Genomic DNA, 144,179 nt, shown 5'->3' on the forward strand with positions numbered 1-144,179 from the left:
TTTAGCATTATAAAGTATCTTTTTGTTTCCTTTTAGGGGAAAGAGCCTGAATTCTTTTCTTTCTATCTTATTAATTTTTATATTTATGAATAATTTTGTTCTAATAATACCACTCAATACCACTCAATACCACTCAGTCCCCTTTTATTTTGATATTGTCTTCTTACCATGGACAACATTGTAACTTACAAGTAACCTCCTCTTTCCCGTCTCTCTGATACCCCCAACATCTAACTTAAAATATTATCCTTTTATTCCAACTTTTTAAAAAGTCAGATTTCCTCTTACTATATAGTCTCTGCTTTCTCCCCCTTTTTTGTCTTATATCCACACTATCAAAACCTATAAAAATTAAAGACTATTCTTTCAACCTTATTCTCACTGTTTTCCCCCAATTCTACTGTAAAATGCTCACTACCAAAACTTAAGTTGCATTTCTCCAATTATTTTCTGAATCATATTTTCTAGGAAATTCTTCAAGGAGGGTTTGGGAGCAATATTTCCTGAGTTCTTATATGTTCATAATGGTCTATGTCTCTAAAATATTATCATATATCTGATAAGAAAATATAAATAACTCGTACAATTCAACACCAACAAAGCAACCTGAATTAAAAGAGGCAGTGGATGTGAATAAACTTTTCTGCAAAGTAGATACACAAATGGCCAATGAACACATGAAAACATGCTCAACATCACTAACTATTAGAGAATTGCAAATTTAAACTACAGTGAGTTATCACCTCATACCAACTAGGATGGCCACTATTAAAAAAAAGAAAGAAAGAAAGAAAAAGCAAATAAACATTGATGAGGATGTGGAGAAACAGGAGCCCTATGCCCTAGTGGTAGAAATAAGATAGTGCAATCACTATGGAAACACACTGAAGGTTCTTAGAAAATTAAAAATAGAATTACAATATAGTCAGTAATCACACTTCTGGGTATAATATATCCAAACAAATTGAAAGCAGGGACTTCCCTGGTGGTCCAGTGGCTAAGATTCCATGCTTCCAATGCAGGGGGCCCATGTTTGATCCCTAGTCAGGGAACTAGATCCCATACGCTGCAATGAAGATGGAAGATCCTGCATGCCACAACTAGGACCTGGCACAGCCAAATAGATAAATATTAAACGAAAAAGAATTGAAAGCAGTATCTGGAAGATATATTTGCATATCTATGTTCACTGCCTATTGTTCAGGATATCCGGGAGGAAGCGACCCAAACACCTACCAAGGGATGAAATGGGTCAAGTGTGGTATATGCATGGAATGGAATACTAGTCAGTCTTTAAAAAGATGGGAATCCTATTACTTGCTACAACATGGATAAACTTTGAGAACATTATACTAAGTGAAATTTGCCAGTCAAGAAAAGACAAATTTTGTATGATTTTGCTTCTATGAAATATCTGAAGTAGTTAAACTCACAGAAACAAATTAGTATGGTGGAGGCAGGACGCAATCGTGGCTGGGGGGGGGGTGCGTTGCTCAATGAATATAGTGTTTCAGTTTTGCAAAAATTCTACAGATCTGTTACATAACAATGCAAATAGTTAACACTTCTGAACTATACCCATAAAAACAGTTAGGATTATATATATATTTTTAAGATTTCTTTTTGATGTGGATCATTTTTAAAGTCTTTATTGAAATTGTTATAATATTGCTTCTGTTTTATATTTTGGTTTTTGTGGCTGGGAGGCATGTGGGATCTTAGCTCCCAGACCGGGAATCCAACCTATACCCCCTGAACTGGAAGTCCAAGTCTTAATTAACCACCGGACCGTCAAAGTGTGTTCTACGTCACAGAGGTTTGAAGAGGAGGGCAGCCCCCGTGGTGCGCTCTTCACTTTTAAATCCAGCCTTGCTAGCTCTTTCATCCAATCACAGCATCTCTAGAGCCCCTACCTGCCTTTTCTCGGGATAGGATTGGCCTCCTCGTTCCGCCAGGCACCGCCCTCGCCGCGGGCCTCGCTCGCCCTGCCCCTCGCCCCGCCTACGAGCCTCCTCCAATCGCAGCCCTGGCCCCGCCTCCTACCCCAGCCTTTTTCCTGCATCCGGGCTCGGAGAGGCGGCTCTGAAGACCAGCGAGCAGCATGGAGGTCCGCGGCGAGTCCCAGTCCGGCCCGAGCTGTTCGTCGTCCGCCCGGGATGGCTCCGGGGTCTCGGTCTCCAAGGAGTTGCTGATGGCGGGGAGCGGCGGCCGCGGAGGTGACGGACGGGTGGGCGGCAGCGGCGTGGGGCGCGCACGTGCAGCTGGGGGCGGCGCTGCTGGAGCCGCGGGTCGGGGGCTCCCTGCCTAGCGCCTGCACCGCCGAGGGACCCGGACATGCCTCCGGCTGCGGGGTTAGGGGACTGGCCGGCCTGGGTGTGGGCATCCGGCCTCGAGCCCGAGGGTGGTTCATGTTTTAGGCACAGTGCTGAGTGCCGGTGCTGACGCCGCAGCACGACCTTCCCCCGCCCGAGGGGACGGCCTTAGAATCAGGTCTGGGTTCCAGCAGCTAGCTAATAAGGGGAGCAGGGGAGTATTATGGATTGAGCACCCTCTCTCTGCAGATGCTCACGGAGCCACCCTTAGTGCTCTCCTCTGGTAGAGGGAGACGCGTCCAGGATACCCTCATAGCTTTTTAGACATCATAATAGAGAGCTAAGAAAAGCTAGGGTTCGAATCCCAACCCCACGAGTAATTAGCTGTCGAACTTTTTTTGGAGGGGGGCGGTGTTCGAGGAGAATAAAGTTCATTCGAGTGGGAGACGCTGTTGGAACAGATGGCCAGCTCAAGGAAGAGCCGAACCAGCTGTGGAACTTTTTTGTGGCTCATTGTCCGACGCTTTGCGACCCCGTGGACTGCAGCACTCCAGGCTTCCCTGTCCTTCACTGTCTCCCAGAGTTTCCTGAAACTCATGTCCGTTGTGTCGATGATGCCATCCAACCATCTCATCCTCTGTTGCCCTCTTCTCCTCCTGCCCTCAGTCTTTCCCAGCATCAGGGTCTTTTCCAGTGAGTCGGGCTCTTCACATCAGGTGGCCAAAATATTGGAGCTTCAACTTCAGTGTCAGTCCTTCCAATGAATATTTCAGTGTCGATTTCCTTTAGGATTGGCTGCTTTGATCTCTTTGCAGTCCAAAGTGCTCTCAGGAGTCTTCAGCACCATAGTAGGAGAGTTGTTTACATCCCCAGTGCCTCAGTTTTTACATTTGGAAAATGGAAGTACTAGTACTTATGGTTTTTTTTTTTTTTCTGAGAAGAATAATGAGTGTAATGTCTTGGGCATATCCTCATTAAATATTAACTTGAAAAAAGATTCTGTGAGAATCCAGAGCATCCGAAGACATTATAATAATGGCTGGAGCTTCTTGGTGCCTACTCTGCCCCAGGAATTAATTCGCTAAATTTAATCCTCACAGCTGCACTGTGTGGAGTTGGTTCTGTTAGGGCAGTGTATAGATGAGGAAATGGAGACCTGTTGTATCATACAGATAAGTAACTTGTTGGAGGTTGTGTGGCTGGAAAGTGGCAAAACTGGGATTTGAGTCCAGTCGGTGTGGCCCCAGAGTCCATGCTGTTTTCACTAATCCAACTATTAGGTATAAGCTATTGATAGTAAGCTAGGAGTGTTGAGCTGCTGCTTTGAGGGTGAACAGTATTTTTATACCAGAGTGAAGAGATTTTCCAGGTGTGGGAACCAGGGTGCATAAAGCCTTGGGTTTTGAAAGGTGAGTCCTGTTCTCTGTGCTCTGATGGGCTGGAGAGTTGGGTTGATTTGAGGAGCTGTGAAAAGGCTAAAGGAGTTCTCTTTAAAGGGCTGTTTTGTCTGCATCAGACATCTTGACTGAAAGGGAACTTACCAGGCGGAGATGTTCTATAAATGAAGAAATTAATACTCAAAAAGTGTAGGTGATTCGCCCAGTATAATGTAGCTGGTAAACCATTTCTGGCTTTGCTTAATTAACCCTTATGTTCTCTGTACTGCTTCCTGCATTCTGTCATTGCCGACCTACATTTGTTGCTGGTAGATTTCTGGCCCAGAAAGGTGCAGTTTAGTGGGCATTTATTACCTGGCATTGGTGAGGCAGAGATGTAAGAGACAGGTTTAAAGTGGGGAGATCTGCAGAAAGAACTAAAATGTTGTAATGGAACTTGGAGTGCTCCTTTTTTTTTTTTTTTTAATGTGTTAGAAAGTGAGGAAGGAACAGTCAAGACTTGAGGGTGGAGGGTGGTCTCGGAAAGTTTGCTCTTGGGCTCCTGTCTCTTTGTGCTGTAATAAAGGAAGTGTGTGTGTGTCTGTGTTTTCAGGTATACGGGACAGGTTGCTCATCAACCCCAAGCCTAATTCCAGAAAGAATTCTACTCTTCAAACAGTTCGGATAGAGAGGAGTCCCTGTAAGTACCCTTCCCTCTCTTCTCTCTCTCTCTCAAGAACCCTCTCTGATGTGAAATTCTACCTAATTAACCACTTATTTGTTGGGACAGTGTCTGCTTTTGTTGTCAGAGAGTCCATTCTAGCAAGTCTTACTTGGAAATTACATCGTGAATTCAGTGCACAGGGATAAAATTTCTTGTATTATTCCCCTGCTTTAAGAGGATGGGGCTGAGACCAGGCAGGAGACTCGGGTTCAATTCCTGGGTTGGGAAGATTCCCTGGAGACGGGAGTGGCAACCCACTCTAATATTCTTGCCTGGAGAATCTTATGGACAGAAGAGCCTGGCAGGCTGCAGTCCTTGGGGTCGCAAAGAGTCAGACACGACTGAGTGACTAACACTTAAGAGGGTAACCTTGCCCAGAAAAACCTGTGGGATGGATTTTTGGAAATCAAAATCAGTTATTGTTAAACTCCATGGGAAAATTTTCCAGAGGTTACTGAGTCCCAAATTTCACACACAGATGTGGGAAAACACCACCAGATTTGATTAAATTGGACACAGTTACTTAAATGGTAAACATTACTCATAACAGGGCCAGTTCTTTTTATTAATTACTCTGTGACATTGCTGTACCGCATACTCTAAATAGAGGTGAGTCAGACTTTGTTCAGATAGCATCATGTAATACTTAGCATCTTCGTAATTCCCTCTTAATCTTTAAAAAAAAATAAAGACAAGAATTAGTAAAAGTGGTGTAAATGATACATGAGGTTATCATGTCTATAAACTACAAAATCGTGAGTAGTCGAGGGGAAGTTAGCCATAATATGCACTAAATGTGCAGCAGCTGAAATGATTGCATGGTGGCTCCCCATTGAGATACAAGTTTTTGTGTAGACATAGGTTTATATTTTTGGAGGGTACATATCTCTGAGTGGAATTTTAAGAATTTTTATTTTTTAGTATTTTGGCCATGCCACCCATCATGTGGGATCTTAGTTCCCCAACCAGGGGTGCAACTGTCACCCCCCTGCATTGGAAGCATGGTGTCTCAACCACTGGACCCCAAGGGAAGTCCCCACAGTGTATTTTTTAATAGAGAAAAGATCACCAAATTCTTTTCCAAGTTGGGTATACCATTTGGAATCCTTCTAGCAGTCCTGTTTCACAATTCAAGGCCATTTCTTGACCTTCACCTGCATTTTCTTCTTCCATGCTCTGAACATTTTAGTCCACTGTTACATGGCTGTATCAGTGACCTAACAAGTTCTGAGAGCTCATGATGTGCACGGGTATATGCTGGGCCTCTCCTGAGAGCTAACTCAATAAATGACATATCCCTGTTCTTTGTCCCCCTGTGCTTAGCACAGTACCTGATAGTTACTACCCCTGTTTTACAGATGGGTAAACTGAGGTTTTGATTGTCTAAATTAAATGTATTAGACTCCTGTGGTTGCACATGAATGAAACCCAGCTCCAGTTGCCTTTAGCCAGCTGATGTTGGCTCATTTTTTGGGGAAAAATACCCCCAGTGATTTCAGGTACATTTGAATCCAGGTGCTCAGCATCATCTGGCATCTGCCACTCTATATCTCTTAGCTCTACCTTCCTAGTGTTGACTTTATCTAGAACCAGCTCTTCCCTGATGATGGGTGGTAGGTGAGCCAGTTTATCAGCAGCTCTAGGTTTACATTCAGCAACTCACCTAGTCATTGACTCTGAAAGAATGGACATCTTTCTCAACAGTCCAAAACAGAGTCCCAGGGTGATCTCTAATTGGCTTGCCAGATCACAGTGTCATGAGACCAAATCATAGTGGCCAAGGTTGTGGAATACATAGGCATGGACTGGGTAGGGACCAGAGTGACTAAGAGCGACAGAGCTTAAGAAAAGTCGTCATTATCAGAAGAAAGGGAAACAGATGTGGGGCTTCATTAACATCCATTGCTTTCTTAACCTGCCCCAGGTAACTCAGATAGTGAGACGTGGAACTGGGGCTCTGTGAAGAGCCTCATCAGTCTGACCCCAAAGCCTTGGAGCCTCATGCATTTAACTATTAAGTCCTACTGCCTACTTATTCAGTTACTGTCTGTTGAATGCCATTCTTCTAGAAATTTTCAGCTCTGAGCATATATGACAAACATGAAACATTGAGAAATAATTGCTGAATTGTGCAGTCATACTGTTTTCCATGGACAGAGGAATTCCCCAGACAAGAATACTGGCATGGGTAACCATTCCCTTCTCCAGGAGATCTTCCTGACCCAGGCATCGAACCCAGGTCTCCTGCACTGCAGGCAGATTCTTTACTGTCTGAGCCGCCAGAGAAGCCCAGCATTTTAAGAATTCAGAAGAGAATGAAAAGTTTTAAAATAGAAGGAATTTGAATGCTTTTTTATTGAATTGTTATTATTCCTAACAATTCCTGTCAAATTGAGTAGTGTTTTTATAGAAATTCTGGACTTTAAAAGTTTGGCCAAAGACTGACATAAATATTGATAAATGATATTTTCGCTCCTTAGTGCTGGACCAAGTACGGACCTTTCTCCCGCAGATGGCTCAGGCAAACGAAAAGCTAAGAAAAGAAATGGCAGCTGCAGAACCTGGTCATTTCAATATTGAAAATACTGATGAGACTCTTGGACAAGTTATTCAAATGGTAACTACGGCTTGTTTTCATTTCATAGAATAAAATAAACAATATGTGTCGTCACCTGAAAAACAAAGAGAACCTTCAAATTTTAATTCCAAGTGTTATTTTCTTCTTGCAAAATCAGCTCATGTTTCCAGTACTGCACAGGTACTCAGTCATTTGATGGTTAAATGACCGAATTATTTAATCCTAATAACCTCATAAGTCAGCAAGCTTTCCTGGGTGAAGTCTCGGAATTTAGTCATTCAGAATCATAGAAAGGCTTCTTCAACTCCAATAACACATGTATTGTCTAGAAACATTTATATACTAAATGTCCTGAGGTTTTTATTTTTTTTATTTTTTATTTTTTTTGTCCTGAGGTTTTTAAAATTTTTCCATTCAAGGCCCAAAAGAAATAATCAGAGTCTCATTCATTGAGAATGTAAAAATAAACAATGTGTGTAACAGAAAAACTTATTATATAACTCAGGTGTGAAAATTGTCTCTCACTTTGGGCTCCTCTTATTTCTGCACTGAAATCCCCTTTATAACACTCATGTCTGGACAGAGCTGACACCATTTTTATTTATTTTTTATTTAAAAAAATTTTTTTTTTTTTTTTACCATTTTTAATGATCATATACCTGATTCATGAGTAGATATGGCAGCTCTGCCTCTAGCATATATCCCGAATCAAGCCACTCCTGCTCGGCACCCACGACCCTCACTCTAGGTAATGACAATCTCTCCTCTGGATTATCCCAGGAATTTCCCAGCCAGGCTTTCTGCTTCCACTTTTTTTCCCAGAGTTTGTTCTTGACACATTGCATGTGGCCCCCAGTTTGGGAACCAGGGGGCTTCCCATCACATTTCTATTAATTCAGAGTCCTTCATGGGCCCGTGTGATCCTGCCTCCGTCTCTCCATTGACCTTCTCTCTCACCAAGGACCCTCACTGCTTGTACTCCAGCCTCCGTCTCCTTGCTCTGGGCCTTTTCCCTCTCTGTAAAATCCCATCCCCAAATTCCTCCATCTTTCATCACGTGTCACCTCAATGGCTTTCTTCTTTTTTTCCTTTTCACTGCCCTACACTGTGCTTTCTGAGCAATTGTTTATTGCCTTTTAAAAAAATACATTTATTTATTTGGCTACACCGGCTCTTAGGCTTTTAGTGGCAGCACGTGGGATTTAGTTCCCCAACCAGGGATCAAAGTCAGGCCCCCTGCCTTGGGAGTGTGGGCCCACCGGACCACCAGAAAACCTGTTTCTTAACTAGAACAGAGGTCAGCAGCCATTATATGTCGGGGGCCAGATGGTAAATAACGTTAGGCTTTGTGGACCACACTGTCTCCATTATGACTGTTTATTTCTGCCATTTCCATGTGAAGACAGCTGTGTGTGTGTGTGCGTGCGTGTGTGCGTGCGTGTGTGTGTGTGTGTGTGTGCGTGCGTGTGTGTGTGCGTGCGTGCGTGTGCGTGCACTCGCTAAGTTGCTTCAGTTGTGTCCAACTCTTCGAAACCCTATGGACTATAGCCTGCCAGGCTCCTCTGTCCATGGGATTCTCCAGGCAAGAATAAAGTGGGTTGCCGTGCCCTCCTCCAAGGGGGTCTTCCCCACCGAGGGGTTGAACCCACATCTCTTACGTCACCTGCATTAGCAGGCAGGTTCTTTACCACCAGCACCACCTGTGAAGCCCCAAAGGCAGCTGTAATGATACGTAATGAGTAGGCACGTTTTACAAATTTTTATGGATCCAAAATTTGAATTTCATATAATTTTTGCATTTCATGAAATACTATTCTTTTTTTTTTTCCTACCACTCAAAATGTAAAAAGTTCATGAGCTGCATGAAAACAGGCAGGGGGCTGGGTTTGCCCTGAAGGCGATGGTTTGCCAACTCCTGCTCAAAAACATAAGTTCCACAAAGGCAAGGATTTTGTTGCTGTTGTTGATATTCTAATGTGGTGCCCGGTTAATGTTGGTATTTGTTAATATTTGTTGAGTGAGTTTTGTTGAATAGATTCAGCTATATAGAATTCAGTTGTGAGGAACTTTTTAGACTTGTAATAAAAGTAAATCCTTAGGCCGGACCCTGGCAACTGAAAGAATAATAGTTCCGTATTGTATTAAAAACATTTCCTGTCTTCTGTGCTTCAGTATTTGTGCTAAGTGTTGGTCGTTGTTCCCAAAGTTGTTTTTATAACTCTTTAGTGAACTCCCCCAAAATAAATCTCCCACATGGTGTGTTTTTTTTACTTTCAGGACGTGGCCTTGTTTGAGATGAATCAGTCTCATTCAAAAGAAGAGGACAGTTCGGAAGAGAATTCACAAGACAGTTCAGAGGAAAGTTCAGAATCTGAGGATGAAGGTGACAGCACCTCTTCTGAAGATGAAGTCACCATAGATAATATTAAGCTTCCTCATTCAGAGGACGGAAAAGGCAAGATAGAGGTTCTGGACGGTTCTGCTAGTGAAAACAAAGAAAAACAGGAAAATAAGTGATCTGAGAAACAGGTGATAGATGCCTGCTAATTCTATGGAAAAGAGTGCGACTCACTATTTGTTTTGCATTTCAGATACTATGGTGCTTTTTTGCAATATTGAATGTACTTTGTTTCTTGAAGAAACAGAAGCTGGCTTTTAAAGAGCTAGAAGAGATAGCATTTGGGGATCCTCTCAGAGCACACTGTATTTGATTTCATGCTAAAGAGATTGTGTTTAGAAAGCTTAATTTTATGTATAGTAATGAGTGAGTTTGTTGGCATTCTTCTTCATAGCATAGACTTCAGAAATCTCAAACTTATTTTAAGGTAAAAATACATATCACCTGTTCGTTTTTACTTTAAATTGTCCACTTGGATAAAACAACCTAGGTTGGTTTTTATTATTTAAGTTATTATAAAATCAGATTTATTTATTACCATCAAAATGGGGTCAATGAGGGAGAAATCTTTTAAAGAAGTGTTTTACGAAGAAAATAATTACTTACATTTAGCCACCCTCAGACATATCTACTTTCATTAAAAAAAAAAAATTCCTTTCCAGTTTGAGCTGGAAAACTGGTGTTCTGTGGTTTAATCACTGTCAATGACTCTGCAGCCCCTTATTACATACTAGTATGTAGAATTTTTATATTTCTCCCTTGCCATGGCTGTTTCATACAATACAACTAGGTGTTCAGTACAGTTAAAGAAGTCATCTAAGTTCAGTTCTCTGAATTGTATGTAGAATTTACTTTTTTAGTTTTGTTTTTTCTTTTTCTCATAAAGCAGTGTTTTTGTTTGTTTCAACTATTGAAATTATTCCTCACGGTTGCCCAGTTTTGAAATCTGTTCATCGTAGAGAATAGGGACACCCCAGGAAAAATAGGGCACAGTACATGAAAAAAGATAGTACTTGGTTTTCCCTTTCAAAAGGCAAAATGATCCTACTTTGGAGTCTCCTTTCTGCCTTATTCTTGACCTTATTAAACTTGTGTGGGATCTTATTTGCCATGGAACTGGCTTTGCTCAGGATGTAAACTAGAGAATTTAAAGGAATGTCTCCAAGTGCATTGAGCTGATGGAACTTTGTTCCCTAATGTTTTAGGGTTTTTTTTTTAAACTGTTTTTTTTCTTACTCCTCACCTTATCCTTGTGAATACTCTGAAGATAATTCTCAAGGTTCTTTCTGGTATTTCCCATTGGAAATTGGAACCCGGACTGTGCCTTAAAAGTGTGCAGAGTGAACAGATCTGGAAACCAGATTTCTCAGCTAGAAAAGATACTATGTTGTACCTTGTAGCACCAAACACAGCTGTGATGAATTATTGGTGTAAATATTTATTTAAATAAATTAACAAATATTTAAATAATGTCTTCTACCAGCTAACATTTATGCCACATTGTGGGAAGAATTGCATTTGTCTGGTTCACTCCTTACCATGGTGCATGGTACACAGTAGGCACTGAATGATGTAGATAAATGAATCAACAGGTATATGGGGATGTACAGGACATTTAAAGCCATGGTATCCATGGGGATATGAAGGTGTAAGTTCACCAGAAATGCATACCTAAGTAGAAATAGACTGGTTAGTGAAAGAGACTAGTCAGTGTAGAATTATATACTAGTATGTAGAATTTTAGTATTTCTCCCCTTCCATGGCTATCTCATATAATACAACTAAGTGTTCTCTACAGTTGAAGAAGTCACCTAAATTCAGTTCTCTGGATAGTCTTATGACATTGGAGGGAAAAAAAAAATCTATTATGTGATAGGGTTGTCTTTTTAAGTAAGTGTAAATTGGATCCATTATTTAATACACAGTGTCAGGGATGGCTGTTTTTAAACAAAGTTAGAATCTAGGCTCATACCATCTACTAAAGTCAAGGGACAAATTGGGGAAAATATTTGCAATAAAAGGCAAAGAATGAGTGTTATTAATATAAAATAGGCTCTTAAAAAATAGTAAAAAATAAAAAGACTAATAATCTCAATAGACGTGAGCAGATAATTCACAGGGAAAAAATGTTCAGTCCCATTTCTCAAAGAAATGCAAATAAAACTAAGGTCGTATTTTTTTACCTGTTGAAGTGGCAGATGAAACACCAGCTAGTACTTAACTAGTACTTAATCTTTTTGTGTGCCTGCCACTATTCTGAGTGTTTTATGAATTACCAGCACTCTCACACACAGAAAAATTTATCGAGTTACACATTTAACATCTGTGCACTTTGTGTATGTTATACTTAGTGAAAAAGCTGTTTTGTGTGTAAGCAGCTTGCTCTACAGTCTCTTGGAAGCTGAGTCGCTGTCATGCCTTGGTTGGTCTCTGCCTGATTCTTAGGTGTAAGGTGACGGCTGCCGTTTGAACAGTCTTGTTCCTGCTAAGGCTACTGAAATGTTCTCTTTAACCTTGTGTGTGATCTTTTTGTGGCTCTTTGACAGTCATAAACTGGGTAATTGGATGTAATGGTCTTGGAAGCAAAAATATTCTTATTGACTCTCCTCTATCCTCATAATACTTTGTGCATCAGATGTGGTACTTAAAAAAAAATTAAAACTGCCTTGCCAAGTAGCTTGTATTTCTGTGCCCGAGTCCACTACTGTGGCAGAAAAGACAAGAAGAGAGATTGAGTCTTTCATTTGTATTTCCCTCAGTGCCTGGCATGGTGCCTTTCACTCAGAATGTACAATAAATGTTCATGAAAAAATATTTTTTTTTCCTCTTGACACCAATAAAGTAATACATCTTAAACATCAGTGGTCGCCAGTCCTGAAGAAAGACAGGTTTACTACTGTCTTTTGTCTCACTGACTAGTAGACTTTTCCCCAGAGTTTAATGTTGGAATCTTTGTGGGTGACTCCCCACCATGTGGACTCCCGTGGTGGCTCAGACAGTAAAGAATCTGTCTGCAATGCAGGAGACCTGGGTTCAACCCCTGGGTTGGAAAGATACCCTGGAGAAAGGAATGGCAACCTACGCCAGTATTCTTGCCTGGAGAATTCCATGGGCAGAGGAACCTGGCAGGCTACTGTCCATGGGGTCACAGAGAGTTGGATACGACTGAGTGATAACACTTTCACTTTCTCCACCATTTGTTCATGGAAAATCCTTGCAGTGATTGGCTTGTGCCTTCCTTGTTAGTAGACTTTCTGGAAAGAAAAGGATTTCTTATTCCTAAGAAGGAAGCACATGAAAAATTGGCTCCTTCTTTGGAACCATGGATATCTTGTGGTTGGATATGGCTCTTGCCACTCTGACCTAGTGGGCATACCTGGAGCCACAGTCAGCATGCCAAGGAGAGCACAGAGAAGCAAGAAACGTCACTGAATTACTGCATCAAATAACTTGACAAAGCTATCACTGGATTTCTAGTTTTGTGACAGTGAATTTCTTTTTTGTTTTAAAAAAAAAAAAAGACTACTACTTTATGAGATGCTCTTCTACCTACTTCACAGATTTAAAGAAAAAAGTGCAGGGAGACACAGAGCAAAAATTGTAAAGCCTCCCAATAGGTAAGTGGTGGAGAGACTTCCCTGGTGGTCCAATGGCTGACTCTCCTTCCAGTCCAAGGGGCCCGGGTTCAGTCCCTGGTCCAGGAGTTAGATTGCACGTGCTGCAACTAAGACCCCGTGCAACTTAAGCGGTGGAGCCACATTTCCAGTTCAGTCAGCCACATGCTGCATTATTGGTCTGCCAGTCCCAAAGCCACAAGCATAGGCTCTGAAGCAGGGTCGATCCCAGCCCAGCCACTTATCTTAGTTTTTCCATTTGTAAAATGGGAATAATAGTATCTCCCATATGAGGTTTTAGTATTAATGAGAAATGAATGACTCAATACCTATCACGTGCTTAGAACAGTGTTGGGTAAGTGTGAGGTGTTATGCTATAAGAAAAATACAGTGGTGGCAAAAATGTGCAGAAACTGTTGGTAAGACTGCTATATCCTTTTAATCAGAGATTACACCTCTAAGAATTTATTCTAATCAAATACAGTTCAGTTTTGTTCACAAATTTCTATATAAGATTGCTTGCAGGGACCTCCCTGGTGGTCCAATGGTTAAGAATCTGCCTTGCAGTGCAGGGGGCTGGGGTTCAATCCCTGGTCAGGGAACTAAGACTCCGTATGCCTCGGAGCAATTAAACCTATGTGCTCCACCTACCGAGCCCACGTACTGCAACTAGAGAGTCCGTGTGCTGAAACAAAATATCCTGCATGCTGGGATCAGCTGAGACCCAGTGCAGCCAAATAAATATTTTTTGGAAAAAAAAAGATTGATTGCAGTGTTTAAAACAGTCAAAAAGCAAATATAATTGTCCAACAATAAGAGAACAAGTTGAATTAAAGCCAATGAACATATGTAGAGGTATGTTTATTGACATAGAAAGATGGTTACATATTTTTAATTGAAAATAGCAGGTAAAGTTATGTACAGTATATACTAGTTCTTAAAAAAAGTATATTCATAGGAAAAAATCTGGAATAATTTCAGATATCATCTGGTTATTTGTGGAGAGTGGTTGAATCTTACCTTCTCATTATTTTCACATAATAAGGTGTGACTTAATCATTAAAAATCCACTTAGGTATTATTTGCATAATAGTAATAATCATAATAATTCGTCCTTTCAATCATGTTCATATCTGATAACCTACTTCTACACCAGGTTCCCTTGAGAGCTACTGTTTTCTTAAAAAGGCAGGTATAGGGAAACCAATTTGTTTCCTCACCCTGTCTCTTGATCTTTCCACAAAAACTCTCACAGTTCATGTTCCACTCAGTTTAGCTTTGAGTTTGATAAATATTTAACACATGCCTACTATTCATTACCCAGGGTCTGATTTGGTTATGGCAACAACGGGATCTTAGCTTGGTTTTTTAAAAGACTTTGCGCTTCATTGCTTGAGTACCTGCTCTGCCACCAAATAGCTGTTTGATCTGGGCAGGTTACTTAACCTCCTTCATTTGAAAACAAATATTTATTGAGCTCCTCCTATGTGTTAGATACTGGAGATACAGCATTGAACAAAAGCCCCTGTTCACAAAGCTTAAGTTCTAATGGGAAGAGATCGATGATTAATAACTATATGCCAGGTGGTGATAAGTGCTGCAAAAACAATGCAGGAGAAGGCAAATAACAAAATGAGAGGACAAATGAGGTGTGGATGTGGGAATCTTATGTGCTATTTTAGGAAGAGCGATCAGCAAATGGACCTCCACTGAGATGATGATGTTTGAGCAGAGACCTAGAGAAGATGAGGCAGCCTGTTGGGAGGTGGTGTGTGGGGCAAGTTTCAAAAAGAGGCAGTGGTGTACTGGCTCTAGCCTACACTTGTTCTAATCACACGCATCTCTTCCCAATTCTATGTTCAGTGAAGTTTGTACCTTGAAAGCAGCCAGGATGAGAGCATTTATACACAGAAATCAGAAAATGTTGCAAGTCAGAATTTTGTTTTTGTTTTTTCCCCCAGAGAGCCACTTGTTAAATATTTACCAGCACACTACTGGGAAGAAGGAGCAGTAAGTGCAAAGGCCCTGCACTTAGGCGTGTGCTTGATCAGTTTGAGGAACATCAAGGCAGCCAGGGTGGCTAAACGGAATGAGAGGGTAGATGATAGGAGATGAGGTTAGAGGTAGCCAGGAACAAAGTTGATAAGACTGTGCAGGCATGGTAAGTAGTGGACTTTATTGTAAGCGAAATGGGGCCCATTAGGGGATTTTGAGCAGGGGAGGGCCACATTCTGACTTAGGGTTTGAGCCACACAGGGAGGGATCAAGAAGGCCAGTCAGGAAACTGGCAATGACCTCTTGGTGGGGGTGGAGCCAGTAAAAAGAGCACCTCGATTTATTCATCTTTTCAGACGTGCAGGTTAAGTCAGTTGGCTTAGCATGGTGACTAGCATACAGCAGCCCCTCCATAAGTGATAGATGTTGTTATTGACAGATGCCAATCCTGGGGGTGGGGAAGGGGTTCTCATATCTAATTAGGAAGACCAATCATTGCAGCACCACATGGTAAGAACTGTGTTCCAGACAAAGCATAGAGGAGAGATACATAAAACCACGCCGGGCACAGGAAAGGCCAGGAAGGGTGTTTGAACAAAAGGGCAGCACTGGGAAATGGAATTGGAAGGAAAATAGAACTTTTAAAAGTGTCCGCACCTCCTCAACTCCCCAGTTAGGGGAACAAATCACAGCTTTATCCTTTAGCAAAATAATCAGCGATGTGAAGAAATGGTGATAAATTACTCAGTATGTTAATTAAATTACCTAGTAGGCTGTGGATCATTATATTCTCATTCAAATTCACTTGTCATTTTATAAATTCCATGTAGCCTTTGATTCTGGTCAGCAATCGGATATAAAAACTCAAGCCGCTAAGAACTTCAAAACTCACTATGGAAAAATGAGTTCTTAATCTGGAGCTCAAGCATGGGCTTTAGGTGGTCTGTGAATTTCTTGAAGATATTTGCAGAATTAGGTGTACAGGTGTGAGTTTTGGACAGGGGGATCCATAGCTTTTATTAGATTCTCAAAAGAGGTTTATGACCCCCCAAAAGATTTAATCTTTTAAGCACTGCTATTGAGATTAATTTTAGAAGGTAGAAGTCAGTCTAAAAGAAATGGGCATGTTTTTGTTTGCCATTTCATCTATCAGTAAAATATTTGGTAAAGTGATATTTTAAATCACATGAAATCAGTAAAAACACTGCATTTAAAAAGTGGTTCCTTTATAATAAGAGTTTTGTCATTTTATTCAAATATGAATTGTCAGTTTGGACCCTGTTGGGTCCAAATTTAGAATTTTACCTGTGCCAACTTGCTTACAGGCAAAATTGGCTCTATTGATCATGCCAGGATCATACCTGATATTCTTCCTTTTGAATGTTTTCTGCCCCTGACTTTTGTTATTGTTGTTTATTGATTAACAATTCCCTACACTCTTCTTGATTAAACTGCTGAGTTTCCAAAGTAGTAAGTAATCCCTAAGGGCTTCTTCAAAGCCAGAGAGATAGGAATGTTTACTGAAATTTTACTTTAAAAAGAGAATTAATGGAAATTAATTGCTCTGACAAACTTCTAGAGACTCAAGTTAGGATCTCACCTTCTGCTAGTCATACCTAAACTATTTACCCACATATTTTTGTCTGACAACAGGCAATTATGAAGTGCTTCATGAGTTGTAATGATGCCTCTTTCTTGAGCACAGAGAATGATCTAGACACCTGTTGACTGCATTATGTATATAATCCCATTGAACCCTTACAACACCTAATGAGATAGGAACTTTATCCCTATTTTATAGATTCCACATCTCGGCTTTATATTAATATATTAGGTAACAAATCTGCCCTTTATTGAGTATTTACCATGAACAAAGCCCAGTGCAATCTGCTTTACTAAGATTATTGCATTGAATCCTCACCTCATCATAAGGTTCCTGAGGGAGGCATTACTGTCCACATTTTACATACAAGGAAACTGAGGCTTGGAGAAATTGCATCGGTTTCCCCAAGTCACATAGATAGTAAGATGGTATGATATGAACCAAGATCAGCCTCCAAAAGTTACTTACTTTGTAATATATCATTACTGTAAAATTCACTTTAAAAGCTGTTGATGAGAATTTCAACTATTTGGGGTCAAAGATCATGTCATTAAATTTTGTGTACTCCTCAGGACATAATATAGCACCTCGTACTTAGTAGGTATTCAGGAACTGTTTATGAGCTGGTCACTTATCACAGTGGGTTGAAAAATAGAACATCACAGGAATAAAGATGTATCTTACTTCCAAAAGACAATAAAAGAATGTCCTTCACTTTCTTTGAGGGATATACTGTTTCTTGAGAGCAAAATTATAGGGGAAGAAAGAATGGGGCAGATGGTGAAAGGAGTATTGACATGCATACGCTACCATTTGTGAAATAGATAGCTGGTGAGAAGTTGGTACGTAGCACAGGGGCCCAGCTTGCTGCTCTGTGATAACCTAGATGGGTGGGATGAGGGAAGGGGAGGGAGGCTCAAGAGGGAGGTGATATACGTATAATTATGGCTGATGGGCCTTTCCTATGGCAGAAACCAATACTATATTGTATGGCAATTATCCTCCAATCAAAAAATATATTTAAAAAATTACAGAAAATCTTTTTCATAACCCCCGCATGCCTGGTTCAGAAGTTAAAACCTTACCTATTATACAAGGGTTCCCACCTTTCTGTACTATAACTGCATCATATTGATGTTTGCAAAACGAACAACCATAATTAGGATTAGTCTTGGTGGGGAAAAACATGTACCTCAATATTTTAGAAATATGTGTGGTATACAACATAGTCAAAACCCAACAACGACAAATCATTTTAGGGTATAAAAGGGGTATTAGAAAATGCTCAGGCACAGGAGAAAATGCTTAGACACGTGGCCCCACCCTCTTCACGGTCCACGTGCGTGTCTCTCGGCTGGCGGCTGACACCTCTGTCCCCGGCACAGCCAGGCTGCTTCAGTGGAGAGCTGAAGAGCGGTGGGCCTGCGAGGAGGCACTGCTCTAGTATTCCAACGTCACAGACTTGGTTTTGAGGTATTCGTTTAGAGCTTCCTCGCCTAGGAAAGAGAAGAGCAGTTGATGGACCATGTTCACAGGTGGACGTGACGGCGCCAGGTGTAGGATCTTGGACACAGGTGTAGGTGTACCAGTCACTGAGCAAGAGAGTGGGGCGAGACAGTGCTTCTCAAACTTTCAATTTCACGTGAATCACTTATGATCTAACGACACCCTAGAGTCGTTACGTAACCAGCAGAGGCCCCAAGGTTATAAGTGAAAGTTGCTCAGTCGTGTCTGACTCTGCAGCCCCATGGACCATAGCCCACCAGGCTCCTCTGTCCCTGGGGATTCTCCAGGCAAGCATACTGGAGTGGGTTGCCACACTGTCCTCAGGAATAAAACCTGCATCTCCTGCATTTCAGGCAGATTCATTACTGTCTGAGCCACCCGGGAATCCCGACGTGCTTCTAAGTGAAAGTGAAGTCGCTCAGTCGTGTCCAACTCTTTGTGACCCCGTGAACTGTAGCCTACCAGGCTCCCGCGCCCATGGGATTCTCCAGGTAAGGATACTGGAGTGGTTGCCATTTCCTTCTCCAGGGAATCTTCCCGACCCAGGGATCGAACCTGGGTCTCTAGCATTGCAGGCAGACGCTTTAACCTCTGAGCCACCAGGGAAACCCATGCTTCTAACCATTCCCCAAATGCTGATGCTCATGGTCTACACTTTGAGGATAACAGCTTAGACCAGCCACCAGGCCTTCTAAGGACCACACTGTTGGCTTATCAGCCTCTACCCAAAACCCTTCTCCTTTATTTCCTGGCTTGATGACAAATCTACATCTCTCTTCCTCGCCATTTAAGCTGAACAAAAGTGATCAGGATACTGTCCTTCCAATTACATTAAATGTAATTATATTAAATGCAGTTAAATGCATTAAATCCAATTACATTAAATGCAGAATAGAGTGAAGTTTGAGATCATTTTGTTTCATCTTATGTTAGAGAAAAGAGAAATGTAGTTTTCCTGACTTACATAGTATGTTAAAGACACAGAAGGCATGCATGCAGTTACTATAGTCGTGTCCAACTCCTAGCAGCCCTATGCACTGAAGCCCTCCAGGCTCCTCTGTCCGTGAGATTCTCCAGGCAAGAATACTGGAGTGGGTTGCCATGCCCTCCTCCAGGGGATCTTCCCAACCCAGGGATTGAACCTGGGCCACTTGTGTCCCCTGCACTGTAGGCGGTTTCTTTACCCACTGAGCCACCAGGGAAATCCACAGAAGGTGTATCTAGGCCAAAAATTGGCCTGCCATTTTGTTTCTATTCGGTTCCTCTTTTGAGCTTCTGCAATCATCGATTTCTACAGCAGTTAAGGGGCATGAATACCATGAGTGAAACAAATGAGTGTGTGATTCTGGAGTTAGGCTTAAACTTGGGTTTCTTACTGTTAAATTAGAATCACCTTAGGGAGCTTTTAAAATTCCTGATCCCAGGTCACACCTCAAACCAGTTAAATCAGCATCTTTGCATTTTTTTCTTTTTAAAGCTCCCAGGTGATTCTAATCCAGTGTGCAGCTGGGAACCATTGAGCTGAGGGAGTTTCAAATTCAGAGAGAAGAAACTGTTAAGACAAAGTCTACTGTGTTATAATAAAACAGACAAATCGATCATTCTCTATCAAAAGACAAATGGAACACTATTGCTTCCTGATAATAATTTCCCTAAGAAAATCTCCCCCTGTATTTTAGATCCAAGGATGAAAGCCAGATTCAAGACATGAAAAAAAAAAAAGAATTTAAACTTCATGGAATTTAAACTCAATGGAATTTAAAACAGGAGTCACTCTTATTGTTGCAAATAAATTGTCAAATGTCATCAGGAAAGAGAAGATGTAAAAACACCCCAAATTAACCAAGCAGATTGTAATTTTGGTAAATCACAAACATTTCAACTTTTGAAACAACATGCCAGGCTGACTGAAGGGTGAGGACATGGGCTACACAGCCGGAAGACCTCACTTTGCAGTCTTTTTGTCCATGGCTGGCTGACTGACTTTGGGCAAGTTACCCAATCTTGCCATTTTCCTCATCTGTAAAATAAAGATAATAATAGCACCTGGGATCCCATGGCTGGGACTTCCCTGGTGGCTCAGTGGTGAAGAATCCGCCTGCCAATGCAGGAGATTCGGGTTCGATCCCTTGGTCAGAAAGATCCCTTGGAAAAGAAAAGGGCAACCCACTCCAGTATCCTTGCCTGGGAAGTCCCATGGGCAAAGGAGCCTGGCAGGCTACAGTCCATGGGGTCACAAGGAATTGGACACAATTTAGCAACTGGACAACAATGCTCCTGTGGCTATTGTGAGAGCTGCTCATATGCTCTTACAGACCAGGTATGTAGTTTTCAAAATAAGCTATTACTGGAAATGTGATGGCGTTGCTGCCCACTGTGAATTACGTTTTGGGGGGCTTTCTGCAAACTCTACATCTGAGCTCCCAGATGCCCAGAAAACTCTGCCAGTTTCAGTGTTGACTCTGAAAGACTGCCAAGCGGTTCAGAGACAGAATACATTCTTGGAGCTGGCTGGTTATTGCCTTCTACCCATTTTCCTTTCTTGGTTCCACTAGGTCCCATGACATCTAAACCAAGTGCATGCTGAATGTCAGGTTAAAAGAAACAACCGAACGTATTTTAGCTAAATTGTCAGTGTTTTCTTTTCGACAGGAATCTTCTTTTTTAAAAGGAAACCCTTTTCCATACAATTTGTGTTCTTTTCTGTATGTATGTTAAGTTCAATAAAATGTTTAACCACTGATATGTGGCAGCCTGGGATGGGAGGGGAGTTTCGGGGGAGAACGGATACGTGTATATGTGTGGCTGAGTCCCTTTGCTGTCCATGTGAAATTATCACAATATTGATAATCAGCTATACCCCAAATAAAATAAAAAGTTTTTAAAAAGTGTTTAACATTGAAAGAAAAATTAATACCCTTGAAACCCCAGATGCAACTACCATGGAGGAAATGCCCTTCAAAGCAGTATATGAGAGTTGGACAAAGCATGAAGCGGGCTTTCTATGATGTTCAGTAGAAAGGTAAGTCATATTCATACCTAAGTCTTTTCCAAACCCAGACTGCTTAAATCCACCGAAAGGAGCAGCCACATCCGTCTTGTTGTAGGTGTTAATAAAAACAGTTCCTGCTTCTAGTTTTTCACTCACATACATGGCTTTATTTATGTCTCTTGTAAAAACTCCTGAGGCCAAGCCGTATTCTGTATTATTTGCTCGCTGCAACACTCCATCGATGTCCCTATAAGATGTTTTTAGGAAGACATAAAACCTCATTAAACGTAAAAGCAAAACACTTTCATTTTATGTTCTAATATTTTTCCCCTCTGTGCTAGAAACAGGAAAACATTACTGCCAGTGTGCTTACATTTTTATAAATGAAATATTCCAGGCTTATACTAAAAGAAATGCCCAATGAGATATTACAACCCTAGTATTGTATTTTTTCACATATATCATGTGACACCCTTTAAAATCTGAGCGGAAGTCATCTTTTCAATCTTCTTCATTGATTTTCCTTCATGACTACCGCATTTGTCTTTCTCTCCCCTGAGTTCCATATATAGATATTATATATTCTCAGAGCACTCTCTCAGCCCCTCCATCTGTTCAGATTTTACATGCACAGTTCAAGGGCTCATTCCAAGCCTCACGCTGAAGCCTTCCCAGATCCCATCAGCGCCATTGCTTAGGCGATAGAGTGGAGTGGCCCAGGGAGAAGGCTCAGCAGCCAGACTGCCTGGGTGACCTTTGGGCAAATGACCCCATCTCCTCCAGCTTTTCTGTATTCTTGTGAAAAATGGAAATAGTAATAATAGCACCTGTCTGTTGTCATAAGGGTTAAATGAGCCAAAAGTGTCTGGAACAAAGGAAATGCTCAGTGAAAGTCAGCTATAATCAGGTAGCCCATTTTCCTCCAACTCAGACACCTTTCAACTAGACAGGAAGTTCCCCAAAGAGAGAGAGAACATTTTATTTTTCTTTATACTAGGATGTTGCAACATCAAATGTGAACTCAGTTAATAGGCTAATCCAATAAAAGGGTAGTAAAATCATTCCTTCAATGGGTCTGGTGACTTCCCTGCCTTTTGTCTCAGGATGTGTGCATGGCCAAGTCAGTGCAGATGTGAACCCACCCATGTCTCAGCTGGTTTCAGTTCCCATGTGCCTGCCATACTGTGAGTATCTCATTTTTATAAGTGTCATCCTAATGTTTAAAAAAAAAAAAGCATGAAATTTCTACAACATGGCCAGTAAATGCAAGCCAAGATTTCACCTGGGGATCCAGCAAGGAAGTGGGAGTCTGTTCCAAAGCTGAAGAAAAATTAGTTGCGCTGAATTCTTTGAGAGACAACAAAGGCTTGAATGTGGTGCCTCCCCTAAGGATTTTCAAAGGTAATCTTGTCTCTATCCAATTTTCAACTCTCATGAGAAATGTGGAATCTCACTTGGAGTTTGTCTAGGCTCTGCTAAAACTCTCACACTTGATGCCCTGCATTCGATCGCACTGCAGATATTCATAGATTGGACTAAGGCCGAGAGATGGCTGGATGCCATTGCCCACTGAGGACCACTGAGATCACACAGCTTCATAGCACACCTTGTCCACTTTTAGAACAATAACAATGACCACAACTGCACCAACAGCAAACACATTTAAATCTTCAGTTCAGCTCAGTTCAGGCATTCAGTCGTGTCTGACTCTTTGTGACCCCAGGGACTGCAGCACACCAGGCTTCCCTGTCCATCACCAACAATGACCCCAAAATGTAGATACTATTAATAACTAACCCAATCTCACAAATAGATAATTTACTAATAGAGAAATTTAATACAAGAATTACGTGAGTAACCCAAGCCCACAGGGGTGGTCAGTGCAGACTCCATCCACTGCATCTCCCAGCTACACCCTCTTGGGTTAACTGCCTGTCTCTTTGTCTCCCCTATTAGATGGTGACCTCCTTGAGGATAGGATCTGTGATTTATGTGGGCTCACATTCTCTAAACCTGGCTTCTAATACCTGCATGTTTAACACAAAGACTATCATATAGGGGAATTTATAATGAGGAAAAGAGGGTTAAAAGGGCATCTTTGGATCAGTATGTCAAACTGTTACTCATCACAATTTAGTGTCCCCAAAGTTCTCTTACAATCTATCAAAGACCAAGAAGCCCTTCTGAACTGGGTATTCTGTTTCTTTACCACCTTCTCATTGGTTAAAGGAAAACTAAAGCCAGACTTCTAAAGAACTGTGTGCAGTATACCAGGAGTCTATTATATTAAATATTCTGATAGGAACTCAGTTACCATAGGGACTTCTTTGATATGCTAAAGACTTTGGAAAGTTTGAGGCACCCTGACAAACCAGTACGTCATTTATGGTTGATTATAAGGTGACTGTGGACTTTCTACAAAGAGTTAAGTTTTAGGTTTTGGTGGGCATGATCCCCTGAGAAAACACTCTACTCTTTGGGAAAATCAGATTTCATAGATGCTGCCTTCTCTAGAAATGTAAATACAAAAACCACTTCTGTTAAGTTTCAGTTACTGACCTTATTCCAGAGATGTTTCAAATGCCAACTGTAAAACTAGCAAATGTCATATAATGTCAGCCATTAATTTAAGCTATGGAGCAAAAATTCATTACAACTTACATTGGTTAGCATTCTCTTCTAATTATTTGTCAATTATTCTTATGGTAGAAATTGTATGTTCATTAATTTTATGCTCTGTATATAGCACAGTGGGAGGGGGAAAAAAAACTGTATCTAGTCAACCCAGTTAAATTATGCCTAGGAACATACCCATTTTGGAATTTAGAAATGACCATAATAGGCCCAAAGGATTCCTCTTTGGCAAGATACATGTGGTCTTCCACATCTGTGAAGACAGTAGGTTCCATAAAAAAGCCTATTTGAAAACCAGAAGAAAATAACATCAATTATAGTGTAATTTTCAATTAGTTGTTCTCTCATTTAATTACATTATAACTTTTTTTTCTTCCCTCTGGGTCAGTAAAACCAAGAAGACTTTCATTTTCCTATTTGGTGTTAACAATCCTAGGTTCTTATATTTTTAATGTCCTTATTACAAAACTTTCAAGCAAATGTAAAAATAGAGAAAATAGTATAATGAATAGTAAAATAAATCTTTATGCATATATTTTGCTATATTTGATTCATTTTTTTCCTTGCTGATATAGTTTAAAGCAAATTCCAGAGATCATAGATTTGTACTAGAATACTTGGGGTATAAATTGTAAAGTACATCATCATACCTATCAAACTTAATGCTAATCTCTTATTCATAGTTTGTTTTAATTTAACTTCTAATTTTTTAATTGAGATGTAATTGTCACATAACATTAATTTCAGGTGTACAACATAATGATTTGATATTTGTATCAAATATCAAATGATTTCTAGAAAATATCTCTTTGTAGTTGATTTGTTTTGATTCAGGGATTCAAATAAGTTGCACTTTGCATTTGGTTGTTGGATAGCTTTAATCTGGAACATTTCCTCCCTTATCCCCACCCCTTAATTTTCATGCCACTGACTTGTTAAACAGGTGAATTCCCAGGTGGCGCTAGTGGGAAAGAATCTGCTTACTAATGCAGTAGATGCAAGAGAAACAGGTTGATCCCTGGGGTGGTAAGATTTCCCCTGGAGTAGGAAATCATAACCCACTCTGGTATTCTTGCCTGAAAAATCCCATGGGCAGAGGAGCCTGGCAGGCTACAGTCCATAGGGTTGCAAAGAGTCGGACATGACCGAAGTGTCTTAGCACACATCCATGACTTTGTTAAACAGACTGATTCAGTTGTCCAGCAGAATATCTTGGGCATTTCAGATTTGTCATTGCTTCTTTGGGATGATATTTGATTTGTTTCCCTATCCCCTGTGCTTCTTGTAAATAGAAAATCTCACGTAAAGGCATGGTTAGGTTCATGGTTAAATGTTTTTGGCAAGAATACTTCATAGGTGATGCTGTGTCACACACTGGATCCCATAGGGGACACATCACATCCAGTCCTACTGCTGGTCGTCAGTCTACCTATCACAGTAAGACAGGAGGTTTTACAATTGTCGTTTGTTCGTTTTTCTCTCCTTTTGGGTATCATGACATGGAGCCATTCACATACTTCTATAACAAGTACTGGCTTCAGTTCAGTTCAGTTCAGTCATTCAGTCATGTCCAACTCTTTGCGACTCCATGGACTGCAGCACGCCAGGCTTCCCTGTCCTTCACCAACTCACGGAGCTTGCTCAAACTTATGTCCATGGAGTTGGTGATGCCATCCAACCATTTCATCCTCTGTCATCCCCTTCTCCTCCCGCCTTCAATCTTTCCCAGCATCAGGGTTTTTTCTAATGAGTCAGTTCTTCATTAACAGTTACACAACAGGAATGAATCCTTCCCAGGCTAAACTGGCTAAGATTAAGCCTCACATTGCCAGGAATGGAAACTGCCAGCACCTGACCAACACTTATCCATTACACTTGTTTACTGCACAGCTAAGGGCCTGTCACATCATTTTATTTGATTTTCACAGCCTTGTAAAGTAGGATGTGCACACTTCATCTCATTTTACAACTGGGGCTCAACAAAACTATCGTCGAAGGTGTCGCAGCTTAAAAGTGGCCAAGCAGGATCTAGAAAGTATTTCTTCTGATCATAACATAAATGCCACTGTTTACTTCTGAGGCAAGATGGTACTGTAATGAAACCTGTTACCAATGATTCCAACTTAAGAAGCCCCGCCCCCAGCATCCCTCCCCTGGAGGTGATCATACCTGGCCTTTGGACTTTTCTTCCTCCATACACCAGGGTGGCCCCCTCTTTCACCCCAGCCTCACAGTACTGCAGAAGCTTTTCCAGATGGGCCTTATGATTTTGGGGCCCATGATCCGTAGACCTGTCCAGTGGGTCACCAATTTTCATCTTTTTAATTTCTTCCACCTGTATGTCACCCAGTTCACAGAACACAATTGACTGTTAATAATGGATACCCTTAACTGAACTTCCGCTGGGTGATGGGTGTTGTACTAAGCTCTTCACAGATGCGTCTTCACTTAGTCTTCAAGGTAGCATTGGAGGTAGATATTTATTTCCATCTTACATATGAGGAAACAGAGGATCAGAGGGGCTAAGTGACTAGCCCAAGGGCACACAACCACTAAATACTGTAGCGTTTTCTTGATGTGAAAGCCCAAGCTTTCAACCACTGAGTTTTAACAGAACAAAAGCCACACGCATTATATTAAAATTATCCTAAATGTTAATCCATTAAAATAGCAAATCTGATGTTGTAGAATTTTTGTCAATACAGCATACTCTTCATGGCAAAGTAATTTCTAAAATGCCCACATTGTTGTCTTTTTCCTCTCCCTAAATGTGGCAGACTGCCCTCGTGAGAATCTCACGGTATAGCCACAGTGAAGGATATACTAGAATGTTCTGATGAAAAACCATCTTTATATGGAACATTCATCACTGACACATGCTCCTTGGTTATCTTTTTTTTAAACTTTTTATTTTGGAGTATAGCCAGCTAACAATGCCGTGATAGTTTCAGCCAATTAACAATGTTGTGAGTTTCAGGTAGACAGCAGAGAGACTCAGTCGCACGTATACGAGTATCTGTCTGTTCTTTCCCAAACTCCCCTCACACTCAGGCTGCCACATAACACTGAGCAGAGTTCTCTGAGCTATGCAGCGGGACCTTGTTATCCATTTTAAATACAGCAGTGCGTACATGTCGATCCCAAACTCCCTGACTATCCTGTTCCCCCATCCTTCCTGTCCTGGTAAGCATAAGCTTGTTCTCCAATCTGTGAGCCTGTTTGTTTTGGAAATAGGTTCATTCTGTATCATTTCCTTTTAGATTCCCATATAAGGGAAATCACACAATATTTCTCCTCTGTCTGACTTACTTCACTCAGAATGACAATCTCTAGGGCTCCTTAGTTATCTTAATCTGTTTCTGATTTTTTTGATGTAAAGACCAATTCTAATGGGAGTTACCATAACCCCACAGGGCATGAATTTTGAATTTAGGTCTGGCGAAAATCCCTCAGTAAGTGCTCAAAAAATAGCCCATTGAATAAAGAAATTAATTCTGTTCCTATGTGTGCAAAACATGTTATTGATGGACTGATAGCAGCAAATCCTTGACATTTCTGGTCTCAGCATTTGAAATTTCAACAAGTTGTAGTTGTGAAAGCCCAAGATGTGTCATGCTGTGCCCTGTATTTTACTAAGGCACAAAAGTGAATTTCTGGGATGCTCATGAGCCAGACATTGCCCGCCGTCTGCCCTTCTGTATGATTTCCCTGTTTCCTGCTCTCATGAGGAAAGATGCCTTTGCTTCTTGGGGGTGGAACTGGGGAATTGGCTTTGAAAGAAAAGAAAAGCTGGGGGCTGGTTTTTCAACTAGAATCAAATTTGTGATTACTACGACCATAATGATGATACAGTATAGTATGTTTAGAGTTCATTTTTACCACAGAATTCATCTTAATAGTTCTATAAATGCTTCTAGTCTCATATTTATGGAATCATGTCCAACATCAGGGGGTATGTAGGAATGTATCTGTCTTAGTGGAGGAAATATATATGCTGTCATTTTACTGTAACTTCAGGATTTGTAAGAATCTAGTGGTATATCTCTCATAGGCAATTTAGGGATTTATAATAACCTACAGGGGTATATACTCCATAAATATCAAGGATCTATTATACTATAAATACAGAGCAAGATAAAGGTAATAATAGCTCTTCAGTATACTTTATCAGGTTTTTTAATATAGACCTATAACTTTTTACTATAAAAAATTATAAAATTACATATAAAAGTAGGCAAATAATATAATGAAACTCCATGTACCCATCAGTCAACTTCAACAACTGCCAACCCATGATCAATTTATTTCCTGACTTACTTCCTCCCCTTCTGCTTTATTTTGGAACAAAGTCCAGATATCATAATCTAATCTGTAAATGTGTCAGTACTTCTAAAAAATAAGGATTGTGTTGTTTTTAAAAAATATACTATCATCACTAATAATCCCAGAAGTACTTTAAAAGTAAAGACAATTTCTATCCAACTCACAGAGCGAATCTGAAGATGCTTACCACCCTTGCCACAAATTCATCGTGGATGGATTCTTCCACAAACAGCCGACCAGCTGCAATACAGTTTTCTCCTTTGTTGAAAAATACTGCCCCCATGCCCTTTGGCCACAAAAGACAAAATACTGTTGTTATTTGGGAAGTCAAGGTTGTCATAAAATTGCACACACAAAGAACTGTTATCGTAAAATAGCAGGCAACACAGAGAAGTCAGAGAAAAAACACAAGCCCTTGGTCTAGTTAGTGATGGTTAGAGATTCTTTGTTTCGATATTTTTAGAAATCTTATTTCTCCTTTGCCCTTTTCTATCCATGAGTACTTTACAAGAGATGTACCTATCAAGGATGACATACCGATAAAAAGATTTTGTGTTATAAGAAAAGTTAGACTACTCTATACATTTAAATGTAATATTTGTATGCCAAATTTTGCTTTTAGAATCTCTACATCAGTTTATATAAATCATGAATGTTTATAAATCTCTTCATCTGTTTGTAAAAAGCTGACCTCCAAGTTTTAAAAACACCTTTAATTATAATGACATTATTTTTAAAATTAAGTGCCCTGAGTAATCCCAAATCTAAGCATAAAGAGAATGGTTTCTGTTTATGGTCAGATAAAACCAGACCTCATTTTAAGGCTCCTGATAAACAAGAAGCTGAAGTGTGTTTCAGAAGTAGCACCTATCTCATTGGACTTGACCTCCTCTTACCGTTCGCACAGCCTTGTCAAGTTCACAGTCACTGAATATTATAAGTGGGGATTTTCCACCAAGTTCAAGGGAAACTTTCTTCAAGTTGCTCACAGCACAGCTGGAGAAAAACAAATGGAATATGAGCATTTACTCTCCCAGTTTCTTTCTCTTATTTCTTGGACACAATTACTACTTAGCATGGAAAATACAATTGAGCCTCAGAAAATATTAAGAAACTTATTCAAAGACAAAACATGAATGGTAGAACGGTGGTGATTGCTGGACCTGGGTGATGAGCGCATACATGGAGGTTCATTACACTATTCTGTGAGCTTTGTGACTATCAGAAATCTTCCGTAACAAAAATTGCTTTTTTAAAAAATTCTGTGGTCAAATAATTAGAGATTCTCATGGATAAATACAGATTCTTTGGGTGTAAGAATTTTGATTACATAAAGGCCTGGCAAAGAATTTAACGTTTAACTAGATTACGGGAACATTGGAGGAAAATATCCATTTTTAGAAGTTATTAAAAATTCTGTTTATTACTTCCTATTTGCAAAAAAATTGTTATTTAAAGCATTTTAAAATACTTTTAAAAATTCAGAAAGAAGGAAAAAAATCACAAAATTTCATTCCATGGCTCACTGATGACTATTTTCTTTTTTTAACCATTTTGATATACTTGTTTCTGGTCTGTTTCCAAACACAGCCTTTGCCTTAGTTAACATAGTTAGGATTACCCAATATGTAAAATTTTATACCTTATTTTTCTTTCCATTTACCATTTAATAACAGTCTAGTGTTATTAAAAAATTCTCCCTGACCACACAGTATTCCATTATGTTAACAAACTTTAGCCACTGACTTATTTTAGACATTTAGATGGTTTGCATTTTTTTGAACTAATGTTACTGTTTTTCAGGAATGCATTTTATAAATAATCCAGATTTGTATTTTATGTCTTTTCAGTTTCTTTCTTTTTTTTTTTTCATTTATTTTTATTAGTACTTAGGCTTCCAAAACCAATTTGGGCCACAGTTTTAGTATCAAAAATTTTTTGTGCCAGATTGTTAAAGCCACCAGAAGCCTGCAGACTTTCAATACATCTCTGGTTTTACTGACTTTGGGTTTTACACTTTGGGAAGTATTTTACTGTATTCAAACATTTCAAAACCCTCCTGTGATAAGATTTCTCTTCTACATTCGATGTGCTTTTTCTCCCCTCCAAAAGCACCTTATTTAAAAAACTAAAATCAAAGCCAAAGACCTGGTTTAACAGGCTCCTTAGCATATCAGCACACGAAAGCCAATACCTCTTCATGATCTGTTTGCCAATCAGAGTGGAACCAGTGAAACCAAGTTTGCGGATATCAGGGTGCTCCGAAAGGCGCTGTCCTGCTACACCGCCTGTGCAATTATGGAATAAAACACAAATTAAAACTTTATCAAGGTCTTAGGGTAAAGGTGTCTTTGAAATTCACTGAAGCAGTTTTCCGAGCTCTCGTTTAAATCTTAGTTTTACATTTTCTATAATAATAATAGCGTGACAAAAATCTGAATAATGTCCTCCATGCAATTGTCAGTACCTCAAAGATGGGTTATGTCTTGATTTTTTTAATCTTCTAAAGTAATTTTTAAAAATTGAAATGGGACACCATAGGGTAGTCTTACGATGTTGTACAACTTCCACCCCTCCCGCCCGACTCACCTGCCACTGTATTTCAAGTTTAAGATAGTAGCACATGGTGACTAATATCTGCACTGTTGGCTAAACTGTATTTAGTTTTAATATTTTGGATTGGCCAGAATGGTCATTCAGGTTTTTCCATAGGATGTCATGGAAAAGCCCAAATGAACTTTTTGACCAATCCAACAGCTATATCAGGACAAGACTCCAGTGGGAAAACTCAATTACCCTTGACTGTTCATTAGTTACAGCAAAGTGGGTTCTTGTTGGCTTACCTGAGCCTGGAATGATGTTGATTACCCCCTTCGGAAAGCCTGCTTTGACAGAGAGCTCAGCAAACTTCAAAGCAGTCAAGGGCGTGACCTGAGCAGAAGCAGATAGCAATTGCTTTCTTCAGACTCTGTCCTGTCCTGTCGATCAATACCCAGCTCTCCTTTTATGGCCACACTGGTGTTGATTTTTTTTTTTTTTTTTTTTTTACTAGAGTTGATTTTATTTTTTCTCTTACATAATTTCTGACTTATAGCAAAGTTGCAAAAAACAGTACAAAGAATTCCTACGTATCTGTCACTCAGATTCCTCAAATGTTAATATTTTACTGTTTGCTTTATCCTCTTCCTCTTTCTGTGTGTTTTTGAGCTGTTGAAGGAGTATGATATAATCCTAACATCCACAATATATTTTACTTATTTGCTTAGTCCTAAAATATACAGAAAGTATTTTAAAAAATTACTAAGCCACGTCCCTATGAAAAGCCTTACTAACTTCAATACTTATTTACAGTGTTTTTGCCTCCAGTCTGAGGCCATATAGTCCAAATGTCAGTCAAAAGTTTCTCGGGTTAGTGCTTCCTCATTGCCTTTAGCGTGATGCTGGTATTAATTTGAAATTTGGCTTAGTTGATTTTTTTTGTATTTAATGTTGGCCTCATCTATGTTGATTATATTTCTTTTCTTTATTTGTTCATTTGTTGTTTTGTAGAGTATGGGAAACATGCTTCCAAAAGTGAGGATTATACAACAGTACATTCAGAGACGTGTTGTTCTCCTGTACACCCCTTCCCCCATCCTTTCTAGGTCATCCTCCCAAGTAGTTAATCAATCTCATTAGTCTCTGGTTTATCCTTACCATGTTTCTTTTTGCTCAAACAAACACATAATATTTTCCTTTTATTTTTACCAAAAAAAGTGGTATAGTTATGGATCTCATCTTAAAGATCTATTACAGCAATGCATATCTCAGAAGCAAAATGAGAGGAATAGGTTTACACTGAAAAACCAATGCTGATTAAGTCTTAAATTAGTATTCTGTTAGCTTGGTCTCAAAAAATGGAATGGACAAAAATTGAGTTGTGAAGAGAAAAATAGTAGGGCTTTTATTTACATATTTTAACAGAGAAAGATAGGAAATAAATCAAACCTAGCTAACAGTTATTATGGGTCTGGATCACGGCACTCTCACTCTGTCTGAATGAAGGTCAGGTGATCATGATCACAGGTAAGTGCGGTGTCCTAGGAAAGAACAGAAACTCACAAGGCCAAGGGACAGACCGTGGCTTCCTCACTTGCTCAGTACGCTTTCAGAATTTGTTGGAGTTTACAGGCCTGCTTGCATATTCATAGACTATATTATTGTTTTAGCTAATAAAATGGTCAAGTGACTGAAAAGGACTCTATATAGAAACTGTATAATAAATAGTAATATTAATAGGACAAATACAAGCAACAACAATAAAAAAGCGGGGTTAACATTTTTCCTCCTTCTAGTAACAGGTCCATGGCAATAAACATTACGACGTTTAAAAAAATGTCAATCTAGTTATACCTGATGAGAAATTTTTCAAATGCTCAAATATTTAAAATTGACAAAAAGATATTTCAAATAGTGGCTTTATATCTACTATAGTTAAAGAACATCCTAGCCCAAAGTGTATATTTTTATGACTTAGTATGAAATCATCATGATTAGAAAGACTTTTAAAAACCATCCTGAATCAGTAATTTCCATGGGACAGAAATTTTATGTCTTTGTCACTGATTATATCCCTGACAATTAGTGCACACTCAATCCATGTTTGTAATTTTTTAATATTCTGTGTACTCACTGGATTTTCCATTGCTTAGCACTCTCTTTGGATACCACCATCTAGTGGTTCTCAACTCTGGCTATACCTTAGAAACTAATGTGAAGAAGTTAAGTAATACCAAGGTCTGGCCTCTGACCCAGACCAATTAAATCAGAATCTCTGCCAGTGGGGCCAAGGTATTAGTATTTTTAAAAGAGAATTCTAAAATTTAGAATGTTAAATTCTAGAGAGAATTTAAAAGACGATTCTAATGTGCAGCCAGGATTGAGCACTGCTGGGCCAAGTTATCCACTTCCTTTGTTCATTTTACTGTTTTTTTGTTTTTTTTGCTGTTTAATGAGTGCTGCTGCTTGGGAGGAACAGCACTCATACAGGATGCTGGTGAATTACTCAGTCCTTGTGAAAAAATGAGCCAATATCTGTCACATAAAACATGGATCTATTAACTAAGTGATTCTGCTATTAGGAACATATCCTACAAAGATAGTAGCACATGTGCATGAAGTTGTATATTTTTTTAAATTAAAAAATTTTTTTAGCTGTGCTGCATGTGGGATCTTAGTTCCCTGACCAGGGATCAAATCCACCCGCCTTACACTGGAAGCTCGGAGTCTTAGTCACTGCACTGCCAGGAAAGTCCCATAATGCTATATTTAAAAGGTTATTAATTGTAACACAGTTTATAACAGCAAAAAGGTGGGAAAATCTCAATATCCATTAATTAGGTATAGGTTAAGTAAAATACTGTCTATTTTTTACACTGGGCTTCCCTAGTGGCTCGCATGGCAAAGAAACTGCCTCCAATGAAGGAGACCAGGGTTCCATCCCTGGGTTGGGAAAATCCCCTGGAGAAGGAAATGGCAACCCACTCCAGCATTCTTGCCTGGAGAATTCCATGGATAGAGGAGCCTGGCAGACTATATAGCCCATGGGGTCGAAAAGACTCGGACATAACTGAGTGACTAACACATTTTTTACACTGGAACTTTTTTTAAAAAAAGTTTTTTCCCTTTTTGGTAAGTATGTGTAGAGCGCTTCTATTTTACTTCATTTTATTTTTATATTGTATTGTATTGTGCTAAGAACACTTAACATGACATCTACCCTCTTAACAATTTGTTTAGCGTACAGTACAACATTATGGTTGTTCAACCGCTAAGTCATGTCTGACTCTTTGTGACCCCATGGTCTTCCCAGCATGCCAGGTTTCCCTGTTCTCCACTATTTCCTGGAGTTTGGGCAAATTCATGTCCAATAATATGATGTATAGCAGACCTCTAGAACTGACTCATCTTACATAACTGAAATTTTATGCCTCTTGATTAGCAATTTCCCATTTCCCCTTCTCCTCCTGTGTGGTTTTCAGTTGGTTAAAAAATATTCTTTAAAAAATTACCTAATTATTTATTTAATTTAAAAAATATGCTTGTATACACAGAGAATATATCTGGAATATGTCAGAAACTAATAAATAACAAAAACATTGGTTGCCTCAGGGAGGTAAATTTGTTAGCCAGGAGAATAAGAGGGAGACTTTTCATCATCTATCTCTTTGTATTTTTTTAATTAAAAAATTTTGAATGTGTATCTTTTTTTTTAATGAGGAAGACAAGATGGCTGTGGTCACATGACTATGTAGTTATTCCAAATGAAAAAAAAATTTTAATCCTAAAAGAAGAAATAAAAAAATAATTAATAGGTAACAAACTGTAGACTCTTGTTGAATAGAGACCAAGTTTTCCCCACCAACTTGGGTACCTCAGAATGTCTACTCCTGGGCACTGTCTGGAGGAAATGATTAGCCAGGTATTAAGTTGGCTGCCACATTTTTTTTCCTTGAAAAGCTACTCTAGCATTAAAAAGATGTTTTTGAGAACTCTATCATTAAAAGATGTTTTTGAGAACTCTATCATTTGAATTATTTTTAAACTAACTTCCTGTTTTCCACATATATATATATTTTTCATACAGCTACAATTATATACACATCTTCCCACATCTTCCATAACTTTACAATATTTTTGATAATTAAAATTTGAATGCCTGCGTGAAACTTCTTCTTTTGATATTTCATAACTACTCTAAATAACTCCCTCAGTTCGGGGCATGTGGCATTTTGCAAGCACTGAACTGGTTTGTAGAAATTCAGGGGATTTCATTGATGTACACTATGCCTGCTTCTGTTGTCATGGACATTCTAAAGTTTGGATTCCCCAATTTGTTAGCTATTAAAAATGAATATTTACTAACATGAAAAGATGCCCAGGATATATGAAAAGATGGTATAATATATGATTCCATTTTTTTCAAGAAATAATATTTGTCGACGTACATCTGTGGGAGGGGGGGTAGATGCCGCACCTGGCCTCGCATGTCTCACCTGAGCCGGCTTGAGCACTAAGGTGTTGCCTGCTGCCAGACACGCAGCACTCTTCCATGCCAGCATCATCAGCGGGTAATTCCAGGGGATGATAATGGCACAGACTCTGCAAGGGGAGAAAGAGACAGCCTCAGTCCCCTCGAACTAACAACACACGTCACTCAGAGGCACTGTCCTTGTCTTACCCAAGTGGCTCCTTCTTGGTAAAGGTCAGATTGCGATTTGGACGGGCCTGGTTGATGGGAATTGTAGAGCCCTAAAGAATAAAAAAAGGTTGACACTACTTTACTAATTTCATTTTTTTTTTTTCTTTGCCATGTAGCGTGTGGGATCTCAGTTCCCTGACCAGGGATCAAACTTGCACCCACTGCACTGGAAGCATGGAGTCTTAACCACTAGACTGCCAGGGAAGTTCCTATTTTATTAATTTAAATGAGTAAATTTAATCTCAGTGAATCCATTTTCTGTCTGCCTCTCTTACTTTCTCTTCAGTCGCTCAGTCGTGTCCGATTCTTTGCGACCCCATGAATCGCAGCACACCAGGCCTCCCTGTCCATCACGAACTCCCGGAATTTACTCAAACTCATGCCCATCGAGTCAGTGATGCCATCCAGCCATCTCATCCTCTGTCGTCCCCTTCTCCTGCCCCCAATCCCTCCCAGCATCAGGGTCTTTTCCAATGAGTCAACTCTTCGCATGAGGTGGCCAAAGTACTGGAGTTTCAGCTTCAGCATCAGTCCTTCCAATGAACACCCACGACTGATCTCCTTTAGGATGGACTGGTTGGATCTCCTTGCAGTCCAAGGGACTCTCAAGAGTCTTCTCCAACACCACAGTTCAAAAGCATCAATTTTTCGGCACTCAGCTTTCTTTATAGTCCAACTCTCACATCCATACATGACCACTGGAAAAACCATAACCTTGACCAGACAGACCTTTGTTGGCAAAGTAATGTCTCTGCTTTTTAATATGCTATCTAGGTTGGTCATAACTTTCCTTCCCAAGAGTAAGCGTTTTTTAATTTCATGGCTGCAATCACCATCTGCAGTGATTTTGGAGTCCAAAAAAATGAAGTCTGACACTGTTTCCACTGTCTCCCCATCTACTTCCCATGAGGTGATGGGACCAGATGCCATGATCTTAGTTTTCTGAATGTTAAACTTTATTTAAGCCAGCTTTTTCACTCTCCTCTTTCACTTTCATCAAGAGGCTTTTTAGTTCCTCTTCACTCTCTGCCATAAGGGTGGTGTCATCTGCATATCTGAGGTTATTGATATTTCTCCCAGCAATCTTGATTCCAGCTTGTGCTTCTTCCAGCCCAGCATTTCTCATGATGTACTCTGCATATAAGTTAAATAAGCAGGGTGACAATATACAGCCTTGACGTACTCCTTTTCCTATTTGGAACCAGTCTGTTGTTCCATGTCCAGTTCTAGCTGTTGCTTCCTGACCTGCATACAGGTTTCTCAAGAGGCAGGTCAGGTGGTCTGGTATTCCCATCTCTTTCAGAATTTTCCACAGTTTATTGTGATTCACACAGTCGAAGGCTTTGGCGTAGTCAATAAAGCAGAAATAGATGTTTTTCTGGAACTCTATTGCTTTTTCGATGATACAGCGAATATTGGCAATTTGATCTCTGGTTCCTCTGCCTTTTCTAAATCCAGCTCGAACATCTGGAAGTTCACGGTTCACGTATTGCTGAAGCCTGGCTTGGAGAATTTTGAGCATTACTTTACTAGCGTGTGAGATGAGTGCAATTGTGTGGTAGTTTGAGCATTCTTTGGGATTGCCTTTCTTAGGGATTGGAATGAAAGCTGACCTTTTCCAGTCTAGCTGATATTAAAAAAAGCAGTGTTCACATGGAACTCTACTCAATGTTAAGTGTCAGCATGGATGGGAGGGGAATTTGGGGGAGAATGGATACATGTATATGGTTGAGTCCCTTTGCTATTCATCTGAAACTTCCACAACATTGGTAATCAGCTATATCCCAATACAAAATAAACAGTTTGGAAAAAAAAAATCAGTGTTCAATTCATAAGAAACATAGCCACACCTAAAAAGAAACTACTATGTCTTTCTCAAAAGAACACAGGGGAAAAAAACCACATAATTCTAATTTGATCATCTCCATTCCCAATATCTGGGCATGGCAGAGAATGTTAATTGCCTGCCCAATATCTATTCTCCCCTCTGTTCTTAGTAACAGAAATCTTGGATCAATAATGGGGATGGCAATGTGCCAGGTAAAGTACTATGTTCCCCAGTTTGCATAGCAAATAGTGATGATTAATGGAAGATGTAAGTATGATGTACTGGAAGGGGAACACTCTTCAAAGTAGGCTGACTCAGCTCAAACAAGTGCTATTTTACCCATTCCCTCACTCTCATTTCTTCCTTCTTCCTGCTTAGAATGTTGCTAAAAAGGCTGGTGCTGCAGTGGCCATCATGACGCCAAGAGGCAGCCGTGAAGGTAGCAATCATATGGTACTAAGGATGGCCTGGCAAAGAGAGAGAAGGAATCTTCCTCTCTCAGACTAGACTTGATTGCCTGCTTCTGGACTCCTTGAAAGTGAGATAAAAACGGACTCCTTGGTTGGGTTTTTTATTATTTGCAGCTAAAACTGATTTTTGGCAGTAGTCTTTAACTGAAACTATCCATCTGTTTTCCCACATAAAATATTATTGCTGTTACTAATACAAGTGTATAATCTCTCATCTGTAACCCTAGGGTCAGGTGTGTTTTGGGATTCAGAATTTGACTTTAGAAACATACTATAAGCATAAACAATACCTTATGTAATGTTATAGTATAACCTCCATTAAAGCCTCCCATAATCAAGCATATTAATAATTCAGGGTTTTCCCTGGGGTAGCCTCCCATAATCAAGCATATTAATATTTATTCAGGGTTTTCCTGGTAGCTCAGCTGGTAAAAAATCCACCTGCAATACAGGAGACCCTGGTTTGATTCCTTGGTTAGGAAGATCCCCTGGAGAAGGGATAGGCTACCCACTCCAGTCATCTTGGGCTTTCCTGGTGATTCAGATGGTAAAGAATCCACCTGCAGTGCAGGAGACCTAAGTTCGATCCCTGGGTTGGGAAGATCTCCTGGAGAAGGGAAAGGCAACCCACTGAATACTTATTCAGTGAACTATGAGTATTCACTCTAAGTGAGATGAATAAAACTTACAGACTTATGTTGGTTCAGGTAAGATTGCGGCACCAAATGAGTTTGAATCAATAAAACAAATGAATTTTCAGGTCTCAGAACTATTTGGATTTCCTAATTGAGAATAAAGGACGGACTTAAACTGCTCTTACTAAATACTTATACATGTATGACTTTGTGGCTGAACAATAATAAAAACTACACTTATGTGCAAGACCTACTAGAATACAGACTTTAATTCTGTATATATAAACACTTGTAGTATATAAACACTCATTTCTAATTCTTATAACGTAATTTGCAAGGTATGATTATCATGACCATTTTACAGATGAGCAAAGTAAGGCTGAGAGAGGTAAATAACAACAACTGGTAGTGAGTGGCAAAGATGAGGCCTGGAACCAGGTCATCTCTCTGATTCTATAAAAATGGTGGTACAGCAATGTGACCAGAAAAAAGTTTCCCAGAATCCTTAGCAGACAGAGAACAGCCAATGGGAGATACAAGCACAGAGTGTAGGGAGGATGGGAATGCTTTTTAAAGTCCTTTTACCTTTCTTCCTCTTCCCCACTTAACTCCTGGCTTCTGGGAATGTGGCTGTGATGGCTGGTGCTTCAGTGCTTACCATGAGACTCGAAGTGGCATGCATTCTGCTGTTTGCTGCAAGCCCTATTTCCCTTCTCTATCTCAATACCAAAGCCAAGTGTAGTTGCCATTTATCATCACACATGTGCTATTTATTTTCTTGTAAAAAGAGGGAAAGTGACATTTTTATCGAATTTATGTTTTTAAGCAATTTTTCTTATAACCAGTCTGCATAGCCCAACTATGTTAGCTCTCTGACCTCCACAGGTATTTGAGTCTTCAATTCCTCCATGATATCAGGCTTCTCTCTATATGCCAACAAGACTATTAGATACTCTCAAGAGATATTATAGTACAAAACAAAGAACAACATTAGATTTTAAGATCAGAAAATCTTGAGTTCAAATCCTAGCTCTACTTACTATGTGACCATAGGTAAGTCTTTCATTGTCCTCAAGCCTCAGTTTCTTCACCTGTAATAAGAGGTAACAACTCTCCACCTACCTCAGATAACTGTTATGAGGATCAGATGAGAAAACCTACGCAAGTGGTGACTCTGACAAAGGGTCTTTACAAACTAATAAACATTTGTCCATTTTCCTCTGGGAATAATCTCCATGGAAACAAACAACATTTTGCACTTACCTGAATTTTGTCACACCAGCCAGCAAAATATCTGAATGTTTGCACAGACATTCCAATGTGAGTCTTCAGAGCCAAGGTGTAGACAGCCCCTGAATCAAGGGCTTCGATGGTTGCCAGTTCTTCTTGTTTTTCTTCCATTAGGTCTGCAAGTCTGTTGGCCAGTGAAAGAAATCCATTCAGCAAATATTGAGTCTCTACTGTGTAAAGGGCACCCTCCTAAGGGCTGAGAATTCAGAGGTGAACACAAATGGACCAGGTCTCTGTCCTCATAGAGAACATGGTCTCATAGGGAAGACAGGTATTAAACAGATAATTGCATGAATAATTTGTTTTAAGAGTTATAATGAGGAGGCAGAGGGTGTTGGAAGTCTGTATCATTCACATCATAGACACGTAAGAAGGAAAAGAGTGATCGAGTCACGGTCAGCCAAGGAGATCAATGACAGAACACAGTGGGAACATGGATAGTTCATGAATACACTGGGAGATGTTAGAGGGCGACCCACACCCCTGGAGAACCCATGAACACTGGAGGATTTCTGGTTGGTGTAGAAATATTTCCAACACTGGCTGAAAAGGACAAGACAGAAATACATGGGAGGAACTATAAACATCACAGCAGGCTTCTGTTTGGGGTCTAGTTTCTGTGGAAAGGTGACTAGAAACTGATGACTATGAAATAGTCAAAGTTCATCTTTTGTGTTCACCTCTTCCATTTGTTTTCCTCTCTTCCATTTGTTTTCCTTCCTTCCTTCTTTTCATGGTGCTGATCCGTTTCTCTCGGACCATTCCAGGTCAGGCTTGAAATCTTCCTCCCTAATATGTCTTCCAGATCCTGCTCTATGAGATCTTCTGAGCAAGGTCAGCTATTTGTCATTTAGTAAGCAGAAAACCGAATCTGGGATTGAATCTAATTACTCTTAGCATACTCAGCTACCAATTTATAACACCTTTTCCAGGCCTTAGTGTTTTTCCTCCTTGTTTCTACTCCTCACACATCAAGTAGATTTAAAATTTCTCTTTGGAAACAGCATAGTGCTGGATGTTCTCCAAGCGCTGCTCCTAACCCAGTCTCCGCTCAGCTCTGTGACCCCTGGAGGATGGCCTTTATAGATTACATCGCAGGTTTCCGGGCTCTCTCACTGGACTTAGCTAATGACAGGCCAGTGGGAAGCAGCCCCAGGAGACTGGCAAACTGGAGGGAAAAGTGGTCTGGGGTTGGCTGACTGGTGGGCTGTGGCTCGGCAGCTGCTGCGTCCTTCCACCGATCCCACGGCAGTGTGGTCTCCTCCTGCAGCCACAGACCTTCCCAGATTCTAGCAACAGCTCCCTCCTCTGTCCCTTTAGGCCTTGCAGTAAGAGCAGTTTCCCTGTTCTAGCCCCCAGCCTGAGTGCTTCATTATCCTTTGCTAGATTCCCTTGACCTTGCTTACATCTTTACAAATAAGTAGTCCTTTACTAAACTTCTCACACAGAGGCATTGACTGACACAAGCAAAAACACAAAAATCAGGAATTCCCATATATGGGAGTTTATATGATGGAAGTAACAAAAGACATGCTATCTAATAAGTGCATAATAGAAAGTCTTGAAAAAAATTTCTTAAATCTTGGCAATGTTAGTCAGTATCCAAAGGCCACAGACTTGTGCTCTTTTTTTTTTTAATATTTAGTTATTTGGCTGCACCAGGTCTTAGCTGCAGCATGCGGGATCTTTAGTTGCAGCATGTGGGATCTAGTTCCTTGACCAGGGATCAAACCTGGGCCCTCTGCATTGGGAGCGTGGAATCTTAGCCACTGGACCACCAGGGAAGTCCTCAGACTTGTACTCTTAAAAAAATCATACCGATACATCAGTCTTCCTCTGTCTCGTGCATTCATTCTGCCCCATTCACCGTTTTCAAAAGCATCTTTCGCTGCGGCTACTGCTTTATCAACATCCACCAAAGAGGCATAGGATACTTTGCATATCGTCTATTTCAAGGTAAGAAAACATAGGTTATAGACAATTTATATTGAGAGATATACAACTTGTTCTTGGGATTAATATTATACCATAAAATTCAAAGAATTTTAATGATGGGAAATCAATATTTCTGGTAAACTCCTGGTAATATCATAAAGAAAAAGAAACCATTTTAACACAAAAATTGTGAACCTAAAATTCAGTACTTCTCATTCACACTACACTATGAGAAGACACATGTAGGAAACGGTAACTATTTCTTCTCCTGCCTTAGGAAAGCTGAATTTCTCACCATGAGCTTGCAAATTCTGAGATTTTTCTCACATATATAGCTCCATGTGGAATTGTACCTCTGATGTATATAGGTATAGTGACCCATCTAAATTCATCATAAATATTCATTCTTAAAAGTAAGTTACAGTAGGTAACAGCAGCCAGAACCAGAGCTGAATAGTGAATACATGAAGTACATTTATATTAAGTGCTCAGACAGAGTAACAGAATAATAGAGAGACAGAGGAATAGACTAATTCTTAAGACTGTTTTGTAACGGTGTATAAATGGAAAAAACCCATGATCAGTGGTTATTGCACACACTAAGTCACTACTCACAGATCCATCTGTTGGGTTGATAGTATCGTAAGTCTTTCCATCTTCAGCATCTGTGAACTGTCCATTTATGAAACACTGATATGGCATTTTTACTGTCATGTCATTGATTTCCTTTGAAACCTAAGAGAGACAATTACATTAATAAAGTCAACAGATTTCTGTACTTATGCAAAAAAGAAGCTTATTCACTAATGCAGAGGGAGAAGTTGTCAGTGGGACTCTAGTGCTTACTGTCCAGAAGAGACAAGTAGATGTAATACTTAGGCTTCGTGATGCTTAGAGTGGCCATTGAGATAGGAGGTCTGCTTCTGTGACGACCAAAGTGGTCTGAGCCGGGCATTATAAAGATCTGTCTTTTCCTCATTGAGACGAAAGAGGACTCTGAAGACCTCCAGATAATGGAAACACCGCCATCTAGTGGCACCACTTGTGAAGTGAAGTCATTGCTATCACGCAAATTTTTGAAATTGCCCATCAACACGTTTCCTTTTATGCTGGTGCCATTTTAAGTTTTCTCTCCAGTGTCCTTCCCCATTTTCATTCTCCCCCTCTTACATATGTGCTGCTTAAATTTTAGTCTGTACTATTAGCTGGCAAGTGAATTTATATCCATCCATTAACCTCTATAAATCTCGGTTTGTTTCAACAATAAAATGATAATATACCTGCCTCATACAGTCATTAAGAGGCATACTGAAAATAATATATGTGAAAGAGCACTACTGGCATAAAATCCCACTTCAATGAAAGGTTTTAAAGAGAAAATTTAATGATTTAAGAAATTATTTTATGTAGAGAAATTGAGGATGTTTAGAAAAGAAACAAAAAATAGCAAAAGCGTAGTTTGCTGCTCATCATCACTAATTATTAGAGAAATGTAAATCAAAACTACAATGAGGTACCACCTCACACTGGTCAGCATGGCCATCATTAAAAGTCTACAAATAACAAACGTTGGAGAGGGTATGGAGAAAAGGGAACCCTCCTACATTGTTGGTGGGAATGTAAATTGGGGCAGCCACTACAGAAAATGGTATGGAGGTTCCTTAAAAAACTACAAGTAGTATCATATCATCCAGTAATCCTAGTCCTAGGCATATATCCAGACAAAACTCTAATTGTGAAAAGATACATACACTCCAATGTTCATAGCAGCACAATTTACAATAACCAAGACAAGGAAACAGCTTAAATGCCCACCAACATATGAATGAAGACATGAGATATACATATGTATATAATATTTTACCATATAAAAAAAAAAATATATATATATATATATATAACACAATGGAATACTACTTGGCCACAAAAAAGCAATGAGCAATAACTGAAATTTTAAAAGTCATTAGAGGGGTTCAATAGGAGATTCAAGCAGGCAGAAGAAAGAAATAAAAAACCAAACAATGGGTCAATAGAGACATCAAGTCTGAAAACAGGAAAGAAAAATAATTTTAAAAATGAATAGAGCCTTAGAAGCCTGCGGGACACTATCAATTGCATTAACATGTGCATAAAGAGAGTCCCAGAATGAGGGGAGAGGGATGAAGGGGTAGAAAGAATATTTGAAGAAATAATGGCATAAAATATCCCAAATTTTATTTTAAAAAATTAATCTGCACATCCAAGAAGCTCAATAAACTCCAAGTAGAAAAATTTCAAAGAGATCCATCCTAAACACATCAAAATAAAATGGTCAAAAGACAAAGACGAAAAGGGAATCTTGAAAGCAGCAAGGGAGAAGAAACAACTCATCACGTGAAAGTGATCCTCAATAAAATTAACAGATCACTTATCCTGAGAAACTACAGAGGCCAGAAAGCAATAAGATTATATATTAAAAGTGCTGAAAGAAAGAGAATGTCAACCAAAAATTCCATATACAGCAAGAATATCCTTCAAGAACAAAGGAGAAATTAAGTCATTCTCAAATGAACAAAAACTAAGATACTTCATTGCCGGCACATTGCCTTTCGAAAATGACTAAAAGGTGTCCTTCTGACAGAAACGAAAGGGCACAAGACATTGACTTAAATCTGCCTGAAAAAATGAAGATCACTGACAAAGGTAAATACAAGTCAGCATAAATGTAATTTTTATTTTAAACTCCTTTCTTCTCCTATCTGATTTAAAAGAAAACTGCATAAAGCGATAATTATAAGACTATGTTGATGGGCTTATACTGTATAAAGATGTATTTGTGTGACAGTAATAGCACAGGTAAGGGGGTAGGGAGCAGAGCTACACTGTAGCAAATTTTTTCTACACTATCGGTATTAAACTGGTATTAATCTGGGCTAGAATGTTTTAAGAAAAATGTCTCTTGGAATCCTCAGCCACTAAGGAAATAACTAAAGTATATAGCAAAAGAAATAATAAGAGATTAAAAGGGCGTGCTAGACAATATCCATTTAACAAAAAAGAGAGCAGTACGGAGGAAGAGAGGAGAGAAAAAGGCGTAAATCAAGACTTATAGAAGCACAAGTGGCCAAAGGACAAACAGATTGATCAAACTTAATCACATGTTAAAACGTTTGTGTGTTCAAGGATACTATCAAAAGAGTGAAAAGAAAACCCACAGTAGGAGAAAATACTTACAAATAATGTATCTGATTAGGGTCTACTATTTAAAATATACTAAGGTCATTTACAACTAAAAAATTAAAAAGAAAAATATCCCAATTAAAAAAGCAGGTGAAGGGTGTGAGGGACTTCCCTGGTGGTCCAGTGGTTAGGACGAGGTATTCTCACTGCCAGGGGCTCGGGTTCCCACAAGCCACCTAGTACAAACAAAACACAAAGGAGTTGAACAGATATTTCTCCAAAGAATATATACAAATGGCCAATGAGGACATGAAAAGATGTGTATCACTAGTCATTCAGTTCAATTCAGTTCAGTCGCTCAGTCGTGTCTGACCAGTCATTAGGAAAATGTAAATCAAAACCACAATGAGATACTACTGCATACCCACTAGGACAGCTGAAATAGAAAAAAACAGACAACAGCATATGCTGGCGAGGACATGAAGAAATTAGAAGCTTCCTACATCGCTAGTGGCAGTGTAACATGATGTAGTCGCTTTGGAAAGCACATTGGTAGTTCCTCAAAAAGTTAAACACAAGAGCTCCCATACGACTCACCAATTCCACTTCTAGATATTTACCCAAGAGAATTGAGAACATATGTTCACACAAAAACTTATATTGGGTTGGCCAAAAAGTCCATTCAGGTTTTTCTGTTGCATCTTACCAAAAACACAAATGAACTTTTTGGCCAGCCCTACATGAATTTTCATAGCAGCGTAATTTATAATAAAGCAGAAACAACTCAAAACAACCAAGGAAAGGATAAATAAAACAGTTATCCACACGATGGACTATTGCTTGGCCAGGAAAAGGAATAAAGTGATAATCTACTCTAGAATATCGATGAACCTTGAACACATTATGCTGAGTGAAAGAAACCAGCTGCAAAAGGCCACTTATCGCCTAATTCCACGTGTACGAAATGTCTCAAATAGGCAAATCCATAGAAACAGAAAGTAAATTGGTGGTTTCCCGGTGCCGGGGCCCAGGAGAAGAGAGAAGAGAATGAATGCCAGAGAATATGGAGTTTCTTTGGGGAAGGTAAAAAAAAATGTTCCATAATCAGATCATGATCATGGTTGTACAACTCAGTGAATATACTAAAAAACAATGAATTGTACATTTTTTAAAAGGTGAAATGTATGGTATCCAAATTATAATCTCAATAAAACTGTCATTTAAAAAAAAGTTGTTAAAGCAAATGGGTGAAAGGCACAGCATTCTTCTATAGCATGAAGGTCTTAACCATGTAGATTTTCAACACCATGGACAGGCTTACATAATCCACCACGAGCTCTGCTTCCTGATCCTCTCCTCTGAGTTTCCTCACGACTTTTTGGATGAAGTCTTCAAATTTGGTGGCCATGTAAACATCCTCATTCTGTAACCGAAGCCCTCCACACTTCTGTCTTATCTCTTCAACCAGTCTGAAACGAAGAACCAGCTCACGTTACTTACATTTTTTTAAAAGAGTTTAGAGGACTATATGATTACATTTAGGTTGCTTTGAAGTAGGATGTATGTCACATACTTATTTATAGTCCATGAGATCATCTATATCAGTGAGAAAAATTAATAAGATGGGGAGAAAAAAATGTTAAAGCTTTCTCAAAAGACAGTGGCAATTTTTTTTAATACAAGAAACTGAAGCAAAGATATTTTAATTACTTGCAAGAGAAGAGTTGGACACAACTGAGCGACTTGGCACAGCACACAAGCGGGTGATAAAGGGCACAGAACATCAGCTTCTATCCTTTCACTTAAGGAATAAGAAATAAAGAAAAGTTCTGAACTGCGATAATTATGAGAGACCAAAGTCACATCATAGACTATTTTCTCTGGATCCGGTGTAAGAATAAAACAAACATTTGTTTGTAAGACATGGCTAAGTGAAAGTGTTAGTTGCTCAGCTGTGTTCAATTCTCTGGGACCCCATGGACTGTAGCCTGCCAGGCTCCTCCGTCCATGGAATTCCCCAGGCAAGAATACTGGAGTGGGTAGCCATTCCCTTCTTCAGGGGATCTTCCCAACCCAGGGATCGAACCCAGGTCTCCTGCACTGCAGGCAGATTCTTTACCCTCTGAGCCAGCAGGGAAGCCCACAGGGCTAAGGTGGGTACTAAACAGAACCTTCCCAGGTGGTGCAGTTAGTAAAGAAGCTGCCTGCCAATGCAGGAGATGCAGGAGACGTGGGTCCGTCCCTGGGTCAGGAAGATCCCCTGGAGTACAAGATGACAACCCACTCCAGCATTCTTGCCTGGAAAGTTCCATGGACAGAGGAGCCTGGTGGGCTACCGTCTATGGGGCCACAAAGAGTTGGACACAACTGAGTGTGCACACACACATGTATATAAGATCGATAACTAATAAGAAGAACCTGCTGTATAGCAGAAGGAACTCTACCCAATGCTCTGTAGTGACCTATATGAGAATAGAATCTAAACAAGAGGGAATATATGTGTATGTGTGAAATGAAAACATCTCCTGCCATTTCAATAAACAAAAAATGTCATAGCCATCAGTGATTTCTGGCCTCCAAAGGTGAATAAGGGCTCCCCAAACTGAGATCCAGAGGATGCTGCCAACCCCCATGATGATTGCTGAGGCACTGGGGGAATGCAAGAAGCAAGGTGAACAAGGAAACAGGGTTGCCCCCAGATGGCTGAGGTGCGTGTGAAAGGAGTGAATTCAGTGAGCCCGGAGGCTTGCATTTTCCCATACACAGAATGCTAAATTCCTTAGCTTGGATACCTGATTTTTGATGTTCAGACGGCCTGCTCCCTTTGTTGCAAACTTGTATATAGCCAGACTTCCCCTCCTGCCTCCTTTTTCTCAGAGCTACCGAGATGCTGTCTCCTGGGCTCGGAGTCCTAAACATTCCCACCAAATAAAATAACTCTCTACTTTCAGGTTGCAACTATATTTTTTAGTCAACAATGTGCAGAAAATAACACAGCACTGAAAGTTAACTATACTCCAATAAAAATTATTTTAAAAAATACATGAATGAATAAATGAACAGAATATTCATCAAGAACACTTGCTTTGTCAACATGAAGACTTTTACCTTGTTTATTTAGTAAATAGCCATACAGTGGCCCTCAAAGGAAAAGCACCTCTACAGGACTCTCCACTGTTAGGATCCTGGTCTGTTCTTCATGCCATAGAGGGCGGCTCTCTAGTCCTCTGGCCCTTTCTACCTATTGCAAACTTCTGCAGAGAAATTCTGACTATAGAGTGACTACCCTTACTCTTGCAAGAAGTCTGATAATCCTTATTCTAGATATACCATACTGGGTAACTTGGGGAGTTAGAAAAAAAGATTTGGGGTAAGGATAATCAATGTTAGGTATCCTTTTAGATGCAATTATATAGGAAAATTCTGATTAACATTCTCACTCAGAGCCTCCCAATTCCAACTGGAGGAGAATCGGCTAAGAAATATGAAGACATATTTTTAAGTGAAATAAACAATTAGTAGGGTGGTTTTCTAGGTGTATAGGCAATATGAAAACACTCCTAGTTAGCAACCAAGAAAAGAGAACAAATACATGTATTTGACCATGGAAACAAGCAAAGAAAGATGAAGGAAAGAGAAATATAATAGATGGGTATGACAGAGTGATGACATATAGTACAAAGGATTTAGATTCAATTTTCAAGGTCAAAGTGAAAATCCCTGGTGCAAGGGTGTGAGTCACTAAGGTGGTGGTTTTACCTGGCAACATCCATTGAGCTTGCTCCAGATTTAAAGAAGTCTGTTGAATCTTCAATAGCAGGGACATTGCTTAAAATCCCAGCCCAGATGACCTACACAACACGAGGGAAACTTTTATGAGGGAGCTGCCATGTAGAACATTGGCAGACACTAGCTAGCTTCTCACCAAACCTACTTCTTTACATGTCTCAGCATCTCTTCAATGAGAGGGGGCCATCTGACCAACTTCTAGCCAGTGAATGTGAATATAAGTGACCTGTACTGTCAATCTTGCTTCCCTAGTGGCTCAGTGGTATAAAGATCCACCTGCCAATGCAGGAGATGTGGGTTCGATTTCTGGGTTGGGAAGATCCCCTGGAGAAGGAAATGGCAACCCACTCCAGCATTCTTGCCTGGGAAATCCCATGGACAGAGGAGCCTGGCGGGCTATAGTCCACGGGGTCGCAAAGAGTCAGACATGACTTAGCGACTAAACAACAATAACACTCTCAACCTTGGCCCATGAAAAACCTTTGTCACATGATTTTCTGTGCTCTTGTGCTCTTCTTGGCTGTCTGGGATGGAGACAACGCCCAGCGGGCCCTTGAAGATAGCAGAGCCTGCGTTCCTGCTTGACTCCACCCCTAACCCTCATATTCCCACTTTACCCCCATGCAAACCTAGAACTGCCTTGGATTACTTACGTGAATGAGAAATAAATGTGCATATAAATTTTGGCATTGATTTCCTTTTGCAGCTAATACAAAAAAGAGGAAATAAAAGTCCCATCCCAACTCCTTTGAGGACTAATAGTACCAGTTACAAAAATGGTTACAAGAATTGTTCCAAGACAAGGAACATTAAAAACTTCACATGTTCACCTTGATGGTCTCCGCCACCTTCACCTCTTCAGCTGTGAGTTCCACCACTGACATCTCACCCGATGAAAAGTACTGAGAGGCAGGAATCATTTTTCCATCTTCAAACTGCAGATTTCTCACCATCAGCTGTAAAATAATGACAAAACAAGCAGAAGAATTGAGAATTAGGATAATTCAAAAGTGAGATTGGTGTGAGAAAGAGTCTTATGTGAGTATAAGGACCAGCTTATTTGGCAAATACGAAAATATGGAGATTAAAAGCACCACCTACTGTGTGTAAAAGGGCTGAAATGGTATTTCAATTATGGCAGCAGAGAGGAGAAAGTTAAGTCCAGGGGTAGATAAATCTCAAAATGGATGATAAACACCCCCAAAATTGACCCTTGGGTATAGATATTGGGTCTAAAGCTGACAATGCCTACCGCTGCTGCTAACAGCACTCTTCCTTCGTCTACTGCCATCTTCTGAACGCTTAGTCTGCAGCATGCTCAGTGCTAAGTACGTATATGCTGAGTATCTTATTCAGTCTCCTAAATCCTGATAGATGCAGGTGTCCTTATTACCCCCATTTTTCTGATGAGCAAATGAAGGCTCAGTGAGGTTTAGTAACTTGCCCAGTGCCTCCCAGCGAGTAACAGAGCTGAGGTTACAAACCCAGGACTAGCTGGACTCTGAGGCCTACAATCTTAATAACTGATGTATCCTGTGAGCCAGGAGAAGGTGTCTGTGAGCTGCAAATTCCCTTTTATTTTGCTCATTGGGCACCTGCCCAAGAGCCCACCGAGGGCCAGAGTTCATGCTCCCAAGCGCAGGAGTGCGGATGGGCATCTCCCTATTGGCAAAGGGAGGACCATCTGAGGAGGCTCACACCACCTGATCCTCCCAGACCAGACCACGCTCTCTGTTCTTTAGACGGAGAAACGGAGCCTCAGAGAGGAGAGGCATTCTGCTCATGACCAGTGAGTGACAGAGCAGGGATTCACACCCTGGCTCTGACCAAACGCTAAGCTCTTTCTACTGCATGTATCACAGAGCAGGCCGTGCAGGTCCTGTGGGTCCATCCTGAGACGCCTGGTTCTCAATCAAGGCACAGAAAGCCAGCTCATCCCCAGAGAGAAATGGGCCACAGACATCTTAAACCTCCCATACCCCACTGCAGACTGTCCTGGGAGTCTGCCCTGCCAGACTCCCTCAAGAGCTTGGGTAATTGAAGGAAACCACCAAAGTGATTTTACAGGTAACTCTATTGAACACTCACTGCTTTTCCGTCGTTACCAAAAAGAACAAGTCCATTTTTGGTAACAAGACCAGGCTTCTCAGCACCTTTAATTTCCAGTGGTTCTCCAGGAGGGATGGAGCTATTCAGCAATGATGAGCCATAGAAAGTGACCACCTAGTAAAGAGACCAAACCCAAGCTGTGAAAGGAGGAAATGAAGGCTGTTTATAAGGGTGTATGAAAGCAGCATGCCCTGCAAAAAAGCAGCTGGCATTCTCATGTATGCCAAAATGGGGGACCTCCCACTGCCAGCGTAAGAGACTATATCAAGCACCTATCGGAATAACACAAAGCAAGAGACAGTCTGAGGGTATGATTGAAGAGTTGAGAAAACGCCCCACATCCAGGGGATGCAAGTATACAGGTATCACTTATTCGCACTGACACAAAGGTGAGTGACATGAAAGCTCTCACAGGCTTTGCAGCCTGAAGGTAGAGTTCTTGCAGGAAGTGGAGGTATTGTTGGTGGGGGCTCAGAGAGGCAGGTGCAGAGTAGTAAACAGACGGGTGGGATGTGTGATGGGAGGTACAGGGAGCTTTGTGGGTCAGCTCATGGAAACAAGACTGGATCCAGGCTGTAACTAAGAGAACTGATATTAATTGCTTTGTTGTTGTTATAATAATTACTACAATTCTATGCTTGTGTGTGTGCTCAGTCACTCAGTTGCGTCTGACTCTCTGTGACCTCATGGACTGTAGCCTGCCAGGCTCCTTTGTCCATGGGATTTTCCAGGCAAGAATACAGGAGTGAGTTGCCATTTTCACCTCCAGGGGATCTTACCAACCCAAGGATTGAACCTGTGTCTCTTACATCTTCTACATTGGTAGGCGGATTCCTTACCACCTCTTATAATTCTGTTGTCATTAGCTACCATTTATTGACAACTCTATTATTTAATATTTATCAAATATTTGTTCTATGTCAGAGACTAAGTACTTAGATGAATTAACATGTATTAACTCATTGCATCTTCACAACAACCCCAAACCAATGAAAGAGGCACTATTGTTAGTCTTACTCGGCAACAAGGAAACGAAGGTACTCAATGGTTAAGTAACCTGCCATGGTTATAGAGCAAATAGTGGCAATGCCAGAATTTTACTGGAAACATTCTGGCTTCAGATCCCACACTTTTGGTGTGTCTGTGAGTATAACTGCTTTGAAAAACAAGGCATTATCAATTGTGACAAAATACATTCATATGCTATAGGATGTCACTGTAGTCCAAGATGTATACCCAGTAGTCCTCATATAATCAAGAGTACATTTGTATAAGGATGTCCATGATAAAATGTTTTATTGACATATATCTCATGTACAATATTATATAAGTTACAAGTATGCAATAGTAATTTCACAATTTTTAAAGGTCATACTTCATTTATAGTTATTATAAAGTATTGGCTGTAATCTCTATGTTGTACAATATATCCTTGTAGCTTAATTTACACATAATAATTTGTACCTTTCAATTCCCTACTCCTATCTTGCTCCTCCCCGCTTCCCTCCCCCCACTGGTAATCACTAGCTTGTTCTCTATATTTGGAGTCTGTTTCTTTCTTGTTATATTCACTACTTTGTTGTATTTTTTAGATTCCACATATAAGTGACATCATACGGTATTTGTCTTTCTCTGTCTGATTTATTTCACTTAGCATAGTACCCTCCAATTCCATACTCTTAACCACGGCACTGGACGTCCACCTTTGGTTCTTCACTGATCCCATATAGTTTTATTGATATGTAATATGCACTGAGGACCCAGCTGAAGGGCTGAGACTATCAAGACAAGAGCATGATGCCCTTGCCCTTGAGGGGCTCCTGGTCTCTGGTGGGTGAAGGGATAGATACATAAAGAAATGCGTATAATAGACAAGATGCTGAGCCAGAGCTAGGCCGGGCATTACGGGAAAGGAGCAAAGGGATGCCCTGTCCCGCTAGGCTGGGCGTCTGAGGTCAGCAGACCTCCTAGTGGAGGTGAAGCTTGAGAAGCTGAGTTGAGTGGCGCTTGCCCAGGTCTCAGGAGGCCTTTCCTGCCCCTGCCCCTGCCCGGGCCCCTGCAGCATCTCTTCCCCATTCTCTCACTCCCACGCCTCACATCTGAGGCCCCAGCATCTCTGAACTCCACTGCAAGTTCCTGTCCGGGGAACAAGCTCTCCTACCTCTGGGTCTTTAACTCTGCGTCTCATTCTCTACTTGTTGACCTCTTCTCGAAGGGCAAGCCAAGCAACTTTTCTAGGAAGCCTTTCCTAAGATACCCGAGTCTGGGCCTCAGTTACATTTGTCTTACTGCCTTGTGGGTGCTTATTCATTTCCCTGCTTTCCCCATAAAACTGCAGTCTCCTGGAGAGCAGAGGCTGTGCCTCGTGTCTGCCTCACATCAAACGCTCCATAAGTGCCGAGTGAAAAATGGACCACATGACCGTGTGGACCTAGGCTCTTTTAGCTGGCCACGTGTACCTGAGCTCCTTTAGCTGGTCATGTGTACCTAGAACACAAACTCTCCTCACAAGCAAAGGAAGAACCAGGGAAGCCTAGACTCATGAGTAATGCCTCTTACAAAGGTCACATGCCGAAAGAAAACATTGGGTCCCTTGAACATACCTGTCCATTTATCTCTGCCCAAGCTCCAGGGACTTTATCATGACCTCGGATCCAGTTATGTAAAGCTTCAGCAGACTGATCCCAAGAGATCTAGGAATGTGCAAAGCATAGGTTGAACTTCTCAAGTCTCAAAGGCAATAGAAACATTTCTCTCCATCAGTGGCAGACTTGGGTAGGGATGGGGCAGGTGGCTTGGAGATCGTCCTTTCATTGAGGAAATGGTACACTGAGAACTGCTCAAAGGTGGGGGACAGTGAATTCTGAGATGCGTAACTGAGTTGATATAAATACCTCAGCATTTTCCTTTCTCTGGATACCTTCATATGTTGCTCCTTCTTCTGACTGGGGAACACGAGGAGCTTTACCATCAGCTATGAGTTGGACAGCTTCCACCTAAAGCCAAACATGTTACTGGTGTTAGCGTCCAGTGGTCAACAATGGCAAGGTCTGTTTAACTGAAGTTTCTGTTTAACAGAATTACTATATATAAATCTGTCCAGAGAGTCAGACTTTGATAAAATAACTACCATTTCTTTGAATCTATAATTATACCACGCAGTGTGTTAGCTGGGGCTTCCCAGGTGAAAGAGTCAATTCCTAGACAGGTTGATAAGAAGTCCGGGGTTCCCCAAGGAGAGAGGGGTCTGGGGTTCTCAAGAAGGAGATAGGGGTCTGGAATTGTTAGCCCCCATCTGTAAGAGAGAAAGACGCAACCAGCGCCATCTTTCTACTGGAGGCGTCCCTCCCTGCTCTAGATGGGGGTGTAGACAGACTTTACACCAAAGCTTCCTTTCCTTGGTCAGACTCTGTCCCTTACTGACGGGCGCTGTACGCATCCCTCCTGGTTCTATCACCGAGGTGGGGCAGAGATGCACCAGGGGTAGACCTGATGGCATCCCAGACTGATGTCCAGCTCCTCACCATTAAAACCTTGCTTGCCTCTGATGCCACCCGAGATGCAATCAGCAACCTTCCGGAATGCCTCCCAAGCTAAGACTGCTGGGGGAAACATTCGTCACCTAAATGCCTATGCACAACCCTGAGTATATTCCTGACCACAATAAGACTGGTACAATAAAACTGAGATGTTCCTTCCAAGCCTCACCACACCAGTATAGGCAATAGCAAAAGAGAAGTGAAGGGCTGGCCAGTGAGGAAAAGTTGACTTTTGTCCTCGAGTTATTAGGGCCAGTCCTTCCATTTCATTCCCACAGATTCCACAGAAAGATTATCTAAGGAGTTGGGACAAAAGTCACTGGAAAGCCTCCTCTGGTCCACTAAGAGCCAACGTTACCCATTGCACTTCCAATCTGAGTAACCTTTAACCTCAGAGATGCTCTTGGAGCTAGAGCTCCATCTAGCTTCTGAACTTTCGACTCCTAGCAAGGCTAGGCGCTTCCTGACTACCAATCCAAGTTGGGGACCTAAGTAACAGTACACAATAATAGCATAGATCACAAGTCCCTTGAAAGTCTATGATCTGACAGATAGGTTAGTCGTTCTAATTCCCAAGAAGTTAGGAAATGGTCAAAGAAACCGGAAAGTCTGACTGAGAAAGGAGAGTTCAGTCCACATGCTTTGCCCATTTCCGGTCGGTCCCTGAAGGAGACATTGAGTGCCTCTTGGCATTGGCAGGTCGGTATAAACCCCCAACAGGTGTCTGCCATAAGCCATATGAGGTTACCAAAAAACCGCAGAGCAGGGCTCCTCCTCACTTGCTTTGTGCAGGGCGTGTCATTCATTCACACAAGCGTACTGTAGAGTTAGTAAAGTACAGCAGAAAATGTGTTCGCTAGGAGAACAAAGAATTAGAGCTCCAAGCATCCTTACCTTGTCCTGAAGAATCCCAGATGAGCCCCCAAGATGAAAGGTTGTTACTGAACCACGAAAGACGCTGGGATTCTTGGCCTCTGGAGGAGAATTCAATCCAGGGCCAGAGATGAAGCTTGCTCACTCAGAGCTTTTGTGTAATAAAGTTTTATTAAAGTATAAAAGAGATAGAGAAAGCTTCTGACATAGACATCAGAAGGGGCAGAAAGAGCTCCCCCTCGCTAGTGTTAGCAATGGTGTTATATACTTTTTAATTAGTTATTACAGTGAATCAAAAGAATGTCTGGAGGTTGTAAAGACCTTACTAGACCCACTCCCATAATTTACATTTTAAGATAACAGGATTAGCCAGAGTGTTTTTTCCAGAAACTGTCCTCAAGCAGGATACATTAATGTTATATAATCCTAAGGAATGTAGAGGGAAAAAAAGTTTGTCCTTTCCTCCTCCTTGAGAATTCCAGACCCCTATCTCCTCCTTGAGAACCCCAGACACCTCTCTCCTTGGGGACCCCCGGACTCCTTATTAACCTGCCTAGGAATTGACTCTCTCACAGGTGGCGCTAGTGGTAAAGAATCTGCCTGCTTGCCAATGCAAGAGTCATGAGACTCAGGTTCAATCTCCGCATAGGGAAGATCCCCTGGAATAGGAAATGGCAACCCACTCCAGTATATTTGCCCGGCAAATCCCATGGACAGAGGAGTCTAGTCTGGAGTCTTGGCTGCAGTCCAAAGGGTCACAAAGAATCATACACAACTGAAGAGACTTAACACACACACACACACACATGGATTAGCTTCTTTATGTAAAATATCCATTGGTGGCTCAGAGAGTAAAGAATCTGCCTGCAATACAGGAGACCTGGGTTCAATCCTAGGAGAAGGAAATGGCAATCTACTCCAGTATTCTTGCCTGGAGAATTCCATGGACAGAGGAGCCTGGTCAGCTACAATCCATAGGGTCACAAAGAGTCGGACACAATTGAGTGACTAACTAACTAACTAACATCACACAAGTCCTACAAGGTGGATATTATCAGTCTTATTTTACATATGAGGTTGCAAAAAGCCTCAAGCAACTAGCTTGAGAAAAAGCAACTAGCTCAAGATCACAGCAGAGAAGGCACTGGCAACCCACTCCAGGACTCTTGCCTGGAAAATCCCATGGACGGAGCAGCCTGGTAGGCTACAGTCCATGGGGTCGCTAGGAGTTGGACACGACTGAGTGACTTCACTTTCACTTTTCACTTTCATGCATTGGAGAAGGAAATGGCAACCCACTCCAGTGTTCTTGCCTGGAGAATCCCAGGGACAGGGGAGCCTGGTGGGCTGCCATCTACGGGGTCGAGCAGAGTCGGACACAACTGAAGCGACTTAGCAGCAGCAGCAGCAAGATCACAGAGATAACTGGTAGGTGTCAGAGAAGTGTCTGTATCCAGGTCTATCTACTGCCAATATCCAGCCTGCACTTTTAAACATGACTCCTTTAATTACACACATTTCAATCTTCTCTTGCCTTTTCAATGGAAATTTTAGGAAGATAATTGTAAAATAAGCCATTGCGGGTTATTTCTGCTCATCATGATGATTCTATAAAATAATACATTGTTATGTTTAAGGAATTCACCTGGCTTTATAGTTTAGGACACCGGGAATAAAAAAAAAAATTCAAGTCTGTCCATGAGTCTAATTGCCTTTGGGATGTGTCCTGTCCCCTTCTGTGTACCACTTATTTTTACCTTGAGTTGAGAGCCTCTGTCCTTCACGGGGAGACTATGTGAGCTCATGTTCTCAGTTTTCTAAGTACTCACTGCTAAGTACTCCAACCTCCACAAGAGCATGTGGAGGGAGCCACCTGGGACAGGTTCAAGTTTAGCTCGGTCATTCCACCCATTTCTGGCTATAATCCAGGTTTGTGCAAATGCTACTGAACACACAGAATACTACTTTGATTATAATGATCATTTTGAGCACCTACTGTGTGCCCGATGCTTTATACAATGTCATTTAATTTTCACAACAACAACCTTGTAAGTCAGGCAGTAGTGTCCACATTTTATAGATGAGGAAACCAAGGCTAAAGAGGCTAAATGACTTGCCTACTACACAACAAACAAATGGCAGAACAAGAATTACTCTCTTAATCATTGTGTCAGTCACCCAGTCGTGTCCAACTCTCTGTGACCCCATGGATTGTAGCCAGCCAGGCTCCTCTGTCCATGGGATTCTCCAGGCAAGAATATTGGAGTGGGTTGCCATTTCCTTCTCCAGGGAATCTTCCCAACCCAGGGATCAAACCCGGGCTCCTGCATTGTAGGCAGATGCCTTACCATCTGAGCTACTAGGGAAGCCCCCCCTCCACCGCCTTAATCATTAAATGATAACAAACAAAATACTGCTCTCCTCTCTCCTAAATCAATGGCTGCTGTTTCATACCATCTTATTGTCCACCTCTGTGCTGTACTTCTACCATATCAAACATTAGAAGACATTAAATGATACTGAGATTATCTTTCAATGTTTTTACAGGTTAATGTATCACTTCTTTGTGATGTGCATGTTTTGAGTTTTTAATTCAGAGCACACCTGAACAAATAAAGCAGTATCAAATTTCGCCTTATTACACAGACTGATTTTAAATGTTTTTGAAGGAAGTCCAAATTACATAGCAAAATTTCTTCAGATTCTGCTGCTGCTGCTGTTAAGTCGCTTCAGTCGTGTCGGACTCTGTGCGATCCCAGCCCACCAGGCTCCCCCATCCCTGGGATTCTCTAGGCAAGAACACTGGAGTGGGTTGCCATTTCCTTCTCCATCAGATTCTGCTACTTCTTTACAATTAGTCATTATAAACAGGATGGAGATCCAAATAGGTGGTAAAATAAATGAAGTTTGATGACTACTTTATCCAGTCGATCACTGTCCTCAGAAGAATTCAGCTTCACAGAATAAGACATTCTGAAGTTCAGATTTCCTCCCTCAATATACCATCCTATTAGTAAATATAGTAAAATCTAATTTTGTTTTTCAGACTTTAATTTTTAGTAAAAATTCATAGGAGCAAATTCTCAATAAAAGAGAAACATTGCCAAAACTTTAAAGGTTTACTAAATTCTCCTTGATGGCATAATTGTACTGACCATGGCCTTGATTCCTTCTGGAAAAAGAAATCGATTATAAAGCGCATCTACTGTATCATTGGGCTCCACATCACACGACCTCTGGAGAAGGATGGGTCCTGTGTCTAAACCATCATCAGCCCAGAAAACAGAAAACCCAGCTTTCTTGTCTCCCATGATGAGAGTCCTGTGAAAAGAAGAGTTGCAATGTAACACATTGGTTAACTGTATCATAAGGTGAATTAGTAACATGAAAGTACAATGTGGTTATAGTGGAAAATAGACAGTGAATGAAGCTACTGTGAAAATTACAGCAGGGCTGGGCGATATCAGCATTCATAAAAAGTAGAACTTAATGGCTCTGTGATTTTATACATCCCCATCTCTGTAATCTTTCTTATTAACACATAATAATAAAAAGGCATCAGAGACCATCAGTACTACTTCTCACTGACTCCCAGGTATCGGCTTTCTATTGCAACATCAAGTAATCTTGCCACCAGGGTCCAGTTCCCACATTGCACCTGACCCTGTATTAGGCAGAATAAGATCATGGAAGATAAAACAGAGGATAGTCAGTGCAGTGTTGAAAGGAGAACTGATGTTTAATTTAGGTTGTATCATTCAGGTATAGGCATCACTTAGAGCTGGAATTAGACTGCCTATAAATAAATAATAGTAAAAGAGGGTGGATTAATTCAGCTACTTGTATTATTGCTCTATAAATTTAGCCGAAGAGGAAATACTGACCCTATAGACCTTACGGCTTCCCAGGTGGCGCTAGCGGTAAAGAACCTGCCTGCCAGTGCAGGAGACAAGAGACTCGGGCTCAGGCCCTGGACGATTCCCCAGAGAGAGTCATGGCAACCCACTCTAGTATTCTTGCCTGGAGAATCTCATGGACAGAGCAGCCTGGAGGGCTACAGTCCATAGACTCACAAAGAATCAGACACGACTGAAGCAACTAAGCATGGACACCCACAGGCCTTCTAATATATACAATAAACCAGATAGATGGGAATACGTATATAAAAGCATATCAGAGGGCAGGCTAATACAGACAGAGTATGAAGCGATAGGTCAGCCATACTCTGCACTGAAATCATGGTTACCTCTATGAGCTACTAGCCAAGAAGACCAACTCAATCAACCGACAAATCAATCAACTACTCATTTCAGAAATCTTGAGGAACTAATTGGCACTGTGTTATCAAGAGCCTTGAAAATATCCATATACTTTGAGTCAATGATTCTGCACATGGAAGCAATGTGAAATGAGAAAAAAAAATACATGTTTAAATACAAAGATATTCACTATAGTACTATTTACAAGAGCCAAAAAGAAATCAATTCATGTAATCAGTCTTGAAACATTGGAGTGGGCAAAAAGTTCATATGGGTTTTTCCATAGCATGCTATAGAAAAATCTGAATGACATTTTTGGCTAGCCCAATAAAATTAAATGTTTTTCACCACATTTAAACCAAGGGTAGATTTTTTCTGCCTATATGATAACTTGACCCTGAGAGAGCGCTGGGGGTTATACAGGTAAAAGAGAGATGGCAGAGACAGTAAGAAAGGCCCTCCTTGACCCACAGGATAGTGTACCTATGATACTGGGCAGTAGCAGGCAGTGTTCTTGAACCTGGGCCTTATAGCAGTAAAAATGTTAAACCATAGTCCTTTATCCCCTCAAGAAACTTAACCTTGAATGAGGGAAGATAGACCACGAGAAAGATAATTTCAAGCAATTTAGCATTTCCTGAAATGTACCTGAGATACTCTACGCAAAAAAAGTTCTATGGCCAAATAAATTGAGAAACACTTTGTACTCACATTTCCCCTTGGAGATTGGGATGCTCACATGAAAGCACATATTAAATTCTCTAAATTCTGAGAAACAGAAATCCAGCATAAACCAGACTCATCTGAACACAGGACCTTTGCTTGCTCAATACCTAGTTACATCCAGTAGAGCCAATAGGTCATAGAAGATTCTTGGGAATGCTGTTCTGGCTAATTCAGTACCTCAGGATCTCAGGGAGGTCATGCAATCAGGACCTCACAATTGTTCAAGCATACCTAGTTCCTTGATCACCTAGGTTAAAACAGAAAGATTACAGGCAATAGAAATGGGCCCATCTTGGTTATTTAGAGAAAAATCTCACCAGTTGATAGCAGAAGCTCCTCTGTGTCTGGGAAGGATGGACGGGTGATAAATGATGGAACCATGCTTTGGGCCGTCAATTACGTCCATGGGGATGAATTGTGTGCAGAAGGGAAGCACATTGAGCTCAGCACCCACGGATCTGTAGGCCTCTGCCACCTCCTTTATGGTCTTGCCCTTGACTCTCCATCTAGGGAACTTGAACACAGGGGTCCCATTTTTCTCTGCAGCCAATGCTGAGCATGAAAGAGAAGATTATTTTCATCAAAAAATTTCTGGCCATAATTTTGTATCACTATGAGTTTGCATAGTAATTTCATGAAACATCTACAAATAAAACATGATGAAGAACAATTTAGATTCTGGCCATCTCATGGCCCAAAGTAGCTGCTTTAAGCCCCACTGTATAAGTTTAAGGTGTACAACATAAAGATTTGACTGACATGCATCATGAAAATGATTATCAGAGTAAGCTTAGTAAACATTCTTCCTTTCATATACATACAAAATAAAGTAGAAAAAAATTTTTATGATGATGATAATGCTTTGGATTTACCCTCTTAACAACTTTCATATGTAACATACAGCAGTGTTCATTATATTTATCAGGTTGTACATTATATCCCTACTCCTTACTTATCTTACAATTGGGAGTTTGTACCTTCTAACTGTCTTTATCCAATTCTCCCAGTAACAGAAACTAGAATAAAAATCAGAGCTGCTTCTTTCAAGAAAAAAAAATTTAGAGTTATCATAGATATTATTTCCCAACCAATATATTGCATCACACTAGTGATTTATAAAGATTCAAGTCACAAGCCAAGATTTCTAGATGCTAGTGCTTATTCTCTACCTGTAGACTGTTCCTATTGGGTTGACCAAAAAGCTCATTTGGGTTTTCTGTACCATCTTACCAAAAAAATGAACCAACTTTTTGGCTAACCTAATATCTATTTCTTGCCCTTTTTTTCAACATAACTAAAGTGAGCAAATCAGAATCACACTGTAGGTTTGCTCTGAGGATGGCTATTTTCTTTATCTAGTGTTAAGAGTCAAGCAGCCATCGCTAGAATTTGTTCTGAGATAAATGTGTTCTTTGTAAGCCCACATCAATTGCTATTATTGGATGTGGGCTTCCTTGCATTCGTATTGGCACCTCTGCATCAGACATTATTCTATATGTCTCACAGAACCTTTGGAAAGTCACAAGTGTAACTCAGGAAAAACATATGCTTGGAAATTCCTCTGATGGACCTGATGATTACCACACTGGTAAGTGGAGAAACTCAGTACAACAGGGGCCTGCATCTTTGTCTTGAGGCCCACAAGAGAAGGGAGAATGCTTGAGTCTGTATCCACCATACAAATAGACTTGGCCTGAGAAGGCCAAGTGCAGAGTCCATGATCCAGTTGCTCCAAGATACTCACCAAGTGGGTCAGCTTTTCCATCTTTGTCTGGAACTGTGAACACTCCCACGACTCTGTGGCCTTCTTTGCAGAGATGACTGTAGACCTCCTGTCCAAAGAGGCTCTGACCAATAAGTGCCACTTTCAGCTTGTTTTTGAAACAAACCTGTGAAACAATTCAGTAGTGACAGGTATTAGCATGGATGGGTTTCCCTGGTGGCTCCATGGTAGAGAATCCACCTGCAATGCAAGAGACACAGGTCTGATCCCTGGGTGGAGAAGATCCCCTGGAGAAGGAAATGGCAACCTACTCCAGGATTCTTGCTTGGGAAATCCCATGGACAGAGGAGCCTGGCAGGTTACAGTCCATGGGGTCACAAAAAAGTCAGACATGATTTAGTGACTAAACAACAACATAGTATGGATAGAAGATACATGAATAATAAATAATCTTTTCTCAATAATACCAGATGGTAAGGACAACAAAAGGTTTAAAGATCTACAAAGTAAAATATTTATTGACATACACTGAACTCAGACTACATGCTACATACTGCAAGTAATTTCACACCTAAGTATTCCTCATTTTCCCTATGCTTTCACTCACATGATTATTCATTATAATCATTGAGATTGCATATATTTTTACAAGGTATTTCAACTCCTTGATAAAATGAGACCAGATGTTAACAAATCAGCCCAAGTTTCATAGTTAAAAAGAGTGTAAATCTCAGCAAGGTGTACCTCAATAAAACAATGCTTTTATGCCCCACAATTTAGAAATAAGAGCTGAATCATCTCTCACCTCCAAAAAAAAAAAAAGCCAAGAACGAACATCTAGTAAAATATAGGGTCAAAACCTAGTGCCACCCATCCCTTATTAGTTGTGTGACCCCAAGCAAGTAACTAGTTTTTATTTGCCTTTTTTTCTCATCTACAAAATGTGAATAACACCAACTCACACAATTCTGACTGAAGTAGATGACAATATGTATTAGGCTTAAAGCAGTGTCCAACACACAGCACTGTTTAAGTAAAAGCTTAAATAATGTTTTAAAGGTTTTGCCACATAGTAGACAATTCTATGTTTTTTCACATAGTCCAGAATTCCAAAATTCTTGGTAAGTAATCTAAACTCATTTGGTCTCGAGATCTGGATTGATCTAATAAAATGTTTTTTATAGTCTTTGAAGGTGTCTTATAAATTAACACAAAATCATTTGGCTTCAAATTTGACTGAACTGACAATACTATTTACAGTCTTTAGTATGTTTTGCTGCAGAAAAAATCAGTGTGCTTAGTTACAGATACTATCCCAGACCCTGCTATAAAGTGCACGTAAGTTTCTATGTACCATACTAGCTCTATTAAATGTGAATAACTATGAACCCCAAACACATTTGGCCCTACAGGTTTCAGAGAAGAAACTGAGGTCTGCCCATTATTTCATTAATTTAATCTTCACAACTATCCTGTTTTCTTATCCCTCATTTTGTATCATTCTATGAATGAAGAAACCAAGGCTTAGAAAAATCTAGTTTATCACCAAGGTCATACTGGCAAAACAAGGCAGATGTGGGACTTGAATCCAGGGCTGTCAGACTCCAAAGCCCACACATGTACTTAAAAATAAAATGAGCCAGCACTGCTCATCTCTTCCAACTTCTTTTTTTTTCCAAATTAAAAAAAAAAATTGGAGCATAATTGCTTTACAATGTTGTGTTAGTCTACCTTCTTTTTTAGAACACTACGCTGATGCACAGAAATACACTGATTGTCAATAAATACAAACATCATATAGATAAGAATGGCACCAAAGGAGTTAAAGTTTTTAAGGGCTGTCTTTAAACAATTATACCTTCTGTAAATTCCCCCAAAAGGAAGCCTTTTCACAGAGCTTAAGGTAACATGTTGACGTGACGATTGTTAAGATGGTGAGGAGAGTCACCAGGTGAAGTGGGCTGGATGCAGGATTGTGCGTGTAGGGATGGTAATCAGAGTCATGACCTCCTATGTGAGTCCCGTTTTGGCAAAGAACCAACCCCAGCTCCCCAGAGTTCTTTCCATCTTTCATTCCACCACGTTAGAATTCAGCTCCACAGGATTTGGACATAGAACATTTTTCCTTCAGTTTGAATGGGATTCATTAACGTTCCAGAAAGTCATTCTAAATTAGCAAAGCCTCACTGTTAGCATCTGACTATGAGAAACTTAATTTTCCCTTATTTCTTATCTTATTTATGTATTGGTTTAAATTTTTTTAATTAAAAAAAATTTTTTTAATTTTTTATTTTATATTGGGATGTAGCCAATTAACAAAGTTGTGATAGCTTCAGGTGGACTGAAAGGGACTCAGCCATAAACATACATCTATCCATTCTCCCCCAAACACCCCTCCCATCCAGGCTGCCCATTGAGCAGAGTTCCCTGTGCTAGGATTTCGTTGGTTATTCATTTAAAATATAGCAGGATGTATATGTAGATCCCAAACTCCCTAACTATCCCGCCTTCCCCTCATTCTTCCCTCCTGGCAACCGTAAGTTCATTGTCTGTTTATGTTTTGTAAACACATTAATTTGTATCATTTCTTTTTAGATTCTGTAGAAATATCATATGACATCCCTTATATGGGGAATTCACTTTACTAAAGGCATAAGTGGCATCCCTTTTTTGGCATGAACTTAAAAGCATGCAGGTTCACACCTTCCCTGTGAGCTCATAATTAATCAACTAGGGTTTGGGTTTAAAAATTCCTTTCCAGGGCCAGCCAAACTTTCTATCCCCAAAGAGCCTAAAGCTTCAACATCTAACAGATTCTTACAAATGGACAGATTTACTCTGTAAGAACAGCTCAATTTGCCTACAGATAACACATAACTATTTCATTTCCTCTCCTTCAAAAACTCAAAATGTTCCGTAAATACTCTATTTTCAGATCCTATAATTAATGCTGTTGCTTGATACAGAACTGATACGCTTGCTAGCTTACAAAATCTGGCTTTTACCTCACACCATTACCAATGCCAAGTATTTTAAGACTTCCTAAATATTAGTCGTGAAACATACAAGGGCCATGAGGATGAGCTGACTCAAATGTAGTGTGCCCCCGGCTGTCATCCCGTTATTGGGAGTTCAATTCCTAAATCAACAGTCCCCCAGAAAGTGTTTAAAGAAACCATGTCAGTATCTCTGGAAATTCTACATTCACTGAAACACTTTCTGAGCTTAGTGGTAAAACTGAAACTATAAAAGCAAGTTTCTAACAGTGAGAAAATTTCAGAGTTTATGATTTTGAGTGTTTATAGTGAGTATAATTCTAAAGAACTGAACTGGGATGTTTCACTTTAGTCTTATTTCTCCAAGTATGATCTGAGAACTGATGGTCCGTGTTGGCAGAATCAGCTGGGAGGAAATGTTAAAAATGTGCTTTCCTGGGTCCCACCCTTGATCTACTGAGTCACACCTTCTGGAAGTTGGCATTAACTCAAAAGCATAAGAGGAAGTTTGGATCCTGTCTCTGCACCATATTAGCCCAGGAAGCTGTATTTTAACAAGCTCTCCATTGACTGACATGCATATGCAAATCAGCAAATCTCTGGTGTTTAGAGTGTGCGTTCATCCCTCCAAAATGCGTCTGCCCTGGGGAGTCTGGGTCAGAAAGAAGTGGTGGAAGTAATAGCAAACATTTTAATGAGACCCTGGGGTGTGCCAGGTATTTAATATACGTTATCTCATTTTGATTGCCCAATGATTCTCAAAGACAGGCATTAATAAGCCGTTTTACAGATGAAGTGGAGAAAGGAATGGCAATACACTCCAGTATTCTTGCCTAGATAATCCCACGGGCAGAGGAGCCTGGCAGGCAACAGTCACCAAGAGCTGGACGTGACTGAAGCAACTTAGCCCAGATGAAGAAATTAAAGCAGAGAGATTAAGGTACAGCCTGGAGTCCAATCACTACTAAGTGGTAGCTCTGAGATTCTAACCCAGTTATCACGTCAGTGCCATTGTTTTTCTATAACACCAGCTGCCGGGTATCAATTAAAATCTGAATAATAATAGTACTTATCCTATAAGTTATTATTATTATTGCCATAAGGATTTACTGAGATAAAGCCTGTAATGTGGCAATGCGCGGTGTGTGGCAATAGTAAATGCTCAAAAAATGTAAACTATACAGAAGAACTATACAAAAAAAGATCTTCATGACTCAGATAGCCACGATGGTGTGATCACTCACCTAGAGCCAGACATCCTGGAATGTGAAGTCAAGTGGGCCTTAGGAAGCATCACTACAAACAAAGCTAGTGGAGGTGATGGAATTCCAGTTGAGCTATTTCAAATCCTGAAAGATGATGCTGTGAAAGTGCTGCACTCAGCATGCCAGCAAATTTGGAAAACTCAGCAGTGGCCACAGGACAGGAAAAGGTCAGTTTTCATTCCAATCTCAAAGAAAGGCAATGCCAAAGAATGGCCAAACTACTGCACAATTGTACTCATCTCACACACTACCAAATACTCAAAATTCTCCAAGCCAGGATTCAACAGTATGTAAACCATGAACTTCCAGATGTTCAAGCTGGATTTAGAAAAGGCAGAGGAACCAGAGATCAAATTGCCAACATCTGTTGAATCATCGAAAAAGCAAGAGAGTTCCAGAAAAACATCTACTTTTGCCTTATTGATTACGCCAACAGCCTTTGACTGTGTGGGTCACAATAAAGTGTGGAAAATTCTGAAAGAGATGGGAATACGGGACCACCTGATTTGCCTCCTGAGAAATCTGTATGCAGGTCAAGAAGCAAGTTAGAACGGGACGTGGAACAACAGACTGGTTCCAAATTGGGAAAGGAGGATGTCAAGGCTGTATATTGTCACCCTGCTTGTTTAACTTATATGCAGAGTACATCATGAGAAACACTGGGCTGGAAGAAGCACAAGCTGGAATCAAGATTGCCAGGAGAAATGTCAATAACCTCAGATATGCAGATGACATCACCGTTATGGCAGAAAGTGAAGAGGAACTAAAAAGCCTCTTGATGAAAGTGAAAGAGGAGAGTGAAAAAGCTGGCTTAAAGCTCAACATTCAAAAAATGAAGATCATGACACCTGGTCCCATCACTTCATGGCAAATAGATGGGGAAACAGTGGAAACAGTGAGAGACTTTATTTTTTCAGGCTCCAAAACCACTGCATATGGTGACTGTAGCCATGAAATCAAAAGACAATTGCTCCTTCGAAGAAAAGCTATGACCAACCTACACAGCATATTAAAAAGCAGAGACATTACTTTGCAGACAAAGGTCCGTCTAATCAAGGCTATGGTTTTTCCAGTAGTCGTGTATGGATGTGAGAGTTGGACTATAAAAAAGCTGAGTGCCAAAGAATTGATGCTTTTGAACTGTGGTGTTGGAGAAGACTCTTGAGAGTCCCTTGGACTGCAAGGAGATCCAACCAGTCCATCCTAAAGGAAATCAGTCCTGAATATTCACTGGAAGGACTGATGCTGAAGCTGAAACTCCAATACTTTGGCCACCTGATGCGAAGAACTGACTCATTTGAAAAGACCCTGATGCTGGGAAAGATTGAAGGCAGGAGGAGAATGGGACAACAGGGGATCAGATGGTTGGATGGCATCACCAACTCGATGGACTGGAGTTTGAGTAAACTCCGGGAGTTGGCGATGGACAGGACATGCTGCAGTCCATGGGGTCGCAAAGAGTTGGACACAACTGAGCGACTGAACTGAACTGAGCTGAAATGTCAGCTAGTATTATTATTATACTACAAGTAATACTCAGGCAAATAAAAATGATGATAATGAACCTTTCCTATGGGAGGATACCATGAGGCAGGCACTGCATTAAACCCCTTTCACTAATTAAAAAAATGTATCAAATCCTTATCATACATCGTTAAGACTCACTGTGATCCATTTTACAAATGAGAAAACAGGGCTCAGGGAAGTAACCTGGCCACAGATAATAATGATAATAATAATAATAATAATGAGTAAAGGCAGGATTCAAACTCAGATTTATTTCACTTCAGCAGATGTACTTCTATTGCTTTCCTGTGTTGATGGTCTTCCTCCTCCCATCTTTTCTTTTTTTTTTAAGAAAAATTTGGCAATAGTTTGACAGGTCCCTAATGGGATACAGTTTCATCAGACTTTCTAATGGATTACCACGGTGGTCCTGACATGGGAGACAGTTATCATCTGTTAAAGGGTGAGGGCTGGTGACCAGAGGACATTCTTTAAGATACTGTCAGTGCTTGTTCTGTTTGTTTGTCATAGTTGGAATTTATTAGGGTTTGCAGAAGCATGAGAGGATGTACCACAAAAATTTGACTTTACAACAAGGAAGCATGGTATCAATGTACAGTGTTGTCAGCAAAACTGGGTTAGAGAGCCGAGGTTCACATTTTTTAAAGGCAATGGATGACATCTACTCTTGAATAAAATAAAATCCTTAAAATAAAAATGGGGAGACCAGCAGAATCTGTTACATTGGTGAGAAAGAAGAAGGGGGCATAAAATGATCCACGGTATTTCTAAATCTGGGTGACAAGTACTATTATCCTGGAATTCCCTTGAGATAATCTTCTGCATTAGAAGAGCCTTTTGCAGGGTATAGGGCTTTTGCTTCTTAAACGATTAATATCAAATATTGCATTCCTGCGGCTATCCACATCCTGGTGAAACTCTCTTGGGAAGCAAGTTAATATGAACTCATTATGCTCCAATGGTTGAAAAAAAAACACAGTCTTCTACAGAAAACTTAAAGGCACAGTGCTAAGAGTCTGAGCTAATCCAAAGCCGTTCTTAATAAAACCATTTGTGCAGAGTGTAAAATAAGGTCAAAGCTGCCTATGTTAGAAATTGTGAGAACTGGCAGTTTTCCCAAAGATAATGGGAAAGGACCATTTTCACAAAAGAATAAAACAAAATAAATTTTTCTGAGACAGTGAGATACGTGACTCTTAAGGGACTATCTGGCACGTGGTTTCCCAGATCACGCCTGACAGTGTGCGAGATCTGTTCAACAGACATGTTTTGGGCATTTGCCATGCTCTAGGCACACTGATGCTGAAGCTGAAACTCCAGTACTTTGGCCACCTCATGCGAAGAGTTGACTCATTGGAAACGACCCTGATGCTGGGAGGGATTGGGGGCAGGAGGAAAAGGGGACAACAGAGGATGAGATGGCTGGATGGCATCACCAACTCGATGGGCATGGGTGTGAGTAAACTCCGGGAGTTGGTGACGGACAGGGAGGCCTGGCGTGCTGCGATTCATGGGGTCGCAAAGAGTCGGACACGACTGAGTGACTGAACTGCACTGAACTGAGGCACAGTGTGCGGTTGCTGTTGTTGTTCAGTCGCTCAGTTGTGTCCAACCCTTTGCGACCCCAAGGACAGCAGCACACCAGGCTTCCCTGTCCTTCACTATCTCCTGGAGTTTGGTCAAACTCATGTCCATTGAATCGGTGATGGCATCCAACCATCTCATCCTCTGTCATCTCCTTCTCCTCCTGCCCTCAATCTTTCCCAGCACCAGGGTCTTTTCCAAAGAGTTGGCCCTTGGCATCAAGTGGCCAAAGTATTAGAGCTTCAGCAACAGTCCATCCAATGAATATTTAGGGCTGATTTCCTTTAGGATTGACTGAACTAATCTTACTGTCCAAAGGACTCTCAAGAGTCTTCTCAAGCACCATAGTTCAAAATCATCAAATCTTGGGCACTCAGCCTTCTTCATTATCCAACTCTCACATCTGTACAGGACTATTGTGTGGTGAAGTGAAGTGAAGTGGAAGTGAAAGTCACTCAGTCGTGTCTGACTCTTTGCGACCCCATGGACTGTACAGTTCATGGAATTCTCCAGGCCAGAATACTGGACTGGGTAGACTTTCCCTTCTCCAGGGGATCTTCCCAACCCAGAGACAGAACTCAGGTCTCCCACATTGCAGGTGGATTCTTTCCCAGCTGAGCCACCAGGGAAGCCCAAGAATACTGGAGTGGGTAGCCTATCCCTTCTCCAGGGGATCTTCCTGACCCAGGAATTGAATCGGGGTTTCCTGCATTGCAGGAGTATTCTTTAACAACTGAGCTATCAGGGAAGCCCCCTGTTGCATGGTAGGGGTTGCAAATCAGTGACCTGAGAAGAGGATTATATTTGGCCCACAGAGCATTTGTAAAAGAACTGTGATAAGATTTTTGGGAGGTTTTGCATTAGCAGGTAGAATTTCTGACTTCTCTTTAAAAATCAGGAGGCTTGTCAACCATGATCAACATTCCCACGTGGCAATGGTCAGCTGGAGCTGACCAGAGGATGCCGTCCTTCAACTCTGAATGTGGTTTACTCAGTCCAGCCCAAATGCTTCATTCGTCTTACCTGTGTGGGCTCTGTGGGCATTTTTGTTTGGGATTCCTACGCTAAAGGCAACCAGAAGAGTCCCTGTCCTAATTTGGCTGAATGCCTTTTCATATTTTACTCCCCATTTGTATTTCTGTTCCATTATTATTCTTTACCTAAAGGCAAGTTTAATCATTTGTCCTAGTAATCTATGAACTCTTTGAAAGCAGGGACTATTTATCTCTTCTTTTTTTTCTTCCTTTTTGGCTATGAGACTGAAAAAGTTTTTTAACTTCTCTGTGTCTATTTCCTGCTTTGTAAAATGGGCATATTAAAGGGCATATTAATATTACTTACCTCACTGAGATGTTATGCAGACTAAATGAGTATATGCAAAGCATTTATAACTGCCTGGTGCATATAAAGTCCTAGACTAATGGTATTTATTATCATTTCTTCAGGATTTAGACCAAGTGCTCAGTACATAATATATAATTTAATGTGGTTTGAAGTTGAATTTGAGGGTCCTAAATTAAACTAGACACCAAAGCAGAGGGTCATGCAATAAGGAAACAAGTTAAGGACCTAGTTGCTAGATCTAGGATGTAAAGTCAGTACTTGGTTCCAAGAAGCAGGGAGGGGTCCTCCTGAAATGGATCATAAAGTAACCCCAAGTCCCGAACCCAGAGCACCAGCCAGGCTGTCTCAGACACTGGCCGAGGAGCTAAGTAACAAAAGGCCTAAATAGCCCCTGCCACTGGGAGAAATTAAGAAGCAGTCAGCCAGGCAAGATACTGGAGGTGGACAATAATAGCTCATTGACAAGGGTTTTATTGCTAGATATAGTTGCACTATCTAAAAAGATCCAGCCATATCATTAAGCTGAGATCATTAAATAACTGTAAGTCCATTTCTTTAAGACAGAGAATTAATTATGCCAGGAAGTGTTTTAAGTAAATTTTCTCCTTGGATTTTATTAAATTCTGAGAGATTTTTTTTCATTCTTCCTTCATGCTGGTTTAATACAAACTCAAAAGCATTGCGTGATTAAAAAAAAATTTTTTTAAGATGAAGGTACAATGTATATACAATAAAACACCACTTACAGTGTAAAATTCTGTGAGTTTGGACAGACACAGTCATGTAACCCCTGCCATAATCAAGATATAGAACAATTCCATCATCTCGCCAAATTCCCTTCTTGTCCCTTTACAGTCACTCCCTCCCCCTAACTCCAACCGCTGATAATCACTGGTCTTTTTTTTCCATCACTATAGTTCTCTCTCTCCAAAGTGTCAGATGAATGTGACATGAATGTGCCCACTTGCTCATTTGTGTCCAGCTCTTTGCAACACCACGGACTCTAGCCTGCTAGGCTCCACTGTCCATGCGATTTTCCAGGCGAGAACACTGCAGTGGGTTGCCTGAGGGGATCTTCCTGATCCAGGGATTGAACCCACGTCTCCTGTACTGGCAGGTGGATTCTTTACCACTGAACCACCTGGGGACCCATATAAATACGAAACACTTTGGGTTTGTCTTCTTACATTTAGCATACATATTTGAGCTTCATCCCTATTGTTTTTATCGATAGTTCATTACTTTTTTTTTTCTGAGTAAGAGTCCACCATATGGATAGATATACCACAGTTTGCTTATCTTGACACCAATTGAAAGACATTTAAATTGATAATTATGAAGAAAGCCTCTGTAAACATCCAGGACAGGACTGGGAAGCCTGGAATGCTGCAGTCCATGGGGTCGCAGGGAGTCCGACATGACTGAGTGACTGCACAATAACAAGCATCCTTAAATAGATATCCTATGAACAGAAGGTTTCATTTCTCTTGGGTAAATACCTCTGAGGGCAATTGCTGGGTCATGGCATGGGTGTATGTAACTTTATAAAAAAAAAAAGGTCAGTTGTCCAAAGTGACTGTACCATTTTGCACTCCTACCAGCCATGTTTGATTTCAAACAATTCTGATAGAATACAGTCTAAAGGATGAATCTCCATTTTCTATAGAGTAAAACATCTCAAATGCATCACCTAATATTCCAGGTCCTCCTTTTGGCCACTGAAAAACTTGCCTTCTCCCTAGCCATATGGCACAGCTCTCCCACATGTATTCCTGGAGACAGACTCAGGCACCTGACCTCGGAGCACGCCTGGTGCTCCCCCACTTGGGTGTTTTTGTTTATGCCGTCTGCTACCTGGAATGTTCATCTTTTATTACTGAAAGTTTATGTAATCCCACTATTGATATCTTTTCATCCTTTAGGAATCCTGTCTGCTCTCCAAAAAAGACAATCAAAGGTGTTGACAGAGGAGGCCAATGAAACAGGCAAACACAAGCCCCTTGCTCTCTATGCCATTCAAGATTCCCATGCGCCACGTAGCAAGAGAGAGCTAAGGAGGAGTCCAGAGCACCGCAGAGGAAAAACAGCAAAGTCTTTGCCATAGCAGGTCTCTTTCTCCTTATTACAAAACTAACTAGAACTGGCAGCATGGGATAAAGTGAATTCTCATTACTTGTGGCCATCTGGGAGACCAAAGCTTTCCCATTTATGCAACTTTTGGCCAGTTCTGGATGCTACTCAAGACCTCTCTGCTCCAAGGTTTTTTTTTTTTTTTATATTTGGATAGGTACACATGCACATATGACTCTAGCAGAGAAGAGGAATCAAAATGCCAATTCTTTTATAACACAGCAAACATGCACTTCCTATAAAAGAGATGAGGTACATGGGATGGATCTGTTTTCTTCCCCAAACAGCTTGGACTCTGCCTAGATGCATAGATGAATCTCTTCCCCAGACCCCCCGAAGTGCTGAAGTCAGCGCCACATGCAACGTGTCCTTCATTTCATCACTGGAGAAGCTGATGCAATTCCAAGGCGCAGGGCGGGCCAGGGCTTGGATCTTGCAGCATTGTTTACCAGTATTCCAGGGTGGCTGCTTCTGCAGCGCCTGGTAATCGTAGAAAGCTTGCCATCTGCAGCTCCGGAATAATGAGCTGGCAGTCACCGTCTGGGACTGCCATTGTGTGAATGGGCCCTGCATGCCCATTGGGAGCGCTGACACCTGTCGGGTTGCGGAGGAGGACCCGGTCGGCTTGATGCCACTCTCCTCCAAGAGGTGGACTCGGCCCTGGACCTCCGCTCCATCTCGTAACCAGGCAGGGGTCTCAGCGTTGAAATGAAAACGGAAAAGAAGCCGATTCTGTGCCCCTGGACGAGTGATTGTTTCCACCCTGTCAATCCCAGCCAGACATCCTCAGCCCGTCCCGCTAGAGGACAATGGCTCTTTCGACAAGCCCATTCGGGACCCTCCCAGGACCTTTACCTCCACTCTCCCAGTTTGAAAAGCAAACAAACAAAACAAACCGTTGTCTTGCAAAGTAAACAGCTGCCCACCCTAGCCCCGCCGCCCGGCCCGCCCCGGATCTGGAAAGCAGCCCCCGGGTGAGGGCCGGGACGCTCGCCCGGGCGAACTCACCCGACCGGTGGAGAAGCGCCGGAGCGCCTGGCCGCCCCGCCACAACATGCTGGAAAGGAGCGCTCGCGCGGGCAGCCCGGGAGCAGCTCAGCCCAGACTCGGCCTGCAGCCTCCGGGTCCCCGGCGAGTCCCGGGACCCCGCTTACGGCCCCGCCCCCTCGCCTGGCCGGGCTCCGGCGGCCAATCCCGTGCGACGGGGCGGGGCGTGCGCTGGTCTCCCGGAGCTGGCCTGGTGTCCAGCCAGAGGGACGGCTTCTGGCGGCTGCCTCGGTTCCACCCTCACTAGCTGTGGGATCTTCTACCAGTTACGCACACTTCTGAGGTATGTAAGAATCTGCCTTGAAGTTCAATCTGACACCCCAACTCATGCCCTTAACACAGTCCTGAAAAGACAACGTGGAGCCGCGGAAGATGAGGGGTGGGGGCACCTTCGCCACGTCAGGGTCCCGATGCCTACCTCGTAGTCTGATAAGAACATTTAATGAGATTGTGTATAAAGCACCTGACAACGGGCCTGGCACAGAGCTGGTCCCTGATGATGGTGAGGCGGTTCCCTCACCTGCCTGAAGAAACGCTCAAGGCATGCTTTAGCTGAAACACCTGTATCAAACACAACTCCTTAGCCTGGCATTCAAGGCGTCTGTAGTTTGGCATTTACTCTTATTTCTTGCAACCCCTTTGCACCTGTAATTCAGTCTGAATGTAGTACTTCTCTATGATTTCTTGGACAATACCTCCCAGGAAAATTTGCCGCCTGTCACTTATCACCAACTAAGCATGACCAAATTCTTTCTCTGCTTAAAGGTATAGCTCAAATGTTGCCTACTGGAGAAACAAATGTTTTCCTGATTATTTTTCCTCCCCCACCTCCTGACATCCCCAGAGTAATCTTTCACTCCTTTCGACTGGGAAAGATTTTTCTCTATGCATCTATTCAGTACAGTTCAGTCGCTCAGTTGTGTCCAACTCTTTGCGACCCCCTGCAACAAGCCAGGCCTCCCTGTCCATCACCAACTCCCAGAGTTTACCCAAACTCATGTCCATTGAGTCAGCAATGCCATCCAACCATCTCATCCTCTGTCATCCCCTTCCCCTCCTGCCCTCATCTTCCCCAGCATCAGGGTCTTTTCAAATGAGTCAGTTCTTCGCATCAGGTGGCCAAAGTATTGGAGTTTCAGCTTCAGCATCAGTCCTTCCAATGAATATTCAGGACTGATTTCCTTTAGGATGGACTGGTTTGGTCTCCTTGCTGTCCAAAGGACTCTCAAGAGTCTTCTCCAACACCACAGTTCAAAAGCATCAGTTCTTTGGCGCTCAGCTTTCTTTATTATAGTCCAACTCTCATATCCATACATGACTACTGGAAAAACCACAGCCTTGACTAGATGGACCTTTGTCTGCAAAGTAATGTCTCTGCTTTTTAATATGCTGTCTAGGTTGGTCATAACTTTCCTTCCAAGGAGTAAGTGTCTTTTAATTTCATGGCTGCAGTCACCATCTGCAGTGATTTTGGAGCCCCAAAAAATAGTCAGCCACTGTTTCCCCATCTATTTGCCATGAAGTGATGGGACCAGATGCCATGATCTTAGTTTTCTGAATGTTGAGCTTTAAGCCAACTTTTTCACTCTCCTCTTTCACTTTCATCAAGAGGCTCTTTAGTTCTTCTTCACTTTCTGCCATAAGGGTGGTGTCATCTGCATATCTGAGGTTATTGACATTTCTCCTGGCAATCTTGATTCCAGCTTGTGCTTCCTCCAGCCCAGGGTTTCTCATGATGTACTCTGTATATGAGTTAAATAAGCAGGGTGATAGTATACAGCCTTGACGTACTCCTTTTCCTATTTGGAACCAGTCTGTTGTTCCATGTCCAGTTCTAACTGTTGCTTCCTGACCTACATACAGGTTTCTTAAGAGGCACGTCAGGTGGTCTGGTATTCCCATCTCTTGAAGAATTTTCCACACTTTATTGTGATCCACACAGTCAAAGGCTTTGGCATAGTCAATAAAGCAGATGTTTTTCTGGACCTCTCTTGCTTTTTCGATGATCCAGCAGATGTTGGCAATCTGATCTCTGGTTCCTCTGCCTTCTCTAAAACCAGCCTGAACATCTCGAAGTTCACGGTTCACGTATTGCTGAAGCCTGGCTTGGAGAATTTTGAGCATTACTTTACTAGCATGTGAGATGAGTGCAATGGTGCTCTGGTTTGAGCGTTCTTTGGCATTGCCTTTCTTTGGGATTGGAATGAAAACTGATCTTTTCCAGTCCTGGGGCCACTGCTGAGTTTTGCAAATTTGCTGACATATTGAGTGCAGCACTTTCACAACATCATCTTTTAAGATTTGAAATAGCTCAACTGGAATTCCATCACCTCCACTAGCTTTGTTCGTAGGGATGCTTTCTAAGGCCCACTTGCCTTCACATTCCAGGATGTCTGGCTCTAGGTGAGTGATCACACCATCGTGATTATCTGGGTCGTGAAGATCTTTTTTGTATAGTTCTTCTGTGTATTCTTGCCACCTCTTCTTAATATCTCCTGCTTCTGTCCATACCATTTCTGTCCTTTATTGAGCCCATCTTTGCATGAAATGTTCCCTTGGTATCTCTAATTTTCTTGGAGAGATCTCTAGTCTTTCCCATTCTGTTGTTTTCCTCTATTTCTTTGCACTGATCACTGAGGAAGGCTTTCTTGTCTCTCCTTGCTATTCTTTGGAATTCTGCATAATCTTTCCTTTTCTCCTTTGTTTTTCGCTTCTCTTCTTTTCACAGCTATTTGTAAGGCTTCCTCAGACAGCCATTTTGCTTTTTTGCATTTCTTTTTCTTGGGGATGGTCTTGATCTCTGTCTCCTGTACAATGTCACAAACCTCCGTCCATAATTTATCAGGCACTCTGTCTTTCAGATCTAGTTCCTTAAATCCATTTCTCACTTCCGGATTTGATTTAGGTCATCTTAGGACGCCTTAGTCAGTTACTGGTATTTAGGTACCTGTCGTCTTCTCTACTGGAAGCTCTTTGAAGACTGAACCCATGCCTTATTTATCAGGATTTACAGTACTTAGCACTAAGCAGAGCTCAGAAAATACTTGTTGAAAGAGAGAACAAATCAATGAATGAATGTGTTTAAGAAGGTAAGAGGGAAAGAAAAAGAACCATTAAAATTTATTGAAGTATAGTTCATGTGCAATGTAGTGTTAATTTCTTATGCACAGCAAAACCACTCAGTTATACAGATGTGTATGTGTATATATATATATATATATATATATGAAAAAGAACCATTCTTAAAGCCTGCAGAATTGCAGTAAACATCCAGGGTTTTGCTTTAGCTACTGTCTGTCCCTTGACAATTTAACCCATTTCCCTGACTGCATTTTGTGACTTCTTGCTTCTCTTAAACTTCCAAATATTGATACCATTTTGAATTGTTCTGAATCAGGGAGGGTAAGCAAGGAGTGTGGTTTTTCCTGAGTGAAGATTCCATAGTTATATACTTCAGCTCCCAACTTTGGAAAATGAGTTTATGTTTACCCAAATATAACAAAACATACATGATGCCTAAAATTTTCTTCTATAAGAACCAGAAATGTAGTTCTTTTTATAATTGAAAGTTAAGCCACATGCAACTAGAGAGGCTAACAAACAAACAGAAACTAAAAACACCTGCCAATCTAGACTTCTGCATGCATGCTCAGTCACTCAGTCGTGTCCGACTCTTTGCGACCCCGTGGACTGTAGCCCACCAGGCTCCTCTGTCCATGGGCTGTTCCAGGCAAGAATACTGGAGTGGGTTGCCATTTCCTTCTCCAGGGGGACCCCAACCAAAGGATTGAAACCTATTGCTGGCAAATATGGAGATGAAATAAAGCAAACTTTAAAATCAAAAACTTGAGGACTTTGTTATCAGTAGACATACAAAAAAGGAATATTAGAGTATCCTTCAAGCAGGAGAAAAATTACCCACTTGGAAGCCCAGACTGACAAAAAAGGCAATTATGTGAGGGAATTTAAGTAAACACTGACCATATGAACAAAACCAATAATAAAATCTTGGAGATATATATATATATATATATATGTATATATATATATATATAAACAAGATATATATATGAAAATATAAAAGCAATAATAAAAAAATTGTTGGATAAGTTGGGAAGGTTGGGAGGAATGGAATAGTCTTCAGGCAGAAAGAAAATTAATACTAGATGGAAGCTCAGAAATGGAGTGAAGAGTACTAGAGAGGGTAAATAAGAGGACAAATTTAAATTAGTATTATATAGAATAATTCTAATAATGGTGATCTCATATAATCTCTATTGTGTTACTTTCTTCTGTCTTTTTCTTTTGGGATTTTATGAAACAGAAGTTTAAGATCACAGGTTAGAAGATATCACACATTTCAAAGAAATGTGAAAGACTTGTGTTTCTAATGTTGAACTTGATTTCCCTTAAACTTGTTTCTTTTTTAAAAATAGAATTTTTTTCTTGGGCAATATTTCCCCATTCCTGTATAACTTTGTGTGACACTGATGCTTACTCAAGAGAGCCCATGGTACCTAGTGTTTTTCACTTCTCTAGTGTTAGAATATCTTTTTGTTTTTGTTGAAGATGCAAATGAAGTATGTATATGCATAACCTGTTGAATTCACTTTTGTGCCATTTTTGTTAATATAGTAATTGGTACAACTTTTTGCATATGTTGGAACTGATTTTACACATCGGGTGATAGAGGATGTGCCAGATGGGAACCCAAGAGATTCCACACAAAGCTCTGTGTGTAGAGCTGTGTATAGAAAGAGTGGTTTATGGTCTTGGGCTTCTAGAATATCACACTGAAATCTTCACTCAGTTTGCCATCAGCAAGTGTCTACTTTTGTGACTGACATCTGTGACTTTCAGGGGCCTTGTTCACTTATAATATGTTGCCCAGCAATTTACTTAATATTAAATCATGGGTAGAATATCCATTGATAATTTTATGAAACTGCAAGTCATATAATCTATAAATTTTTTAAACATATAAAAATTTTACTTTCACAGTCAACTTCGGGATTTTAGAATAAATTTCTGTGAGTTTTCACACTCTCCTTTTATTTGACTGTTTTTTTGACTCAAACTGATGTGTAGCCATTTATACTGTTTGGAAACATAGCCGTCTGTGTTTATTCTTAATTTGTTCTGATGAATACTCTATGTTGTTCATTTTTAGAATGGTATTTTGACTATAAATTCTCATTTTAATTAACCGACTCTTGAAAACCGGTATTATTAGTAATGTTTGATTATTATTCAAGTGAAATTAGTTTCATGATAAAAGAAATACTTGAGAACACCCACCCAGGGATCTACAAGAGGAAGAACTGGAGTGGAGGTCAAAAGGCAAAGAGTAGAGGTCAAAAGGCAGAGAAACCAGCAGATGTCAGCAATTGCATGGGGGTGGAGAGAACAACTGGAGTTTGAGCAGCCAGGATGTGAGGAGCCAAGATCTCAGCAGTAAGGGAGATACAGAAAGGCACTTAGCTCTTGACACTTGTTTTCAGTTTCAGATATTTGCTGATTCTTCAGATACATGGATTAGAGGCTATACAACTAAGCAGAAAATGTCTAAAATGCAAAACAGTGTTTTCAATACTCAGAAACTGGAGTTGAACATCTGCCAAGAAGAAGGGAGTCTAGGAAACATCTCATCCCTCTCAACTGATACTCATAGAAGACATCTGCCTAGAAAGAGTGTAATCTAGAGGCAGAGGTATTAGGGGAAACACTGACTGAAACCGCCCATCCTGGCCAGGCACCAGTGACCATTTGCATGAGTTATTTTAGGATAGGAGGTCCTGGTAAGGAACACAGAACTAACAAGTCATCACCAACCAGAAGAATTCAGGAAGTGTGAGAAGGAGATGCCACATATCCTGCCAACCTCCCAGAATCCTCCTTGCTGGAGTCCATCTTGGCCGAGCAATGCATGCATTCAGGAAGGACCCTGAGTCAGAATGATTGGCCAGAGACAACCCGAAAGCTAATCCCATCACCATGAAACTGGAGACTGCAAGCCTCGTGGCACAGCGGTTCTCCTGGATTCATTTACCCTGTTCTCTGCCCAGGTGCCCTTTCCTGATAACATCTCTTCATTTGTCAGCATGTGTGTCTCCTCAGACAATTCATTTCTGAGTGTTAGGAGCCCACTCTTGGACCCCAGAAGGGGTCCCCCTTCCTGCAGCAGAGCAACTTGTAGCCCGACTCACATGAGCCCAGCCCTCACTGTAATGAACTGATCTGCCCTACTTTAGCTGCCTGCCAAAAAATAAGGTCAATGTTTTCTGTAGAAAGATAACGTTATCCAGAACATTTGCAATTGTTCATTTGTTCTCCCACATTCAATCAAAAAATGCCAGAGATATCAAGAACAATGGCCTGAAGAAGCAAACAGTATCATATGAGAACTGCTTAGGGTAGAAATGACCACTACCACTTTCATATTCCCACCAGTCATCCCTGTGCAATAAATAGATAATATACTGCTTTATCATATCCGCCCCTACCAAACTGTGTCCCATTTAAGCGCAAGTGTTCAATAAATAATGTCTGAGCATCTACTATGTTCTAGGTACTGTGGTAGACGCTGGGCATGGAGAGATGAGAAGACAGATAATTCATTTCCCTCATGCTGCTTACAGACCAGCAGGGGATGGCAAATAAGCAAAGTGTGATTAGTGCTATAAAAGATGAAACAGGGTTTCATGGAAACATGAAGCAGGAAGATCTAACTCAGGTCTAGTGAGTGTGCTGACCACCTTGCACCCCAGTATTCAGCATAATTCTTTTTTAAAATTTTTATTTATTTATTTTATTTTTGGCTGCCCCAGATCTTCTTTGCCGTGCGTGGAATTTCTTCAGTTGCAGTGAGCAGAGGCTACTATCTAGTTGCGGTGCTGAGGCTTCCACTGCAGTGGCTTCTCTTGTTGCAGAGCATGAGCTCTGGGCATGCAGGTTTCAGTAGCTGCAGCAGACAAACTCAGTAATTGCGGCTTGCAGTCTTTAGAGCGAGGGCTCAGTTGTAGTGGATGGGTTTAGGTGCTCCAAGGCATGTGGAATCTAATTCTTGACACATGGAATACACACTCATGGAACACAGAAGTAAGTGAATGTGGTGACTGGATAGAGGCTGAGGAGCAGAGAGAAAGGAGTGACTAGCTCAGTTTCACATCATAAGGGAGGATTTTCACAGAAGATTTAACACCCTGCCCACGTTGACCTCCCACTCTAAAAGATAAGTTTTGAAGTGAAAGAGTTTACCTAAAGGTGGAAAGAGCATCAGTGGTACAAGAAACAGCAAGTGAAAGTTAGAAGGACAGAAAGAGCTCTGGGTAAGATCAGAAAACACTTTCTTAAGGCTAGTTGAGATAACGACTGTTAAACTTTTATTTAGAGGCAAAAATGTATTCTTCAAAGGAAATATTATGAAGAACCCCAATATATTAAAAAATAAATGGCAGGGCATGGGTTCACTTCACTTCTGAGTGAAGGAAAGCCCTCGATCTCCTGCTGTGACCTCCAAGGCACTTCCAAGAAGAGACTTCGTTAAGCTCATTTTGTAAGCCCGTGGGCTACAAAGTGTTCACGGGAGTCAGGGGGAGCAGGCAAAGCCAGGGAGGCCGTATGGGGTCTTGAAGGGCTTGTATACCGTGCCAAGTAGGTGACAAAAAGGGCTAAATCTTTTTCATCCACTCAGTACTGAATATTGTAAAATGCCAAAACATACAAAGAGCAAAAACATCAAATCACCAATCCTGCGATTCAACATTTGGGTCCTTTTCCTCACTGAAGCATAGTTAAGCAGTGCAGGGGGTGGGGCAATTCCACTGCATTTTAAGAAAATGCTTTTGTTTGCAGCATGGAAGGTGGTAAGTGACGCCAGAGGCTGTTTAGGAAAAACTGCAATAGGTCAAACAGTCATCCCTGTTACAGTGGGAAGAAAAAGAAGGAACTGATTTGAAAGACATTGTAGAAATCAACTAAACCCTGTGACTGATGGATGGATGCGAATCAGAGAAGGTATATCCACAGTGGGTTTCTGTAGGAAATGAACCCATTTACTAAGACATGGATCGCATACAGAATGAGAAGCAGGTTTTGGAATGGAAGATCATGAGTTCACTAGTGAATGAGTTAAATTTGATAAGATGCCTGTGCTTCCTGTGGAGCAGTCTAGCTGGCTACAGAAAAATCATGAGGGATACACCTAAAACCATCGTGAATCTCAAATTTTGGTGACAGGGAAATCTTTTTTTTCAGATTCCTGGGATTCTCCAAACCATATTCCTGCCAAGAGAATTTCTTGTGTAAATCATCATCCTTCAAAATGATCACCTTTCAACTTCCCACCTCCCACCAATTTAATATCTCCTTTGACGATCATTTTTATTAGAGAAAACAATTCATGGCACAATTTCCTTTGAGAACCTATAATAAATGATTGGGGCTTCCCAGACGGCACAGTGGTAAAGAATCCACCTGCTCTTTATCTTTCTTAGGCTAGATGTGACATTATATTGATATGAGACCAAAGTTGCCAAGGACTAGTAAATACAACCTAAAGAAGGTATCAAAAACTGTTCAAGAGATGGAAAAGAAATGGTGAAAAGTCAAGACCTGACATCATAAGGGCCCCAGTCCCGCCACTGTGTTAACATAAAGTAAAAATTGACTTTGTTTTTGGTGTACACTTCCGTAAGTTTTAACATATGTACAGATTTTGTATAAGAACACCACAGCCAGAACACAGAACAGTTCTGTCCCTCCCATGCACAAAACACTCCTGCATACACAAAAACATCCTTCTCCTGAGCCAGGAAGACCGCAGTATTTCACTCCCAGATTTGAAGGGGTGAGGACACTGTTAGCTAAGAAGCCACAGACTCATAATTATTACCAGCTGCTCAGGAAATTCTCTATGGTTTCTGCCTAAGTTTATTCTCTTTCAGATTTTTCAAAAGTTATCTTTATTTTGTCTACTTTTTTTGTTATTAGCAGCAAGCAGCAACCCACTTGCTTTAGGCTGCCTCCAGTACCTCTTGAGAAGGACACAGAAGTATCTTTGAGGATTACTTTAATATGTTAATTATAAGATTTTTCTAATAGTTATGTTTTTGGTTTTTTAATTAGGATATGATTGTTTTATGATGTTGTGTTAGTTTTTGCTGTAAATTAGGTTATTTCAACCCACTTTATAGACTAAAACTCACATGGGCTTCCCTTGTGGCTCAGCTGGTAAAGAATCTGCCTGCAATGTGGGAGACCTGGGTTTGATCCCTGGGTTGGGAAGATCCCTTGGAAAAGGGAAAGGCTACCCACTCCTGTATTCTGGCTTAGAGAATTCCATGGACTGTATAGTCCATGGGGTTGCAAAGAATCAGACACGACTGAGCAACTTTCACTTTCATTTATCTGTATGTATATATACTATATATATAGTTCATTTTAATCTTTTGGAATTAAAACAAGGGTTGGCAAGCTTTTTCTTAAAAGGCCAGATAGGAGAGATATTTTGGGCTTGTGATCCTAAAATGGTCACTGTTGCAACCACTCAACTCTGCCCATTGTATTATGAAGCAGTCATGGACGAAATGCAAATAAATGGGCATGATTGTGTTCTAAAAAACTTTAGTTACAAAAGCAGATGGTGGATCTGCTTACTCTGTCGATCCCTAAGTTAAAATACCTTAATAATTTATCTTACCAGACAACTGGGCTCTTGGAAAGATTTTAGTCAATATGATGTATCGAACAGAGAAGATCCTGATTAAATACTGGTGGAAGAAATGAACAATTTAAAAAGCCACTTTATTAATTATTTTGGACACTTACACATTCTTTAACCAACAGTGCCACCTACTGACAAACTAAGAGTAAATAATTTTCATGTAAAATGAATGTTATGGGTGTGTGCTCAGTTGCTAAATTAAGTCCAATTCTTTGCAACCCATGGGTTGTAGCCTGCCAGGCTCCTTTGTCCTTGGGATTTCTCAGGTGAGAATACTGGAGTGCATATACACCATGGAATATTACTCAGCCATTAAAAAGAATTCATTTGAATCAGTTCTAATGAGATGGATGAAACTGGAGCCCATTATACAGAGTGAAGTAAGCCAGAAAGTAAAGACCATTACAGCATACTAACGCATATATATGGAATTTAGAAAGGTGGTAATGATAATCCTATATGCAAAACAGAAAAAGAGACACAGATGTACAGAATAGACTTTTGGACTCTGTGGGAGAAGGCGAGGGTGGGATGTTTCAAGAGAACAGCATCGAAACATGTATATTGTCTACGGTGAAACAGATCACCAGCCCAGGTTGGATGCATGAGACAAGTGCTCGGGCCTGGTGCACTGGGAAGACCCAGAGGGATCAGGGGTGGAAGGGAGGTGGGCAGGGGGATCGGGATGGGGATCACTGTAACTCATGGCTGATTCATGTCAATGTTAACAACCCACTAAATATTCGTTAAAGTAATCTGCCTCACTAATAAATAAATGAAAAAAAAAAAAAAGAATACCGGAGTGGTTTGCCATTTCCTTCTTCAGGGGATCTTTCCAATCCAGGGATCAAACCTGTGTCTCCTGCGTCATTAGCAGGTAGGTTCTTTATCACTGAGGCACCAGGGAAGTCCCCCAAAATGAATATTATAGAGAAATTGAAAAAATAAAGATTATTTATTCTTTCAACATATATATATGTATGTATGTATGTGTGTGTGTGTGTGTGTGTGTGTGTGTGTGTGTGTGTATGTATATAAAATCTGTGTACCAAGCACTGTACTTGGCATTAAACTGTATCAAAGATACAAGGCATGGATGTTTAGAATCTAGGAGGAAGGATAGAGATTAAGCAAGCAACCCTCCAGATGTATGATTAAAAATTTTGGTAAGAGTTACAAAGGAAAGAAACATAGTGAATTTCATATAATAGGAGTACATATCTGGGCTTGAGTCATCAAGGATGTCCTCACTAAGAAAGAGATATTTAATCAGAGATGTGAAGGATAACTGGAAAGTAGCCAGTTGAGGGGGGAGTAGAACTTTCCAGGCAAAAAGAGGATGCAGTACGTGTGCAAGCCTTCATGTGGAAAAAGAGCTTGGTATTTTGGAGGAACTGAACCACCAACGTGGCTGGACTGTAAGGAGTGGAAAGAAAAGAGGCTGAAGACGATGCTGGTGAGGCAGACAGGATTTTGCTATAGATGCTGTGTTTTATTGTAAGCACAGCTGGAAGGCACTGACAGCTTTTTTAAAAAACAAAGAAATAGAATACTGATTATATTTTAAAAATCAAACTCTGACTACTAAGTCAAGAATTAGAGTGGGGGAAAGAATGGAAACAGGGAAGTAAGCAACTATTGCTACTGCGGCTGCTGCTAAGTCGCTTCAGTCGTGTCCGACTCTGTGCGACCCCACAGACGGCAGCCCACCAGGCTCCCCCGTCCCTGGGATTCTCCAGGCAAGAACACTGGCGTGGGTTGCCATTTCCTTCTCCAATGCATGAAAGTGAAAAGTGAAAGTGAAGCCGCTCAGTCATGTCTGACTCTTCGCGACCCCATGGACTGCAGCCTACCAGGCTCCTCCGTCCATGGGAGTTTCCAGGCAAGAGTACTGGGTGCCTTTGCCTTCTCCGAGTAAGCAACTATACGTATTATTAAAAACAAAAATAGAAACACCTTCAGGGCTTCTGGCTGCCTTGCTTCTATCAGAACAATTCTCCTGCTGACAACAACTAGAAGAGCTGGTAAAATACATTTTAAAATGTTTTGGGGAGGAGAATGTTTAATTGTAGTAAAAAGTACATAATATGAAATTTACCTTCTTACATGTACATTTTAGCAGTGTTAACTATATTCACATTGTTGTGTAATTTAGACATGACTGAGAGACTTCACTTTCACTTTTCACTTTCATGCATTGGAGAAGGAAATGGCAACCCACTCCGGTGTTCTTGCCTGGAGAATCCCAGGGAAGGCAGAACCTGGTGGGCTGCCGTCTATGGAGTCGCACAAAGTTGGACACAACTGAAGCGACTTAGCAGCGGCAGCAGCAAATTACGTTTAGTCATGACTCTAGAATTTTTTTCACCTTACAAAGCTGAATCTCTATACTCCACAGCACAGTTCCCCATTTCCCCTCCCCTCAACCCCTGGCAACCACCATTCTACTTTTCTACAATTTCGGCTACTTTAGATATCTTATGTAAGTGGAACAGAAGTATTTGTCCTTTGTTATTGGCTAATTTCACTCAGCATAATGTCTTCAAGGCTCATCCAGTATTATGGCATGTGGCAAAATTTCCTTCTTTTTAAAAGTTGAATAGTATTCCATTGTATATGTATACCACAGTTTCTTTATCCATTTGTCTGTGGATAGATATTTGAACCGCGTCTTCTTTTGCCTATTGTGAATAATGTGCCTATTGTGAATAATGTACACTGAACACAGGTGTGCTAATGTCTCTTCAAAATTTTGCTTTCAAGATGGATAAAGAAGTTCTCAAAACTATGGTCTTTCCAGTAGTCATGTATGGATGTGAGAGTTGGATCATAAAAAAGCTGAGTGCCGAAGAATTGTTGTGTTTGAACTGCAGTGTTGGAGAGGACTCTTGGGAGTCCTTTGGACTGCAAGGAGATCAAACCAGTCCATCCTGAAGGAAATCAACCCTGGATATTTACTGGGAGGACTGTTGCTTAAGCTGAAGCTCCAATACTTTGGCCACCTGATTTGAAGAGCTGACTCATCGGAAAAGCCCCTGATGCTGGGAAAGAATGAGATCAGAAAGAGATGGTTGGATGGCATCACCGAGTCAATGGACATGAGTTTGAGCAGGCTCTGGGAGATGGTGAAGGACAGGGAAGCCTGGCGTGCTGCAGTCCACGGGGTCGCAGAGAGTCGGATATAACCGAGTGCGTGAACAACAACAACAAAAGAAAGAAGCTGTGGTGTAGATGCACGATGGAGTATTACTCAGCCGTGAAAAAGAGCCCGTTTGGGTCAGTTCTAGTGAGGTGGATGAAACTCGAGCCTATTAACAGAGTGAAGTAAGTCAGAAAGAAAAATAAATATCACATGTCAATGCACATATATGGAATCTAGAAAGATGGTACCAATGAACCTATCTGCAAAGCAGCAATGGAGATGCAGACATAGAGAACAGCTTGTGCACACAGTGGGGGAGAGAGGGAGGGACAAACTAAAAGAGTGACATTGAAACATATACATTACCCCATGTAAAATAGATGGTGGGGATTTGCCATATGGCAGGGAGCTCAAACCCCATACTCGGTGACAACCTAAATGGGAGGGAAGGGGTGGGAGGTGGGAGGGAGGCTCACGGGGGAGGGGGCATATATATATACATATATACGCATCTATGGTTGATTCATGTGGATGTATGGCAGAAACGAACACAATATTGTAAAGCAATCATCCTCCAACTAAAAAATGTTTTGGTATATACCCAGAAATGGATTATATGGTAATTGTAATGTTAGTTTTTAAGGAGCCTCCATAATGTTTTCCGTAGAGGCTGGACCATCCCTCCAGCTGTGCACACACTTTCCAACTTCTCCACCTTCTCATCAATGCTTGTTATTTTTTGTGTGTTTATTTACATTTTTTAGTAGCTGCCATCCTAATTAGCGTGAAGTGATATCCAATCACGGCTTTGATTTACATTGTCCATTGATTAGGCCTCCCGGGTGGCTCATATGGTAAGGAATCCGCCTACAGTGCAAGAGACTGGGGCTAGATCCCTGAGTTGGGAAGATCCCCTGGAGAAGGGAATGGCTACCCACTTCAGTTTTGTGGCCTGGAGAATTCCATGGGCTGCATAGTCCATGGGGTCACAAAGAGTCAGTCACAACTGAGCGCCTTTCACAGACAGACTCATTGATTACTGATGTTTAGCATATTTTCATATGCTTGTTGACCATTTGCATATCTTTTGGTGAAACGTCTATGCAGGTTTTTTGCTCATTTTTAATTGGGTTACTTTTTTACTGCTTGAATTGTAGCAGCTCTTTGAATATACTGGATATTCACCCCTTATCAGATACATGATTTGCGTTTTCTTCCATCCCATAGGTTGAGTTTTCACTCTTGATTGTTTCCTTTAATGTGCAGAGGGTTTGAAGTTTGGTATAGTCTCATTTATCCATTTTTGCTTTTGTTGCTAAAAATCTTTCTGAAAGCATTGGTGTCCTAGGACAGCAAGGATATGGGGAACTGAGATTCAGCAGAGAGGGTCCAGAGAGGTGAACCTCAAAGCATTTACTGATTTGCATGTGGTAGCTGAGGTTCTAAGAGGCTGAGAGGCAGAAAGCAGAAGCTCTGAGGTTGAAAAGCTGGGCAGAGGTTTGACAGGACTTGGCAAGCACACCTGCAGAGCTGTATCTGAGGATTAAGATGATGCAGAAATAGAACAGCCTCACAAAGACAGAAACCCATCTTGGAATTGCCCTAGTCCTAGACGGGGTTAAAGTAATCTGCCCCCACTCTCATAACCTCCCAGAAGAGGTATTAATAGTAATCCTTTCTGGAGGAAGATAACATCATTCAGGCCCTCAACTTATTTCTATAATTTTTCACACTTAAAGACCAGGATGCACTAAAAAACGATCAGGCTTATCAGGAAATAAAACCAAATAGTAGAAAACCAAGAGGGAAAAGAAACCACTCACACACCAAACAACAGAGTAGAGACATACAGATAAATCCAGATATTGGAATTATCAGAAAAGATGTCCTATATATACTGAGCTGAATAATAGATGCCCAAATATATCTATGTCTTAATCCCCAAACCTGTGATTATGCTGTCTTATCTGTTTAAAGGGACTCTGTGGATGTGATTAAGTTAAGGCTCTTGAGAAAGGGAGATTAACCGGGATTATCTGCATGAAAGTGAAGTGGCTCAGTTATGTCTGACTCTTTGCAACCCCATGGACTGTAGCCCACCAGGCTCCTCTGTCCATGGGATTTTCCAGACAAGAATACTGGAGTGGGTTGCCATTTCTTTCTCCAGGGGATCCTCCCAAACCAGGGATCGAACCCAGGTCTCCTGCATTGCAGGCAGACACTTTAACCTCTGAGCCACCAGGGAAGCCCTTATCTGCATGGGCCCAGTGTAATTATAAGGTTCTTAGAAGAGGACCTTCTTCCCTGGTGAAAGACCTCTTCCCTGGTGGCTTAGATGGTTAAGCGTCTGCCTATAATGCAGGTAGACCCAGGTTCAATCCCTGGGTCAGAAGAATCCCCTGGAGAAAGAAATAGCAACTCGCTCCAGTACTCTTGCCTGGAAAATCCCATGAATGGAGGAGCCGAACAGGCTACAGTCCATGGGGTCGCAAAGAGTCGGACATGACTGAGTGACTTCCCTTAGAAGAGGAAGTCAGGAGAATCGATGCCTGTGGTTGATGTGATGGCAGAAGCTAGAGATTGGAATAATGCATGAAAGCCAAAAAAGGCAGAAAAGTGGATTCTCCCTCAGTGTTTCTAGGAGGACTCAGTCCTGCCAACACCTTGATTTTAGCCCAGTGAGGTTCATCTTGGACTTCTGATCTCCCTAACTGTAAGATAATAAATCTGTGCTGTTTTAAGCCACTGAGTTTGTGGCAATCTATCATAGCAATAGGAAATCAACAGATAACCTAATAGGTGATACAATTATATCAACATACAATTTCCAAGAAGTAAATACTATGGAAGCACAGGGCTGGACTGCTCAGTCCAATCTGGGATTCACAGAATGAGGAATATTCACACATGTAATAATAACCCACATGATCCCATAATCATTGGTTACCCGTGAGTATAGGAATACAAGGATGCTGAATGGCAGATTTTTGGAATAACTAGGAGGCTGAAACAAAACTTCATTTTATCTCTAATTAACAAGTTGGATTTAATGAACATAGTACTCTGTATTCAGTACTTAAAGAACATATTTTTTTCCAGGCTCATGCATTTTCTCATTTCATCACTTATTAGGCTGCAAGTTAGGATACAAATGAAGTCTCATAATATTTGAAAGAATTGATATCCTGCAGACCATCATCTCTGACCACATGCAGTTGAATTAGATTTCAAATTTGAATGATAAATCAAAAATCCCCCTACATTTGGAAACTTAAAAACACATTCAAGGGAATTCCCTGGTGGTCCAGTGGTTAAAACTTCATGCTTCCAATGCAGCGGGATTGAGTTTGATCCCTGCTCTGGGAACAAAGATATAAGATCCCACATGTCAAGCAGTACAAAAAAAAAAACCAAACAAGGTAGTTACATCCTCATCTCCCACAGTGAGGGAAGATGATATCTAATTCCCAAAGTCAAACATTAAAGAAGTAATACTGTTATATTACTTCTGTTATATACTGTTATATATATTTATATAGTTATATATAGAGATATATACATATTTATATACTGTTATATATATTTAGTTGGAGAAGGCAATGGCACCCCACTCCAGTACTCTTGCCTGGAAAATCCCATGGACGGAGCCTGGTAGGCTGTAGTCCATGGGGTCTCGAAGAGTCCGACATGACTGAGCGACTTCACTTTCACTTTTCACTTTCATGCATTGGAGAAGGAAATGGCAACCCACTCCAGTGTTTTTGCCTGGAGAATCCCAGGGGCGGGGGAGCCTGGTGGGCTGCCGTCCATGGGGTCGCACAGAGTCGGACACGACTGAAGTGACTTAGCAGCAGCAGCAGCAGCATATATATTTAGTAATACTAAATAATGCTATTTAGAAAAATGGAACTAAATACTAAAATAATCAGCTAAAAAGATAAAATGATTGCCTTTGGGGACAGGAAAATGGGAGAGCAGTCAGTGAGACTTTGCTATTTTTCACAACAAACTTTGTATAACTGCATTATTCTAGACCAGGGGTTGGCAAATCTTTTCTGTAAAGGGCTAGGCAGTTAACATTCTAAGCTTTGCAGGCCATATGGTAGACTTGTTGCAACTACTTAACGATGGCTTAACAAAAGCAGCTAGAGACCATTCATAAACAAATGGATATAGTTGTATTCCAATAAAGCTTTATTACAGACACAGAAATTTGAATTTCATGTCATTTCAGATGTCATAAAATATTTTTTATTTTGAGTTTTTCAACTATTTAACAATCACAGTTTTGGAGCTGTATATAAATAGATGGATTTAGACTGAGCTGTTGTTTGCTGATAACTGCTCTAAATGATGTCTTTATAACTATTAAAATAAACAAATAAAACCCAACACACCTCTTGCAAAGAAAGCTAAGACTAGCAGGAGACTTTATTTTTATCTTGATGTAGTGTACATTTTAAAACACTATAGCAAACAGCTTTCTTTTCACAGTCAAAACTTGTATATATGCACTTCCTTCAGAAAATCGGGAGCGAGACACAGATGTCTGTTATCACCACTTCTATTCAGCAGTGTACAAGGCTCTAGAGAATGCAGTAAGACAATGAGAAAAAAATATAAGGATTAAAAAGGAAAACCAAAAATATCCTTACGCACAGACAAAATAACTGTTTAGGAAAAGATGCAAAAAAATCTGCAATTTGTTACAGTTAAATGGAGAATTTGACTGAATATAAGTTCCATATATAAAAATCCATTACTTTGATATACCTGCAAGAAACTGTTAGAAAACATTAAAAATTATACGGTTTATAATCACAACCACTGAAAGCAAATTTACTTTAAGAATAAGTCTACGTGACATGGACTTCTCTGGTGGTTCAGTGGATAAGAGTTGGCCTGCCCATGGAGGGGACACGGGTTCGATACCTGGCCTGGGAAGATTCCACATGCTGCAGAGCAACTAAGCCTGTGTGCTGAGACCATGTGCTGCAACTACTGAAGCCCTCAGTCCCTGGAGCCTGTGTTCCTTAACCAGAGAAGCCACGGCAATGAGAAGCCCAAGCATCCCAACGAAGAGTAGCCCCCACTCACTGCAACTCGAGAAAGCCTGTGTGCGCAACAAAGACACAGCACAGCCCAAAATAAATCCATTAATAAAAGAAGAAGTCTATGTGCCTCAACTAGGACCCGGCACAGCCAAATAAATAAAAATATTAAAAAAAGAATAAGTCTGACAAAAGATGTGCAAGGAGTTTATGAAAACTCTTAAGTTTAGAAAGAAAATTATACACTTGCTGAAAGACTTTAAGGAAAACCCAAATGAACGATAGTGTTAGGAAGACTCAATACCAATAGAAGAGAGATCTATTCCCGCCAAATTGATTTAGTGCCCTCTCAATTAGAATTCCAACAAGGTTTCCCTGGAAATCCACAAACTGACTAAAATGTATTCAGAAAATCAAAGGGTCAAAAATAAAAATGCCCCTGAGGAGAAAACAGGTATGGGGCTTGTCTAACTAGACAGCAACACTTCAAATTTTATTGTAATTAAGACTGGAGTTTTTGGCATAGAGATGCATGTCTGACTCTTTGTGACCCAGAGGACTGTAGCCCTTCAGGCTTCTCTGTCCATGGAATTCTCCAGGCAAGAATATTGGAGTGGGGTGCCATTTCCTTATGCAGGGGGATCATCCCATCCCAACCCCGGGATGGAACCTGGGTCTCTTGCTTTGCAGGCAGATTCTTTACCATCTAAGCCATTATGGAAATATATGAACTAACATTGTTGTTCAGTCACTGAGTTGTGTCCAACTCTTTACTACCCAATGGACTGCAGCACTCCAGGCTTCCCTGTCCTCCATGATCTCCTGGAGTTTGCTCAAACTCATGTCCATTGAGTCAATGATGCCACCAACCATCTTGTCCTCTGTCACCCTCTTCTTTTATCTTCAATCTTTCCCAGCATCAGGGTCTTTTCCAGTGAGTTGGCTCTTCGAATCAGGTGGCCAAAGTATTGGAGCTTCAGCTTCAGCATTAGTTCTTCCAATGAATAGTCATGATTGATTTCCTTTAGAATTGACTGGTTTGATTTCCTTGCAATCCAAGTGATTCTCAAGAATCTTCTCCAGCTCCACAATTTGCAGGCATCAATTCTTCAGTGCTCAGCCTTTTTTATGGTCCAATTCTCACATCCATACATGACTAATGGAAAAATCATAGCTTTTTCTATGTGGACCTTTGTTGGCAAAGTGATGTCTCTGCTTTTTAGCACACTTTCTGGGTTTGTCATAGCTTCCCTTGCAAGAAGCAAGAGTATTAACATATTAGGAATCTTTTTGACAGATACACATAGGACTCTGACAAATTACTAACAGAAATGTCTTTAGTGAGTTATTACCATAGATTTTCTATTGTAAGAAACATATTTTAAACATATATTAAGAAACTAGTTCATCAAGACTTTAGCACTACTATCTATACTATGTTTCTGTATGAAATAAACCTGTAGTTAAGTTTAAGTTGTGGGTAGCAGAGTTAAGTGAAAGGATTGCTAGGTGCCTGTGGGTAGGCACATTCTGAGGGCAATTGTTTCAAAGTTCTTTGAAGCTGTCAAAATAGCATGATACTGTCCATATAAAATATTGCCCCTTCTAGTTCCAAGCTTATCTTTCAGAAAGTACTGTTAAGAGTGATGAAAAGTAGAAAGAAGGATATTTAATTTTTCAAAATGATTATTTGCCTTCAATAGCCTATGCCTAAGAAATACAGAAAAATCTGTTGTAATAAATAACTTTCAGATAGCACATTTCAGTTAATAGTTAATGTGCTTTAGATTTAGTCTCTGACTTGTAATTCTCTAATAAAATTTGAAGTTCTAGGCATGGAATTTGATTTAAAGATATGCAAGCTCAAGACAGGCAATCCCTGTAATTTCTTTTAAAATTAGGTTATAATGATTCAAAACAGCAAGCATTTCTATAACATGTAGTTGTCATTGCTCTATACTTCTTACATGTATGAACTAAATCCTCATAACAATCCTATGAGGATTTTCCTACTATTAGTCCCACTTTATAAATGAGGACATTGAGGCAGAGGTTAAATTACTTGGCCCCAAACCCCATGGCTAGTAGGTGGCAGAGCTATGATTCAGACCTACACAGTTTGACTGTAGAAACTGTGCTTTTAATTATTAAATGAAACTGCCTCTCGCACTGATTTAATAGATTAGTGAATATGCAGATTCAAATTGCTCTGACCTTTAATTTCAATGTATCATAATGAGCTACTAGTGGATTAATTACAGTGATTAGCACAAACATGAAGAATATAGCACAGTCAAATTCATGATCACACAGAAGTAAAAGGAAAAAGTTTGCTAACCATTCAGCACTGATATTTCCTGTTATTTTCAAAATTTTTCTCTTTTCCCTTTCTAAAATGCCTGCTTTAAAAAAAAAAAATGCCCACTAAGACTGCAAGTACCACAGGGATGGGATCCACCTTTCTGGTCTGTTTTTTCCATAACAATCTCTACATCTAGCATGGTGCCTGGTACCTAGTGGGTCCTCAAATATTTGACCAACTGCAGATTCAGGGGCCTCAAGGAATGTTCCTCAAGAGGCTGTTTACTTGCTTTGCTATTTTTGGTCCTTTTTAAGATTACAGAAGACCTTCACAAATTCTTATTGCTAAAGATTAAAAAACATGTAGGTAGACACAATAAAACTTGAAAATTCACTTTCTAAGCACCAATACCGGAGAAGGCAATGGCACCCCACTCCAGTACTCTTGCCTGGAAAATCCCATGGATGGAGGAGCCTGGTGGGCTGCAGTCCATGGGGTCATGAAGAGTCAGACATGACTGAGCAACTTCACTTTCACTTTTCACTTTCATGCATTGGAGAAGAAAATGGCAACCCACTCCAGTGTTCTTGCCTGGAATCCCAGGGACAGCGGAGCCTGGTGGACTGCCGTCTATGGGGTCACACAGAGTCGGACACGACTGAAGTGACTTAGCAGCAGCAGCAGCAGCAGCAGCAAGCACCAATACATACTCTTTTCCAGTTGACCACTGTCCTGTGTAGTAATTTGTCTTTATATGCATTTAATGCACATATGCCAGTACAGGTTTACATGAAAACACAAATGTAATCACAAACACACATTTTCCTGCAACTACCTCCTGTTACTTTCTCATGTCTCTATAAATATACTCCATGTCTTTAAACAGTTATCTAGTATTTCACAGCACAGACATATTCAACTTTGTGTAATTACTCCCCATGGATGGACATGCACAGGGTTTTTTACTAGTATCTACTGAAAACCATGCAGCAATGAACACTGTTGTGCAAATACATGTAGACATGTAGCATTACTGAGTAACACAGGTCCCCGATCACTGAAAAGCCTGTTAGCAGGTAGGCACAGATAGCTCCTTGGACAGCAAGGAGATCAAACCAGTCAATCTTAAGGAAAATCAATACTGAATACTGGTTGGAAGGATTGATGCTGAAGCTGAAACTCTCGTATTTTGGTCTTCTGATGCCAAGAGCTGACTCACTGGATCAGTCCCTGAAGCAGGGAAAGACCAAAGGCAGAAGAAGAGGGCTCAGAGAATGAGATGGCTGGATGGCCTCACTGATGCAACGGACATGATGAACATGGGCGAACTTCAGCAGATGGTGAGGGCCAGAGAGGTCTGGAGGGCTGCAGTCCATGGGGTCTCAAAGAGTTGGACATGACTGCGCAACTGAACACAACAGATAGCCACTTCAACTGGGCTTCTTCCCCTCTAGCTTTGTAAGAAGAGGTATGAATGCAGCCGGGGCCTCCCAGGCGGCTCAGTGGTGGAAGGATCCACCTGCCAATGCAGGAGATGCCGGTTCAGTCCCTGGGTCAGGAAGATCCCCTGGTGGGCTATGGTCCATAGGGTCGAAGAGAGTCGGACATGACTGAGCACGAAGCACGAAAGGTGAAGAGAGCTGATGAGTGCAAGATAAGCAGAGTAGTAAAATTCCTCGCTTAAATGTGTTCCTAAAGTAACTCCTCTTGCACACCGTTTTTGGTTTTTCCCTTCAAGAACAACCCGCATAGGGAGTGCAGGACAAGAGCGGCAGGAGCTCGAACGTTGGCGACCGGGAAGTCGCTGGCTAAACGAGCTTCTGGTATCAAGTGCCTGGGACGGCGATGTCCTAGTGACCATGCCTTCCTATTAAGCTCTCACCCCATCAATTTTGCCCTCTTTAGGCTAGAATGAGGAAGCAATTCTTCTAGCACCAAAAAGTTCCTGGAGACTGCAGGGCTAAACTGAAGGTATAGAGATGTGGCGTGAGAAACGAACTGGATGGTTGCGACGCCCAAGTAGGAAGCCGGGGACCTCTAAAGGACCGCCGCCACGGCTCTGGCAGCCTCCGCCGGCCCCCGCGGAGGACTCGGTTTCCCAGCGGCCCCCGCGGCCCGCAGGGGCGTCTAGCCCAGCCGGCCCTCGCGAGCGGGGGCGGGGCCGAAGCCGGAAGTCACGTGCTGCTACAGCCGCCGGGGTGAGGCCGCCGTCTCAGCCAAGGCTGGTTTGGGCTGTGACTGTGGGAGGCGCCGGGGTGATGGCGGTGGAGACTCTGTCCCCGGACTGGGAGTTCGACCGCGTAGACGACGGCTCACAGAGTAAGGGAGCGGCAGGGCGCGGGCTGCGGGTGGACGCTCATCGGCTCGCCGCCGTCCAGGCAGCGCTCCTGCGGGAGGGCTTTGCGATGCGGTGGGCGCGCAGCTTTCTGCGCCTTGGGGTGTGAGAGGGACGCGCTCGCGAGCCTAACTTTCGGGGTCGGGAGCCCCAGGGGTGGTGGGTGAGGCAGGCCGGGCCAGGGCTTGGCGTATGGGGCTGTGACTGTCCTGCGGAGCGCGCCGTGGCCCGGGGGGCGCGGCGTGTCCACTTGGTGCAACCGGGGCCCCGGCGGGGCGCCCCCGGGGAGGTCCGCATCTTGGGGAGCGGGGGCGGCCTGGTCCCTGGTCTCCTGGCACCAGATCCTTCGAGCGTGCAGTTTTAGGTGAGGTTGAGGTCCAGGTTCCTGTTTCGGTTTCCTGTTTTTCTTCTTTTTCCTCCCAAACCAACTTTGGGAAGTTTTGAGTGTTTTTGCCTTCATATTCTTAGAACTGTAGAAGGTAGCGAAAAAGAACTCACGCGTGAAAAATAAACACGTGAATGTCAATTTATTACCTTCCATGTCTTTTATTTATGTTTAGTGGTATTTTTCAAAAGTGATGCCCTGTGGTTTCCAGCGCACCTAGAAAGGTTTTGGAAATTAACAGCATATCTCCTGCAGATTTTACTTCATAAAATTGGATTGTCTCATTTTAATTTAGAAGTCCAACCCCCAAAACCTAAAAAATTCAGTTCCACGTAGCAAAATTTAGAGGTCAAGCTATTTCATTGAAACTGCTTAAGATGAATACAAATTGGAAATCTGTGTCTTATCTTTGGTAACATGAATCTGTATAGGTGATTTAAATAAGAGATATTAGGCCTTAACTGCTTTGTGAATTTATGTAGTTTTCTCAAAAGGTGTAGTTTTTAAAAATTACGTGTAAATTTTGCTTAATTTTTACAGAGACAGACACATTAGATGTAACTAGGTTTTATTAGCCTGTCAAAAGGGTGAGTTTAATTCAGGAGAGTTAGCAGTTTCTCACAAAACTTTCCGTAAGTTACTAGCTCTTACACAGCATGAAGAAACAATCCTGGTGGTAGTGACAGGATCTTTCAACTTGTTTGTGAAGAGGAGTCTGTCTTCCTTAAAGTGAACTGCACCTTGTCATGTATGAAGTTTTATGGATAGAGATTCCTTACTCTATCTGTGAAATATTTGATAAAAAAAAGGAATTCAGTTTCTTGGAAGTGATAAGCATGTTAATAGGTTTTTGGAATTTAATTCTTGAAGAATCACTGTAGAGTTCTTATTTCAGATCTTATTTTAACTTTTACCAACTTAAAAACTTACCAGCAAGGAACTTTAATGTTATTACAGGTTTTCTCTTGCCTGCTACTTTAATTTCCAAACAGCCTAAATGAATAGTTCATTGGCATGTTTTTGTGGCGTTGTCATTAAGAAGTCATTTGCTGGTTAAATGCAGCTTTGGTTATTTCCCTTGTAACTGAAAATTAGACAGATACTTGGGATTTTGAGAGTCTTAACACAGTTTTTAAAATTTAAGCTGTAAGGAAGGGAAGAGCTCTCTTCTCTGGGCCTGGTTTTCATCAATTTTTGGAATATGAATCATTTATATTTTTCAGAATTGCCTAGATTAACGCTATAATGAAGCAGGAACCTTAATTACAAGGATCCACCTGATTCCAGGCATTAAGTTAATTAAATGAATCCACCTGATTCCGAACATTAGTTGCAAAATAGTGGGGAATGTGAAGCAAGGTCTTCAGTGAATTAGAACATACTTATAGTTGCTTTGCATTGCCAATTTGAGGAGAGGGAAGTTTTACTTTTAAGAAGTCAGCGATTGAATAAAGTAATTCACATCAGTAAGAGAGTCCGAGTTGGAGTTGCATTTGCTCCCTTTGGAGTAAGTAATGAGATAATGTCTGGTGCTGAGTCATTTCAGTCATGTCTGACTCTTTGTGACCCCATGTACTGTAGCCCACCAGGCTCCTGTGTCCGTGGGCTTCTCCAGGCAAGAATACTGGAGTGGGTTGCTATGCCCTCCTCCAGGGGATCTTTCAAACCCAACATCTCTTTCATCTCCTGCATTGACAAGCAGTTTCTTTACCACTAATTTTGATGAGTAGGGAAACTTTTTTGTCCAGTTTATCCCAGTGACCTCTAGAGTCCTGTCTTAATGTGTAAAGTCTGTAAAATCAACACAATGTTCTGTACTCAGTGTCCTTTACTGGCTTTTCCAATTCTGTTATGATAATTAGAACAGTATATCTTGGGACATTATAAATATAAAATTAGCAATATAAACTTGGGGCATTACAGAAATAATATGATGAAGCAGATCTAAAATCATTTCAAAAACAATATTTAGGTGTATTTTTAGGTGTAGCTTACTGTGTAATTAAGCATTACAGTAAAAAATTTTGCTTCTATGACAGCTCAGATTTTTGCACCTAAATCAGGTTTTTTGCACAAAATAGTTGTTTACAATTAAAATATAGAATTAGGACATTGAATTGTCTAAGGCATTTTCAGATTGTTTAGATTATGGGGTAAATGGAATAGTGACTTTTTCATAGTACTTTTAAAGTTATGGTTTTAAGATGATTTCTTAAAGTACCATCTACTGTATGTACAATTATTGTTCTACTTGGAGAAGATAAAAAGTTCAATTACTATTTAACTTTAGAACTTTATTTTCAAGAAGTCCAGACATTCCAAGGTGATACATTAACAATGCTTAGTATCTACTTTTCTGTGACTTTTGAGATTATTTGAAGTAAATGTCTTGTAATTCATTACTTCTCACAAACTTTTCAAATTTATATTTAGAAATTCATGCTGAAGTCCAGCTTAAGAATTATGGGAAATTTCTTGAGGAGTATACCTCTCAATTGAGAAGAATTGAGGATGCACTGGATGACTCAATTGGAGATGTTTGGGATTTCAATCTTGATCCTATAGCATTAAAGGTTGGAATTTGTTTATTTTTAATTTATGTATACATTTTCAGAATATATATGCCTTGAAAACAGTGTTCAAAAATGCGGTGTATATATTTTTTGGGATCTAGAAAGCTAAAAAAAACTTGGAGAAACATAGTTAATTTCCTTTTCTCTGAGCCATGCATGTGTTTTTTTTTAAAGAATGACCAACTCGAGTCTTTGAGCTGACTTGTCTTTCATTATCAAGAAAATGAAGAGGGTTGGAATAGCATATTCAGGCTTTGTTTTCTTATTGAGACTATTTTACATACAGAAAAGTGCGTAGATTTAATATACCGTTCAGTGAATTTAACCAAACACCTATCCCCTTGTAACTCATACCCCAGTCAAGATAAAGAATATTTCCATGATTTTTCAAAAGGTCCTTTATGCTATTTAGGGGCTCTTAATATGGGAGTTTTTTTTTTTTTAAATTATATAAAATAAACTGCTCTGTTCTATTTTGAGGTTGTTCTATTTTGTTTTGTCTTTGAAACTGTAGCCTTTTACTACTTAAATAATAACATTTTTGAGCATTTATTATGTGCTAGACATATATGTCCTAAGGCACCAGTGTTGACTTTTTTAGTAGCAGCTTTCCTGAGATGTAATTTATGTATCATACAATTTTTTTGGTTTATAGTGTATCCATAGACTTGTGCCACAGTCGATTTTAGAACATTTTCACCACTCTGGAAAGAAACCCTGTACCTGTTAGCAGTCCCCATCTGCTGTGGGCCGGGTGCTGAGTACAGGGTCTCACACAACTTTCAGTAAAATAGAGCTAGTCTCAATTGTGTATTTAGAATTTTAATGATTTTTTTCAAATTAAAAAGGAATTTATTTTCCTTTGTTTCTATAGCTTTTGCCTTATGAACAGTCTTCCCTTTTGGAACTCATCAAGACTGAAAACAAGGTACAGATTCCTAAACCTAAAAATCTATTTTTTAAAATGCTTTAATTATCTTCTATAATTTACTTCTTTCCTTTTGTATTTTTCCTCATGAAACTAGGTCCTAAACAAAGTCATCACTGTTTATGCTGCACTTTGTTGTGAAATCAAGAAATTAAAATATGAGGTAATTATTTGTACTCTTTAAGAGATTAAAAACATGATTTAAAAGCAAATATGAAAAAGAAAGCAAATATGTGTTTATATGTGTAAGTGTGCACAAACATTTCATGAATATTGGATGAGCTATATATTTATTTTAGCAATAATAATGAGACCATTCACTAAGTACTATTTACCAAACACCATGCTAACCCTCTTAACAGTAATAACCACTCAGGGAGGGACGTGAGGAATGGATGAGAAAATTGAAGCTTAAAGAGGGTGTCACTCATCTTACATTTTATTGGTAGTAACGGTTTGAGTCTGGGCCTGCATTCCTTCTGTATTACTTGTCATATACACTGGGTCTTCTGGATATAACTGATTTTTTTAAAAAGGTTTGAATTTTTAATATTTTGCATTGTGTCACCCATGAGCCTTTGAAACTGGTAGATGGTAAACTTCATCTTTTCTTCTTTACATTTTTTTTGTTTTGTTTTTTACGTTGTCCATACTACATGGTTGCTTTCTTTCATGAACTTGTGAGAGGATGTTGGACAGTTGAGAGTGGTCAGATAAAGTAAAGGCTAAAGAAATCAAGAAATAACTTTGAGTATCAGTAATATCTTTGATATTCTAAAGATAAATGGAATTTACCTATATTATAAGCAGTTTTTGAAGTTAAGTACATTTGTATGTTTGATGTAATTATCTGTGTATTATTAAATAGGGATAATGAAGAGAGCCTAGGAATTTAAAAACAAAATAGCAACCTTTAAAATTATTTTAATTTTTTTAAACAGGCTGAAACTAAATTTTACAACGGTCTCTTGTTTTATGGAGAAGGAGGTAAGTTTTAAAATTTCATATTGTAATGTTGTGGTGCCTTTTTTGAGATTGAAATAAACAGAAAGTTAACTGACAGTTCTAGGACTGTTAAGATCATGTAAAGTGTTAATTTGAGCAGTGAACAGTCACATTTTTTGTTGGTTTATGTTTTTGTTTAGTAAATGGGTGAAAACCTCAGTAAATAAGTGGCAGCAAATTCTGTATAAAATTGATTCGTGAATATTTTTATAAATTATAAAGCACAATAGCTGGATGAGGATTTTCCTTGAATTCATTAAATAGTGGGACAGATGGTTGCTTTTAATTGTGTGATTAATGATTGTTTCATTTTTCTCTTTAGTGTAAAATTCTATTTTTCATACTATGCAGATTAGAAGATGTCCTAATGAATAAAAATTATTTTCCTTTTTTGATGTTGATTTACTTTAAGATAAAAACTTGAAATATTCATGTTGCCTTTTAAAGCTACAGATTCCAGCATGGTGGAAGGTGATTGTCAAATTCAAATGGGGAGATTTATTTCATTCTTACAGGTAAGTGGTTTTTACTTTTTATTGAGTTTTTTTTTTTTCCTCCTAAAAAAGTTTGAGTAAATCATGTAATCAGAAAAGAGTCCTGAAATGTCAAATGCTAAGAAATTGTACTCTGAGGGTAAGGCACTTCGTTGGCATTGGATTATATTTAAGGAGATTGTAATTCCTGAAAGATTTTCATAGCATTTTTAGTGACATAGCTATCAAAATAAATTTCTTTGTATAATTTCATTTATGGACAGTTTATCACCATGCCTCTTAAAACAATTTTAAACTTTGTACCTGGTAGGAAAAGATCATTTATGTTAGAAAAAGTGGTTAATGGAGCTCATTAAGCTATTATATGGACAAGGATGAAGTTTTAAAAGCAGCAGCATATGATGCTTTTAATCAGATGTTTCAATTTAGATGTATTTTTCATTACTGTAAAGTTTTATTTTACAGTGTAAAGTTATTCTAGGTCTTTTGGTTTATCAAAAGAATGAAATTAGTTCTGTTTCTCCCCTCTCCATTGTAAAAGCAGTGCTTATATGACAAAAGCAAAAACTGGAAAATGAGGAAACGGTAGCCATAATCCTACTTACTTCTGACTGTTGGATATAAGATTTGATACATTTCATTGAATCAAGCATGCTAATAGGTTCAAATCCTTTATATCTTTACTGCTTTGTTTTGGTCTTCTCACCTAATTGAGAGCATTTTGTTGCAGTTGTCCTTTATGATGGTATGTGTCAGTCAGGGTTCAGTCCGAAAGCAAGTATCACGCAGGGTATTTCAAAAGGGGAGATTTATAAAGAGCTACCATTTGGTCCAGCAATACCATTCTTGGGCATATATTCTGAAAAGATGAAAACTCTTAATTTGAAAAGTTAATGTGCACCCCAATAATACAACAGTTTATAGTAGCAGAGACATGGACGCAACCTAAGTGCCTGTCGACAGATGAATGGATAGAGAAGATGTGGTATATACATACACAGTGGAATATTACTCAGTCACAGAGAAGTAATGTCATTTGTAGCAACATGGCTGGACCTAGAGGTTATCATACCACAAGTGAAGGTAGAGAAAGACAAATATATTGCTTATGTGTGGGATCTAAAAATAATACAAGTAACTTGTTTACAAAACTGAAACAGACTCACAGATATAGAAAACAAGCTATGGTCACCATAGGGGAAAGGTGGGGAGAGGGATAAATTAGTATGGGATTAACAGGTACACACTACTGTACTATATGCAAAATAGGTAAACAGCAGTGATTCACCACAGAGCATCGGGAACTGTACTCAATTTTTTTTATTGACCTATAATGGAAACTAATCTGAGAAAAAATATAGTTGAATCACTTTGCTGTACACCCGAAACTGATACAATATTGTAAATAACTGTATTCAATTAAAAAAGAATTTATATTAAATATAGAGAATTGGTTACGTAAGAATTGGAGGGCTGAGAGCAAAAGCAGGTAAGCCAGAGGACACGTCCCCTCTACATCTAGGGTGAAAAAGGAGCAAGGTTCGGGTTGTTAGACTCTGAGACCTGGAAGGAGGCGCCCCAGGGGACTAGCATTATCACGGCTCTGAGGCATCGGTGCAGCCTGGCTGTGCTGGGAGAGTTTAAAATGGAACATTGCTTCTGTGGTGCTGAGAGACGCTGGAGCCTGGGGCACGTTGTCATCGCTGGGTTGCACTGCTCCTGCCTGGGTTATCTTGATAAAAACAGCAAGAAATAGAAAGGATGTCCCTTGCCTGCCTTAAGTCTCCTTTTAGTGCCACCTGTTGACAGAACTTAACAGGAAGCCTGCTGGGCTGGGGTCTGAGGAAATGTAGATTTGCAGGGTTGACGTCAAGGTGTCAGTTTCTCCATCTGGTTTTGTCAAATTTTGCATTTATTTTGATGACGTTTTATTTGGTGCTGATGAGTTTAGAATTGTTAATAATTCCCAGTAAATCGAATTGTTTATTGTGTGATGACCTTCTTAAACTGTGATAATAATTATGTATATAATATATAATTACATATATATTAATTAGCTATACTAATGCTAATAAAAATCTATTTGATATTACTATCACTGCCCCAGCTCTACTTTAGTTAGCATTTTCTCTTTTTTTAAATTCTTTTTTATTCTTTCAACCTTTCAGTGTCATTATGTTTCAGTTGTGTTTCTCTAAAACTGGGTCTGTTTGGATTTTGCTTTTTCATATAGTCTGAAAATTTCTGTGTTTTAATTGGTTCTTTTTCTGTCTTTTATAGATAGTCTATTATCTGCCTTTTGCTTTGTGCTGTTTGTCCTGCATTTTCTAGTCTTTGCTTTGCTTTTATTAGATTTATAGAAGTTTAATAAGAGATATATAACTGGAGCTGTTTAAATAAAATTGAAATGCATTATTTTCACTTTTAAAAATTTAAATTGTGGCTCTCACAGCTGCATATAATTTCATTTTATACAGTCAACAATCAGTCAACAAATGTTCTGGGAGCCTGGCATATGTTAGAAACTGTCATTGCTGCCTGGGATACAGCAGTGCACAGAACGGACAAATTCTGCCCAAAGAGAGCTTATTTTTAGAACAGCCATAAATTTCATTAGATTCTAAATACTTTAGGATAGGTGTGAGATAGTTAATGACAAACACATTCCTGGGATAATCTATATTTCACTTAATGTGTGCCAAGCCTGTTAATAGGTAGGGTTAAAGGTTATAAACATTGGAAGTTATTTCAGAGTGATTTCTGAAGACCCTTTCCCTTCCCTTTCTAAACTGGCAGCTTTTGAGCTTCATTCATTCAGATGTTTATTTAATAGGCAGAAATTGAAAAGCAGTTGAAGATTAGCCACCATACTGGGCAGTGGCTATTCAAAGAAGGAGTAAGACAGTCTCTGTCACTTAGGAATTATATGAGCAGTGAAAGCAAGACTTAAAATACAAGAATGAATGAAATGCTATGAAGGCAAAGAGTTAGAAATGACTGTGGGAGGTGAGTGAAGAACTGATTGCTTGAAGGATGCTTGCAGTTGTCTTATTGCAGATTAACTGGAGATTTTTACTGGAAAACACTATTGTTTATGTTTAGCATTGTTAACATAAAACTCAGTCAGAAATGATGACATTTACTCAACTTGTAACATATACTCAACTTGTCATTTCAGGAACTGTCTTGTTTTGTTACGAGGTGCTATGAAGTGGTGATGAATGTAGTCCATCAGTTGGCTGCCCTCTATATCAGTAACAAGTAATGGATTTTAAAAATCATTTTGCATTTTTGATAGAAATGCAGGGAATGTTTTTTCTTAAACTAGCTAAATATCTAAAAGCTTTTTTGTGTGTTTACTCACTTATTCACTCATTCCTTCATTCACTTATTCAGCTTTCTTTGAATACTCATGATGTTTTAAAACACTCCTTGTTGTGTGTAATGCAGAGGTTAGTAAGACAGTTTATACCCTGGTGCAGGAACCCATTATCTGTCTGAGAATGTTGACAGGATAATCTTAAATTTAATTGTAGAGAAAAGGGCTAATATAGAATGTACTGAGTTCTCTTTACTTATTGCTTTTGAAGTGAAGTTTTCTTGGCTCATTAGAATCATGTAACACCTAAACTATTGAATCTTAGGGAGAGGGGACTAGATAATCTGTACTTCTAATGATCTTCCAAGTTTGGATATCATTGCCCTAAATCAAGAAAAATGATCAAATTGTCATAGTTAGTATTCCTAACCACCACAGAGTAATATCTGGCATTTGATTAAAACTTTATACTTAATTTTTCCCACTCAATTACAATCTTAATCACTTTGTTTAGATGTATGATTAGGGGTTCTCAGTTGTGAGAAGAGAGATAACTGAGGCCCAAAGGAAGGATTTGCCAGGATTCCATAGCCATTTCAGTCTGGTCCTTTTGGTCACCAGTCCATTCATTGTTCCGCCTCTGCCATGCTGCATCTTAACTCTCTTTATAAAGTGGAAGAGTGTGTTGTTTCTCAGCCTCGTGTTTTTCTGCTCTGTAAGATATTTATTTTATGTTCTGTGTTCTCACTAAAGTTCTCGTGGCAGAAGGGAATGAGAGCATAGCTACCCCAACCCCTATAGAACCTGGTGTGTGATTCAAAGAGACCCTTCTCTACCACACCCCGGTCCTAGAAAGACGAAAGTTATTTGAATTTTGTGTTTAATTTTTAAAGTATTCTATCGTGCTGAATATATGTGCTTTAGTATATTAAGTATTAATTTATTTATTGTTGAGTAGGTTGACTCTCTGGGAAGTAAAATTGAATTATCCTGGGGCTTTGACTTTGGTATAATCCCATTTATATGCATTGTTTCCTCAGTAGGAATGAAAACTCTAGAAATAAACCCAACTGAAGAGAGGACTAGTTTCCAAATGCCAGTTTGGGTAGGATATTAAAGATTCTAGTTGAAAATTGAGAAATTCTAATAGTTTAGAAATAAACGAATATCAGTTTCGTTATTTCTCTGCTTCATCCCAAGCTAGATGGGCCACATGTTGACGTATACCGAGTTGGGTACAGGTTAGTTCTCTTCTTGGGAGTGGACTGTGATAGTAAACTTGTGTTGCGTAAATTTTAGTGACTAAAGCCTAAATAAGAGTAAATACATTTTTATATTCCAAGAGACGTTTTCCTTAAAATAAACATGAACTGTGACCAAAAAACGAGGTTTTCTTTTAAACTTGGATGTTATTTTATTACAGGATTGCACCCAAAATTATAGAAACAACTGGAGTTCATTTTCAGGTAAAAGTAATTTAACTTGTAAAACAATAATTTTTTGTATATTTTACTTTGGCATTTATATGATTGGGGAGTACTACACTTATTGCAAAACTCTTAAAGGATTTCTTCTTTCTTTTGCATTTGTTCTCTCATCTGTGAACTTGATGAGGCGTTATTGACCCACTGTCAGTGTAACTCTTCCTAGTATTGGCCCAGTGTAGACTCTCGAAGTCAGTGGTCCCCAACCTTTTTGGCACTAGGGACCCACTTTTTTGGAAGACAGTTTTCAAACAGACCACAGGGGTGGGGGGAGGGGGGTGAGGGGATGGTTTTGGGATGATTACGTTTACTGTGCACTTTATTATTATTAAATCAGCCCCGTCTCTGATCATCAGGCATTAGATCCTGAAGGTTGGGGACCCCTGCTCTAAGTGGTCTGAGAGAATCTACAGTATCGTGATTAAGGATGAAATTTGGGTGAAGGGTTTTCCAATTTTAGGCTGACTGTTCCATCTTGAGGAGTAGTAGTTTCATCTGTAGCTTAACTTACCCACTGCTTTAAGTTAGTAATTATCCCAAGTGTGTTTAACTTTAAAATCCACATGAAGCTTAACTTCTAACTAGTGATTAAATGATAATCATTAAAGGTTTTTTGACAGACTATGTATGAGCACTTGGGAGAGCTGCTAACAGTTTTGCTTACTCTGGATGAAATTATTGATAATCACATCATGTTAAAAGACCACTGGACTATGTACAAAAGGTGAGCCAACCAAAATGTTCAAAATACTCTCTTTGTACAGTTAATGTATTACTAAAAAAAAATAGTGCAGATCCTTTAAGAGACCTGAAGATATATATTTAGAAGGATCTTATTTCAGATATTCTTTGAAGACAGTAACCATTCTTTTAATTGCAGATGGACTTTTTGAGAGTATGGTATACTTGTATAAAGCATCCTAATTCTTAAAGTATAGTGAATGTTAATTTGACTATTTTAGGACCCAGGTTTATTTTCCTTGTTCTATACAAGTAACAGTTATTTATTCTCAGCTTGGTTTTGTTTTGTTTTATACTCCAAACTTTTTAAAGTGAAGGCATTTTATTCAGTCTATTAAGTATTCACTTTTATCTAGAGAATACCAGGTATCTGAATTGAAGATGATATAAATAGGTATGTGATTAGAAATTTAAGTATATTAGGATTATTTTTGTTCAAATTTTCAAATGTACAGAGCCAAATAAATAATGACAAATATAGGACTTTGATTTGGGGGGATATTTTTAATATAAGAATTTATTGGCAAATTGAAGGTCTGTCTCCTACTTTTCTACAAGGTTACTGAAATCTGTCCATCACAATCCTTCGAAGTTTGGAATTCAGGAGGAAAAGCTAAAGCCATTTGAAAAGTTCTTGCTGAAACTAGAAGGGCAGTTACTTGATGGAATGATATTTCAGGTATGAGAGCTGTGTCAGACGGTAATAAATGAGCTTCTCTTAGTAGACCCAGCTCAGAATTATAGTGGGGCACTTTGATAGCATATTGCTGTGCCTGTATTTTTCTTTAAAAGTGCTTAAGCTTGAAACATTGATTATGTTGTAAGATATAATTATGTCAGTATCTAGTAGCTAATGAAATTAACAGTATACTGGTTGTACTTGGGATAAAGTTTTTTTTTAATTATGTAAAAGGATAGAACTGTTCGAGGATTAGTATATAAACAGTTGTGTCAAGTGTTTTTTTTGTTGTTAATCTCTAGATTTTAGGTTTGTGAAACAGCCTCTTAAAAGTCTGTTTTATTTCTTCCTACCCAGGGAATATAATTTGGATCTATACAATTCAGGTAGCTTCTAACCGCATGTGGCTATTTAAATTTAACTTAAAATAAATCACCCTCTGCCATACTAGCAGCATTTCAAATGCCTAACAGCCACATGTATTATAGATGTCACACTTGTGTGTGCTTGGTCGTGTCTGACTCTTTGCAACCCCGTGGACTGTAGCCCTCCAGTCTCCTCTGTCCATGGGATTCTCCAGGCAAGAATACTGGAGTGGGTTGCCGTTTCCTTCTCCAGGGGATCTTCCCGACTTAGGGATCAAACTCACATCTGCTGCATTGGCAGGCAGATTCTTTGTTGCTGAACCACAGGGAAGCCCTCACACTGTAAACTTAACATATGTTACATACTGGTGGTATCTCAGTAAAAGGGGGGGAAAAGTCAGCTGTGGCTAACAGTCATACCAGTCAGCGCATATATAAAACATTTCCATCATCACAGGAAGTTCTGTGAGATGACACTGCTTTGGTAGTGTTCACCAGAAGTTGCATTACAGTACACCCTTGAACAGCATGGGTTTGAACTGCATGGGTCCACTTGTATGTGGATAGTTTTCAGTAGTAAACGCTCTAGTATTACATAGTCCATGGTTGGTTGACTCCAAGTGTGGAGAGGAACTGTGGATATAGAGGGCTAGCAATAAGTTATATGTGATCTAACTCCCACTTGTTCAAGGGTCAAATGTATATTCCATTTAAAATCTGTTTCAAGGTTACCTTTAATTTACATTTTAGATGGTCACAATTTTTACAGAATGATCACAGCTCTTGTTTATACCAATTTAACTACTAATCCATTAATTTTAGGAGAATTTTTTTGTTGATTCTTTTTCTAGAAGCCGTTTCTACACATGATGTAATAAAGTGCTAGGAGAGTAATTGTAACCAGAAAAAATAAAGTCTCTTCTTAAAAGTGTAAATTAAAATAATAAAACATGCTTTCCTATGCTTCATCAGATATACCTTCTGTACATCACCAAGCACCACTGTGTCCCTTCATGTAGGATTATAGATTTTCAGTTCAGTTTTATTACTTTCACGTAACTGGTGCTCAAATATATAAGTATATATACATTTCCCATTCAGAAAGATTTAGATATTAGACTAAATTAAAAACTTGAGCCTCAGTGTTAGTAAAATTAAAAATGATGAATGTAGGATTTTATCATTCTATATTTAATTCTGTTTCATAGCATATTAAGTCATAATAACTTATGAGAGTCTAAATTTCTCTAAATGTTTTCTTTGTAGGCCTGTATAGAACAGCAGTTTGATTCTCTCAATGGAGGAGTATCTGTGTCAAAAAATAGCACTTTTGCTGAAGAATTTGCACATAGTATTCGCTCAATTTTTGCAAATGTAGAAGCCAGACTTGGTAATGTAAAATGCATTTTTTGGTTTTTGTTTGTAAGGTTTTCATTTCCTTTAAAGGAGAACTTTAAGTACACTGTTTTTCTCTCATGATGTTGTTTTATAAGGCGAACCTTCTGAAATTGATCAGAGAGACAAGTATGTGGGAGTTTGTGGACTCTTTGTATTGCACTTTCAAATTTTTCGAACCGTTGATAAAAAGTTTTACAAGTCTTTATTGGACATTTGTAAGAAGGTAAGAATTTGTAACTTCTGTTTTTTTCAATTTGAATAGATGGGAAAGATTTTGGATAAAACTAGATATTTTAAAATGTGTTTTATTCCTGCTTACAAAAAATGATAATTTAGTAATAATAGTTACAAAACTAGTAGCATAATATTCATTTAAAAAACTAAGCTGTCCAGAAATGAGTAACATTGTTCATGAAAATACCCCGTAATTCCACATCATATAAACACAGATTAGTAGGTGCTTTTCCGGATCTTTCCCTATGCATTAACTTCCTATTACTATTACTACTTTTTTCTCTTCTCTTTCTTTTCCTTCTTTTTGTCATTCATTCCCATTACTGAAGTAGGAAAAATATGAAATATTTTTTTTTCTGTCTTTGCTGTTTCCATGGTGTGGCGCCTGATTTCAAAGTTGAAAATTTAAATATTGTGTAGAATCAAGTATAGTGACCATGAGAACTGAGCCATCTTGGATATGTATTTTGTATTTTTTCACTAATATAAAGTGAAAATAAAGGTCGTAACAATTCAAGTTTCTGTTAAATTTTTACATATTTTTGTTCATCTGAAAATCCATGAGTGTGTTTAAGTGTGTGTGTGCACATGCATGTGTATGTTGTTTAATATTTAGGCAGAATAAAATTAATGTCATGCTCCACACCAGATACAGGAATGCCTTGCCATGAAGTTTGTGCCATGTTAACATAATTTTTCATATTAATGATTATCTTTTTATCATTATTTTTCTTGAAATAAATTGTCTTCCATCGCCTGTTGTCAAACTATTAAATAGTTCATTATTTAGCCTGCATTTAGTGATTTCCCCGTTTGTTATATTTCCTGTTTCAGGTACCAGCCATCACTCTAACTGCTAATATTATTTGGTTTCCTGATAATTTTTTGATCCAGAAAATACCAGCAGCTGCCAAACTTCTGGACAAAAAAAGTCTTCAGGCCATTAAAATACACAGAGAGACTTTCCTGCAGCAGAAAGCTCAGTCACTTACCAAGTAGGTTTTATAAGTACCCATAATGAAAATACTTAGATATTTTATATTTTAACTGTTACACTGATTCTGAATATATGGAAAGCATTTGAATTATAAGATCAAACATAGTTACTCATTACCAGAGGAAAGGCTGGACCGTCTCTTGGAGATTTATTTTCTAGGAGTGTGTTCTTGTTTTAAATGTTTTAGGCTTAAACCTCAGCTTAAGATGTGGACAAATTATGCTTTTTGGAAATACATGTACCTGTGCGTATTCTCATACATACATACTCTTTCATCAGGCATTGCGTGTTTTTTGTGTGAATTGAAGCCACTGCCGTCGACGCCATCTGATGACGTTAACATTGCGTGCACATGCTTCAGTGTTGATTTTTGCACGATTGACTCTGATGCCATCCTTTTTTTATTTTTGTGAAAGTAATGTATGCACATATTTAAGAAGTTAAAAAGTACTAAAGGTTCAAAGGGAAAACTAATTGTCCTCTTCTGAATTGCCCCCATACCTTAGTCCTGTTCCCTAAAAGAACACTTTTAACTCTTAGTTTCTTTTAATATTTACATCTTTTAGCTTCTCTTCCTATGTAAAATTCCAAATATGCACAAAATAGAGAAAATAGTATAATGAACTCCCATGTTCTCATCATCTGGCTCAACAGTGAAGTTTACTCACTGGAGTATATTGCATCCTCCCTGGAGTATAGTGCTAAAATTTTATGTTGACCTAGATGAAGACTTTAAGTGAAGTGTCATGGGACTTTGCCTCTGGCCGTGTGCTGATCACGGTTTTTATCTGTAACGTGGTTATATGATAATATGGAAAACTACCCACTTTCTATTGATCGTCACTGTTGAGGGGGCAGTTGCATCACTCCTGTACGGTGGGAAAGGAGGAGGGTGTGTGGGATGTATGCGATCCCCTAAAGCGTCTTTTAGTACTCCCAAGTCCTGTGATTAAAGTCATAGAGAGTGATAGCAACTCAATTCAGGCAGGACTACTCAGGGCAGAGATTCAGGGCTCTCCAATACATGGTAAGACAGAGTTGAGAGATGAAGACATAAGTTTGGGTTTAGATTACAGAGATGAATTCAGTAGGATGGAGAGACAGGAATCAGATTTATTAGTAGTAATCTTAAAGATTTGGATATTTTTGTTATCAGAGGCTTAACATTGTTTAACAATGCAGTACAGTTGCTAAAAATGTCAGTTCGTATTTAGACTACATTAATAATTATACCCAAATTTTGGAAATTAGCTGTCGTGTCTAGGCTAGGGGAATTGATAGTGGCATTGAATTCTTACTGGTCACATAATTAGTGTTTGGTGGTGCCACGTTTTGAGAGGGCCACAAAGTGCAGCATCCGTGGATGAAGCTGATCAGGATGTTAGATCTGAGAACCATGACCTTTGAAGACTCAGTGGAAAAGTCTCTATATGGTTTGACCTTTAAAAGAGAAATCTGAAGAATGATGTGTTTTCTTTAAGTATTTGGAGGGCGTTCAGGTTGAAGAGGGAACAGATTTAATTCCTGTGGCTCCAGAAGTTCAGTCAGAACCAAAGGATGAACAGATATTAATGGTAATTGCCAATGTTTTTAAGCTTGTCCTAGGCCTTCTGCTAAAGGATTTAAACACAGTCTTACATAAACTCTGTAACAATCCTCTCGTGTGGGAAATAGTAAAATCACAACTAATATTTAGTTGTGTGCTTTCAATAAGCTAGTGTGTCTTCTTTTTTAATCATCAGAAAATCCTGTGAGGTAGATACTGTTGTTATGGCCATTTTATAAGTGAGAAAACTGAGATACAGAGAGAGTGACCTTACTCAAATTTAAACAACTAATGTGTGGCAGAGCAGGGAGTTCACGTCTAGAGCACAAGCCCTTAACACTGCTCTAAAGTACTATGCTCATCCCATTTTCAGGTAAGGAAAATGAGGCTTAGAGAAATGAATGTTGCCAGGGCACACAGCTAGGTACATGTCAGAGAGGCCAGGCGGGCCCACGTGCAGCCTGCTCCTAGCCTTTGCAGCAGAGTCGTGCAAGCTGCCCTGAGGAGCCGTGACCCTCACACCAGTGCTGCATAGGCAGTCCACGGTGCTATAGGAACTGAGTCGTCTTAAGTGAAAAATTGAGTAAGTTGACTTTCAAAGATTCGTCCCCCCGTATGATAACATTTTAATGTTTCTAAATTCTTTATTTCGAACATAAACCTGCAGTCCCTGCAGAGTGCCTTTGAGCGAAGGGGGCAGTGTCTTTTTCATTCTCAGAACTCGCCAAAGAAACCTCAAATTCACAACACTGAAGTAAAGCCCAGGAGAGGGGAGTCCTGCTTGAGTCCTGATCACATTCTCCTAAAAGTGGAGGCGTTGCCCTGGGATTCTGCCCTTTATCTGTGTTCCAGGCTTTTAAATCAAATCACCCACAAGTCAAATAATAAATTTTAGCACCATTTGAGGCAGAGTGCAGCTGTTGGTGGTGTTTGTTTAATGGAATCCTGGCTCAGCAGAAATAATTTTTCTCAGGTTTGGTGGTGAGGTTTCACCTCCTTAAAACACATTGAATTAATTAAAATTAATTTATTATTTTTAAAATAAAAGAGGAGTATACCTTAAATAGTTGTGCCCTGAAAGTTCTCATCTTGAGTGATTTGATATGCATTGATAGAGTGATGTAGTGTTAATAAGCAACCTGCTTAGTAGAATTTTATTACTGATTCAGCTTTTCCAGATTGGGACAGTTTCCTAGATTTGGGCGTAAGTCCTGGCTCAGCTGAGTACTAGTATGATGTTGGGCCCATTACTTAATTTCCCTGTGTGTCAATTTCCTGTTCTGTAAAATGGCGATCATAATATGTTAGTTACTTATAAGGTTAATGTGAGGTTGGAATGAGTTAATTTGTGTTAAGTGCTTAGAACAGTGATTGGGCATTTAGTAAGCATTCTGTAAATGTTAGCTTTTATTTTCAGATTCTAAGTACTTCCAGTCTGGTTCAGGCTGTCATCCCGTTTCCTCTGCATTATCACAGCAACTTCCTAAGTGGTTTTCCTGCTTGTACCATTGTCCCCTATATAGTTTATTTTCAGTATGCCAACCAAAGTGATATTGATCCTCCTCAGAGTTAGAGTAGTTTGCTCAAATCCGCTAGCAGGTGTCCCCAGCCTTCCAGATCTAATGCCTTGATGACCTGAGGTGGAGCTGATATAATAATAGAAATAAAGTGCCCAATAAATGCAGTGTGCTTGTATCATCCCATAACCATTCACCCCAGCTCCCCCAGGCTGTGGGAAAATCATCTTGCATAAAACCGGTCCCTGGTGCCAACAAGGTTGAGTCTAGAGGGGGGCTTCCCTGGTGGCTCAGAAGGTAAAGCATCTGCCTGCAGTGTGGGAGACTCAGGTTCAATCCCTGAGTCAGGAAGATCCCCTGGAGAAGCAAATGGCAACCCACTCCAGCACTCTTGCCTGAAAAATCCCGTGGACGGAGAAGCCTGGTGGGCTGCAGTCCATGGGATTGCAAAGAGTCGCCCACGACTAAGCAGCCTCACTTCAGAGGCTTTCCACTGAAGTCCTTCCCAGGCCTTATACAAACCCCTTCCTACTCTCCACTCTGCCTGCTCCTCCACCCACTCACCCCTGTGTATCTCTGATCTCCTTTTCTCTTCTCACCCCCCTCTCTGCTCTTCAGTCATCCTGACTTCTTTTAGCACTTCAGCATGGCACACACTCTTCTGTTGTGAGATGATTGCCTTTGTTGGTTACTTTCCTAAAATTCTCATCTGTTATATATTTTCATGGGTTACTTATTTATGTCCTTCAAATCTTGGCTCACGATCACTTTTTCAATAAGGCTACTTTGGTCCCTGTGTTTTAACTGTACTTGCTGCCCCGGTCACTTTTCACTGCTATATTTTTTTCGTAGCACATAGCTGACATCTCAGAGTTCAGTTACTGATTGCTTTATTGCACAACTCGTCTTTCTAGAATGTAAGGTTCACGGGAGCAGAGATTTTTGTCTATTTTGTTACTGCTGTTTTTTGTTTTTAGTAGTGAAAATTAGTGCCTGGCCTGTATAGACGTTGAATGAATATTTGTTGCTTAAGTAAATTATGTGTGTGCATAATATGTGTATTTTGAATTGGCTGCTGCAAGGAAATATTTTATTCTAGCCAGTATGAAGAAATGGAAGTAAATTTTATTTCCTGTGCTGAATAACCTCAATATTTTCCTTTGTTAGAGATGTACAGTCTTACTACGTCTTTGTGAGCTCATGGATGATGAAAATGGAATCTATTTTATCTAAAGAGCAGAGAATGGATAAATTTGCTGAAGACCTCACCAGTAGATGTAATGTTTTTATACAGGTAGTTGCATCTTCTTTCTTAGAATGTTTGGATTATTTATTTGTTAATCCAGGGTACAGAAGGTACACTGTGAAAGAACTGTAAAGGGTAGGATATGTTTTTGTGTTTAAAACTGAAATTGATTTGGTTATGTAAGTTTGGATCTGTGTGACTTGTTTAGATTTTCTAATAATATGCTTTTAATATATGCATCTAATGTATGCAAATCTACACTCCATGCAAGTCCTGACTTCTTAGCTGTATCCGTAAGTTTTAATGTGTTGTATCTGTATTATTCTTTTTTTTTTTTTTTGTATTATTCTTTACTTCAAAACACTTTAAAAAATTTGTTGTGATTTCTACTTTGCTCTCTTGACTGTTTTGAAATAGAATTCTTCATTTCCAAAGGCATGAGGATTTCCTAGTTACCATTTTATTATTGATTTCTCCCAGTATGAAAATACCTTCAGTATTGAAGTTTGTTGAGATTTGCATTGTGGATCGGGCTATGGACAACTTTGGCACACATTTCATGTACACTTAAAAAGAACGTAGTTTGCTTTTTGTTCGAACGTCATGGTATTTTATACATATCAAGTAGGATCATATTTGTTAATTATTTTGTCTGAATATTCTGTCAGTTACTGAGATAATTAACTGGGTTGGAATCTCCCACTGTGTTAAAGATTTGTCTTATTTATCCTTTGTAGCTTCGTCAACTTTCATTTTATGTATTTTGAGACTAAGTAGGCACGTAACATTTAGAGTCGTTATAGCTTAGGGGTGAGTCAAACCTTTTGACAGCAAACCTGGTAATGCTTTTTGTCATAGGTCTCTTGTGCGATAGTAACATAGCTGTACCAGTTTTCTTTTAATTAGGTCTGTCTGCAAGGTCTGTCTGTTAACCATCCTTTTATTTGCAACCTGTTTGGCTCCTTTATTTAATGTGTGTCTCCTTTAAGCAACATATATTTCTCCCCAATGAAACACTTTTGTGTATGTCAATACTGATACTCATATTTAATTAGCACCTGATTAGTTGCTTTCTATTTGTCTCACTTGTTCTGTGTCTGTATTCTTTTCCTTTCTTGCTCTCTTTTGAATTATTTTTATTTATTTTTCCTTCTGTTACTTTCATTCAGTATTTTACTGTTCTTTTAGTGGTTGCTGAAGAGATTTTAAGATGCATTATTGAACATTAAGCTCCAATATAAATGAGTAATTCACTTTCCAGACAGTATAAGGCTCTTAGGTCCTTTTAATTCTATTTACCCCTTCTCACCTGTGCTGCTGTTGTGTATTTTGATTCTATGTATATTTTAAACCATATAAGGCATTGTTGCTGTTGTCTTTAATAGTATTTGTTTAGATTTACCCATATATTTAGCTGTTCTGTTGCTTTTTATCCTTCTTGCATCTCCTCATCTTTCTACTTGTGGAATACCTGTTAAAATTTCACTTAATTTTTTATTGTTTTCTGGCTTCCTTTGTTTTTGTTGAGAAGGCAGCTGTCAGTTTTGCTGTTTTTTTCAATATATGTCTTTGTTGGATTGCTTATAAAATTTGCTTTTTGGTTTTTAAGCAATATTACTTTGATGCACCTACATGAGGTATGTGTTTTTGCTACTTGGGATTTGTAAAGCTTTTGGAATTTGTGGAAAATTCTCAGTTATCAACTCCTTAAGTACTGTTCCTGTTCTAGTCTCTTTTTTAATTATTTCTTCATCTAACCTACTATTAAACCCGTCTACTGACGTTTAAAATTTTTTCTTAGTTCTTAATTACTTTTCAGTTTGTTTCTTTTTATAGTTTCCAATTTTCAGAAATAATTTTGTGTTTTATTTCCTTCTGCATACTCAGTGTAATTACTTTGAAGCCCATGTCCAATAATTGCATTATCTAGCTATTTCTATTGTCTATTTTTTGTTGTTTGTATTTTGGATATATCTTATCTCTTTGTATGCCTGGTGATTTTTTTTTTTAAATTTTTTTTTTTGCCTGGTGATTTTTAATAACACAAATTGTATATAGAACTATAGACATAATTTGAAGATCTGGGTATTGTTTTTCTTCCTCCACAAAGGATTTAGTATTTGCTTCCTGTACACGTTAGTCTAGGACAACTAGTAACTGAGATTACCTCAGCCCAGTCATGGGTTTAGATGATCTAAATTGGGACCTAAATTGTATGATGGCTGTTTTTTCTAGTTCACCCTTACTTTTTGGGGGTAGTTTTTAAGAATCCCAACTCAGAGCTTGGTTGATAGAGCAGGACTCCCCCTTCTCCTTGATGGGCCATGAGCTCCTATTTTTATCCTCAGGGATCCTGAAAGATATGTCTGGCTTCTGTCTTTGTTATCCTCTTTTGGAATGGGCAGATGCCTCTATGGGAAAGCAGCCTCAAATGCTGGGCTCATGTCTCTGGATTTCTGTCTTCTCCCTATGATGGCTTTGTGGTTCCTTATTTTCTTAATAGCTCTTTGATATCTTCTAAGAGTTAAAAAAAATGTTTTGTCTAGATTTTCTGGTTGTTTTATATGGGAAGGTTGGTCCAACTTACCTATTCTGCCATTGACAGAAACAGACCCCAGACCTTCCCCCACCCCATTTAGATGCTTAAAATACATCCTTCTTGTATACCCTTCACAAGTTAATGACCATCTGGGAATGAGGTGATAGCTTGTGACCTCTCTGCCCCCTCCCACCTCTGCCCCCAAGAAAACCTCTTTTTCTGCCTGCCTTAGCGTTAGCTTTCCCTGTTCCTTGTCTCTGCATTCTGACTTTTCCCAGTGCTGCAGTAGGTTCAGGGTCTGGTGTAACAGGCCTGTAGCTGACAAGGTAAGACTTGCGGCTCTTTCCTGCATGCACACCCCAAGCTCTGATCTTACTGTCACCTCTTAGGAAGCGACCTGCTCTCTGATTTCTTAGTCCTCTTACTTGTCGCATCTCTTCACCGCAGAGCTGTTACTGGTTCACAGAAATTTCCCCTCCCTGCATTGTGTCATTCCTTTAGTCAGCCACTGTTACTCATGGTGGAGATGGAGAAAAAGGTTGAGAATCACTGGCATATAGCTGTTGCCCTGGCTCCTTGGATATATTCGCAATAATATAGTTTAGGTTCATCTCTAAACTGTACATGTTTCTCTTTTTGGTCCTTCTTTATAAACTCAAGGAATCTCCATTATTCTGTTTCTGTGTGTCCTTGGATCTAAATGAAAATATATTTGAGAGGTAATACCCTTTTTCTTGTTTTGTATTCTGTCCTTTTTCTTTGGGTTTATTAGCACCAAATTTTTTTTAGTGATTCCTATATACATTGCTCACAATTCTTTAATTGCAATTATATGCTGTAATGTCAATAGGACCAACCTTCTAGTATGTGATAGGTTACATAACTTTAAAGGGGTGCTTTGAAACTTCACCACCATGTATAATACTTTGTGTAAAGAGTATTTCAAAATCTTAAATGCACTCTAGAAACATTAGATATTGGTGAGTTGAAGGATTATTATCACATAGAGAATGAAATCTTGAAGAAATGAAACCTTTTATTGTGATTTTAATTGATGTTTTATGTTGGTTTTTTATAGGGCTTTTTATATGCGTATAGTATTAGTACCATTATTAAAACCACAATGAATCTCTACATGTCCATGCAAAAGCCAATGACCAAAACATCAGTTAAGGCATTATGCAGGCTTGTTGAACTTCTCAAGGTAAGTTTTGGATTATTTTACCTTGCCATTATAATTGAGAAATGATCTGAGCATAAAGTAGGATTTTGGGGGGTACGGTTTGACTTCATGATTATGAGTATAAAAAATTATGGGAATGTATATTTGTCTCTTAGTTAGATAAAGGAACTCGCCAGTGACAGAAATTTCTGAATAATTTTCTGTGAATGGCCAATATACTTAAACTTTATTAAAAGTTAACATGTAGTTAAAGGGAAAAGAAGGAAAATGAAAAGATTAGTCAAAATATTAGTAGTTTTACTCATGAAAGTTCTAAGTGTGTTGCATGAGTTTTAAAAACTACACATGAAATGTTATATTTTATAGCATTAAAATGCATATGAGGCTAGTCAGCATGAGGCTGTTTATTTTGTAATTTAGAGGAAGTGTTGTAATCTTGGGATTTGATTGCTTTTGAAAATGTGGTAAAATGTTTCTTAGCATACTCTTAAGTAAAAAAATAAAACTCATAGGCAGAAGAGCCTACTTGTAGCTTTTTGTAAAACTTGAGCTAAAGATTTGCTAGTGAATTTCTGTTAATAGTGGTTTTAGACTTGCTTAGGAAATAAAGATAGTTTGGAGATCTTGTCTTTAGATTTCTAGCAGTTTTTTCCTTTAAGATATTATTAGTTATATTTATTTTTAATAAAATGCAAATATAGAAGTGTATATATGTATAAATGCATGTATATCTTTTATTTAATATGTAAGCATAATTTAAAAATAATAAACACTTAAAAACCTATTATCCCATTTAGGAAAGCAAATGTTACCAGTATTTTCAAAGCCCTCTGTCTTGTCCTTCCCGGATTGCATCTTAATCTACGCCTTTGGAGGACCCACTGTCCTGAACTTTATCATTCCCTTGTTTATTTTTAGTTTGTGGCATATGACTGAACTTATCAACCACTCATTGTTTAGTTATAAATGTTTTTGAAGTTTGTACTAATGGAGTGATGTCTCATGTACTCTTTGTCTTGGTTTCTTTTTACTCAGAATTTTTTATTTGGTCTCACCCATGTTGGAATGAGTAGCTGTCGTTCATTAATTATCATTACTGTGTCGTCTTCCTGGGGTTGGACTTCTGTGTTGTTCCCAGTTTTTGCTGTTTTAAATCATGTTGCCGTTCCTTGTATTAATTTATGTTTCATGGTATAATTGTGCAGAAGTTTTTATGAGGTGTTACAAACCTATGAGTGGATTGCTGGGTTTTATGCTATGTATATAATCAGCTTTTTAAGATGATGCCAGATTATTTTTCAAAGTAGTTAATGTCAGTTTACATCCCTCCGTCAATATATTAGATTTCTGTTGTTCCCTACCTGGCCAACATTGGTATTATCAACCGTTTGTGTGTGTGTGTGTGTGCACATGTACTTATGAATTAGTGTTTATAGATGACTTTATACTTAACATTTCCCTGATGATTAATGACAATATCTTTTCAAATATTATTAACTGTTTCTTTTGTGAAAAATATTTTCATGTCTTTTGTTCAGGTATCTGTTGAATTATTTGCCTTTTAAAAAAAGTGTTTATTTCGTTTGGTGTCTGCATATTCTGAGTACTGATCCCTTGTGTGTGGCAGGTATTTTCTCATACATTGGTTTATCTTTTAATTTTCTTTATAGTGGCTTTTGATAAACAGAAATTTGTAATTTTAATATAGTTGAATTGACCAGTCTTACCCTTTATAGTAGTGCTTATTTCATCTCATTTATAAATTTCTTACCAGGCCCAAAGTCATAAAGATATTCTAGAATTGTGCCTAAATATTTTAAGTTTTAAGTTGATTCTCACAGAATCACTTCTGATTCTTTTTAGGCGATAGAGCATATGTTCTACAGGAGAAGCATGGTTGTGGCTGATTCAGTCTCACATATAACACAGCACCTTCAGCATCAGGCTCTTAATTCTATTTCTGTGGCCAAGGTATAAAAGCATAATTATATTATCTTTCTAGTTTGCCCTTCTGTTGTTTTGTGTTTTCTAGTTAAACCTGTTTATCCACAGTATTCTTGGTTATTATCTCCAAGGTATTCCATGGAGAGTGATCAGGATTATCTTTAGCCTGAATTTCCAGCATTAACACAGTTCTACTAAAAAAGGACAAACTGTGCATTTTTAAAATAATGTTGTGTCTTTCTTAAATTATTTCCTTGTTAAATTGATATGGTAACTTTGAGGTACGCCTAGTAATTTGCTGTTCCTGACGGTGCTCAGCAAGAATGTTATGGAAATAAAGCATCTGACATTATCATAAGAAGTGAACAGGGAAAGTATTTGTCTTTTAAGTATTTGTTAAGTTGAATCATGGAAAAGATAACTGAAAAAATTTTCCTCATGAGTCCTTTGTTACTGCCTCAAATTTAAAGCTGCTCTGTCCTGTTTCCTTTTATCTTTAAGAAAAGAGTAATTTCTGACAAAAAATATAGTGAACAGCGTCTTGATGTGCTCTCTGCTCTAGTTTTGGCTGAAAACACTCTAAATGGACCAAGCACAAAGCAGCGACGACTTATTGTTTCTCTGGCGCTGAGTGTGGGCACACAGATGGTAAGGGTATTGCTGTTACTTACAGGGTAAAAATGAGACCTGAAGGTTCACACTTCCCTTTTTACTGACTTAAGAAACCTGTCCTTCAAGTGCAACTTCTCTGCGCTTTTCCCCTCCCTAATAGAAAACATTTAAAGATGAAGAACTCTTTCCACTTCAAGTAGTCATGAAAAAGCTGGATCTTATCAGTGAACTTCGAGAAAGGTAAGTAGGGATCTGCAGTGGTAACAAAAGATGCGGGTGGTGGAAACATCAGAGCTTTTTTTTTTTTTTAAATAGGCTAGCAATACAAGGAATATAATCTAGGTAGACCTTTGGTTCCTCCTTGTAACATCTGTGGCATGACTAGAATGAGACTCTGACAAGGGTTCGTATTTCTTTTACTTGTCTTCTGTAGTAAGGATGAAGCTTTTGGAAGAACTCACTTGAAAAATGTGATATAGCCCTTAGAGGATTGGCAGACTCTGGAACTATTGTGCTTATTGTGATGGATATCTCTGATGAACTCAGAGTTGCTGCTTTCTAACAAGCCTTCATCTACTTGTGAGAGACTTAGAGCCATCTCACATGGTCTTCCATAATTTTATTTGGGACAGAATTTGAGTTACATTGTTGGTTAGACAATCACTAAGATGGATTCATTTTTGGAAGGCTTATTTGTATAACTCCTGTGGCTTTATTGTTTTCTTTTTATCAAATAAGCATTGAGTTTCTTAGAGAGGAAAATGGGTTTTCTGAATTTTGATTTCCAGCTGAACTAAGATTACTGCACAATTTTTATTTAATGCTCATATTTATAGCATAATGTTTTTGTTATTCGGAGAAGCTCAGATTTTTGTAGTTAGTGGCATTTCACTTTCTATCTATGGAAGAAATACTGAACTTTTCTTCACTATAAGATATTTATGATCAAGTTGTTGCCCTATAAAGCATGAAATGGTCACTTGGCAAAGATAATAAATAGGTTGAGTGCCACTGGTTTTTGTGGTTGCTGTTTTGGTCACAGGTTTTTGAAAGGTCTCCTTTTCAACTTTAAGACAGGTAAAATGGTGCATGTGGTGCAGGTCTTGTAAGTCTAGTCATATCAAATAATACTGAAAATTTAAACTATCTTAATTAAAGTTATATATTTTTTAAGTATGCTTTAAAACTAAAATGCATTTATAAAATTCTGACAGTGTCAGATATTGGACTGTTTTGTTACCATTATTTGAAGAATATTTGTGACTTTTCTATGCTAATTTTGAGTTAAATTATATAGGGAATGCAGATATGAATAGACACTCTTACCTTTACAGTATGTAATGTCATTCTTTTCATTATTTTGGGGGGTTGCTTCACTTTTGGTACCACTAATTACTACTTTACATTGTAGAGTCCAGACACAATGTGACTGTTGTTTTCTATACTGGCATCGAGCTGTCTTCCCAATTTACTTAGATGACGTATATGAAAATGCTGTTGATGCAGCCAGACTACATGTAAGTAAAAGAATAGTGTAAAGAACATTATTTCTTCATTTTTTTTAATTCACTGTCAAACCATTTTAATTAATTTTAAAATAGATCATTTAATAAACCATTTAAAAACTGGTGCTGTTTTTTAACAGTGCTATGCATATAAATTTTATATTAATACAAATTAATTTGAATATATATTTAACTCTTCTCTTATTCCTAATCATTCTCATTTCACTGGGTTTTAGTTTGTGTCAAAATAATTGACTTATTTGTCAGCAAGGTATTCAGATCTTTCCATTTCCTTATGGAAATGAATGTATTTGAATGCTCAAGATAAAAAGGATTAGTTAATATGATTTTGATTTTTTTGTTTGTTTGTTTGTTTTAGTATATGCTTTAGAGAATAAAACTCAACTCTTACTTAGGAAAGTAAGATAGTCATGTGTAGAAAAACAGCCTTCAGATTGAGGCTTTGTCTTTTAAGATAGGTGACTTCTGCAATATAATTTAGAGATGTAGTTTTTCTAAATTCATGTACATCCTAATTTTCTTCTTTAGTACATGTTCAGTGCTTTACGTGACTGTGTTCCTGCCATGATGCATGCGAGGCATTTGGAGTCCTATGAAATACTTCTGGATTGCTATGACAAGGAAATCATGGAAATTTTAAATGAGGTAACATTTGAGATTGAAAAGCTTAAGATGTGTTTGGAATGCAGTGTTTGGAAAAACTTTTTGGGTTGAAGCAGACTTTCACAAATTTATGATTCTTACTTACAAATCACTGTCTAGAACAAAGGAACTGTCACTGTTGTGCTTAATTGGTCTTTAATTCCTAATTTTTTGTATAGAAATCCAAATTAGGAATTTGGAATTTTTTTTTCTTTTACTTTAGTAAGTAGTATATTTGAATTTAAACTCCTATTCATTAGAAGACTGCAAATGCAAAATTGGTTTGAATACTGTCTGCTGCTCATGGTAATACAATTAAGACAACTATCAATGTTGAATTTCATTTTGAGAGCTAATGACTGAAATCTTTCATATTTAAAAGTAAACTCTGTTTCTTGTGTAACAATTTAATTGCATCTCTCCTTGTTCTAATGAAGTGTGTGTTGTAAACACTGCTATCTTTAAAACTGTATTTTCAGCCAGCAGTATTTTTATATGGAGGAAGGAATTAAAAATGAGTTTTACAGTATAAATCTTACTCAGGTTTGCTAAAACTGTGAGATTTTTAATCTGATTTCTCATGCTGAATATTCATATTTAGAAAATAAGGTACATGTCTTGGTCAGTATTTAGAACCCCATGTTACACCAAAAAAGATGATTAATTTCATTGCTGTTAGCTCAGTGAGTTTTGTGATTTTTTAATAATTATTACATGGAAGCATTTAAAAATTTTTCTCTTGCATGTTCTCAGGATCTTTCTTCCTTTGTTCTGGTTTATATAAACTTTATGCTTCATGTTGTATATTCATGTTCCTTGTGGTGAAACTACCAGACATTAGCTTTTGATTTTCTTTGCAAGGATATTATACTTAAAATACTAATGAACTCATTAGAACTCATCTGACTGCTTCCTGGTTAAAAAAAAGTCATTGATTTAAAATGGATAGCAAAATAATTTCACTTTCCCAGTGAAACAGTATTTTACCAGAGAGTATTTAGTTTGACAGTTTGACAAGCTTTTTCATCATTGTACTGAGTATAAAGCTCTTCACATTGAGAACATGGACATCTAGAAGAATCATACAATTGGAATATCATTTTGAAAATTTAAGATATCAATTCTTTTCTGAATAGCATTTGCTGGACAAGTTGTGCAAAGAAATAGAGAAGGACCTGCGACTTTCTGTGCATACTCATTTAAAGCTGGATGACAGAAACCCTTTCAAAGTTGGCATGAAAGACCTGGCCCTTTTTTTCTCTCTGAATCCAATTCGGTTTTTCAATCGTTTCATTGACATTCGAGGTGAGTGTTCTGGTTTTCTTCTTAGGGTCATATTCTGTATGTGTTTGCTCTGTTAGAGAACAAATAACAAAAATGAAACCTTGAGAAAAATCTTTCTTTGTATTAGTCCATTTATTCTTGAATTCCTTTTTTGTTTCTTCATTTTTGTTTTCCTAGCAGCTTATTTTATTATTTAAAGAACACTTTTTAGCTCTCAGTCATTACTTTTTAATTAATTCATTTTTTATTATTATTTTTGGTTGCACTGGGTCTTTGTTGCTGTGCGTGGGCTTTCTCTAAGTGCAGCAAGCAGGGACTTCTCGTTGTGGTGCGTGGGCCGCTCGTTGCGGTGGCTTCTCTTGTGAAGCGCAGGCTGCAGTAGTTGTAGCCCGTGGCTCGCTAGTTGCAGCCTGTGGACTCTAGAGCTCAGCCTCATTAGCTGTGGTGCACTGGCTTAGTTGCTGCATGGCATGTGAAATCTTCCGGCCAGGGATTGAACCCATGTCCTCTGTGTTGGCAGGCAAAGTCTTTATCCGTTGCACCACCAGGGAAGTCCCATTCCTAGCACCTTATTTTAAAGGAAGAAATTTAATGTTCAAAGACAAGTTGTTTCCTTTTTAGTGTCATTTTTCTTCCTTTCCTACTGTTATCATGAATCAAAAAAAGTTTTGATTTTTTTGTTTGTTTTGAAGCTTATGTAACTCACTACCTAGACAAGACTTTCTACAATCTAACGACAGTAGCTCTTCATGACTGGGCTACTTACAGTGAAATGAGAAATTTAGCGACTCAGCGTTATGGATTGGTTATGACAGAGGCCCATCTTCCTAGTCAGACTTTGGAACAGGTATAGTATAAAGTGTTCTTAGTATAGTCTAATGGTAGCTTAATAGTATTTCTCTAAGACAATTTTTAAAAAAATTTTATTTAGTATGTGTTTATATTTCAAAGTTGAAAGTGAAAAGAGAATATTTGCTATATATAAAAACCTCATAGTTGAGAAGAATAAAAAATTAGTGCTGATTTGCTTTATGAAAGAATTTATCACATGCTTCCAAATGCTTATACTTTACCTTTTGTTGAAATTTTGGTACATACATAAATTTACATACAGCTTTTCAGAAACAAATTAGGATAGTGAGGTGACTTCTGCTGAACTTTTATAAGTTTAGTCAAGGTCACAGTTAAGAATTTTAAACTAGATATAATATATGTGCTTTAATATCTTAGAAAAATGGTTAAATTTATAAAATTGTATTTGTTTTCAAATTGAGTGCAAAATATTTAGCTTTATTCATTCAGTAAGCTAATTTACAAAATGGTTGTATCTCAGGAGTGCAAAGATTTGTCTTCATTTAATTTGCATGTAATTCTTTCTAAGATAATCCAGATAGAATATTTGCTAAAATCCATTAATTTAGTTCCAAAATTTGAAGATCATAATTTTTTGTTCATCTTACTGCATGTATAGGGGCCAGTTCCAGGATCAATTTGTATATCCTTTCATTCACTTATTTATAAAATTAATATTTTTCAAAAATTTGCTAGACGCTGCACTGTGTTACTGGAGAGGGTTGCCATCTCATTCCCCAGGGATCTTCCTGACCCAGGGATTGAACCCATTGACTGCTTTGCAGTCAGACTTTACCACTGAGTCTCCTGTGAAGCCCTCAGTATGTTTAGGGATACAAAAATAAATAGAAACAGTCTTAGCTTGTGTACCTGTAGCCTAGTGGGAGAAAAATAATGAGTAAATAAATTTTTAGATTAAAATGCGAGAAAATCTATAATAAAAACTTAATCAAAGGGGTGTTGTGATAGTACTTTGAGTCCCAATTAGAAAAGCTATGGAACAGTTTGCATGATACCTTTCACTAGATATTCGAGTAATCACTGAAGAATGAAGGATTCTTATTAGGTAACTTGTATATTAAAGGTACATATAGGTAAGCTCAGTCGCTCAGTCATGTCCTACTCTTTATGAACCCATGGGTTATAGCCCACCAGGCTCCCCTGTCCATGGAATTTTCCAGGCAAGAATACTGGAGTAGGTTGCAGTTTCATTCTCCAGGGGATCTTCCTGACCCTGAAATCAAACCTGCATCTCCTGCATTGACAGGAGGATTCTTTATCACTGAGTCATCTGAGAAGTCCTTATATTCAAGGTAGGTAGTCTAGTATAATTAAAAGAAGCATAGAGATTTGGAATTAGACTTTCTAAAATCCCTGGGTTCTGCCTCTTCCTAGCTCTTTGACTTTGCAGAACTCTCTTAGTTTCATTTTCTTCAGCTGTGGAATTTTATTTTTTTCCTTTTTTATTTTTTAAATTATGAAAGTAACACATTTATAGGAGACTTAGAAAATGCAGAACAAAGTTACATATAGTCCACTATACAATTATTTTTTTAAGTAGATCAATTAAGATTTTTAGTTGGTGTTTCCTTATCAGACTCTCAAAAATTAATAAAATGAATAGAAAAGTAGAAGGATATAGTAGACCTGAAAAACACTATGAATCAATTCAACATAATTAAGTTTTATACAATTTTCACACAATAGCAGGATACAAATTCTATTTAAGTTCCCATAGACTAGAAACCCGGAGACACTGGAACATATCCAGGGACATAAAACAAGGTGTAAAAATTTCATGGTCTAAAGGTAACTGAAGTCATACAGTGTCTGTTCTCTTATCACTGTGGAATTACGTTAGAAATCAATATCAAAAGGTACTTGAAAATAGTCCACATATTTTTAAGTGCAATGTGTCATTTACCAAGAGAGATCTTTAACTTAGCCATTGAAAGCCTCAGTAAAAATAAAAGACTGAAAAAGCAGAGGGTGATCAGCTGTGGAATTTAGAAGAAGAATATCTTTTTAAGAATTCCATGTAAAGGACCTTGCACAGTGCCTGAAAAATAGTATATACTTTAGAGATCACCACATATTCTGGCTGCCTTTTAGAATTTGGCTGTTAATTTACTTTCTGAAAAATATAGAAAAAATTCCTTGGGAAGACAAATATTCTCAGAAGTGGTAGGGAAATGATTGTGAGTCATTGATCTTTGAAGTTTTAACTTTTCCTGTCCACACAAAAGGTATAACAGTCAGATTTCCCCAAGCAGTTAGTCCTGATTGTATGTGTCAGAAGCCTCTTCTGACCTTTGATTGTATGTTTTCTGTAGTTCTTTAAAATAATTTAAAAATATTGGGTGACTTAATATAAGCAGTAAGTTACCATATTGATAAGTTTGATTATTTTAAACTAATAATAATAGAACTTATATGTGGATTGTTTTGTAGGGCCTGGATGTCTTGGAAATTATGAGAAACATTCATATATTTGTGTCTCGATACCTCTATAATCTCAATAATCAAGTGAGTAAGTTTAAAAAAAAATTTTTAATGTGGGTACGTGTTTAGTAGGAAAGGCTGAGGGGCAAAGGATTGATTCTTAGCAGTGAAAGTAAAATAAAGGAAACAGTGATTGTTTAGAGATCTTGTTTATTTCTTTGCTTTGACTATATTATCTTCTTGAATGACTTTCCAATTATCTCTAATAAAATAGAGTTCTAAAATTCTTAAGATTAACTGACCAGTGTTTGCTATGGATTGTGTTTGTTTTATTACAGATTTTTATTGAACGAACAAGTAATAACAAACATTTGAACACTATTAATATTCGGCATATTGCTAATTCAATTCGAACGCACGGCACAGGAATCATGAATACAACAGTAAGAAGCTTCTGGGAGGGGGCGTGGTACAGATGTTTGATGCTGCTGTTTAGTTTGGAAGTTTAAAAATAGTTTTTTCATTGAATATTCTGATAAATACACATTATTACCTGTTCATAATACCTGAATTTCCATTTTTCTGTTTGGTGTAATTGAAATATCTGGCACTGAAGTTGTGTTAGATGGAAATGGAAGCTTTGTGATTCAAAAGGCACTTTAGAATGTCTTACCATCTCAAGATCATCATCATGAATAACATTGGAGATTTGAAGGACATCAGCATGAATATATATCTATGTGGATTGTCTGACAGTCTGAAAAGTTGCTTTTGAAAGAAAATCGTTGATAGTTTATTTAACATCATCCCTAGTGGCTCTGCCACCAGGCGAAGAGTCTGCCTGTAATGCAGGAGACCCAGGTTTAATCCCTGGGTTGGGAAGATCCCCTGGAGAAGGGAATGGCAACCCACTCCAGTACTCTTACCTGGAGAATTCCATGGACAGAGGAGCCTGGCCAGCTACAGTCCATGGGGTCGCAAAGAGTCAGACATGACTGAGCGACTAACACTTTACACTTACGTGCTCTTTTTTGGGGGAGGGCACTTACTAGTTATTTGATACCCTTAAAAATAGCAATTTGCTAAAAATATCTCAAATCTTCCTAAAAATGGGCAGTCATGTGAGAGAATGAATCATTTGAGCTTATATGCTATTTGTCCTCTGTGGGAAAAAGAGAAATCTTTAGATGTACCTGCTTTTCAGGTCACAGTTTCTCCTTGAGGAAAGAATAATGCGAATGTTTAAACAGTACAATATTATTAAGCATATTTGGGAGTAAGGGAATAAGGAAAAGTTACATGACTGGAAGGTTACAAAGGACCATTTTTAGTGTAGTGGAGAAGCTATATTTGACCTGATAAATAATATGGTTGGAGCTCTTTGTTAGTGGTTGCCAGGAGAAAAATAAGACATGGATGGAGTTTCAGATTTCAAGTTAGGAATCATCTGCATAGAGATTTCTGAACCTTTCAGGATCAAACTCTTCTTTGACCTCATCTATCAACCATTCATGTAACAGATGTAGTTATGCTTGTATTTTATGTGTCTCAGGCACTGTGCTGGGTGCTGAGGTGAGAAAAACAGACATTTCTTGCTCTCATAGTAATTGTACTCTGGCGGGAGAAACAGCTGTTATTCAGTTAACCACACTAATAAATGGAAATTCCTGATGTCTGGTGATGGTGAGCTGAGCACAGAAAACATAAGATCAGAGACTGGCAGATTTACCCACTATTAAGATGGGTAGTAATCTTCTAAGAACTACTACAACTGAGGAGATCATGAAAAAGCAGTGTTTTAAGCTGCAAGAAAAGTTCTGAGAAAGCACCCACTTCCATAACTGGGTGATGAAGACTGTTAACATGGGCATACATGTGCCAAAATAATTGGTAATATTTGAAGGTGGTGGGGATGGACATTAATGCAAGGCTTTCATCTGAGGTTCAGAATTAATCTTGTTTTGACTTTAATCGTAGCTTAAATCCTACTTTTTCAATGTTTTCTAAGTCTAGATCAGGACCTTTTAATCCATTCTCAAAACACCTGCACTTCTCATTTTACAGGTTATTGCAGTTGAGATTTCCTAGTTTATTTAACATATATTATACTTGTCTTAAAATTCTTGTCACTCCCACTAGAATACACTTGATGATGACAAGGGCAATGTCTAGCATGAGAGCAGGTGCATTGTCTTGCACATAAGAGGTGCTTAAAATATTTATGGGTAAATAATTGAATGTTTACTATCTTCCTTTAGGAAAGGTCAAAGAGCACCGTGTTTTTTACTTTAGTATCAGTTCATTCATGTGCATTGGTAATAATCTCCTGAGTGTGGTTTATGACATAAAACCTAGCGTGTCAGCAAATCTGGTGTATGATTCTCACTATAGCTCTTAGTCATATTATTATGTGACTATATTTTCTGTTTTTAAATTTCTTTTTTTGTGTCATAAAAATATTTAAGAGGAGCTTTTAGAAAGTTTTATAAACTTTGGCAATAAAAACTTCATTTATTTCAGGTCCAAAATGAATTAGACTTTATAAGTGGATTATTTTATTTAGTACTACTGATTTGAAATTAAGTTTTATATTTAATTTTTCCAATTTTAATTTTATAGGTCAATTTCACCTACCAGTTTTTGAAAAAGAAGTTCTATATATTTAGCCAATTTATGTATGATGAACATATCAAATCCAGATTGATTAAAGATATTCGGTTTTTCAGGGAAATCAAGGACCAAAATGATCATAAGGTATTTTTACATATTCTTCGAAAAGGTAGTTTGATTCAACTGTTGAATATATTGGCTTCCCTTCCACTGCTGTGCTTTACTTCATTGTGCTTCACAGGTACTGTATTTTTTAACAAATGGAAGGTTTGTGGCAAACCTGCATTTTCAGATGCTGCTTATCTTATTTTAGCAGCAAAGTATTTTTAAATTAAGGCATGTACATTATTTTTTTATATGTAATGCTGTTGAATACTTAATAGACTATAGTACGGTGAAAACATACTGTTGTATTACACTGGGAAATCAAAAAACTAATGTGATTCACTTCATTGCAGTATTTGCCGTGTTCCAGGGTCTTGAACCAAACCTTCAATAACTTCAGTGTTTGCCTATATAGCAAATGTTTGTGCTGAAATTCATTATGAGTTACTCTACTAGGGATTTCTTTTTCTTTTTTCTTTTTCACATAACTCCCTGGTTTGACTTCCAGTTATCTGTATTTTCCCTTGTAATTTCTTACCCTTTGCATTCTCTGTAAGTGAAAGTGTAAGGAAAAAGTAAATGATGAATGTAACCAGGTATTACTTTTCTTCATTTTAAAATAATTCAAGAGCAGAAACATTTAAACAATGTGTTGTTTAACATTTAAACTAAATGTTCTCCTTCATTTCTGTCTTCTCCCAACTCCATTTTCTGGGGCCAGTTGCTATTAATAGTGTCATGTGACATCTTCCAGATGTCTGTGTGATAAACATGTATTTGTGCATTACAAATACTGCTTTTTTCCTTAACAAAAATGGACTGATGCTAAGCATACTCTTTTGCAGTGTGCTTATCACGTGTTAGTACCCATAGATCTACCTTGTTCTTTTGCAGAGTTGATAGTAAAGATGCATACTGTAAGTCCTTTAACCTCCTACTGAGAAATAGTTATTCAGTAGCTTCTGATTTCTCTGTGCTACAAACAGTGCTACAGATAACATCCTTGCATATTTATCTCTGTGTGTTAGGGACTGTTTTTGAAAGACAGATTCCTTGAAGAGGAAAAGGGCAAAGAATATGATTGTTTAAAATTTTGATACATGTTGCCAAGTACTGTAAAAATACTGCACCAGTTGACAATCCCACCAGTAATTTATGAGAATGCTATTTTACTTTCACCCTCTGGACTGAATTTTCCCATAGTGAAGTGAAGAATTGTAAATGTTAACAGTACAGAGGCACGTATAGCCATGTGGGTAGAGAAACCAGCAGGCTTGAATGGATTTTCTGTTTGATTTGCCACATCAAGACCTGTTTTTATTACTCTTCTTAAGCATCACCTAGTTCTAGCCCTCTTATATATTAGTTGTTCATTCTTTTCAGTGTCAGAGCAGCAAAATAATTAATAAAATTACAGATTAGTTATCAGGAAATTACATTAACTCATTTTTATTGAATCAGAAATTAATGTTCAGAGAAATAAATGGTGCTGCTGTTATATAAGAATTGTTTCCATTTGTTACTCATACAAAAGGAATGATTTAAAAATTTTTTTAGTTGACTAAGACTTGAAAAACCATTTATCAGTGATAGCAGCTAGAAATTTTAGTTCAGCTGATGTGTGTTATTTGGGAAGGAGTGTGTTTTTATGTAAGCCCCTAATACTTTTCAGCCCATGGAAACTTTTCACAAATCTCTGAACAGATGTTTCTAGGAAGAATTGATTTCTTTTATCTATCTGATAGAGCAGCTGGAAGACCAATGTTGGTAATGGGAAACCTAAGTTTGGTGGCATTCATAATTATTCCCTTTAATATAAAAATATTTAATTTATATTGACCTTGAATATTGGTAGTTTTTGTGCTATATATGAATTTTTTGTCATTAAATTCAGTAATTGTTTTTTTGAACGCAATGGAAATGCAAAATTAGAACAGTGATACTGGTATGATTGATTTGGTGGGTATTTTATGTTTTAGGAGTCTTTATTAATAATGGCAGTCTTCAAATTTTCTCTGTAGTATCCTTTTGAAAGAGCAGAAAAATTCAATAGAGGCATCAGAAAACTTGGAATAACCCCAGAGGGACAAAGCTACCTTGATCAGTTCAGGCAGCTCATCAGCCAAATTGGTAAGTTATTGTAAACATGTTGAAAAGTAAAGTACAAATGCCAAGAATCTGTCTGATATATTATAAATATCTCATAGGAATAAACTTAATATGTGTGTGCCGAGTTTAGCTTTATTGCACTAGTAATTTCCTTTCCTTACCAAAAGTTTTTCAAGTATGATTAGATGGTTGGTGCACAAATAATTGATAGATAAGTAAAATATTTATAAATAAAATAGTATAAATAAATATTTTGTGGATAAATAAAACCTCTTCAATTAAATTAAAAATATAACTAACTCATCTCAAAGGCCATACTCAGTAAATAGTCAGCTGGTAATTATTTATTGGGTGCCTTTTCTTTTCAAGGTCCTATTTCAGACTTTTAAAAGAGGTTCCCTCAAGTTAAGCCTAAATGCAAAGTTGTGCAGTGTTTATGTGAAAGGTTATTTAATAATTTTTCTATGCTCCATCATTTTATATTTATATATAATTTCTTGAGTTGTCCTTCTGCCTTACAAGTAGAACTTGTTTTCTGAAATGTGTAACACTATTTAAAAGGAAGAACTTCACTTAAAAATAATCCAAGATTAAAAAAACTGTATACTTATTTGAGCTTTTCATATGCATTACCTCTATTAATGTCCTCATGGTAACCCTTGAGATAGGCATATAATCATCTTTTTAAAGATGAAAAAAGAGAAACTCAGAAATAAGTGGTGTTGCCGGGATTTTAACCAGGATTTTTTGGCTCCAAGCCCAAAGATATTTCATATTCTTCACAGTTGCAGACCGCAAGCAGCTCAGTCAATTCTTACTGACTCTGAAACTGAAACTGTTAGTCGCTCAGTCGTGTCTGACTCTTGGTGACCCCATGGACGGTAGCCCACCAGTATCCTCTGTCCCTGGGATTCTCCAGACAAGAATACTGGAGTGGGTTGCCATTTTCTTCTCCAGGGGCTCTTCCCGACCCAGGGCTCAAACCTGGGTCTTATGCATTGCAGGCAATTTCTTTACCGTCTGACCCACTGGGGCCCCATTGACTCTAATTTGGTAAAATTTGGCCTCCTGAGATTCACTGATTCATTGTTATCAAACATTTAAAAAGGCTTTGTTAACCAAATATTTTTCTCAATGCTGAGAATACAAATAGCCTTTGTTCTCAAGAGGCTTTAAGTTTACTAGTGAGAAAGGTATGATAAACATTTAGTTAGGGAATAGAGTCAGCATCAGCTAAATTGTATAGATTAATTGGTTTACACATTAAAACTTTCTATTTTGTATTAGTACAAGAACTTAGAGAATTTTACCTTTGTAAATTTTTAATTTTAAGCAATTTAATAGTGAGGTACTGTCTAATAGTGAGGTATTGTTTTATTCATAGTGATATTTAATGTCGTATTGGATTGTAAATTTATGGAGCAGTAGTTTTTAACCCTTTTTGAGAATCTGATACTGAATTGATTTTCCTCAGAATAATGCCCCATGCATGTTCACATATAATTTTGCATAAGATATACCAGAGGTCAGATGCCCAAAGCGAGAGTCCATGGTACTCAAATTAAGAGCTGTTTCTTCAGAGCAGTGTTGCTTAAAACTTTTAAATTCACACACCAATAAGTTTTTTCCCCTGGTGAATACTGCTTGTGGTAGTACTTATTTCATGTTTTTATATTTTCTAAAAGTATAGTTTTGTACTATGAAATAATCATTAATTCATGAGCTTAGGACGCTAGTCATTTTTCCCCAGTATACATCAAAATACACATTTTTCCCCAGTACACAAAAAATCATGTTATCTCTGCCCCTGCCATGTATTGCACAGTTGGTGAATATTATCCTTTATAGTTTGTTCTAGTATTTTATTCTTTATTCTTTTCTTAGGAAATATAAGTTCTTTACCTCTGCCTGTAAAAATTGTAATGTGCTTTTGAGTCTGTTAACTGTTGAGAAAAGGAGTAAGGAATCTAGAGCTAGGAGCAAAATGAGAAGTCTTTTTGTCTAATAACTTGCCTGCTGAATGAATAATCACCACCATTAACATTTATTGAGCATTCATTATGTGCCAAAGTTATTCTGAGTGCTTTATATGTTCTAACACATGTAAAACTCAATGCTAAGAAGTAAGTATTATGTTCACTGATTCCACATATTTATTGAGGACAGTACAGTAGGTGCTGGTAATATCTATGACAGTAAACCCAGTATCTAACCCTTTATAGCTTAATTTAACAAATGAAGAGACTAAGATACAAAGTTTATAACTTAACCTAGGTTTTGTAGCCAAAAAGCACAGAGTTCAGATTTGAACCCAGTGGTCTAGCTTCACAGATTTACTCTTTACTGCTGTTCCCTATTTGCTTCTCACTAGCATATTTTGATCAGTCAATTTGAAGGAAAACAATTTGACCAATTTGACAGTTTGAAGGAAAACAATCAAATACCTCATTTTTCTAAGATGCATGTTAAAGAAGCATTTTAACATCATTTCTTATATTGGGATAAGCCTTGGATTCAGTGATACCTAATTGAAGGTTTTTAAAGATATCAGATGAGATAATGTCTGTTAAGTACATAATTATATCATTATAATATATGAAGTGTTGACTGCTTCTTAACTTTTTGTCTGTTCTTACTCACAAGTATTTTCATTTCATTTGAGTAGGAAATGTTGGCTTTAGGGGTGGAGCAGTGAAGAAAACAAAAGGTATATCATAGATCTTGCATTCTAGTGGGGGGAGATACAGACAAAAAGATATGTATCAGTAATAGGTGCTGAGTAAGGTGACATATCATTAAACACTTAATGATTTAAAATGATACTCAGGAAATTAAATAGTTTAATGATACTTAGGGAGAGCTCTAAGTAGGTGACATGTGAGCAGGAACCTAAATAACACGAAGGAATAAGCCCTGTGCATGCATGGCTAAGGAAAGAGTTTACCAGGAAGAGGTGGCGGTAGATGCTGAAGTCCCGAGTCTGCTTAGCAGTTTTGGAAGCCAGTCAGGGGCTGGAATGGAGTTAGAAACAGATCAGGAAACCATTGCATAGTGTAGTATTCTAGGCAAGAACTGCCGGTGGTTTGGAGTAGGGTGAGAGCTGTGAAGGTCAGGAAAACTGGTTGAATTCTGGTGACATTTTGAAGATAGAGCCAGTGTAATTTGCCATTGATTAAAGTATGAGGGAAAGGGAAAGGAGGGTTTCCCTGGTGGTCAGTGGTAAAGAACCCTCCTGCCAATGCAGGAGATGCAGGTTTGATCCACAGGGAGAATCCCCTGGAGAAGGAAATGGCAGCCCACTCCAGTATCCTTGCCTGGGGAATCCCATGGACAGAGGCGCCTGGCGAGCTACAGTCCATGGGGTCACAGGGAGTTGGACACTACTACCTAAACTAAACAACGACATTGAGGATAAGGAAGGAGGCAGAGATGACTTCACTGCGTTTGGCCTGAGCTACTGGAAATCCTTCCAGACTTGTCAGTTTCTGAGGAAGAAAATATAACTGGGGGGTGAAGATCTTCAGTTGGAGTTAAACTTAAATTAAAAATTCTTCTTAGACATGGAGATGTAGGCATTGGATAAAAAAAGCCTAGAGGAATAGTCTTGGTTGGAGATACTAGTTTGGGAGGAATCAAATAAGGATTTCTTGATACCACTTGCAGCTGTGTGTGTGTGTATGTAAGAGAGAGAGGGGGAGAGAGAGAGAGATATTATTTAATGTGAGTGAAGAAGCTATTGGTAACAGTAATTTTTAAATGTTTTTTTAAAATGTGCTCAATTTAATGCATTTATCAATTGAAACGCACTTATTTTTAAAATATTTAATATAGGTTGTGTAAGTTTATGTACATTTATATTCAAAGAGTTGGACTCTAGTGACTGAGCAACAATATTTTAAGTGCACAAATGTGTAAGTTTTATTTTTGTGGAACAAAACTGAAGTAAAATACAGCAAAATTTCTCTTGGTACTTACGAGTTGAAACCTTGTAGTTGAATGCTATATATTATTTTATTCCTCATTATTAGAACTTAGAGTTATTTATATAAACATCTGATTTTTTTGTGTGTATGTGGTTTTTAAGGTAATGCTATGGGCTATGTACGAATGATAAGATCTGGTGGCCTTCATTGTAGCAGCAATGCCATTAGGTATGGATGCAAACATATTTTTGCCTTATTTATGCCATGTAGAAATTTTATGTCATTTAAATCTGTCTTTATTGTAAGTAATATTGTTTAAGGGGCTTTTTTTCTTTTCTTACTGATACATTTTGAGATCAGATACGGAAGAAAACCATTAATCCTACTACTTAAGTATTTTTCTCAAATTTTAAGACTATAGCAGACTTGAAAATCTGTATCTTTTGAAGTTAATTTCTTTTATCAGTGCAGTTTGAAATGTTCTATAGATTACATAATTTTTAAAGATTATAATTTGATGATTATATGTAAATAATTAAAAATGCTGAAATTGAGTTTTGGAACTCAGTTGTTCCAAATATAAGTGGTGATATTAATAATATAACTGAAATGCAAAGTTCTTTCCAAAGATATTGCTGAAAAATTTAGTCTTACAGTACTGCTTTTATGTCTGTCAATTTCATATATTTAACTTGCTTTAATAAATGCCTTCTAAAATTCTTACGTAGATTTGTACCTGATCTTGAAGATATTGTAAATTTTGAAGAACTAGTCAAAGAAGAAGGTCTTGCAGAAGAAACATTAAAAGCAGCAAGGTAATCTAATCTTGGAAAAATAAGTTAAATTTGGAGATTTAAAAAATCTATATTCATTTAAACATTAAAGACTAGAGGATAACATATAAACTGATATGTCAGTGTTTTTATTATGCAAATAATGGTCTGTTTATGAAATATAATTTTTTTGACTACAGTATTCTGAGATCTTTCCAATGTCACTAAAAGGGATCTTTTAGACGGTGCCCTCAAATACATGTGACTGTTCAACAACTTGACATGTGGTTAGTCCATATTGGAATGTGCAGAAGTATAAAGTTCATAACTAATTTTGAGGATTTAGTGTTTCAAAAAGAATGCCAAATATCTCATTAACAAAATGGGGCCTTCCCTGGTGGCCCAGTGGCTGGGACTTCTCGCTCTCAGTGCAGAGGGCCTGGGTTCCACCCCTGGTCAGGAAATGAGATCCCACACGCCCCGCAGCTTGGCGTGCTTGTGCTGCAGCTGGAGACTGGGTGCAGACAGTTTTTAAAAAGTATAAATTAAAAAAAAAATCTCACTAACAAAATTCATTTCACCTATCTTAAAAAAATAATTGTATTTACTTATTTATCTTTGGCTGTGCTGGGTCTTTGTTGCTGTGTGGGCTTTTCTGTTTGTGGCGAGTGAGGGCTGCTCTCCAGTTGTGGTGCATGGACTTCTCACTGCGGAGGCTTCCCTGTCGCGGCTCCCAGGCTCTGGAGCACAGGCCCGGGAGCTGGAGCACACGGGCTTAGTTGCTCCACGGCACGCGGGATCTTCCCGAATCACACATTAAACCCGTGTCTCCTGCCTTGCCAGGTGGATTCTTTGCCACTGAGCCACCAGAGAAGCCCCTTACCTATTTCTTTTTGCTCTTCTTTGATATTCCTCTTTGCCAGCACGGCTCTAGAATACTGGTCCGTCCTTTTATGTAACCTGGAGCAGTAGTTTCCAGTACAGTGGCCACTACCAATTGTAGCTGTTGAACACTGGAAATAGGGCTAAGGGACTAGGGAACTGAAATAAAATCTTTATTTCATTTAAATTTAAATAGCTAATGACAATCTTATTGAACAGGGCGTATGTATAGACTTTTAAGTAGTGATTTTGGAACACAATTTAAAACTTGAAAAGGCATGCAGAATTGTTAAGTATTTAGAAAATGGGGTTTTCTTATTAATAACTGTAACAGTTACTGAGTCAGGCATGAAGGGGCACCCTTGGACAAAGTGGAAACAATTTGAATATCAAAAAGAATAATGGTAGAAATTGATTATAATACTGAATTTAAGAAGAATCTATGATACAGTGATAATAAAAGTTGGAGAGACAGAGGGAAAGTTCCTTTTTACAGTGCTTGCCAGCTGGTAAATATGAAAGGGATGAGAAAATTTAGGGAAAAAACCAGTTTTGCAACTACCACTGTAGTACTTGACATCAGACAAAAATCATCAATGAATTCTCAAACATTTTTGGGGAACAGAATATTCAGTGTGAAAACATTGTCTCACAAATTGATTATTAATCATAAAGGGGAAAAAAACCACCTTCCCAATGGAGAGACTGATGTATCCTCCTTACATGCTGACATAGGGCCCCCTGATGCAGTGTAATGGCAAGTACCTGTGTTGTGTTCTTGCCTTAATGTTTACTTGTCAAGTGAAACAAAGTTTATGGCAGGTGATGTCAGGGAGTTAGGAGGTTATGATAATAAATTGATTCTCTAAATGGACATTAATGTCTTCTGCCGCAGGTATCATAGTTGAAGATAAATGGAAGGGCAGTGGTTAAAATGGTTAATAGATGCCTGCTTTCCAGAGGGAGGGGTTGGATAGTTGGACATAGTTGGGTCACATGCATCTCAAAGGAGAGATTTCTACCATTTATTGCTGGAGGAATAGTAATTTGAAAGTGATAATGGCCATACATAAGGATGTAGAAGCAGCAGCTAATGTTTCTGAAGGTTGACTCAGTGAATGAGTGAAAGTCGCTCAGTCGTGTCTGACTCTTTACGACCTCACGGACTATAGAGTCCATGGAATTCTCCAGGCCAGAATACTGGAGTGGGTAGCCTTCGCTTCTCCAGGGGATCTTCTCAACCCAGGGATCAAACCCAGGTCTCCCATGTTGCAGGTAGATTCTTTACTGGCTGAGCCACAAGGGAAGGCCAGGAATACTGGAGTGCATAGCCTGTCCCTTCTCCAGGGGATCTTCCCAACCTAGGAATTGAACCAGGGTCTCCTGCATTGCAGGCTGATTCTTTACCAGCTGAGCTCTGAGGGAAGCCTGAAGTTTGAGTGAGAAACTAGATTCTTGAAAAGGAGATTGGTTACAGTTGAAGTCAGGAAGTGTAGAAGTGTTAGTGAAGAAATTTAAGATGAAAAGGAATTTATTTACAATGAAATGGACTTCTGCAGGGTTCATTTTGAGAAGAAATACAAAACTAAAATTTCAAGAGGCACTACATATTCTGTTTTAGGGACTAAGTTAATTAAACAATGATAAGCTTCTGTCCATTAAAAAAAAAGTTCATCCTGTACTCCAAGGAGAGATGTCTTATAGTAATTCATATTTTTGAGTGCTCTCATCTAAACTAATGAGAGATAGATTTTAAAAGCTTTCTCTTCTCAAATTTTGAGAAAGGAACCAAATAAATACTTTTTTTCTTTTTTTGCATTTTAGGCACTTGGATTCAGTCCTCAGTGATCACACACGAAATTCTGCTGAAGGCACAGAATATTTCAAAATGCTTGTGGATGTTTTTGCTCCAGAATTTCGAAGGCCAAAGAATATACATCTCCGAAATTTCTATATCATTGTTCCCCCTCTGGTGAGTACTTTTAATACCCAAAATGAATTTTTTAAAGAGTTAATAAATAGATCCAGTTTTTTTACAGCAAGAAATGCACGCAGACTGTACTGCTGACTTTTTGGTTGTAGGTAAAACTAAATGTCGTCTCAGTGAATGTGGCCTAGAATTTTCACTTACTGGCTATGCAGAATGAGACTTCTTTATAACTAAGATAGATTCTCATTAGTTAATAACTGCCAGAGGGATCCTAGTGTGATTTAAATGACTTGAGTATACTCCATTTTATATATATACCATGTAATCTTTGGACTGAATTATATAGTCATTTTAAGTGATTAATGTAGACTGTTAAAATGTGAAGTGTTTCTTAAAAGCATGCTGTTTAAAGGGACTTCCCAGATGGTGTTAATGGTAAGGAACCACAGCCGGAGCCTGGCAGGCTGCAGACCGTTGGTCGCGAAGAGTTGGACATGACTGAAGCAACTTGCGTAGCATCTCTCTCCTCAGTAGTAACTGTTAGCATCTAAACTAAGTTTTTTTTTTTATCATATATAGTGTGTGCTGCTCTAATTCTGTAGTTGACATCTTAAAAATACCCATAATTGCAGTATGAAAACAGTTATTACAGTGAGGAAAATGGAGTTAAGAGATTAGAGAGGTATATATTAGGAAAAAGAGTTATTCTGCTCTAAAGGTTTCTTTAACAAAGCTCTTAAAAAAAATTGTAAAAGAATAGCTCTAAAGTCTAAATATCACTGAGCAGATGTAACTTCTGATCACATCTAACGTTGACCAAGAGTACTGACTCTTTTCACGTTGTGCCTGAATTAACACGTGTGTTCTCACATACTGCTGTTAGTTGCTCAGTCGTATTCAGCGCTTTGCAGCCCCATGGACTGTTGCCTGCCAGGCTGCTCTGTCCATGGGATTCTCCAGGCAAGAATACTGGAGTGGGTAACCATTCCTTCCTCCAGGGAATCTCCCTGACCCAGGCATTGAACTGGGGTCTCACACATTGCAGGCAGATTCTTTACAGTCTAAGCCATCAGGGAAACCCGAAAGTGAAAGTGTTAGTCGCTCAGTCATGTCCAACTCTTTGCGACCCCATGGACTGTAGTCTGCCAGCTTAGAACCATTATTATGGATTCAAAGTATCTGATGGGTACAGATAGCTTTTTTCTTCATGCATTTTCCTTTCTGTTGTTTCTTTTTTAAATACATTACTGTTAATACTCTGTCATAATAATTGTTATACCATGTAGCAAAAATGTCCATATTTATGTGATAAGCATTATCTTTTCATATTTAGATAGTTGTGAGACTGGAGGCAAATCTTAGTCATATTTCAGTAATAATGTAGTTAACTCACGGTGAGTTCTCACCATCTTTCTTTAATTTGAAGCCATAGTAAACAGCAGTGAGGAACCATTTGTGGGTCTGAGGAAGAGTGGAGTTTTGCAGGGCAGCTGTCAAAATTCAGTTAGTGATGGAGAAAACAGGTGGGTTAAGAACACTACAAAGAAGAAAAGTATGGGACACTATTGTTTTCCTTGAGTTTTAATCTAATTTCAGAAAAAACCATGAAATATCTAAGGAAGAAATCTTTAACAAAGATTTTACAAAATGCAGTTCATTGTCAAGTCAGTTTTACAGGCAAAAAAAAAAAAAGTGAAACTTGACAATCTTGTTTCCGTTGTAAGCTATTGTAGCACTTGTCATACTGTACCATAATTATTTTTAAACAGGCCTCTCGTTATTCTTGTGCTGTGCTATCGTAGCCCAAGTGGCCGCTTAAATTTAAATCAGTTAAGGTTTTATAAAGAGTTCGGTTACTCAGTTTTACCAGCCACGTCTCAAGTACACGTGGCCAGCTGTGGCTGGCGGCTACCGGATTGGACAGTGTAGGCGCCCTGCACTCCTGCCCTTGTCAGGGGTGTTGCCCTGTGAGTGTTAGATGGTGCTCAGTTTTTTCACTGTAATTATTTCATTGGGCCTCCCTGTGGCTCAGTGGGTAAAGAGTTTACCTTCAGTGTGTTAGAGATAGGAGGAGTGGGTTCAATCCCTGGGTTGGGAAGATCCCCTGGAGAAGGGCATGGCAATCCACTCCTGTATTCTTGCCTGGAGAATCCCATGGACAGTGCAGAGGGTCATAAAGAGTCAGACACGACTAAAGCACCTGAGCACACGTAGTAAGTTTAGTAAATCTTTGTTGAATCAAATGCTGTGATTAGTTAAGTATTTTACAGGAGCTAAATTTTTAGGGAAGTGCTTTTTGGGGGGAATTTGTTTATCCAAATGACCACTAAGCTTTTTAAGCCAAGAATATGGTAAGCATGAATTGGGTGGGCAGAACTAAGGATTGCTGTGTTTAAGAGTACTTAAGCTTTTAAGTGAAGCAGACCTACTTTTCTGACTCAGCTTTGCTTTAGGTTATGACTTTAGGGAAGTTACTAAACCTCTCAAGCCTTAGTCCCTTCTTCTGTAAAATGCCGTGATATTTTAGAATGAATCTTACAGCAAGGCAGTGTGCTTGGGTTAAGTGGTGATTGAGGGAGTGCTGATATTTAAAGGATTTGGAAAAGAGCCATTATGAGATACTTACACATATTGTGACCTCACCAAGAGGCTTTTTATATGAGGCAAGTGTTTCAAATCAAAAAGGCAGGAACTTAGAAGAGATCCTATTTACAGTTTTTGAAATGTCTGTTTTAGGAACTAAATTCTGCCGACTCTTTTTAGCACAGTTGTTTCTCTGATATGTTGTTATATTTTTTTAGACCCTCAACTTTGTAGAGCATTCCATTAGTTGCAAGGAGAAATTGAATAAAAAAAATAAAATTGGAGCTGCCTTTACTGATGATGGCTTTGCCATGGGTAAGCTTAATGAAATTCTTTTCCCATGAATTTTGTGTTTACCTTACAATGAATTTTTCAAAATGTTTGCTTGAGAATAGATGTATGTGCTCTTTGTAGATTGATTTTTCACAAGCTGTGTGTGTTTACTGTTTACTTTTAGCTGGGTCATCTGGTTGGTAATACTTGTTTCCCATCATTTGTACTGTTCATGCTCCTTTGGTGTTGCTAATCACTTGGGTTAATTATTTAGGCTTTGTTTTTTGTTGTAGGTTTACAGTCTGACCATCTTTTATTTCGTTTCTCTGGGTTCCTTGTAGTTTCCTCACTTGTTGTCTGTTTAGCAGTAGAACCAGTCTTACAGCCCTGTGTTATCACCAAGTGATCTTCATAGCCATATTATTTCTTTTTATCTTCTTGATTGGCTTTTTAAAAAAAATTTCTTTATGGGATCACATCTTTTTAAGGAGGAATTAAGCCATGTTGCTAAACTTTTCATTTGTGCTGTAAAGTGTAATTGGAAAGAGGATTAATTTTAAAACAGTTAATTTTAAGAATTATTGGTAGAGTAAAATACAGTTTCTGTACACATTGTAATTTGATTTTGGTTTTGCTGACGACCCAGGTGTGGCTTACATTCTGAAGCTTTTGGACCAATACCAGGAATTTGACTCGCTTCACTGGTTCCAGTCTGTTAGAGAGAAATACCTGAAGGAGATGAGAGCAGTTGCTAAGCAACAGAATGTACAGTCAACTAGTCAGGATGAGAAACTACTACAGACCATGAACCTCACTCAGAAACGCCTGGATGTTTATCTGCAGGTAGAGGAGAATAGTAGTCAGATCTGCTCTGACTCTTTAGTACCCATTACTTCTTGATCACTGAAAAAATGTCAATCATTGAAACTCCCATTTTAATAGGTGAGATGAATAGTGGTCATAAAGAGTATATTTTTAA

The 144,179-nt window shown here is 39.0% G+C and overlaps 3 protein-coding genes across 3 annotated transcripts in view; 2 read left to right on the top strand and 1 right to left on the bottom strand.

Annotated features, from left to right (window-relative positions):
* Positions 1-2,066: 2,066 nt before the first annotated feature.
* On the top strand, positions 2,067-12,249 carry NOPCHAP1 (NOP protein chaperone 1). Its single transcript, XM_043440981.1, has 4 exons — positions 2,067-2,216; positions 4,302-4,388; positions 6,893-7,029; positions 9,268-12,249. The coding sequence occupies exons 1-4, from the start codon at positions 2,102-2,104 to the stop codon at positions 9,505-9,507; spliced, it is 579 nt and encodes a 192-aa protein (XP_043296916.1). The 5' UTR covers positions 2,067-2,101; the 3' UTR covers positions 9,508-12,249.
* A 1,595-nt stretch (positions 12,250-13,844) lies between these two features.
* On the bottom strand, positions 13,845-73,633 carry ALDH1L2 (aldehyde dehydrogenase 1 family member L2). The gene is made up of 23 exons (XM_043440965.1): positions 73,485-73,633; positions 61,652-61,796; positions 60,225-60,459; positions 58,078-58,243; positions 53,405-53,506; positions 53,114-53,203; positions 50,490-50,624; positions 49,232-49,357; positions 48,372-48,463; positions 45,934-46,081; positions 42,069-42,188; positions 41,337-41,464; positions 39,492-39,642; positions 35,275-35,345; positions 35,090-35,195; positions 30,899-30,986; positions 30,250-30,343; positions 28,952-29,051; positions 28,243-28,341; positions 25,902-26,067; positions 23,910-24,015; positions 21,146-21,345; positions 13,845-18,096 (listed from the first exon to the last, which is right to left on the bottom strand). Exons 1-23 carry the CDS (start codon positions 73,530-73,532, stop codon positions 18,041-18,043), a joined length of 2,772 nt encoding a protein of 923 aa, XP_043296900.1. The 5' UTR covers positions 73,533-73,633; the 3' UTR covers positions 13,845-18,040.
* A 22,292-nt stretch (positions 73,634-95,925) lies between these two features.
* WASHC4 (WASH complex subunit 4) overlaps positions 95,926-144,179 on the top strand; it is a 53,176-nt gene continuing 4,922 nt past the window's right edge. The window contains exons 1-31 of the mRNA XM_043440964.1: positions 95,926-96,061; positions 98,896-99,035; positions 99,910-99,963; positions 100,061-100,126; positions 100,905-100,950; positions 101,416-101,483; positions 104,641-104,723; positions 106,205-106,247; positions 106,886-106,989; positions 107,565-107,685; positions 109,317-109,440; positions 109,544-109,671; positions 110,517-110,677; positions 114,910-115,036; positions 118,606-118,731; positions 120,574-120,681; positions 121,156-121,302; positions 121,427-121,506; positions 122,678-122,783; positions 123,321-123,437; positions 124,571-124,739; positions 125,411-125,565; positions 128,022-128,096; positions 128,351-128,455; positions 130,632-130,766; positions 132,749-132,857; positions 136,921-136,987; positions 137,488-137,574; positions 140,239-140,386; positions 143,146-143,242; positions 143,847-144,043. Coding sequence (XP_043296899.1) covers positions 96,001-96,061; positions 98,896-99,035; positions 99,910-99,963; positions 100,061-100,126; positions 100,905-100,950; positions 101,416-101,483; positions 104,641-104,723; positions 106,205-106,247; positions 106,886-106,989; positions 107,565-107,685; positions 109,317-109,440; positions 109,544-109,671; positions 110,517-110,677; positions 114,910-115,036; positions 118,606-118,731; positions 120,574-120,681; positions 121,156-121,302; positions 121,427-121,506; positions 122,678-122,783; positions 123,321-123,437; positions 124,571-124,739; positions 125,411-125,565; positions 128,022-128,096; positions 128,351-128,455; positions 130,632-130,766; positions 132,749-132,857; positions 136,921-136,987; positions 137,488-137,574; positions 140,239-140,386; positions 143,146-143,242; positions 143,847-144,043 — 3,354 coding nt within the window. The 5' untranslated portion in view covers positions 95,926-96,000. The remainder of the gene's footprint in view (positions 96,062-98,895; positions 99,036-99,909; positions 99,964-100,060; positions 100,127-100,904; positions 100,951-101,415; positions 101,484-104,640; positions 104,724-106,204; positions 106,248-106,885; positions 106,990-107,564; positions 107,686-109,316; positions 109,441-109,543; positions 109,672-110,516; positions 110,678-114,909; positions 115,037-118,605; positions 118,732-120,573; positions 120,682-121,155; positions 121,303-121,426; positions 121,507-122,677; positions 122,784-123,320; positions 123,438-124,570; positions 124,740-125,410; positions 125,566-128,021; positions 128,097-128,350; positions 128,456-130,631; positions 130,767-132,748; positions 132,858-136,920; positions 136,988-137,487; positions 137,575-140,238; positions 140,387-143,145; positions 143,243-143,846; positions 144,044-144,179) is intronic.

This window comes from Cervus canadensis, chromosome 21 (assembly GCF_019320065.1).
Source record: "Cervus canadensis isolate Bull #8, Minnesota chromosome 21, ASM1932006v1, whole genome shotgun sequence".
Classification (NCBI taxonomy): Eukaryota; Metazoa; Chordata; class Mammalia; order Artiodactyla; family Cervidae; genus Cervus; species Cervus canadensis.

Excerpts from the sequence above, each read along its gene's own strand:
- ALDH1L2 (XM_043440965.1), bottom strand. The coding sequence starts at position 73,532 with ATGTTGTGGCGGGGCGGCCAGGCGCTCCGGCGCTTCTCCACCGGTCGG. Across the intron at positions 50,625-53,113 it reads GGGCAGAGATAAATGGACAG|GTGGTCACTTTCTATGGCTC; the intron begins GTATGTTCAAGG and ends TCTCTTTACTAG. Across the intron at positions 49,358-50,489 it reads TTGGTAACGACGGAAAAGCA|CTGATGGTGAGAAATCTGCA; the intron begins GTGAGTGTTCAA and ends ATTATTTTACAG.
- NOPCHAP1 (XM_043440981.1), top strand. The coding sequence starts at position 2,102 with ATGGAGGTCCGCGGCGAGTCCCAGTCCGGCCCGAGCTGTTCGTCGTCC. Across the intron at positions 4,389-6,892 it reads TCGGATAGAGAGGAGTCCCT|TGCTGGACCAAGTACGGACC; the intron begins GTAAGTACCCTT and ends TTCGCTCCTTAG. Across the intron at positions 7,030-9,267 it reads TTGGACAAGTTATTCAAATG|GACGTGGCCTTGTTTGAGAT; the intron begins GTAACTACGGCT and ends TTTTACTTTCAG.